At 46.6% G+C, this 142,182-nt stretch overlaps 9 protein-coding genes, 1 long non-coding RNA gene, 1 other non-coding gene and 1 pseudogene across 12 annotated transcripts in view; 10 read left to right on the forward strand and 2 right to left on the reverse strand.

Annotated features, from left to right (window-relative positions):
* Nucleotides 1-25,912: 25,912 nt before the first annotated feature.
* Nucleotides 25,913-27,620, forward strand: LOC136522881 (uncharacterized). Its single transcript, XM_066516677.1, has 2 exons — nt 25,913-27,327; nt 27,564-27,620. Exons 1-2 carry the CDS (start codon nt 26,169-26,171, stop codon nt 27,596-27,598), a joined length of 1,194 nt encoding a protein of 397 aa, XP_066372774.1. The 5' UTR covers nt 25,913-26,168; the 3' UTR covers nt 27,599-27,620.
* Nucleotides 27,621-42,429: 14,809 nt separating this feature from the next.
* On the forward strand, nt 42,430-44,707 carry LOC136522601 (glycosyltransferase family 92 protein Os08g0121900-like). Its single transcript, XM_066516402.1, has one exon. It carries the CDS (start codon nt 42,712-42,714, stop codon nt 44,533-44,535), a length of 1,824 nt encoding a protein of 607 aa, XP_066372499.1. The 5' UTR covers nt 42,430-42,711; the 3' UTR covers nt 44,536-44,707.
* A 5,984-nt stretch (nt 44,708-50,691) lies between these two features.
* Nucleotides 50,692-51,625, forward strand: LOC136524769 (probable staphylococcal-like nuclease CAN1). Its single transcript, XM_066518022.1, has 5 exons — nt 50,692-50,811; nt 50,890-51,007; nt 51,104-51,224; nt 51,322-51,507; nt 51,619-51,625. The coding sequence occupies exons 1-5, from the start codon at nt 50,692-50,694 to the stop codon at nt 51,623-51,625; spliced, it is 552 nt and encodes a 183-aa protein (XP_066374119.1).
* A 21,958-nt stretch (nt 51,626-73,583) lies between these two features.
* On the forward strand, nt 73,584-74,850 carry LOC136521603 (BURP domain-containing protein 6-like). The gene is made up of 2 exons (XM_066515351.1): nt 73,584-73,690; nt 73,856-74,850. The coding sequence occupies exons 1-2, from the start codon at nt 73,655-73,657 to the stop codon at nt 74,558-74,560; spliced, it is 741 nt and encodes a 246-aa protein (XP_066371448.1). The 5' UTR covers nt 73,584-73,654; the 3' UTR covers nt 74,561-74,850.
* Nucleotides 74,851-79,455: 4,605 nt separating this feature from the next.
* On the forward strand, nt 79,456-89,891 carry LOC136520219 (glycosyltransferase family 92 protein Os08g0121900-like; annotated as a pseudogene).
* A 5,288-nt stretch (nt 89,892-95,179) lies between these two features.
* LOC136522286 (uncharacterized) lies at nt 95,180-97,412 on the reverse strand. The gene is made up of 4 exons (XR_010775842.1): nt 97,198-97,412; nt 96,859-96,994; nt 96,641-96,763; nt 95,180-96,222 (listed from the first exon to the last, which is right to left on the reverse strand). It is a non-coding gene; the product is annotated as an uncharacterized lncRNA (long non-coding RNA).
* On the forward strand, nt 96,782-99,500 carry LOC136522285 (uncharacterized). Its single transcript, XM_066516116.1, has 5 exons — nt 96,782-96,949; nt 97,270-97,459; nt 98,072-98,278; nt 98,737-98,931; nt 99,065-99,500. The coding sequence occupies exons 1-5, from the start codon at nt 96,867-96,869 to the stop codon at nt 99,188-99,190; spliced, it is 801 nt and encodes a 266-aa protein (XP_066372213.1). The 5' UTR covers nt 96,782-96,866; the 3' UTR covers nt 99,191-99,500.
* Nucleotides 99,501-99,996: 496 nt separating this feature from the next.
* On the reverse strand, nt 99,997-101,474 carry LOC136522227 (probable tRNA-splicing endonuclease subunit Sen2). The gene is made up of 2 exons (XM_066516024.1): nt 101,146-101,474; nt 99,997-100,992 (listed from the first exon to the last, which is right to left on the reverse strand). The coding sequence occupies exon 2, from the start codon at nt 100,987-100,989 to the stop codon at nt 100,078-100,080; it is 912 nt and encodes a 303-aa protein (XP_066372121.1). The 5' UTR covers nt 100,990-100,992; nt 101,146-101,474; the 3' UTR covers nt 99,997-100,077.
* A 9,162-nt stretch (nt 101,475-110,636) lies between these two features.
* Nucleotides 110,637-112,565, forward strand: LOC136520405 (DNA-binding protein MNB1B). 2 transcript variants are annotated; one of them, XM_066513909.1, is made up of 7 exons: nt 110,637-110,819; nt 111,014-111,124; nt 111,220-111,277; nt 111,458-111,502; nt 111,617-111,697; nt 111,808-111,933; nt 112,218-112,565. In XM_066513909.1, exons 1-7 carry the CDS (start codon nt 110,776-110,778, stop codon nt 112,236-112,238), a joined length of 486 nt encoding a protein of 161 aa, XP_066370006.1. In that variant the 5' UTR covers nt 110,637-110,775; the 3' UTR covers nt 112,239-112,565. The 2 variants fall into 2 exon arrangements, with proteins under 2 accessions (XP_066370006.1, XP_066370007.1); XM_066513910.1 differs by having other exon boundaries at nt 110,638-110,819; nt 111,817-111,933.
* Nucleotides 112,566-114,492: 1,927 nt separating this feature from the next.
* TRNAT-CGU (transfer RNA threonine (anticodon CGU)) lies at nt 114,493-114,564 on the forward strand. The gene has a single exon. It is a non-coding gene; the product is annotated as a tRNA-Thr (tRNA).
* A 1,280-nt stretch (nt 114,565-115,844) lies between these two features.
* LOC136522382 (uncharacterized) lies at nt 115,845-117,851 on the forward strand. The gene is made up of 4 exons (XM_066516204.1): nt 115,845-116,560; nt 116,720-116,825; nt 116,939-117,384; nt 117,491-117,851. The coding sequence occupies exons 1-4, from the start codon at nt 116,060-116,062 to the stop codon at nt 117,683-117,685; spliced, it is 1,248 nt and encodes a 415-aa protein (XP_066372301.1). The 5' UTR covers nt 115,845-116,059; the 3' UTR covers nt 117,686-117,851.
* Nucleotides 117,852-135,001: 17,150 nt separating this feature from the next.
* The window catches only part of LOC136519715 (uncharacterized), an 8,525-nt gene continuing 1,344 nt past the window's right edge, over nt 135,002-142,182 (forward strand). Inside the window, exons 1-13 of the mRNA XM_066513086.1 lie at nt 135,002-135,335; nt 136,226-137,399; nt 138,070-138,288; nt 138,376-138,602; nt 139,194-139,268; nt 139,630-139,701; nt 140,122-140,220; nt 140,311-140,382; nt 140,468-140,582; nt 140,893-140,961; nt 141,072-141,381; nt 141,838-141,955; nt 142,052-142,182. The exon at nt 142,052-142,182 is cut by the window's right edge and continues 1,344 nt beyond it. Coding sequence (XP_066369183.1) covers nt 135,213-135,335; nt 136,226-137,399; nt 138,070-138,288; nt 138,376-138,602; nt 139,194-139,268; nt 139,630-139,701; nt 140,122-140,220; nt 140,311-140,382; nt 140,468-140,582; nt 140,893-140,961; nt 141,072-141,381; nt 141,838-141,955; nt 142,052-142,182 — 2,804 coding nt within the window. The 5' untranslated portion in view covers nt 135,002-135,212. The remainder of the gene's footprint in view (nt 135,336-136,225; nt 137,400-138,069; nt 138,289-138,375; nt 138,603-139,193; nt 139,269-139,629; nt 139,702-140,121; nt 140,221-140,310; nt 140,383-140,467; nt 140,583-140,892; nt 140,962-141,071; nt 141,382-141,837; nt 141,956-142,051) is intronic.

Here is a 142,182-nt window from a genome sequence, read left to right on the forward strand (position 1 = left end):
GCACCAAGCCAGATAGCAAAGATATAGGAGTTGGGTAGCTGGCTGTCTTGGCTGAGGTACTGAGGATGTTTTGACAAGAGATTGAGCACTTGGTTGCACATATTTAGCAAGTTGTTATGTCCCCCTTTATAGTACGGCTTTTCCTATACTCAAATTCGAAATATAAAAGAATTTAAGCCTCCTTTGAGCGTGATGCCGTTCTTATTTGTAATTGGGGGCTCCTCCATTTTATGTAACATCCTCGATCTGAATTCCCTTCTTGTCATCATGATAAATCTCATTAGTCCTCTAATTAGGTGGTCATTAACACCAAAACCCACATTAGGGCTTGATTGCACTTACAATCTCTCCATTTTTGGTGATTGATGACAACCCAATTAGAGCTTACAAAAGATATGAAATATAAACTGAGATTTTCAAGCCATGGGTGTAGAGCCTCCCCCTAAATATGTGAATGAGAATTTGAATTTCCAATTTGGCATTTAGAGGCCAAAATTCACATTTTTAGTTAAGGTGCTGGGGCACCCCCTACTTCCACGCCTCCTATGGGATGCTGCACACTGTGTCACAGATATAATCATGATGCAAATGACATTTTATGCATAGCAAAGTTTGCTACAGCAGCAAGGTGCGGCACTGCCGCACTTACTGCAACATCACAAGTCAACCAAGCACCACACAGCAGATTATGATAAAAAGATAAACAATCTAGCACAATTGTGATGACAGCTAAGTACACAAAAGATACACGTCCATATCCAATACAAATAGAGTCAAATAGGTAGCATTATTACACAAATAGAGATTTGAGCGACTCTCAAACTCTCCACCTAACAAAGACTACTCTCAACGGATATGACATGAAACTCCAGCGCGAATAGATGGCATTGAAAAGTTGTTGACCCCTCTAATTTTCTCCCCCTTTGGCATAAAGCACCAAAAAGAGAAGAAAATAAGAGAGATCAACACTCACTCGTCATCTCCTTGTAGGTTCTCCCAATCAATGTCCTCACCTCAAGCAGCCCTGCTACCTTGTGCAGCAGCCCCATCACCATCATCATCATCGTCATCGGAGTCGATACGGGCTCGACCCTATCGGTGAGTGGTGGAGATGAAGCGGGCAGAACGTCTTGGTCCCTGTCTCGTCCTGTACTCCCTAAGAGTCTCCTCCCAATCAGCGGCCCATCCCTGCTTCTCCTCCTCCTCCTCATCATCATCATCGGAATCATCTGAGTCTGTGTTAGAGAGACTCAGAAGGTCATAGTGTGGAGGAGGTGGTGGTGGAGGAAGTGGTGGAAGGTGATCTCCTCGCTGCTCTCGCTGCTCCAGCTGTGTCTCATAGGCTCGCTCAGCTGCATAGGTGCACTTGCCAAATATTGCCTTGAGCCATTTTCCAAATTTGTTCATCTTGTTGCTCTTGCGAGACCTAGAGTGGGAGGACTCAGGAATGTCCTCATGAGCACAGGAGCCTCCCCCTACGGCCTGACTAGCAGCTGATGGTTGGGTCTTCTCTATCTTGTAGACGGTGTGCATCCTGTCCTTCTGAAATTGAAGCCCTATGACCCTCTCAATCATAAACATGAGGTAGGGAGCATAGGGTAGCCCCCTCCTCCCATTCTCCATAGTAAGCCTCAGCTCGTGCCAAATAAACTGAGGGGCATTGAACTTGTCCCCACCTGGAGCAAAGGGAGCTAGCACGTTCCTCACATATCCATTAATGTCCGAGGCTGCTCCATCCTTGGGATTAATAGTGTTCCTAATGAGGTTGTTTAGGATGTAATAGTAACTATGCAGCCCATTCCTTTTGCCATCAGTAGCCCTACTGTCTCTCTACATGTATCTGATGTCACGGATCTCTGCTCTGGGCTCATCATGAATGTGAGTGTAAGTCCGATGCTCTTCCCCAAAACCCAGAATCTGACTGAAGGTAGTGAAGTCAACTCTGTAGTGTCAGCCATCCATCATCCAATGTATATCATATGTGGACTGATCATAGAAGTAGGTGGTGTGGAACTGTGCAAGTACCTCTTCATTCCAGTTATACTGGAAACCCATGATATCGGAGAGCTCAAAGCGGTCACAGACCTTGATCACCTTGTCAAACTCAGGCTCCTCCTTTTTCTGTATCTCATCCCAGTCAATATACTGCATCTTCCTCGCACCAAGGATGGCAGTGGCATAGAAGTTTGAATGATACTTATTCCAAAACTTGTAGTCAATGCCCAAATCCTTACGCACTGCATAGGGATTTATCTGTCTCGCCTCTTCAACGAACTTCCAACTCTTGGAATAGTTGATGATAGAATGCTAACGAGAATCATCTGGTACTCTCATAAGCATCTCACTATCAAACTCCATGATGTAGGATCCATCGAACTCTGTCAGGTGCAGAGGTGTGTCATGAATGGCATTAGTGGTGTGTCCAAGCATCTCCAGCCTTTCCTCATCTTTGATGTACTGATCATGCCTTCCCCTATCTCCTCGACCATGAGGTGCTACACCACTGCTGCCTGCTACTATTGATCTCCCTTGACCACGGCGAGGTTGATCCTTCTCAATCATCTTCCTCTTCCCCCTTCGGTCATCATCGCCAGGGTCCATCTATGCATAAGTATAGGTCCAAATAAGAAACTGTATGGATATGGTATAGAAAAACATATGTGAAGTAATCTGGATAACTAAGATGATTCAAATCTCGAGCTAGAAAAGCACCATGTACCATTGATGATCAGGGGGTGCGGTACTGCCACACCCTAGGGGCGGCATTGCTGCACCTAGTGCTTCACTCTCCCAAGACTTATTTCTTCTCAGATACTCAAATCACATCTCATATATTCTTCTAAGCCACTAGACAATTTCATAACAGAATAGACCTAACTAGACATGGAGTTGACTGCTAGAGAGATAAAGTAACTGCATACTTGAGAGAGATATAAATATGGTGCACAAATCCAACCAAAATGGGGAGTCAATGATGGAATATCATTCAAAGTAGCAAAATCATGCTGCTAAGTGCAGCACTACCACACCCAGCATGTGGCACTACCGCACACCTAGTTGATGCTCCATCCATGAATCCACCGTTTTGATTCAATTTGTCCATCAAACCAACATCTATCCTAACCATGCAGTCACTAGAAATAGTTCTCCAACAAAGAATCAATTCCATTGTGTAGATCGGGATGGATTAGGGTTATACCTTCTCAAACAAAAGATTGGAGAGGGAAGAAGAGCAACTGTTCAGGCCAAGAGCAACAGCAGTCATCGACGACGTTGGAGGATGGCCGGCAACCGCCACGGCACTGCCGGAGTCTAGTAGCCGCGACCAGGCAATGGCGACACACGGGCATGAGAGGAGGAGAGGGTGCGGGCGTCAGCGTCAGGGAGAGAATGAGGGAGAGAGGGAGTTACCGTGTGCCTGGGTAAAGATATGAGGTAAACAGGCCCTGCAGTAAAATGGTTGTGGGCTGAATCTTAATTGAGTTTCAAAGTGCGGCACTCCCCAAAATAGTGGGAGTTAGCTACTATCTAAGAGACTCACTCTACATAGGATATGGACACATATCACTTATATATCATGACTAGCAACAGATAAACAATACAGACCATGATCATGATACATAGGTTGCCTTTTCTAAACATTTTGAAGCACAATATAAAATTTCGCAACTCTTTTCCCTAGATACTAGTTGATCAATCAGAGGCATGCTCAATTTCAAACCACGTTACGAGAATCAAGTATATTTAGCTCACTATGCAAAGCACAAAACCTTGTCTCATCGAGGGGCTTAGTGAAGATATCGGTCAGTTGCTTTTCGATGCTCACATGGCGAATTTCGATATCTCCTTTGGTTTCGTGGTCTCTCAAGAAGTGATGTCGGATGTCTATGTACTTAGTTCTTAAGTAACTTATGGGATTGTTTGCTAGCTTTATGGCACTTTCTTTGTCACACAAGAGTGGGATTTTGGTAAAGCAACATCCGAAATCTTGAAGGGTTTGACTCATCCAAAGTAGTTGAGCACAACATGCACCGGCTACAACATACTTAGCCTCGGCTATGGAAAGGGCTACATAATTTTGCTTTTTAGAACTCCAAGACACTAGGGATCATCCAAGGAATTGACATGTCCCCGAAGTGCTTTTTCAATCTACTTTGCAACCGGCATAATCGGAATTCGAATACCCAAGTAGATCAAACTTAGAGCCCTTAGGATACCACAAACCAAGGTTAGGAGTGTGTACTAAATATCTCAAGATTCTCTTAACAGCCACTAAGTGACACTCTTTCGGGTTAGCTTGAAATCTAGCAGACATGCACACACTAAGCATAATATCGGGCCTAGATGCGCACAATAAAGTAGAGAGCCGATCATGGAGTGATATACCTTCGTATCCATGGTTTTCCCTTCAACATTGAGATCAAGATGTCCATTGGTTGACATAGGAGTTTTGATAGGCTTGGCATTCACCATGTTAAACTTCTTGAGCATATCATGGGTGTACTTTGTTTGGCTAATAAAAGTTGCATCCTTCACTTGCTTGATTTGAAATCCGAGGAAGAACTTCAATTCACCCATCATGGACATCTCAAATTTCTTCGTCATGATCCTACTAAATTCCTCACAAAAAGCATGATTAGTACTACCAAATATTATGTCATCGACATATATTTGGCACACAAATATATCTTTACCAACTTTGTGAGTGCAAAGGGTAGGGTCGGCTTTGCCTATTTCAAAGCCTTGTTTAAGCAAGAATTCCTTAAGGCATTCATACCATGCTCTTGGTGCTTGCTTAAGCCCATAGAGCGCCTTTTGGAGTTTGTAGACGTGGTTGGGGAACTTGGGATCTTCAAAACCCGGTGGTTGCTCAACATAGACAAGTTCTTGAATAGGGTCGTTGAGGAATGCACACTTCACGTCCATTTGATATAGCTTGAAATTATGATGAGCGGCATAGGCTAGAAGCATTTGGATTACTTCAAGCCTTGCCACCGGTGCATATGTTTCCTCAAAGTCCAAGCCCTCTACTTGAGTGAAACCTTGAGCAACCAATCTTGCCTTGTTTCTTATCACCACGCCATTCTCATCTTGCTTGTTGCGGAAGACCCACTTGGTGCCAATGATATTGGTGTTGGGTCTCTCCACCAAGGTCCACACTTGATTTCTTTCGAAATTGTTGAGCTCATCTTGCATGGCCATCACCTAGTTCAGATCACCAAGTGCTTGCTCTACCTTAAGAGGTTCCAAAGAGGAAACAAACGAGTAATGTTGGCAAAAGTTTGCTAAATGTGAACGAGTTGTTACCCCTTTTGAAGACTCCTATGGATATTGTCAATGGGATGATCACGTTGTATTGTTTGCCTTAGCTTTGGATGATCAATGGCCTCTTGTCCATCTTCTGGACCTTCATTATCTTCTTGCTCAAATATGGGTTGTAGGTTCTGTCCTTGAATCAGAGTTGGACTTGCTGCTGCTGTCAAAGGGGGTGCGGCACTGCCACTCTTATGTGCGGCACTGCTGCTCTGCAGATTTGCAGTAGGGGTCTGCTGCCCCTCAGCATTAGGTACGTCAATGAAAACTTGTTCATCAATGGCTAGAGGAACCTCCACTTCAGTGGCTTCATCTTCTTGTGGTCTTATATCACCAATATCCAATTGCTTGATTACTTCACATGGTGGATCCTCCTTTCCTACAACACTCGAATCAACATGCTCTACTTGAGTGCCATTTGATTCATCAAATGTCACATCTACCACTATTTCAACTCTCCCGGAGGTTTTGTTGAAAACACGATAGGCATGGTCATTTGATCCATAACCAAGAAGAACACCTTCATCAACTTTAGGTGCAAATTTAGAAGTTTTGGGCTTCTTGTTAAGTATGACACACTTACACCCAAATACTCTAAAGTAAGACACCTTTGGTTTGTCACCGGTTAGAAGCTCACATGAAGTCTTCTTCAACTTTTTGTGTAGGTAGAGACAATTGATAGCATGGCAAGCGGTGTTGATGGTGTCACTCCAAAAGATGTCCAGCATCTTGTACTCATCTAGCATTGTGTTGGTATATTTAACACACACAGATAAATCCGCAAGCACACGGATACCGCTGTAGCTTTCACCTGGAAGTATTCCAAGTATCGTGTCCACAGGGAAATGTGTGAGACTAACTATGGTCTAACTTAACGAGGGGTAGTCAATAGGTTAAGAGTTAATTTATCTAGGAGCAGCAACAAGGTTAGGATAAATAGGAGCGTAGGGAGGATAACTAAGGGTCTCTAGCTCTGACTTGGGTAAGCTTATGGCTTCTACTGTTCAACTGGGGACATTACTTAAGGGACGACACCAACAAAGGATGTTTTCCTTAGTAATCGGGTCCTACGTGCGCCTACAGACGGGAGGTAGACTACAAAGGATCAACGATGCTATATAGTACAGTGCTATATAGTACTGATGTCACACACGTGATCTACCACCGATCCGGAATGCAGGGGGCATCCATGATTATCCTAAGTCTAAGCACCATGCTTACACTACGAATAATACTTTAACCTAAGGCCAATAGATTAAAGCACTCAAGAGAGTCATGAACCTAAAGAACAATATAAACATGATGCTTACTTGAATCAGAAGTTGATTACTAGAGATATCTCGAAGGCAAGCTCAAGTAGAACTTGGATCCGCCAAGGTACAAGCCATAGAGAGAGCACCGATAGGCCGGCATCTCTTCCAAACTCTTCTCTCACTCTCTATCTCACTATTTCTATTTATAAGACTAAATCCTATGGAGGACTAATCTTCTCTTGATAGCTAGCTCTGATCCTCATGGGGAGAATATGAATTAGGGTTTTAGGATGGCCTCTAGGGAGGGGGTAGGGCTGGTATATATAGTATTGGGGGAGCAACACGAGCTCTTGGATCAAACCGACTTAAGCAACGGCTTAGATTCATCCTCAAAGACGGTGGGAGAGTCCACGTCGAAGGGGAGAGCGAGGCGGCTCTGGGCTGGGCCGGCCGGCCTCCATAGTGGGCCTTGGCCCATGCTTTGGTGAGGTGTCTTGTGAAACCTTATAGAGTCTTCCCAGGTCAGTGCCGCGGTGGAATTCCGTAATTTTCTTTGTCGATTAGGTCCTTCTTGGCGGTTTTCTGGATAAATCCTCCTGCAGTCATGAAATCACCAAAGCTCATGTAATTCATTAGTCTAAACCCCTAGACCTTCATTGGTGATTACATTTATGCCCTTATCCATGTTTAATTGATGGTTTAATATAGTTGTTAACTACCGTCAACAATACCCCTAAGCTTACCCTTTGCTAGTCCCATAGCAAAGCTAAACTCAGCAATGGATCAGGAGTTACTACAATGTTTTCTTGCCTCAAAAGTACACATGCGTTCAAACAAGAACTCTCCTCTGGATTAGAATAAACTGATTTAACTTTCAAACTTACCCGTATTTCCTTCAACTATGGGGCTTCTCAGCCTTCACTTGGGTCTTGAGCAATTGAAAGACAAAATGATCAAGTCAAGCACTATATCTCAAGTTCTTTGTTCCACAATTGTTCTAAAGTTTTTATAAGTTTTCAAAATAAAACTTAGAGATCCCACTGTATGACATTCTCAAGTCTCTCAATATATGTGATATTTGTGGATCTTCATTGCCGTGGTAAATTCCACATAAGCCACGGCAATGAAGATGTTATACCCTTCTCGTCCTACCACTAAGGCTTATGTGGAATTTATAGGTAGGGAGAAAACAAGGGCATACTTGCAATGCATATATTGTAAAGTCAAACCTCAGATCCAAAGAGAGTTGAGTCATACAATCAAATCAAGATGTGCATGTGTGTGGAATATATGGTGGATATAAATGGTGGCTAACCTAATTCTACTATGCTCCTTGAAAACATATCTCTTTTGAAACTTAGAAACACTTGCTAGAGAGCAGGGAATATCTTATTCATCTCTTCTCTCTTTTTTCAGATGGGCATCTAAGTACCCATTGTTTTAGATATTTTGGACACTTGTCCATTTTTTCTCAACTCTTCTTTTTTATGAATAACTTTTGCATAGCCCCATGTCTCTTTTCTGCAACAAAACTGAGAGATAGCAATAAGAACTTGGAGCATTTATTTGATGAATGGAGAACCTAACAAGCATATTTTTGTGTCTACCCCTAGTGTAGTAGTTGAACATTTTTGGGTGGATCTAGATGGAAGGCATGTTTTTGCGCCTACCCCAGTATAGGAGTAGTGCATATGTGGGTGGTGTGTACGTGATCTTGATTTTAAGAGCATGACAAACCTCTCATAAGGGTCAACAAAGCTTGACAAAATTCAATGCATGTGGCAGAACCGCCTAATCTAATGCCTCCCAGGAGTAGTCGTCTTCCATTAGACACTAAGTACTCAAGGGAGGACACCAAATTACTCGGCCCTGTCGGGCACACCCCAAGGGAGAACCCAAAAATCCACATTTTTCCATCAGGATCACAAATGAGAGAATAAAGCTTACAACATCTTAGCCATTTCTTACATCACTTTCCATGTACATCAGAGTATAATATTAATTATTTATAACAGCGGAATATGAACATGTTATCAGAGTTATGGATAATTTAATTTAACAGTGGAATATAAACATGTGATCAGAATTACAGCAGAAATAAATATCTATTCCTGATATGATGAAGCATTGATATATGAACTATGACATCAGATTATAAAACTTCCATTTATGAAAACATTTAGTGAGAGTTATAAATAAAAACTATGATCGCAGCGTAAAGGAAATCCTCTCTGAGCCCACCAGGAGGAATCCACACATAAGAGTCAGCTCTAGCTTCCACCTGTCATCTGCAATAGAGGGAAATAAACCCTGAGTACTCAATTATACTTAGCAAGACTTACCCGATAGGAGAAAAGAAAAGACTCCAAGGATATGCAAGGCTATCTGGCTTATGGGTTTATTGCATCTACAGGAAGCATTACTAAGCGTGCGTCCTTATATTCGATTTTTATTAATAGCTGCATTAGTTCATTAACTAACCATTCTATGTAAGCACCTATGCTACTTTTCAAGCAGGTGGTAAGCAATTAGATTTCCTTTTTCCATCCTTCATCTTTCAGTTTTTACTACGGTGCTAGAGTTTAGACAAGCCGTACTAGATTGCCCGGCGATTCATAAATCAATGCCCCCAACTGGGTACCCCAAAAACACACGCCCTGCTTGTACCCTAGGCACAAGTAGGACCAACCCAGTACCCTCCTATCATGGGGTCCAGGTCCTCTTCCAAACTGGGACTCCAAGCCCCAGCCCCTGAGTCCCAAACTCAGTGCAGTGCAACAACCTCCTAACCCAAAACCCACCCTGACAGTCGGTCCAGAAAGAGCCAAAACCCATGACAAGAGAGTAACAAGACTTCCAAGCGCCCATACCCAAGTATGTGCTCAGGATAATAAGTCTGTGACTTGCCTAGAGTCTTATGCAATGGCCGGTCCTTAACCGACACAGATAGGGAAAAAGTGTAATCAAGCCATGCCCCGTTGGCCGCAGGACACAACCTCTTACACCCACCAATACCCAAACCATATCCCTGCCCGGTCACCATTTTCCTTTCCACCATTTTATATATTCCAAGTGATAATAATACAGTAATGTATTTCCTATATCTCGCGAGTGACCGGCAATCACCCAACTTCTACTAGAGTCCTGTAGCATAGCAATCTACACGATCCTGTCATACTAGTAAGACTCATAGGATAAAAATATATATGCAAGTGGGTTTCATTCAACTCCTTAAAACTTAATGCACAAATATAATTTAAAGTGTAGAAAAGTAGGGGTTATGCACCGGGGCTTGCCTGGGTAAAATATAATCAGAAGTTAGCTTTTCATCATGGCGACACGATCTCCAAAAGCACCATTTCTCCAGCAACTCCCGATGACTCCGTGATCCATTGACGTCCCTATTATGATATGCAATGCGATGCAATGCAAAGACGCAATTAATCAACTGCAACCATGACTCGTAAAATACGATTTACGCCTCGCAAGCTAACGAACGACGACCGTACTAATCTACATATCAACATCGTTAAGAAAAGTATCATTTCCCAACAAGTGTTTTAGTTATACAGTTCCAAGGTGTTTCTTTATTCTATTCTATCAAATTAATCTTTATTCTAAATAAGGCATCATTATCTACCTAGCAAACTAATTATTATGGAGCTACAAAATTTACAGTGAGTGGCTAATAATATTAGTAATTTACTGTAAAATTTTTAGAGTCAACACTATCATCATTTTACCACAAAAATTCCTACAAGTTTACATTTTCATAATATTAAGCATTCTAAATCAATTGGAGCAACCCTGGAAACATCTTAAAACTAGGTGAACAAATTATACTAACAAATAGATACTGATTTTAGAAACCTAAAAAAATTAGTTTCACAATTTTTCGACACCTACACAATTTTATTTTAAATTTACAATTTACCTTGTAAGCTAAATTAGAAATCCGTCTACAAATCAAAAAGGGCCAGCGGCATGACTCGGCCTACAAACGCGCGCGCGGCCTGCTGGCCAGACGTGGCCCAGCGGCGCGAAAAAGGGCGCGGCGGCCCAAGTTGGCCCAGCGCACAGGCGCGAACAGCCCAGGCGCGGCGGCGGCAGGCCGGCCTAGCAAGGCACGCAGCAACGACGCGGGCGGTACAGCGCGAGGGCGCAAACGGCCCAGGCGTGGCGGCAGCAGGCCGGCCCAACGCACGGGAGCGAACGGCCTAGGCGCGGCCAGCCCAAACTGGCCTGGCGATTCATGCAACAAGGAACCTACGCTTTTCCTTATTTAACTCGAGGCAAAGGACACTATGCGATACTATTCATATGAGTCACGTATTTTGCAATAAGAACCCTGTATTAGTTTCCATTCACCCTTTTCACCTTTTCCTTCCTCCCCAAATCAGAGCACGAGCAGAGGAACCGGCTAGCGGCGGTGGCAACAGCGTTGTGGGAGCCGGGGAAGGCACGGCGGTGGCGGAAAACCCGTTGGCGAGCTGCACGGGAACCTGCGAGGCCTCGGGCTGGCCGCGACAAGACCCGAGCTGACCTCCGGCAGCCTGCCCGCGTGAGCCGATGTGGCGAGCACGCCAGCCGGGGCAGCGCCGGCCAGGCGGGGACAGCGGGACGGCACGTGGGGTAACGGCGACTCCGGCCGCACGTGTGGACGGCCGTGGTGCTGCGGAGAGTGGCGCAGAGACATCGGTGGTGCTGCGAGGTACCGCACGGAGGCAGAGCGACGTAGGGCGACGCGGGCCCAAGTGCGCTCATGCGCATAGCGGCAGGTGATGGAAATGGCCGTGGTGTGGAGCGCAGCGGGGCTGGAAGAGGAGAGTGGGAGGGCAGCACTGGCAGGACAACTCCGCGGCTCCGGGCGGGCCTAGCGCGCTCACGCGCGTGGTGGCGGCGATGGAAGCGACCATGGCAGGAGCGGAAGAGCAAGTCGAGGCAAAGCCACGCGCGGGCTTCAGTGAGAGAGAGGAGAGCGGCAGCGCTGCGGAAAGGAAGACAAGGGGCATCGATGCTGAGAGCTATGGTCCAGGGCGATTCGCGGAACGCACGATGGACGACAGGAGACAAGGCTAGCGATGGAGGCTCGGGCGACAGTGGTGATGACCGTGGAGCAGCATTGGCCAGGGCAGTCGGCGGTTCGGTGCGGGGCAAGCAGAGGGAGGGGCGGCGCTGAGAGCCTGCACGCTCGCTCGCGTGAGGTGGGGGGAGAAACTGCCTACGGGCGGGCGGTGGCACGGCGCTGCGTCGGTAGCCTGGCGTAGTAGGCAGATAGAGCGAGAGGGACCGAGAGAGTGAGCGGGGAGGGCGAGCAAAGCTGGACTCCTCGGCTGCAGAAAAAGAAAGGCAGAGGAAGCAGTACACGACAGCAGCAGCAGCTCGGCCTCGGCACAGAGGCAGACAACAGCGGCAACAGCAAGGACAAGTAGAGGCAGACAGCAGCTCGGCCTCGGCGTGCACAAGAAGGAGTGATGAAGAGGGAAAAAGGAAGCAGACACACGCAAAGGCAGACAAAGGCATTCATGGTTGTAGAGGTGATGCGACGAAGCGGGCAGCGACCACGAGCACGTGGCCCGGTTGGTGAACAGAAAAAGACTTGGCACGAGGCATTCAATCGTAGCAGCGTGTCCGAGCGAGGTCACCGGCATCGGCTAGCGGCAGAGCAGGGTAGGGAGACGTCCCGTCCTCGCTGGACAAGTCCGCTCGCTAGTCAATAATTGATCCACGACAGATAGCTGAACACATGGGCGTCACATGGCTCTACAGGCTGCGGCAGGATAGGTAAAACAAGCGGCTACGAATGCACAACAGCATTTGTTTTTCAAAACCCAAGTTGCGCTTTCATCAACTCGACTTGCGCTCCAGTTTTATTCAAATACTAAATACAAGTTATATTTTATTTTGTTTATAAAAATCGTTTTTCATGCTTAATCTAATAGAACAAACCGTTCGCTATCTATTTGTTATCAGATATTTTTAAGCACTAGTCCATACGTCATACTAACTCGTAGAAACAAAGCATCTAGGAACTAAATAACCCGTTGCTCAATATAATTGACACTGTTAAATATAAGTTAAATTTTAAAATCTGAGAAAATCATTTTTGGAAAAAAAAATTCTTAGGTCTAAATCTAGTTGCTAAGCAAGCTCGTAACAACAGAGGTGTTACAATGCAAAAGCAAGCAGCATATATGTCGAAGTTTTTCTAGCCTAAATAACATGTATGGCTCTGGTGGGAATTCAAGCTTTGTCATACAAGGAACTCATCATGTAGAAATTTTGTATTTTTCAAAAATTAAATCTCCAAAACTTTAGTGTCACTAGGAGCAAGATAAACAGCAGCTCAGACCTTCTTATATCATATCCGTCAATTATCTAGACTTAGATCTAGCATTCGCTACCCAAGAGTTTCAGGTTTAGAGTAAATCCTTATATCAAATCAATCTTATCCAAAACTTGGGAGAACTCAAGGCTAAAAACTAGGTACTTGAAAAGAATTACAATAGAGCAACTATTCATCATTTCTATTTTAAGAGATTATTCTGAGTCCTCTTTATTCAACTCTTAAATATAGAAACTATACACATACCTTTTATTTTGTTTTCATGATTCAAAATCACACCTTACTATTTATATATATATAAGATAAATTTTTATTTTATTTTAGTTTGTTATACATCTTTTTATTTCTTTTGCAAAATATGAAGCAAACTTAAAAATAGTAGAACCAAAAAGAGAAAGAAATACTTAGCTAGATACATGGAGGATGCTCTCCCCCAAGCTGGATGTTGTCGTGGTCTTTCTTATCCGTCCAGAAATTGTGTTCCTCACGTAGCGGGTACAGCAGCGGTTTGGAAGAATGTACTTCGGATGGATGGCGTTACTCTTGATCATCCTGTAAAACACTCCAACAAGAACACCCAAAACTCGTGGTACATTTTAGGATAAGGGGTTAGCTATTCAGAGATTTGTTGTCGTTGTAGGTTTAGAAAGATTTCCTAATTGACCAAGTTCTAACAGGATGTCTATTTAATATATTTTTTAGATTTTCTTATTTCTGATATGCAGAAAGAAAACATGCATGGATGGTATTTTTATTTTTATGCCACCACAGTGAATATTCCTAAGGGCTTTTACACACCATAGATTTATTCACATGGGGCTTTAGGTCTTATGATGCAATTATATAATGCAGTAATGAAACTTTTTATTTTTCTTTTCTAAATGCAATGCTAATGTAGAAAAGTAAATATGCCAAAGTGACAAATAATTTATGCAATGCTAAAAAGTAAATATGGATAACTACCGATGTTACCTCACGGCCAGGGTTTGGAATTTTAAGTCCTCCGAACAGGACTCGGCTAGAGAAGAGTCATTTACCTTTCTGGTGCATCATCTGGCCTCAGCGATAGAGACCCAGATGGCTTGTCACGGTGTCTCTGATGATGATGTTATCTTCTTCCATCAAACCCATCTTGGTATTGAGTTTCTGATTTTGGCTTAGACAGGTTCAGGAACCTTCACTTGTAGAAACTTGGTAATCAATTAACTCTCCCCCACACTCTGCTTGAAGTGTGTCCTGCTCATACAAACAAGGTAGAGATCAAGTGCATGGGCTCTATTGGTGGGAAAACACCAACAGAACCAAAACTGTATTTATGCCTCTCTATCCTTAGGCACATTGAACAAGATGAAGTTGAGGTTGTGTGTTTTGTTCATTTATATCATGGGTGGTAAGATTAGAAGATTGCGCATGAATGTAGCATTTAAGTTCATTTGACCAAAAGGGTTGAGTTTCTTAACCAAAGGAAGAATTGCTCTATCTCTACATAATGTATCAATCTTTACATAATTATGACTATCATCTTCAGAGATAAGATGTGCAATGTTTTATCTCATTTGGTTAAGACTATGAGATCAAGAAAGTGGTGCTAGGAACAAGCTTAAAGAATAAGACATGTTGACCTAATCAGGTTTGATTAGGTAAATTATAACTCAAACATATTTTGTTTTTTATTTATGTGCCTACCAGAATCAAGGAAAAACTCTTTTTAATAATGACCATTTACCTTAGGATGTTACCTTTGTCATTGGAGCGTGATGACACCATATGTTGAAGGGTAGATGACTCGTGATGGTCCTTCCCTTTTTTTTGAAGCTTTCCTTGTTTGGATAGTCTTGCAGCTTGAGCTGTTCATGAGCTTCTTGTTTCCTAGATCACACCTTTTCTTTCTCATCCCTTTGTTATGTCATCTTTTTGCTCTTCGATCTTTTGTCACCTTGTTAAACCTTCTGCCTCACTCATTGTTTTATGCCTGCAAAAGATTAGTGGACAACACATACCCAAAGGAATATACAATTTTGAAACATGGGTTGTTTGTCCAAAATTTTGTGATTTCCCTCTATGCTAATGAAAAGATAGTATTAGAATTATTTTAGCATAGTTTTTGTTTATCATGTTCTATACAGACATGCTCAAGGCAAAGGTAACTTGCAACAGAGGACAAAGTGAATGACCTTTGATACTTATAGTTCTTTCATTCATGATGAATGAGTTGTGTCTTCTTTGGGCAAAGTTATTAGAGTTCATCATGTGCCTTGCTTCATCTCTGATTTGAATTCATCTTGTGACTTACCTAATTGAATTAAGAGTTTCCTGCAGGGGTTAGTCTAACAAAATGACCAGTATCTACTATAGCATATTATTGGTTCAAAAATCAAACTAGACACCTTGTCTAATTTAATCTAGGAAAGCATTTTAACCTAAGCACCACGCTTAATTTAAAAAGCCTTCTGAAGTAGGATCAACACTCCTAAACTAAGCACCATGCTTAATTTAAAAGATGTATGAACATACCCCAAACCTTAAGCATACTATAGTAAACAAAGGTGGCATGAAAGCCTTATAGAGATTTATTCAAATAGAGATGAAAGAGCATTATTATTATCTAGCAAATTGAGCATGGCTGAAAGGTAGAGACAACCAAGATGAATTAGCATCATGGTATATGATTTTTCAGAGAAGCCCATCCCCCATGCTTGAATTTTGCTAATGCAAAATCAAGTTTGGATGGATGTGCTTAAATGTTGCATAATAATTGGTTGGACATACCTGGAGTCATCATCGTTCATCCTTTTTGCTTTAGACCTAGAATGGTTAGTGATAATAATATCCAAAGGAATTTTCACAATTATATTTCTACACTTATTTCACGAAGGCATCATAACAGAAAGGTGAAAGCTCATGTTATCTCCCAAAAAATGCTTATTTTAGGATATGAGTTTGTCCTTGAGAAACCTTTGAATTGTGTTTCAAGTTGGTGAAGTGGTTTCCCCTCCAATACTAACCTTTGGGTACCTATCTTAAGATTCACACAACAAGATCTATAATATTTATGATAAACATATGCATCTACAACCACTCATTCAAAGTTTTTATAAACAAGGAGTATAAGGGGGTTGAAGATCTTGTGTGTGGCAACATTGGAGAGATCAATTGATTCAGGAGATTTCTCATGTAAGCATGGATTTGATGAGGTGCTCATGAAATAACTTCCATGTTCGCTGATGTCATCTTCCTTTTGAATCTCCAAGGGTGTTTCTTTATGAATGTCTATAGGCGGAAATGATGTCTCTATCATTCTATGCCTATGACAGTCATTGGACATTTTATTGTCTAAGATTTCCCTTGCATTGGTAACTCTCGGGTTGATCTTGTTTAAAACCTCGTCCATCCATTCAATTGCAACAACACATAAGTTCTTAATATCCTCCAGCCATTGTTGTTGCTCTTCTTGGTCTTCCTTATGGTCTTCATGACTCCTATGCTTTGGGTATCTTGGTGGGTTTCTAGGGTCATCATGAGACTAAGGAGAAAGAGCATAAGAGGGATCATCAGGGTTAAGGATGGGTTGAAAGATGGGTTCAGATGAGGCATCTAATGTGGACATAGAAGGGGAGAGAATAGAATTGGCTTTTAATTGGCTTGGCTCTCCTTCTATGGCATCACTAGACATGCCATCCTCGAATTCCTCCTAATGTCCTACATGGGAATAAGGATGCTTCCTAAGAGGTTCCTTCTTGAGAGGATTTAAATTATATTCACTCGAAGGTCTCTTATGAAGATGAGAATTTAATGTCCTCCCAAAACCAGCACCAAGGAGATCATCCTTAATTTCTACAGGGATTTCTAAAGGTGGAATTTCTTCTTCCCTTGGGTGATTTTGGGGTATTGATGGTTTAGGATTGACAGCTAAATCTTGGGATTGGAGTGAATGTGTTTTGGCTATCAAAACTTCCTCTTCTTGTTTGGGAGATGATTCATTCTCTTCCTTGAGGAGTTCATTATCAATGCTAGTGTAGGGAATCTTTCCACTAATTCTATCAAGCATAGCCCTTGCTTCACTAGTAGACAAATGAAAGAAAGCTCCTCTAGAGGCTGCATCAAGGGTTTGCACAGAATCCTTGCTAAGACCTACATAAAATGTTGAAGAAGTACAGGGTCTTGAATGGCAAGGTCTGGGCCAGTGATGATGAGTTCATTAAAACGATCCCATGATGTGCCTAGAGATTCTTCTTCTAGTTGCCTAAAATTTAGAACCTCTTTCCAAAGGCTAACTACTTTAGAGATGGGAAAGAAACGTAAACAAATTTACAGCATAACATTTCCCAATCTCCTTGCATACTTCCTACGGTTTGACTATACCAATTTTAGCTCTTCTCGTCAAAGAGAACAGAAACAACTTCCATCTTAAGGTTTTGTTAGACATGCCAGCGATACGCAAGCATGCATAGATCTACTCAAACTCTCATAGGTGTAAGTATGGGTTTTCATCGCCTTCTCCTGAGAAGGATTGATCTTGAATCATTTTTATTAAACATGGGCGCAGCTCATAACCGGGTGTTATGATAGGCTCTGAGGATTTTGGTGGTCGAAAGCTCACGCTCGTGGGTTTAGCATATTGATAAATAGGAGTGAAACCCATGCTAAATGAAAAGCAAAAGATAAAAGGTTAAGCTAGGCTTGTATTTAATTCAGCAACCATTTCCCCGGCAATGGCGCTAGAAAGCTTATTGGTATATTTAACGCACACAGATAAATTCGCAAGCACACGGATACTGCTGTAGCTTTCACCCGAAAGTATTCCAAGTATCGTATTCACAGGGAAACATGTGAGACTAACTACGGTCTAACTTAACGAGGGGTAGTGAATAGGTTAAGAGTTAATTTATCTAGGAGCAACAACAAGGTTAGGATAAATAGGAGCATAGGGAGGATGACTAAGGGTCTCTAGCTCTGACTTGGGTAAGCTTATGTCTTCTACTATTCAACTAGGGACATTACTTAAGGGAAGACACCAACAAAGGATGCTTTTCTTAGTAACTGGGTTCTACGTGCGCCTACAGACTGGAGGTGGACTACAAAGGATCAATGATGTTATATAGTACAATGCTATATAGTACTGATGTCACACACACGATCTACCACCAATCCAAAATGCAGGGGGCATCCATGATTATCCTAAGTCTAAGCACCACGCTTACACTATGAATAATACTTTAACCTAAGGTCAATAGATTAAAGCACTCAAGAGAGTCATAAACCTGAAGAACAATATAAACAAGATGCTTACTTGAATCAGAAGTTGATTACCAGAGATATCTCAAAGGCAAGCTCAAGTAGAACTTGGATCCACCAAGGTACAAGCTGTAGAGAGAGCACCGACAGGCCGGCATCTCCTCCAAACTCTTCCCTCACTCTCTATCTCACTATTTCTATTTATAAGACTAAATCCTATGGAGGACTAATCTTCTCTTGATAGCTAGCTCTGATCCTCATGGGGAGAATATGAATTAGGGTTTTAGGATGGCCTCTAGGGAGGGGGGTAGGACTGGTATATATAGTCCTAGGGGAGCAACACAAGCCCTTGGATCAAACTGACTTAAGCACCATCTTAGATTCATCCTCAAGGTGGTGGGAGAGTCCACGTCGAAGGGGAGAGCGAGGCGGGTCTGGGTTGGGCCTTTTGGCCCATGCTTTGGCGAGGTGTTTTCTGAAACCTTCTAGAGTCTTCCCAAGTCGGTACCACAGTGGAATTCTGTAATTTTCTTTATCGATTAGGTACTTCTTGGCGATTTTCTGGATAAATCCTCCTGCAATCATGAAATCACCAAAGCTCATGGAATTCATTAGTTTAAACCCCTAGACCTTCATTGCTGATTATATTTATGCCCTTATCCATGTTTAATTGACGGTTTAATATGGTTGTTAACTATTGTCAACACATTGTCCTTGCCAAGTCAATGAGTGTTCGATTCTTCCTCTCTACTATACCATTTTGTTGAGGGGTGTATGGAGTTGAAAATTCATGCTTGATGCCCTCCTCATCAAGAAACTCCTGGACTTGAGTGTTCTTGAATTCGGTCCCACTGTCACTTCTTATTTTCTTGATTGGGAGACCAAACTCTTTTTGAGCTCTTCTAACAAATATCTTCACCTTGTATTGGACTTAGCACTTATCAAACAAGAAAAATACCGAAGTGGAATAGGAATAATCATCAATAATTACAAGACCATATTTGTTACCCCTGATGCTTAGGTAGGCGACCGGTCCAAAGAGATCCATGTGTATGAGCTCCAATGGTTGTGTGGTGGTCATGATGCTCTTTGGTAGGTGATGTATGCCCACTTGCTTTCTGACTTGACAAGCACTACAAATCCTATCTTTCTCAAAGTGAACATTTGTTAGTCCAAGGATGTGTTCATCTTTTAGAAGTTTAGCCAAGTTCCTCATGCCAACATGGGCAAGTCGGCGATGCCAAAGCCAACCCATGCTAGATTTTGCCACTAAACAAGTCTCAAGATTTGCTTTCCCTTTGTTGAAGTCAACTAGGTAAAGCTTATTCTTTAGACGACCCGTAAAGGCAATAGAAGAATCCTCCCTTCTATAGACTTCCACACCCTTATCCATAAAGAGACAATTGTAGCCCATCTCACACAATTGAGAAATGGACAACAAATTGTAACTCAACTAATCAACATGTAAACCATTTGTAATTGAATGCTCAAGGGTTATAGCAACTTTACCGAGACCAATCACATCCCCCTTAGAATTGTCTCCAAAGACAATATTTTCATTTGAGTCCACCCTTGGGGAATACGATGAGAACATACTCATTTCTCCGGTCATATGATTTGTACATCTACTATCAAGCACCCAACTTGATCCACCGGAGGAGTATGCCTGCAAAACAAGTTTAGTTGCTAGATTTAGCTCCCCAACTGGACTTGGGGCCTTGCATGTTAGTCACAAGAAACTTAGGAACCCAAATAGAAGTATTCATATATATGTTGGCTTCATTTCCAACATATTTGGTAATCACTTTTCCACTGTTGTTGTTCCTCAAAACAAAACATGAAGTCAAGCATTGTCGAGGTGGTTGAAACTTTGGTTGGTAGGCATACTTGTTCGTAGTGCCCCACACTGATTCCTTTGGCTTCTGCTGAACTTGTTTCTGCTGGGACACCTTCTTCTTAGGCTTAGTCTGATCAAGAACAGAATTGGTAGCCTTTCCATTTTTGCAGAGAGCAGCACCGTCGGCCTTCACTGTGGCAGTGTCGCACAGAATTGGTAGCATTCCCATTTTTACAGGGAGCGGCACTGTTGGCCTTCACTGTGGCACTACCGCTCTGGTGTCCGACACTGCCGCTATCTATGCAGGCTGATCCATACCAATTCTGTCCTTCCTTTTAAACTGCACACACTCATAGCCATTCACAATCTTTCTTCCATTTGTCTTGGCTCCTTTTGTGTGGCCGAGCCCATGCTTGATTGAGGGGTGTCTCCCTTGCTTAAATTGAGGTCCTTTTGGTTCATTCACCATCTTGTCACTTACTTGAGCCTTACCACTCAAGCAACCCTTTTCAATTATCTCATTGAGTCTTGCAATCTCCTTTCTCATTGCCTCCATGTTTGTAAGGTTAGTGGAATAAGCATTCAAATCAATATTATAACATTTTCCACAACCTTGACTAGTGGAGGGAGTAGAGGCATCCTTTGCCTTAGAGGGATGTAAGTTGCTATCCCAAAGAATGTTATATTGCAGCTCAAGTTCTTTGTGCTTTTCATCTAAGTCACAATACTTTTTCTTGAGAGCAATATTTTCTTTCTTTGCGATAGCATGGTCCCCTTGCTCTTTGGCCAAGGCCTTGCACAAGGATTCCACCTCACTTCTCTCTAATGTAAGAGCTTCCTTGCTAGCAATGTAGAGATCCTCTTGTTGGATAAGAGTTTCCTCTCTAGATTCTAGCTCGGCTTGGACACTCTCTAAGTCCTCTATTAGTTTAGTGATGAATAGTTTGGTCTTTCCATCCAAGTTTTTAGTTAATTTATCAATTTCTTCATCACTAGAGCTCTCACTAATATCACTACTAGAGATATCACTAGGAGGTGGAGGTGGAAGAGCTTTGGCCTTGGATTTGGATTTTACCTTCTCACCTTTGCCATAAGACAAATGTGAGGGGAGTAGTAGTCATCATCGGACATGTTGGTGAAGAGCCTTGGTGGAGAAGATGGCTTGTGGATAGCAACGGTTGCAGCTTTCTCAGCTTCTTCACTTGAGCTTTCAAGAGTTGAATCCCATTCATGCCAATGTGAGCTTCTCCCATGTTTTTCTTGGTCTTTCTACGGTCGGCCTTGTCCTCCTTCTTCTCTTTCTTGTACTTGTTGTCCTTGATCTCATATGGGCACTTGGCAATGAAGTGGTTGGTGCTTCCACAATTGTAGCATGTCCTCTTCTTCTTGTTTGGAAATTTCCTCTTCACTACCTTGTACCCTTGCTTCTTCAACCCTTTGTGAAACCTCTTCATAAAGAGAGCAACATCATCCACTTTCTCATATTGGTCATCATCATGTTCACTCTCACTAGAGGATGATGTGGTCTCTACTCTTTCTTGAACTTGCTTGATTGCTTTGGGCTTGCTAGTTGAAGCTTGCTTTTTGGTCTTGGACTTGCTAGTAGAGCCTTGCTTGTTTGATTTGTTGGCCTTGAGAGCTACATCCTTGTTGATCTTGATGCCTTCTAGCTTTGCTTGCAACTCTCCAAGCTTCTTCCTCTCATTTGCTTCTTCTCTTTGCATGTCAAAGGTCAAGTTCTTCCTAAGTACATCATTTGGTGTGAAGTACTCAAACTTCTTCTTGTCTCTAATTAGAGTTACTATGGTCTCATTCCTTGGTGAATAAGCTTCCAACATAATCTTGACAACTTTGTGATCATCTAGCTCATCACAACCATAGCCTCTAATCTTGCCCACCATGGTCATCAACCTATCAAACATCTCTTGTGGCCCTTCTCCATCCAAGATAACAAACCGGTTGAGCTTGGACATCAACAAATCAATTCTTGCTTTCCTCACCTTGTCAACCCCTTCATATGCAAGATGCAAAGTGTCCCAAATTTGCTTGGCAATATCCACACCAATCACTCTATTGTACTCATCACCATCCAAGGCACTAAGTAGCACACTAGTGGCTTGACCGTTGAGGTGGATGATTCTCATTTCTTCCATGGTTGGATTCTTGGGGTCAACCAGAGGCTCAAATCCATTGCACATAACCTCCCAAATACCGGGATGAAGACCTTAAGATAGGCTCTCATCAAGTGCTTCCACTTAGCAAAGTTAGTTCTATCGAAATGAGGTAACTTGCCCGCGGGCATATTGATGAAAGACTTGCGATCATGGTTAGTCATAGACATATCGGAATAGTTAAAGGATACGGCGGCATATTTGTTGTTGTCGTTGTCCTTGCCCTTTCCTTTCTTGTCCTTCTTGCTATGCTTGATTACTTGATAGGACTCATCGTCATCACCATCTTCGGAGCTGCTAGATAGCTCGCTAGATGATTCATTTGTTGCTCTAGCTTCAGCTTCTTTCTTCTTTCTTGCTTCTCTTCTCTTTCATCTTGCTTCTCTCGTTAGCTTTCTTTCTTCTTTTCTTTGCTTCTTCTCTTCTAACCAGTGTTGCTCCTTCTTCTTTTCTCTTGCTTCTATTTTCTCTTTTCTAGCTGCCTTTCTTCTTCTTTCTTCTTCATTTTGAGCTCTTTCAGCATCGGTTGCTTCTAGCTGCGGGAGCGTGGAGTTGCTCGCTGTAGATGCACTGAGCTCACTATTGTCGGTGTCATGCAGCTCAACTCGCTTTGGATCGACATACACCGGCTTCACACCCTAGTTCCTCCTCTGGGCTCCATACCTCACGCGGTGAAGCGTACACGAGGTAAATGGCTCCGATACCGCTTGTAGGATCACTGGAGCGCCTAGAGGGGGTGAATAGGCCTATAAAAATTCAACTCAAGCAGACGTCAAATTCACCTACGGCACTGCCACTCTAGGGCAACGGCACTGTCGCACCTACATGAAAGACTTGGTCATAGTTCAAAATCTAGCCAACGAAATTAGATCGAATAATTTTCTTAGCTTCCTGCAGAGGTGTAGTTCACAGATCGACAACTGAAATCAGCAGCACAAGTGAATACAAGTAGATCAGCCTCAAACCCTAGAAATCACCTCAACAACAATATGAAGAACAAGTAAAGTAAATCAAGCACACAATGACACGATGATTTATCCCGTGGTTCAACTCGTCACTAAGGCTTGCCTAAGTCCACGTTGTTGAGGTATGCCACTAAGGCTAAGGGCTTTGCGACCCTTCCTCGTTCTCAAGTCAAGAGACTCAACTCTTGAGATGAGGGGTGATTTTACTTGCTGTAAGAGATGATTACAAACCTCCCGAGGTTGTCACAAGCTTGGCAAGCTCACCAGGCGACGCTCTAGTCGGCTAGGAGCCAAGCTCAAGAGTAACAAACACAACCGCTGGCCAAAACATGAACCAAATGCTCTTTAGGCTTTGGAAAACAGTGGATCTGCTCTCTAATCACGTTTGGCACACTTTTTTCTCAAGGATTGATGGGAAATCTCAAAGGGAAGCTTAAGAGCTTGAAGAGCACCAATGAAGGAGAGAGGAGATGAGCGCACAGGTCAGTTCTGTCTAAATGAGCAGAGGTGGAAGAAGAGAGATGTTGGGAAGGACAGGGAAAAGTATAAATACCCCCTATCTTCCAACGGTCACTTAAGTGCGGCAGTGCCGCCCTAAGTGCGGTAGTGCCTCTCTTCAGGTGCGGCACTGCCGCACCAGGCCAGACAGCAAAGATATAGGACTTGGGTAGCTGGCTGTCTTGGCTGAGGTACTGAGGATGTTTTGACAAGAAATTGAGCACTTGGTTGCACATATTTAGTAAGTTGTTGTGTCCCCCTTTATAGCACGGCTTTTCCTATACTCAAATTCGAAATATAAAAGAATTTAAACCTCCTTTGAGCATGATGCCGTTCTTATTTATAATTAGGGGCTCCTCCGTTTTATGTAACATCCTCGATCATGAATTCCCTGCTTGTCATCTTGATAAATCTCATTAATCCTTTAATTAGGTGGTCATTGACACCAAAATCCACATTAGGGCTTGATTGCACTTACAAGCTCGCTGGGGATGAGGATCCTAGTTCATAATTCTTCCCTGGTGGGCCTTGTCATGGCGCAAGGGGCAGGCGGTGGTGCAGGTGACGCGTGTGTGGGTGTAGAGGGCAGGATGATGGGACGCGTCAAGCAGGTTAGGGCGAAGAGGGGCATCACGGGTTCGATCAGGCCATTCATGGCATTGCCATGCTTGGTGTAGAGGGAAAGCAGGGGAGAAAAAGAGGAAGGCTAGGGGTTTAGGCGGTCCTGACGGGTCGAGCACGTGTGCTGCGAGCTCGAGCTAGCGATAGTGCTCAGGGTGATGGGATGGTTCAGGATAGGCCATCCATTGCGCTATCACGCATAGCAGAGAGGGAGAATGGGAGGGGGAAGGGCAATAAAGGCGGCACTCAATGAGGTGACAGTTCGAGTGGTGGGTGATGATGGCCGAGCAGCGCTAACCTGATAGTAAACGACGCGCACATGCGTTCGAGCGGAAAGCGACACGGGGAAGAAGACAGATGGGGCGAGCGGCGCGAGCAAGAAGAGAGAGCTGATAGGTGGGGCCAACTTATCAGCATTGGAGAGAGAGAAATGAGCACCAGGCCGTTGGCTGGGCTGGCACGGGAGGAGAGAAAAGAGGGAGGGGTGCTGGGCTGGCCGGCTAGAATGGGCCTGGGCGTGGAGGAGAGAAGAGACAGGAAGGAGGGGAGCTGGGCCACTGGTTGGGCTGGGGTCGAGTGAGGGAGGACTAGGCTTTAGATAGGGTTTAGGCCCGGGTTAGGTTTAGGTTTCTATTTTTATAGTCTTTTGTTTGAATAGAGTTTTGAGTAGATTTGAAAAGGCTTTGAATTGATTTCAAGGAATTTTTGTGTACCACCAAATGACCCGTCAAACAAACACTCAAGCATACAAGTTGTCGTTGGAGGTTTTCAAAATATTTTCAAAGGCATTTGAATCCCATTAGGGATAATTCAATCTATTTTGCTATAATTCAAAAGGTTCAAATTTGTAGTGGTTTTTGGCACTTAGCAAAACAAGGGGTGTTACAGTATCCAGAGCTTTTGGGTGTTTGTGTTGGTGGCATCGTGTGACACGGGGTCTGCAAAAGCCCGGGGATTGCAAATTAGGTCTTGCTGGTAAGCCGAGATTGTAACCATATCTAGAACACAACTCTAGCAGTGGTAATCTACTACTAGCGAGTTGTATGCATGCATCTCTAAATCCGCTCACTCTCTTGTGGTGCGGTATCCACAAAATGAATCCAAACAATAACACAGTACATATAACAATGGAAATAGAGGTTCCATTGTACTGCATAGTTCCAACCGATCATGATTAGAAAGTAACACAATAGGTCGACATCACTAATCAATTTTCACTTTCATTTTCTCAATCTCAGCATAATTTTAACATCAAATGCCTCAATTTTTTACATCAACTTTGCATGCTAAAACCGTCTCAGTATAAAGCTCCTTGGACTGAATTCTTCTCATCATTCAGGGAAGAATGCTTAGCATAAAGTTTGTCATAGGATGCTCGTAGCTATGATATTAAAAGACTGAGCTCCTCCAACTCAACTCTTAGCTTATATCAGCTTAAGCATCCTTGTCACGTCCTACTTCCCCAGCTTCTTACTTTTGAACTCCTCTAATTCCTTCATCAATTTTGCCTTCTCAGCATCATATGCCTTTGCAGCTGCCTCATTTGCCTCTGCCAACACATCCACCTTCTTGCTTGTGTCCTCCAATTGCCTTTGGAGTCCACCCTTTTTCGCCTTACACGCCTCCAATTTCAATTTGAGTTTAACCTTTTCCTCCCTACACTCCTCTGTAAACGACCGATTCTTCAGCATTCAGTTAGGGATTCAGTTAGCTAGCGTAGACTCAGCTGTCATCTCTGTAATCTCTCTCATGTACTGCTGCATGCCTGATCCGCACATATAGGAGCTTGTTAGCATTGTTCGGCCAGCATTCACTGGCATCTTGTATATGTACTCAGTCACTACTGAATGAATGAATTGAGCGTTTCATTCTCTTACATGGTATCAGCTTCCTCTCGATCCCCTCCCTCTGCTTCCGCTTCTGCCCCCAATGCCGGGCTCCACGGCATCCTCGGGCACAAATCCATTTGCTGATCCCGCTCCACCCCCTGCCTCCTCCCTCATGATGCTCAACATCCGCAGCCATGTCCCCATCGTCCTCTCGGCTGACGAGGGAAACTTCCGGCAGTGGCGCTCGTTCATCGAACTCGCCATCAAGAAGTTCGGCCTCTTCGACCACATCGACGGCACGGTGGATGCCGCCGCCATGATCGACGACCCCGAGTGGCTCCAGGTCGACGCCTGCGTCGTCTCATGGCTCTACAACACCATCTCCAAGGAGATCTGGAACGACGTCAACCGCCCCAACGCCTCCGCCCACTCCGTCTGGCTCGCGATCACCGGCCAATTCCTCGACAACAGCCTCCAGCGCGCGGTGTACGCCCAACAGGAGTTCCACAGCCTGTTCCAGGGCGACATGGGCATCGCCGAGTACTGCGGCAAACTCAAGCGCCTCGCCGACACGCTCTACGACTGCGGCGCCGCCGTCTCCGACCCCGCTCTCGTCATCAACACCCTGCGCGGTTTGAACAACAAGTTCAGCCAGGCCATCGCCGTCCTCTCCACCATGAAGCCGCCCCCAACCTTCCTCTACACCAAGTCGTACCTCCTGCAGGAAGAGCACCGCATCAAGCACTCCCATCAGATGGAGGCACAGACTGCTCTCCTTGCGGCGGCGCCGACCAACCAGGCGCCACGGCCCGTCGCCTCTCCTCCACGCACGTCCCCGGCGTTCACCAACAACACCAACGATCGGCGTAAGAAGCGGAAGGCCACTGACGGGCGCAACAGGCAGAACAACACCGGCGCCCACGGCGCCCCCACCGCCGGCTCCTCGGTGCCCCCGGGCGGTCCGCTTCCACCGTGGGCTCTGGCACAGAACCCGTGGCACGGCGTCGTCCAGGCGTGGCCCATGGCCACATGGAGGCCCAGCGTCCTCGGATCTCGGCCTGGCGTTCATCCGGTGTCCTCTGCACCGCCACTCCCCGCGCCGTCGTCCACGCCGGATGCCAGCCTCTACGCTGGCGCCTCGGGATCGCTGCCGGCCGGCCTCTACACCGCCCTCAACAACATGAACATCAACAACACCACCGGCGGCGGCGACTGGTTCCTTGATACGGGAGCCACCTCACACATGGCTTCCAGTGCTGGTATTCTAAATTCCCCCCCAGTCCCTACCGTTCATCGTCATATTGTTGTCGGCAACGGACAGTCCATTCCGGCTGAATGCACTGGCAACGCCATCATCCCCACCTCTTCCTCTCCCTTACATTTGCGTCAAGTTCTCATTGCTCCTCATCTTGTTAAGAATTTAATTTCTGTTCGTGCTCTAACCCGTGATAATTCCATCTCTGTTGAATTTGATCCATGGGGTTTCTCCATCAAGGACCTTCGCACCAAGACGGTTCTGCTCCGATGTGATTCTTCAGGCGAGCTCTATCCACTTTCGCCCATCCACCACCACATCGGCGCGCCCATCTGCTGCACTCCTTGCCTCCAACGACAGCGACCTCTGGCATGCGCGTCTGGGTCACCCTGGCCGTGATGCGCTCCAGCGGCTCTCTCGCTCCATTGGTTTTTCCTGTTCTAAGTCTAGCCAGCATACATGCGATGCCTGCCGCCGCGGCAAACATGTACGACTGCCCTTTAGCGAGTCCAATAATTTTTCGCAATTCCCTTTTCAATTGTTGCATTGTGATGTTTGGACCTCACCCATAATGAGCAACTCTGGTTTCAAATTCTACCTTGTGATTTTGGATGATTATTCACACTATGCATGGACATTCCCCCTACGTCACAAATCGGATGTCCTGCCCACCCTTATTTCCTTTCATGCGTTTGTTCGTACTCAATTTCAGATGTCCATCATGTGTTTCCAAACTGATAATGGACGCGAATTTGACAACTCGGCGTCGCGTGCGTTCTTCGCCACGCACGGCATTGCGCTCCGCCTCACTTGCCCGTACACCTCGCAACAAAATGGGCGTGCGGAACGTATCTTGCGCACCCTCAACGACGGCGTCCGCACCTTGCTGTTCCAGGCCGCCATTCCACCTCGATTCTGGCCAGATGCGCTTGCAGCCTCCACATACCTCCTCAATCGGCGCCCGTGCAGACCGCGCCAGAACTCAACCCCTTTTGAGCTCCTCTTCGGCACGGCGCCTGATTACAGTCATCTTCGCGTATTTGGCTGCTTATGCTATCCTAATCTCACATCCACTGCACCCCATAAACTCGCACCACGATCTGTGCGTTGCGTGTTCCTTGGGTATCCCCTAGATCAAAAAGGCTACAAATGCTATAACCTGGACAGCAAACGTGTTATTGTCTCACGTCATGTCTCCTTCGACGAGACATCATTTCCTTTTGTGCAGGTGCAGGCTACTTCCCCACCAGCTCCTCCTGACGCGCCATGCCAGTCAGATGAGGTGCTGCTGCCGATCGGGACATGCCCGGCTCGCCGTCGTGCACCACAGACTGCCCCGACCGTCACGGGCACTCCATCTCCATCTCATCGTGCCCGGACGCCTGGCACGCCTCCTCCGGGCCCTCTTCCCTCGACGCCACGTGCCGCGGCATCTACACCGCCCGCACCCGCGCCCACAAACGCGACGTCGTCCTCGCCCACCGCGACGTCGTCCTCGCCCACCGCGACGTCGTCCACGCCACCGATCCCGCCAGCGCCTCCAACGGCAACTGACGATGCGCCGCGGCCCCGACACTCGATGGTGACGCGTGCGCAGGCTGGGATTCGCATGCCTAACCCCAGATATGCGCACGTGGCGACCACCACCGCGGCGCCCTCCCCACCGCCACCGTCGGTCCGAGCAGCGCTCCGCGATCCGGAGTGGCTGGCCGCCATGCAGGACGAATTCGACGCGCTCAAGAACAACGGCACGTGGACACTGGTGTCCCCGACCAGCCAATGCCAACATCATTACAGGGAAGTGGTTGTTCAAGAACAAACTCAACCCCGACGGCAGCCTCGAACGTCGCAAGGCTCGATGGGTGGTGCGGGGCTTTTTCACAACGCCCCGGCATCGACTTCCATCAAACCTTCTCGCCGGTGATCAAGCCGGCGACGATCAGGACTGTCCTCCACCTGGCGGCAAATCGACGCTGGCCGGTGCACCAGCTCGACAGTAAAGAACGCGTTCCTCCACGGTGATCTGGCTGAACGCGTCTACTGCTACCAGCCTGCAGGCTTCGTCGACACCGAGCATCCTGATCATGTGTGCCTGCTCGTCAAGTCCCTGTACGGACTCAAACAGGCGCCGCGGGCCTGGTTTCTTCGATTGGGCGGCCATCTTCTACGCATGGGCTTCATCGCCTCCGGCTCCGACAGTTCGCTGTTCATCTACAAGAACGGTGACCAGGCGGCGTACCTCCTCGTGTACGTCGATGACATCATCCTCACCGCGTCGTCCGCCACACTACTGCGCCACGTCGTCGACCACCTTCGTCAAGCGTTTGCGATCAAGGATCTCGGCGAACTGCGTTTCTTCCTCGGCATACAAGTACGGCGCGACAGCAACGGCTTCCACCTCAACCAGGCGCAGTACACTGAAGACATCCTTGAACGCGCGGGGATGACCAATTGCAAGCCAGCCAGCACACCAGTCGAAGCCAAGCCCAAGCTCTCTGCCAAGGATGGTGACACTGCAACTGATGGCACATTCTATCGCAGCATCACCGGCGCTCTCCAATACCTCACGCTCACGCGTCCTGACATTGCCTATGGCGTGAACCAGGCGTGTCTGCACATGCACGCCCCCCGCGATGTGCATTGGACCCTCGTCAAGCGCATTCTTCGGTACCTGCGCGGCACCATTGACGCCGGCATCACCATCTCGGCTACTCCCTCGACTACGTTGACGGTCTACTCAGACGCAGACTGGGCGGGGTGCCCGGATACCCGGCGATCGACATCCGGTTACTGCATCTTCCTCGGTGACTCGCTTGTATCGTGGTCGTCCAAACGACAAACCACGGTTTCAAGGTCGAGTGCCGAAGCAGAATACAGAGCCGTGGCTAATGCTGCTGCTGAGTGCTGCTGGCTACGCAATCTTCTTCGAGAACTCCAGGTCGTCGTCGACAAGGCCACGGTAATCTACTGTGACAATGTGTCCGCAGTCTATCTCTCGGAGAATCCGGTTCATCATCGACGGACAAAGCATATCGAGCTTGACATACATTTTGTGCGTGAGAAAGTTGCTCTGGGCGAGTTCAAGGTGCTGCATGTTCCAACAAGGTACCAATTTGCAGACATCATGACAAAAGGGCTACCGACGCCATTGTTCACTGAATTCAGGGACAGTTTGTGCATCCGATCAACTGACGCTCCAACTGCGGGGGGGTGTAAACGACCGATTCTTCAGCATTCAGTTAGGGATTCAGTTAGCTAGCGTAGACTCAGCTGTCATCTCTGTAATCTCTCTCATGTACTGCTGCATGCCTGATCCGCACATATAGGAGCTTGTTAGCATTGTTCGGCCAGCATTCACTGGCATCTTGTATATGTACTCAGTCACTACTGAATGAATGAATTGAGCGTTTCATTCTCTTACATCCTCCAATTCCCTTTGGAGTTTATCCTTTGTCACAGTACACTCCTCCAATTCCAGCCTAATCTTTATTTCGATTTCCAATTGGAGTTTAATCTTTAATTCGAGTTCCAAAATGAGTTTAACCTTTAATTCGAGTTCGACTTTGAGTTTAGGCTTTGCCTTCCAACACTCATTCAATTGACTTTGGAGTTCACTAATTTTCACCCTACACTCAGCCAGTTGCCTTTGGAGATCAGCCTTCACCTCGAGGTCGCGGCGGATCAATATACCTGACGTTCATTAATTTTAGTGGGGGATTAGAGGGGAGAGATGCGAATACGACCACACTGCCCAGGAATTGGACATTGAAAAAATGGTGTCTTTTTCCTCACGATGTTCTTTTTCCTTACGTTCTTCTTCAATCTTCTCTTTTTCCTTACGTTCTCCTTCTTCAATCAACCTGGTCACAAGCTTGTCTGCAAGAACCACAAGCTTGTCTGCAACAACCACGCCTACAACTACGCCTACAACTGCGGCTCCAACTGCTAGACCCACTGGAGACGCAACCGTAGCCACTGCAACTTCAGCCACTCCAACTGCAACTTCAACGGCAGCTGCCACCCATGTCCATAATGCTGGAACTGGAATCGCCGCCATGTTCTGGAGACTTGTAGAGGTCGGCGGCTTGCGGCCGTCGTCGCTCTCCTGGCGCTGCTGTTGTCACGCACTCGCCGGAGTTGGAAGACGCTTCCGCTGTCTTCGCCGTACCCCAGGCAAAGGATGAGGTCCGTGGTCGTGCCCCTGCCAACAAAGCTATACTTGGGGGTCAATATAGGGGGGGGGGGGGAGAGAGAGAGAGAGGAAAGGAATGTGTACGAGGAAGCGGGAAGAAGCAGAGGAGAGAAGGGATGGAGTGTCGGTGCTGAAGAGGGTAGAAGCAGAGGGGAGGAAAAGGATGCAGTGTGAGCGAGGAAGAAGGACGACGTATCAGAGTTGAGAGAGAGAGAGAGGCTTGCGGCCCAGGCAGGAATCCCAGGTGACAATCTGAGTACCTTAACCACATAGGCCCTGTTTGTTTCAGCTTTTCTGAGTCTCGCTTATAAGCTGAGCAGGCTTATCTGATAAGCCACGATATAGAGAATCTGCTGTCTGAATAAGCTGGGCGTTTGGCTGTCCTAATTATTTCGAGTAGATTATCTGTCCTGTATACCCTATACAGTAATAGTCCAAAATAATATCAATTTGGGTACACCGGTACGCCTTCATTTACTCTCTCTTGACTAGTCCAAGGAAGCAAGGAAATAGACATGGAGGCACAGAGGGAACGCGGACGTGAGGTGCAGGTGCTCGTGTTCGTCAGCTCGGCCGCCATGGTCAGCTCGGCGAGCTTCGCGAGACAGCGATTTCGGCCACCATTTCCAAATCCAAGAGCATGGGGAGGGAGAGGAGAGGTAGGGGATTCACGTAGGCTAGCTACCTCGGCCGATTGCAGCGTGGGGAAGGAGATCGACGGGCGCTCAGAAGAAGATGAGTGAGGAGTGGGTGGCTGCGGAGCTGAGCGGCTCGGCCGCCGTGAGATCATCCATGACGGGGATTGACCTTGTCGGCGCTCGCGTGGACCTCGTCGGAGCTCGCGTGCTCCCTGCGCTCAGCTCCCTGGCCGCATGTACTTGACCGTGGTGGCCGCGCACCACCACCACCGCACGCATACGCATGCCACCACCGCATGTGGGCCGAGTGGTGGCCGACGGGAGCTCGTCCGGATGTGGCCGCCGGAGTTCTGGAAGGAGCTCGCGTGGTGGCTGACAGGGGCTCGGTCGGATGTGGCCGCCGGGGATCTGGCGGAGCTCGCGTGGTGGCCTCCGCTCGCTGGGGATCTGGCGGAGCTCGCGTCGTCGTCCTCCGCAGCGTCTCCATCGTCGTGAGCGTGGATGAGCGGCAGCGTTAGCGTGGAGGAGCCGGGAGGGAGGAGGAGCGGCAGCGACCGGGAGGTGACGAGATGCGAGATGGGGAGGCTGCGGCTGGGCTGGAGAGAGGCGGCGGCGGGGAAGAAGGGAGGCGGCGGCGGTGGAGAAGAGCGAGCGTCGAGATCGAGAGAGAGAGAGAGAGAGAGAGCGCTCGGGAGGATTGGCATCGGGAGAGAAACGCGGTCGCGATTTTGGAAAAGCGAGGTCGAGCTCGCGATTTCAGTAGCGTTGCGGGCGACCGGTAGATCGCGGAAGCGCGTTCGCGATCAGGCCCAGATCGCAGGGCGTTTGTGCGGGATTATTTGCTTATTGGGCTCAGAAGCTGAGCAAACGCTGCCCCAAACAGGGCCATAGCAAGCTCCTGCAGTCCTGCGGTCCTGTCTGGCTGCGTGCAGCGGTGCCGTAGCGCTGAGAGGGGCAAACATGCATCTGCCGATGCCGAACGTGAGCAGCAGAAATTACAGCCCGGGTACATCAGTGCAAAAAAATGATGCGCACACGTACGTCAGCCATTCTGATGCAAATGAGTCCCAAACGTTTATGCAGATCAGCGCACTCCACTAGAATTATACCCCATAATTTTCAATCCGTTCGGTACCATTCTGTTAAAATTTGACAGCATTTGGCCCACGGGAAGGGACTCAAATAAATTGTGCAACCTGCTGTCAATGACACTATACTGACAGACAAGCATACACGACATGAGCAGCAATATTCTGAATCTCCGAATTTGTCTGCAGGGAAGAGGACTTAAAATTACAAGTGCTGTAAAAGTTCCTGCAATTCCCTCAGCCGGCAGCATGAGCCATTCAGCCAAACATGCAAATATGTTCTGTCAAGTTCCTGATGTGCAGGGTATGCATCCACCACGCCCATGCCAGTTAGTGAGATTATTTCAGGCCATGTAGCTCGCCTGCAACTGGCAGTCATAAGGGATAAATCACTGAATCAATGCCTTGGCTCTTGGTAACTTGTACGGTTCATTTTCCAGACCACAAGTTAATTCACATGAATATTTCGTAAGGCCCTGTACACTCATGCCATGGGCCTCTCAAAGTGGCGCAAATGCATTCTGTGTACTGTAGTATCTCAAATCATTTCATAAGCAAGCCGGCAATGGCATTAATTCGATGCAAAGGTGTCTGATCAAGACATTGAGGCATGGGTTGTGCAAACCACACATCAGTGATAAGCGCGCAGACCTAGGGATGAAAACGGGCCGCTGAGGCGTGGTTTCTAGAGCTAGAGACAGATGGGTACAAGCGGCTGGCCTAGCTGTGCCCCTACAGACCATTACGAACCGCCCCTAAAAAAAGGTCCGTGTAGTGACAGTTTTTTTACCGTTATTGTTGCGATTAGGATGACTCTTGAACCGAAAGAAAAGGTGCTTTGTTGACTCTGCTACTTGTTGTTCAGAATAGTGGAGATGCCGGATTTCATGTGTAGAATTAGAACGCAGTTGGCAAGTCTGCAGTTGTGTATTGTACTGCACTGCATTCATGCCAATAGCTGCTGCTGCCGCTACATGAGTAAGCACATTGCCAATTGCCAGTTTTCAGTCAGATGAACAATTCCAAGCTACTGTATTTCGTAAGAAACCGATCGTTTTACTTGCCAATGCCATTGCCAATTTTCAGTCGGATGAACAAGCAGATGTCTGATCCATCAGATCCTCCGAGTGAGTGCAGTGACTGGATCGTATAGCAGGCCAGGTGAGAATGAAACGGAATGTGATCCTGGCGGAAGTCATCTGCAGCGGCGCTTGGATTCCTCATCGGCATTTCCTTTTCTGTAAGATGGCACCAGAGGTAACGCTAGTAGTAACAATTAGGCATATCCGCATTTCATTGCTAATTAAAATCCCATCTTTAACTCTTTCTGAACATTTGCATGGCCCTGCAGGTCAAGGCAGTGCAGTTGCAGTGTGGAACATTCCCTCGCAGCAATGGCGACGCCGACGCCAACTCCACCTCCAGGGGCAGCAACATGGTAGGCAGATTCTGGGGGCCGCTCAGAACTGCAGAGGTGAGAGTTCTTCTTCCCTGCAGATGAATGCCACTCCAGAACCAGAGGTACGTACAGTTCTGAACTTCTGAATGATCCGGTTGCACCTGCACACTGGAACTGGAATGTTTTATTCAGTTCACAGTTACATTGTAATCGTCCCCAGGATTTTCAATTTCGATTTAAAAAAAAAAATCGGCCACCCCTGAAATTACCGAATTCGCGAAATTTGGCAACTGGTTTCTTGTGGGTTATACAACATTTTCACCTCCTTTTAATGAAATACGTGGCATGACACAATCATGAAAAGTAACTCCTTAAGAGAATGACAATGCTGGATGCTTGGTTTGAAGAGAAAAAAAAACAGTAAGCAAGCACCATTGGTGCTGGTACAATCCTGCAAGGCATAAGGTACATTACATACAGCTATGAGCTATCGGCTGCTCCACATTTATAGTGCTTTAACATTTATTCAGACATGAATAGCACAGGGTGATACAAATTACCAAATGAAGTTTTATAGTGCTTCAAATTTTTGTCTACTTCATGAAGTCAAATCATTTGAAGAAACAAAGTTTAATCTAATCAGAATGCCAACACAAATGGAAACCTATGGTCACTTTATTTGTCCTCCGTGTTGCAGTCTATTCATCATCCTTCGAACAGCTCTTGCAGCATCTCTTCCAGCTCCTGGGGAGTGAATTTTGGGTTGGTAACTTTGCTATCCTCTATGTATCTTGTATAGTCTGGAATTATTTTTTCGATGACAGCTTTGCGCAGCCTTTTCCTAAGCTCAGGATCTGGGACCTTCCACAGCTTTTGGGTAGTGTAGGTCTTCTGAAATTCAGACTCGAACTTGGACAGTGGGGAGTGGTTTCGCCCCAGGCACAGTGGTGTAGGATTGGACAAGCATGACAACATCGGTGCCCAAGATACCTCTATATAAGTCTCTGTACTGCTCAACTTTGCGAGTGACGGCTGCCACATTGACTACGATATAAGAGTATTTGAGCTTATCCCATATGAAGTTTGAGTTGTTGAGTAGGAATAAGAACCTGAGGCCTTTATCTAGGAATAAGTGTGACTTGGTGGTGAGCTTTTCTTCAAGACAAGACACCAACTCCGAGACGAGGCTGTGGAAAGGTGGTGCCTCTCCATGTCCGGCACATACTTACCAAGGCTAGCTGCTTGGGATACTAATGGATCAAGTGTCCAGCAATCGTACAGAAGAAACTTGATGTGATTCATTACTGAGCAAGTGGCCTCGTGAATGTCCGATGATCCTTGTGGAGTTTGAGTAGCTAATAACGAGTCCTCCATTGACTTGAGGACACGAGTCCTAATCTCCTCCAATGCGCTCCATATGCCCTCAAACGCCTTGCCCTGCTTTGCTGACAAGAGGCTTACCATTTCCTTCTCTATCCTTTCAACCTCTGCAGGGGTCGACGAATGGAACTGCAATCTGATCCCCGATAACGCCTTGGGGAGAGCACTATGTATATGGAGACAGGAAACGACAGAGTCTAAGATGTACGGTGGACCACGTATAGAAAGAGATTTACTAAACATGACATCATCAACAAAACACAAGCATTTTTTTTATAGAAAAGGCCAAAAAAAAAAACAGTGCGAACTGTACCGGATCCAGACTAGTAGTAGCTTGTTTGCCGCTCTCAGGAGGAAGTGGAAGCTCTACCTCTTCCTCGCTAATACCAGGCATGCCCACAGAGCCACCATGACCATGGTCGGGAAAGAAAGACTCGGTGAGACGAATGGTTTCCATGATTTGTGTGAGAGCTCGGATCCAGCTACATGTCTCACCTACCGTAGGGTGCCCGAGTACCAACGTAGATGCAGCAACATCGAGTTGGAGAACATACATGCTGCGATTCACTGACCCTGCACGGAAGAATTCTTGGACCAGGCTTTCGATGTGCTTCATCCTCTTCTCCTTCAACGTTTCCCCGGTTTCTTTGCGGGGCTTCTTGGTTGGTTGAACAAACTCGGCATCGTTTTTGTCGGCTTCAATAATCCAGGACGTGCCCACCCTGAGCTCCGACTCCATAGAGATACTAGAGGAGTGGCGAGAGGCGCTCCCGCTAGATGGTACCTGATCTGGAGCTGCTGCTAATGGTTCCAGTCTCCTCGTGGCGCCGGCGGGTAGCTCCAAGAAGGCCCCCGGCCGCCATCCCTGCCCGTCGCCAGAAGAAGAAGCTTACAACTGAGACTGAGAGGGAGCGTTTGCGTTTGGAACTTTTGTTTTGGATTGAAGACAGAACATGCGCGGTGTGGATGATAGTGTCGCCTTTTCAAAGCTTAATTTGGGCCAGGATTCCATTCCATCCACGAAACGACAGTGTCGGGCGGGCCAGAACGCGTTTTTTCCACGTCGTGTGTTTACAGACAGACAGTCTTTGACCAGGGCCCCAAACAAAGCTGCTGCACTGGCCCACAATGTCACGCGGCAGCAGCTCTCTCTTGTTGTGGCTGCAGAATGTTGTTGCGCGTAAAGGAAAATCCCCAAAGGCATAAGTAGTTATCAATTCCATTCCGGTAATGCACGTGATGATTGACTGTCTAGCGTTAATCCTGCTCTTATTCTGAATGAGCAAGCTAGCGTTAATCCTGTCGTGTCTGAATTAAGACGCCTCCTGAAACTGAAAGCAAATTGTTGTTGCTGGTGCAGGACGCGGCCACGGGCAAGTACCTGTTGGCGCTGACAGTAGGCTACACTGAGAAAGCCAATGTCAACGCCACCGTCCACAAGTTCGACGTGGTGCTGTTCCACTACGACGGCAAGACGACGGAGTGGGACGACGACTTCGCGTGGTCCAGGCAGAACGCCATCCATGTCAGCGCCAGGGAGCAGGCGAAATGGTGGAACGCGAAGCGGTTCCTGCACCCCCGGCTTCGTGGCGCCCCACGACTACGTCGTCTTCCTGTGGGACGAGGACGTGGACGCCACCTTCTTCGACGCCGACGAGTACGTGCGCATCGTCCGGAAGCAGGGGCTGGACATCGCCACAGCCACGGGGGTCCTGCGTGCACACGCATACGACGTCACCGTCCGGCCGGAGGACCGGCGGAAACGGAAGAACGCCAGTGGAGGGCGGCGGGAGCGGCGGGGGGGGGTAGGGGACACGGTTGGGAAGCGCCAGTGGACCGAGTTCCACGCATTCACCTGGAGACTGCAGAACGCCGAAGACAAGGCCCATCAGGCCGCTCTGGTTTCTCTCCAAATCAGAGAGAAGGCCGAGGCCCTAGTCCTACCACCCTCTCTCGCTCTTCTCTCCCATAAATTTATTATAAAAGAAAAAAAACAACGACGCTGTCAGGAGTAATAGCTTTCATGCGATTGAGATTGTAATGAGCCCCTAAGCTAGACTTAAGTCTGCACTTTGCTTATGGCGGGAGCACCAAAACTCTGTCTCATTGTCTGAACTTGATGGTTTGCTTTTTCAAATATAAAGCGTGGGTGACCTTTTGTGTCAAAAAAAAACAAACAGACAGAGGGAAGCGTTTGTTTTTCATTAAAGACGAAGGTACTGTTGATGTTGTTATACTCGACATGCATTTTATTTTTTGCGCATAATGTGTGAACCCTTGTGTATACATATTCTATTTAGTAGTACATATTACTAGCATCACAATGCTAAATACTTGAATCGGATTGTATTTTGGATCAAAAGTGAGTATTTCACTGAGAAAAATCTGCCGGTCACGTTAAATCTATATGCTCTTCCTATCAAGAAACCAAGCATACCCAATTATGTGTTTCTGGCTCTCTTGTTGACTGTTCATGAATCGCGCTCCATGGACGACACCAACAAGGGAATACCCGAGCTTGAAATCCTGACTATGAATCGTCATTTCGTAACAAGCAAGGGCAAAGCCAGTAATTATACATAGAGGGGCACTGGTCCCCCAATATCCGCCATTTGTAACAAGTAGTATACTGAAAAATATTACATATTTGCTAGCATTGTGTGTTGCATTGGGTTTCAAAAGTCACACAATTATATGTATTTTTCATTTAACGCATATAAAAGAAATGTCTTGCGTTCATCATAGTTTGAATTGAATACACACATGGGTAATAGAAACACCTTGTATGGTCAAACGTAAGCACGTCCTTAGGAGCCAATGATTGAAAATCTACCATAAAAACCTAAGTTGTTTAGATTGTGGTGGAGATATCATCTTTTGAAGTGCAAAACTTTCAGACCCACCTTCAATTTCAAAATCTTAGCAAAACATACTAACTTTTTTTTAAAACCAAAAAGCATACTAACTTTCATACATGTAGTCGAAAAGGATACCTGCATCTCAGCAAAAACATATGGAAAATTAACTTTCAATCTGATCATACAACTTTTCAGGTGCTGCACATTTAGCATGGTATCGAAGTGACAACATAATATATAAGTTGTACGTCAAATTGTAATGTGCGGACATTTTTGCTGTAAAAAAAAGCAAGCAAAGGGAAAGCACATGTTTTTTGATTAAAATGACCGTTGATGCATGGTGTCGCCATTATTTTTTATTTTTGCAAATGTGTAAACCTTTGTACTCCGTATATTTCAAGATAGCATATTCTATTTATTAGTAGGAATTACTAGCCTCACGTTACTTATGGACCATGTTGAATACTTGAATTGGCTTGTATTTTGGACCAAAAGTGAGTATTTCACTGAGAAAATTCCGCCGGTCATCTTAAATTTGTATGCTTTTTGTATCAAAGAACCATGCATACCGTAATCTACATGGACCCCTATATACACCGTCCAAATCAGACACGATGGTCTTCAGCAGGTCCTTCGTTCAAACACGATGGCTCTGGTCTCCCATACCATCATCCCACTGGCTCCCCCTCACCCTCCCGCGTCATTATAATAAATTAAATTACATAGACAGCACCTTTAGCTTTGACTAAGATAACACAGGAATAAAGGTAATTACTACGATGAATGACATTCATCGCAGTAATTACCTTCGAGTCTAAAGGCCTCTAGGATTCTTAAAACGCAGGGATAAAGAAAACGTACGTAGAATTGAAGTTGCACGAAAATAAAAAAGAAAGCTTTCGTGAGATCCAATCCAACCTCATGCTAGCTAGTAATCTGAAGAAAATTCACAGGTGTGTTTACAGCCTGTTTGGGAGGCCGTATCGTATCGTAGATTATTTACTGCTGGCTGGTTTGGTGTGAGAGAAAAACACTGTTCCTGGCTGGAAATTTACGATCGTTTACGAGCAAGCGAACAGGCTGTTTAATGTTTTGATATGGATAAGCTAGGGTGGTAGCCACATGTAGCTTTAGCTTCTCTAAGAAGCAACTTGACCTTTGAGCCACATCCATCCAATGAGTTTATGGTTGGTATATATCTACACAAGGCAAAATTATGACCAATATTGTCTTTGAAGATATGAAATTTCAAAGAAAAAGGAATTAAATATTTTTGAAAGTATTTTTCATAGGTGAACATAATTAACATGTATATATTTTACACCGTGAATCTATATATAATATATATGGCTTGTTATGCACTGATGTATGTGCCAACCAGGCCAATCTCAATGTCGAGTTTAATTTATGACACAATTACCAACACTGCCACATCATCTTTTGTGTTCGCAACTGTAACAATGGGTTTTATTTAGATAAAACTCTACTAAAGTTTCTATATCTCTCTTCGTAATTAATTTATCAACTCAGCAAATTTGCCAATATGTCACAACATTAAATAAGAATAAAACACCTTTGAAATACCCATTGAGACTGATTTAATGGTTAAAGTTAACGAAGCTTGACCGGCAAAAAAACTAAAGACCGTGTCTTGAATCTGGACCAAATTATGGTGGTATTATCGTGCGTGTCATCATCATGGCACCGTAGAGCCATATACATGACTTGTATTATTGAGTGAAGACCAACTCTTGCTTGGAATCGTGAAAACGTTCTCTCTCTGTCCTTTGAGGCTTTGACTGAGATAACATTTGTAGCTGCATCTAATATACATCGCCATGTTCGTTTGGGTTTGTTTAACTTATAAGATGTACTATTTCAGCCAACGAACAGTACTTTTCTCTCACACTAAATCAGTCAACTGTACTTTCAGCCATGGTTTATCAACCAAATAAACCCAAACGAACAGGGCGTATATCGTCATCCCCTCTGCCACCATCTATCAAATCAACATCATGCATGAATTGAAGCAAGGCCTTGTTTAGATTGCAAGTTTTTTCACTCTCTCTTCATCACATCAAATCTTTGGACACATGCATGGAGTATTAAATGTAGATAAAAAAAATAACTAATTACACAGTTTGATTGTAAATTACGAGACGAATCTTTTGAGCCTAGTTAGGCCATGATTGGACAATAATTGTCAAATACAAACGAAAGTGCTACAGTACCAAATATTGATTCCTAACCCCAATCTAAACAAGGCCAAATAGGATGACAACTTGCTAGTTGTTTTCGAGTAGCGTGTTGGGATCGGAGGAAGGTGGAGATGAAAACAAAGGAAGTTGTTGAAAGATTAAGGCCTTGTTTGGATACAATGTATTCTTGTATTTTTAGAAAAATACCATGGTTTTGTGAAATGTTTTGGTTTTAGAGTGACATGAAGTGTTTGGGTGCAATAAACTTTATAGTTTTGAATACCATGGTATTATTGAAACTGTAGTCTTTTCGGAGTTTTAAAAACTTCACTCTAGACCTCTTTTTTCTAAACCACGGTTTTGCACATCAATGGTTCTAAAACTACAGTTTTTGATACTGTAGTTTCTTAATACTACACCGTCCAAACAAGGCCTAAATTGGATGAACAGGGATGGAGGGAGATTAGATTACATACATACTCCTTGTGTCCTTGAAAGAATGTTGTTTTTGTTTTATGAGAAGTCAAACACTTTTAATTTTGACCAAATATGGTAGCGTTATTCTACACCTTAAGGGTAGAATAACTATTCTACACCAAGACACAAAATACTGAATAATACTGGCCATGAATACTGAGTAATACTGACAAGCGTTCAGTATCAGTCAGTAGTACGCGTCAGTATCACGAAATATTGAACACGAAATACTGAATAATACTGACACGTGAGGCAAGTACTGAATTTTGTTTAGTATAACACCCAGTAGCTAAAAACTGACCACAAAAATAATGATTGATGCTAAACAGTGCTCGGTAGTACGTGTCAGTATCACGAAATACTGAGTAATACTGGCTTGCGAGTACTGAATAGTACTGAATTTTGTTCAGATAACAGTTTGGTGTAGAATAGTTCTTCTACACTTAGGGTGTAGAATAGCATTTGTATGACCAAATATTAACAAGAAAATGTGTATAATTAATTTTTTATTAGATAAATCATTAAATAATACTCTTTTAAGGACAGAAAGAGTAGTTGTTAATGAAACAAGGAAGGATGACTGGACTTGGCTTGTTTTAATTTATTTATTTTTTGAATGTCACCGGTGGGATTATTCCCCCACCTGAATATATATATTAATGAAGCCCCAAAGCGGCTCGTTTGATGATTACAAATGTGGATGAGGATTTACAACATACAAGATTACAGTGGGGTTTGCATTGCTGATTCAAAAACAGCACACCATTTGTCAGCTATTGGTTTAATTTGGTCTCAAAGGGCCGGCATATGCATGATGCATCGTATAGTTGATACTCGATAGCTAGTCGGTCCCAGTCAGCGGGTCAGATCAGACCGAGACCTACAGAAACAAGAAGAGCACGTTCTCTTGTTTCTTTCTAAAGTACCTCCAGCGACCCTAGTTCGTAGGAAGTTTCCATAACCGAACTCAACGAACTCGCGTCCAATTCCATTCAAAACACGCGACCATCGAGTCCTATCTAGTGGGTCGGTCCTACCTACCGTGGACCAACCGCGTGCCGCATATATATGCCACGCAAATACATAGAGCTGATGATGACAAGAGAAGAAGCCAGCAGGCGGCGCTGACTCAGCCCACCCCGCGTTTTCTTCATCATCATGGGCCAATCGCCAGCCATGCAGCCGCCGCCGCCCTCGCCGCACCGCCACGCCACCACCAGGGCCCTACTACGCCTGCTCTTCCTCGTCGCCCTCTCCCTCGCCGCGCTGCTCGCCTTCGTCACCTCCACCCCGTCCTCCGCTTCCTCCTCGCCCGCGCGCCGCGCCCTGCAGCTCGTGCCGCCGCGCCGCCACCGCCAGCCGCTAACCACCCTCCGCGCCGCCCGGCCGAGGGACGAGGACGAGGCCAGGCCCACCTCTCCCGTGGCCCCACGAGCGGTGGGGCAGGACCACCACAACTCGGACTCGTCGGACCTCGACGCCGTGCTGCTCCCGGACTGGGAGGTCCTCGTCCTGCTCCGCCCCGGCGACGACGACGCGCCCTCCGGCAACGCCACGTGCGCGTTCCCTGGCGGGGCCAGGTCCCCGGCGCGACCGCTCGGGAGGATGCCCGCGTCCGGCCGCCGAGCCTACACCTGCGCCATGCCGAGGCCGGAGCGCCGCCACAGCAGGCCCTTCCGCGCGCCACGCCTCGTTGTCGCCACGCTGTCGTCTTCGGCGGCGGCAGCGCGGTCGTTGACGCCGGAGATGATGCGGTGGAGCGGCCGCCTCGTGTACGACTCCGCCGTGCTCGACAGCGCCGGCAACGTCCTCGTGTTCGCCAAGGGAGTCAACCCGCGCCAGGGTGTCAACCGCGACGCCTTGGACGTCCAGTGCATCTACTACCTCCGCAGCAGTGCCGCCATTGGAAACGGAGACAGAGAGGTCGTCGCCTCGCTCCCGGCCGCCACATCGGCGCAGCAGGTCTTCCGGTGCCCGCCCCCGCCGAGCACCGCCGCGTCTCCAGCCGAGGCGCAGCAGCTCCGCGTCACGCTCGCCGTGGCTGGAGAGGACCCCATCCCCTCGGTGGCGACCTATAACACGGAGCCAGCCAAGACGACTGCGATGACGACTACGAAGAAGAAGCTCATCTGCGCCTGCACCGTGGTCCGCGACGTGGCCAAGTTCCTCCGGGAGTGGGTGGTCTACCACGCAGCCGTGGGCGTCGACCGCTTCTACCTCTACGACAACGGGAGCGGGGATGACCTGGACGGCCAGGTGCGCCAGCTCAGCGCGGAGGGCTTCAATGTATCCACACACGCCTGGCCCTGGCCCAAGACGCAGGAGGCCGGGTTCTCCTACGCGGCCGCGGCGCACCTAGATTCGTGCGAGTGGATGGCGTTCGTCGACGTCGACGAGTTCATCTTCTCCCCGGACTGGGACGGGTCAGGCAAGCCGACCAAATCCATGCTCCGGTCCGTCGTCACCGCCGTCGAGCCTGATGTCGGCCAGGTCACGCTAGGGTGCAAGGATTTCGGGCCTTCAGGGCAAACCAAGCACCCAAAAGAGGGAGTCACCCAAGGGTACACATGTCGGAGGCGAGCTGAGGAGCGGCACAAGTCGCTCGTCAGGCTCGACTCTGTGGCTCCGTCATTGATGAACTCCGTCCACCATTTCGAGCTTCGGTCCGAGTTCAAGTGGGAGCGATCGAGGGATGCGAGGGTGAACCACTACAAGTACCAAGCTTGGGACGAGTTCAAGGTGAAGTTCCGCCGCCGCGTGTCCACCTACGTGGCGGACTGGACCGACCGGGTCAACTATGGGTCCAAGGACCGCACACCCGGCCTAGGGTTCGAGGCAGTCGAACCGGCCAGGTGGCCACACAAGTTCTGCGAGGTGGAGGACACCCTGCTCCGGGACGTGACGCGGAGGTGGTTTGGTGCTGGATTCACCAACAAGCTTGCTCACCGGCCAGTTGGAGGGATAACTCACAGCAGCTCATAGTATTAGTTTTGGTATATACTCTTATTCATTGGACACAGAAACATACAGGTATATACAGAATAGATTAGGGGGAGAATTCATTTTGATTCTTTCAACACGGAAACATAAGGGTTCGTTAATCATTTTTTTATGTGATTTAACAAAGGTGTACAAAGATGGTTAGGAGGAGGTGTAACGTTATCTATATGCCTTTCTTGTTGCAGCGGATTGGCACTGGCAAGAAATGTGTACAAAAAGCAAACTGAGTCGTCGTTGCTTACCTTCAATTCTTTATTTGTATTCTAATATAATATATAATCATTCATGCATCATACAGTATGCTTCCATGTGATTGGCAGGTGGAATGAGAGCATCATGTGAATGTGATGTTGGCATCAGCAAATATGCTAACGTGTATGTGTGATGATAACTTGTCCTTGTCTTAAGAAAAAAAAAACTTGATAGTTTTAATCAAGCAAAGTTACATTCTGCAACTCCAAAGGCCCCCAGATGTACCTTTCTATTCCAACTTCACAGGGCCCGCTGCAAGAGAACACACATTCTTCTGTTAAAGGATTAGAGTCCTTCAGTTAAAGGATCATAGTCTTTTTCTGTGTGTCATTATAAAAGTTTAAAATTCTATATGTACTATTAAAAAATTTAAGCTGTCACAAGTGTCAACTTTTCTTTTTTTTCGCTCTCAACATCCTCCCAACCCTATCCTCTCCACGTCCTCCACCGCTTGCTCCCACTGTCTAGCGTCACCTCGCTGCCTCCCGCTGCTTCGGGACCGAGCTCGCCTGCGCCGCCCGCAGTGGCCAGGTCTTCGCTTGAACGTATCAGCCATGCTTATTAGATATGATACAATATTTTTATCTCACAATAAAACAACATGAACTAGCTTATAAGCCACAGAAACGATCAAGCGAACAGGCTGAGCGTGAGCGACGTTTGCGGCGGCCGAGGCGTGTCCGGCCCGGAGCTCGCCCACGCGTCATCGGCGCTAGCGTCGAAGCAGCAGCCAAGATGGTCCGCGGTGGGCATCGGGGTTCTCCTGAGGCTGCCGCGCGCATGGACGCCGGAGGAGGACGCGCGCCTGGCCAAGGAGAACGGCTTCGGGAACTGACGACGGGGAGCTGCGACGCCTGGTGGCGTGCCTCATGGAGCAGCGATGGAAAGAGATCCGCAAGAGGCCAGCGCCCAAGAAAAGCAGCGCACCACCCGCGCTGGATCAAGAAGCTACAGCAGGATCTGGTCCTCCACGGGTGCGTCGTCGCCTGATCTAGCGTCATCGGATCCACGACCGTCGTCGTCACCACCATCCTCAAGCTTGCCGGCGGCCTCTCGTCTAAAGTTCTCCGTGCCCCGCGATTAGCACTTCCAAATATTTTAGTCGGTTCTTTTTTGCCGGAAAAGGAAGAATGAGCCAGCAGAGCCATCTGTAGTGAGGTTTCAACGTGTCATAATTCTCCTACAGATGATCTTTATGTCATGTTCAGAACTTGAGACGGATCCCTCGGCCAATCCGTTTCATACACATTAAATAGCATGCCACCTAGAATTTTTTTTATAATGGCCCCGTTCGCTGGTCTGAAACTTGGCTGAAAAAACACTGTTCTGGCTGAATTGTTGCGAGAAAAATACTATTCCGATTAAAAAATAAGCCGAACAAGCCGAATATAGAGTAAGCCGAACAGGGCCAACGTGGCAAAGGAATGAAGAAGAGACAAGAGAGAAGGAACCAGTTTCATCTGGATGAAACCTTATGTGCACGGTTTCCAACTCTTGACGAGTCTTACAGCCCGTTCGCTGGTTAGTTTCTGGGCTGATAAGCCTAACTGATATTGGTTTGTTGTGAGAGAAAAACATTGTTGGCTGACTGATAAGCCCTGGCTGAACAGAGTCTATCTCTATCTCTATCTCTACAACTAAAAACATGAAAAGCAATCGTTCAACCGACAGACCCATCTCACCCCATAAAATGTTTACCCAGCGGCAGACCATCCCACCTCGAAAAAAATCTCCCACCCGTGGCATCCCTCGTCCCCTCCCCGAAAAAACTCGTGGCATCCCTCCTGGAAAAAAAGAAGGATTAATTGAATATGTGCCATTATAATTCTTCCGTTTTTTAAGCACACCATTACAACTCATGAAACTATACCAGTGCCATTATAATTGTTTCCTACTTTGAAATACACCATTATGTACACCCGAAGAAGTATTGGGCCAACTTTCAGGCGTCTTAAGGCTAACGTATTTTCATATGGACGCTTTTGCCCCTGCTAGTCTCTCTCTATCCACTCTATGACGTATCGGGCCCACTTGTCATCCCTCTCGCCCCACCCGTCAGATCCATCATCCTCCTCGCTCTTCTTCGCTCTCGTGCACAAGCAAGCTGTAGATGCTCGGAGTTTAGGAAGAACGAGGCGCTACTCCACGTGCGGCCGCGCTCGCCCCTCCCGTGGTGTCCCTCCGCGCGCGGCGCTCCCTGGCGCTCCTCCGCCCGTGGTCGCGCCACCAACCGTGCTCGTCCCTCTCGCCAGCAGCCCAGACACCGACGATGACGGCGGGCTCCAACAGCGCGCGTAGGTCGTCCTCGCTCGGCGGCGACCTCGCCCACGCGGGCAGACACCTCGGCCTCTGTCCACAGCACGGAGTCGATGTCGACCTCGGTGCTCACCATGATATGGAATCTTGATATTGTACTTCTTCTCTAGCTCATTCTTCATAGCCTTTGGACCCATCTCAGGATTATCCTTCAGCGGTGGTATAACTGTTGGCATTTCTAACATCAATCTTTGCTAGGTTGTCATCCCCAGCATGATGCCAGAAATGTTTGTTGATAATTATAAGACACTTATGAGAATGATGCAACTATGCATATAGGGATGTGCAAGCGCACAAATAATTTACCATTATAGCATTTCACCCGGGAGTATTTCTAGGTATCGTTATTTATATTTTTACCATAGGAAAGGCCTGGCGTTAGGAATATGACAACAACTTATACTATGATGGAGAGATAAACCATGATTAATCAATCTACTCATAACAGGGATAAGTCACGAGATAAAGAAATGATAAATGATAAGTGACAAGTCATAAATAATATGAATCACTCAGAGTACTCCTTTCTATAGCATTAGCATGACTAGGTAGAACTTAGAAGAATATTCCTATGTCATTCTTAATTACAAGTCAAAGCATACGATGATTAGTGCAATTATACTTAGTAATCATGGCTAAGATCAACTTCATATCTACACATGAGGGATATTACTAAGGAAGATTAAGAACAGAGCTTATCTTCCTTCGCAACCAGATCCTACTTATCCTATATTCGGGGAGTGGACTACAAAGAACTCAACAGGACTGTCACATCCATGATCTACCACATGACCCGGAATATAGGGTGCATCCATAGATAAACAACGTATAAGCACCATGCTTACACAATGTCGACCACTCACCCCAGGTACCTTAGAGCAAGTGCTATACGAACTTATGCTTGAATATAATGATAATCTAGCTATACTAGGCATATAATCAAAGTAGACGATGAACATGATAACAAAGAACATAAATAATATTAAGAGCAATGTCAAATCAATTGTAGCAAACATAATGTAAGATGCAAGAGAGGATACAGAAGGTTTTACCAAGCCGCGCTCTTGACACGATCAGGAATCCAAGCGAAGCTTGCCTCCTTATATTCCTATCTTAGCTAGCTATGCCCTAGAATATGGTGGAGCTCTGAGGATGATCAGGGTTTCTAACTTCTCAAATGACTTGATGCCTCAGGGAGGCAAGGGCTTGCTTATATAGGTCGGAGCATCAATTCTGTACCCTCGGGTCAAACCGACCTTAATCAATGATGGAGATGAAAATCCTAAGGTGGTAGAGAACCGACGTAACGAAGCGGAGGTTGACGGGTGGGGTCCCAAGCCGGTCGGCCTACAGGTGGGGCCGGTCGGCCCCACTTGTTGACCTCTCCCTCTCTGCTTTGGTGTGGTGCCCTCTGGTGTCTTCTAGATCCTTCCTATGTTGGTGCCAATGCGGAATATACAATTAATCCTGACGAGTGGGTCCTCTCTTGACGGTTTTCTGAATAAACCTTGCAGAAACACAGATTCACCAAAACCTGTGAAAATTATTAGTTTAAACCCCTAAGTCTATGTTGGTTATTGCTTTTATGCACTTATTCAAGTTTCATTGAGGGTTTATAATAGTTGTTAACTACCGTCAACAATAGCCCTCTCAACAATCCATGCCTGGGATGCCATCTTTCCAAGAACTCTACTTCTTGAAGCACACTTGTGGGTAGCCTTATTGATCTGGATCTGCACACACACAGAATAGGACATGAACAAATGTCAAAAATAGTTAAGATAAGGACATCTACAACATGCAAATAACAAGAAAAAAGGTTACATCAATTGGACAAAAAAAGTGTTAGTATTGGTACCCTGACACAGCCATCCTTATGTGTCCTAGCTCTAATTTTCCATGGGCAGCCCTTGGAACTGCAGTGGCCTCTAAACCTCTCTTTGTCAGACTTCTCTATCCCCAATTCAAACTCATTCACAATGGCATGCTGCCTAACTGCCATCCTAAAATCATTTATGCAAGAATACAGTGTCCCAACACTCATGTTAGGGTTGTCTCTATCCCAAGTGAACACTGGCTCATCTTGCAAGTCATCAGTAATAGGGATTGCAGCCTCATTCATTTCAGCCTCCACCTCAGCAGGTATGTTAGGAACATGCACCTCATCTGCAGCAGCCTCGTCTACTGCCTTGAAACCAAAAGCCTCATAGATTTGGTCCTCAATTACCACAGCATTAGCTTCACCATCACAGTCCTCATGTGGTAGTATAGTCAATGTGCTCCAATCAACAACATTTCCTTTAGCTTTACCTTCTTCAGGAGTACTGCAAGTGTCACCTAAGCCTTCAGTATTTTCTGCATGTCCTGCATTTGTCACACCAGATGTGGCAGCAGTAGTAGAAGACCCACCTTTGTTTGCTCTGCTAACCACATCATTGAGCCCAGCTGCATATTTCTCAACAACATCACGGCTAACATGCATTACCTTCTCATCCATCCTACACATAATCATCTCCTCAAACTGATCACTACTAGTAACCTTCCACTTTGTTGCACTATCAATGTCAACACCCCAAACAAGCAGTTGCTGACTGGAGCCCCAGATGATCTTGGTGCCATATCTTCTATAAAGCCATTCAGTGTGTACACATTGCTTGTGTCAAACCACAGGTCATGTTCTTGAGCCTCTATGTCAAGCACTCCATAGTCATTAACCAAAGTGTACTTATCAACCCTAACATGGATTCTAAAAGCATTGCCAAGATCAATCCTGACAATAACATACAAATAAAAGAAGTCGGGAGTTAGGACAGAACCAACTCCGCAGATTACATCACATACAAGGCAATAACAAAGAAACATACCACAGGGGTCAGGGAGACAACAACATGGTGTCTAATGGTTTGCCCTACATCCGAATCCTACATCAACACACGCAAATCAGGAACCCTACCCAAGCATTACATGGCATCCACGAAACCCTAACATCAGTTATCGCATCCCAACCACAGATGCCGCCCGTAGGGAGAAGAAGGGAGTAGATCTAACCTTGTAGGCCGTCGTGCCGTCCTGCGACTTGACGCCAGCGTCTCCAAGCACCGACTAGCCGTGGCCTACTCCACCAGCCGCCTCGATCTCCTGCCGCCCCGGGGAAACTGAGGGATTGAAACCTAGAGAGTGGACTGAGCAGACAGGAAGGGGGGAGACGACTCGCGTTAAGTGGGATACGGCGGGGGCAGATTGGACATTTTGCGTCGGTCTTCGAGGGCTCCTTGCCACGCTGGCTGTCTGATCTGGCTTGCCACATCAGTAAAAATGGCAAAACCATAGGCGAGTTACTGTTTTCTGGGGCATTTTTATAGTTGGCACGATAAATCTGGCAATCGGAGAGTTGGCCACCATATCTGTGGCAAATAATTAGAAATCCCCAGAACTGCTGCCGCAGGGGTTTTCAAATCCCAGAGCGGATTTCCAAGCCCGTACCCCAAACCCACGCCGAGATCTCGTCTTTGGATTCTTCGTCGCCCGGTGAGCGAGCCAGCTGGGCGGGAGTAGCAGGAGGCGGCGGCCATGGGGAAAAGCATATACCGGTTCCTGTGCGGCCTCTGCGCGCCCTCGTCGTCGGACCACGGGCTCCACGACGTGCACCCCGCCGTCGCCGCGCTCGGCCGCGACATCCTCAACTTCCTTGTAAAACGCTAACTAACATCTCGCTCAGATTTGTAAAACGCTAGCTGCCACGCTAAAATTTCTTTGTGCTCACGTAAGGTACAAGAAGCTGCTGGTGGTGGCATGGAAGAAAACCCGGCCGCCGCCGAAGACGCCGGAGGAAGCTGCACGCTTCGTTGTGCAGACGCTCAAGAACCATCAGAAAGCAGATGTCGAGGTACCCAACCGAATGCATAGCCCCAAACTACAACAGTGATGTACGGGCAATAACCAACATTAATTGGTTTGATGGTTTCTGCTTGTGTTCGCCCAGGGCTTCTTGGCTTTCTACGGCCTGACTGCCACATCCAAACATGGCAGCAGGAGCTCCCGCACCCACTGCTCCCCCGCCACCCAAACCTCAGGGCGCCAAGTTCGAGCTGCACACGCTCCCTGTAAGACTCCAGCCGGCTCCCTTTCCCATCAGCCATTTACTGAAATTTTTCCATGCTCGCGCGTACGGGCTAACGAGTGTTCTTGCTGGTTTATCAGATTGACCCCAAGAGACTGGCTGATGGCTGATGGCACACCATCAACGTGTATGTGGGTGGACACGGCGGATCCCTGGGAGTCCGGCAGCGTGCCCCGTGAGGTGCAGAAGGCCGCGGCGGAGCGGGCCGCCAAGAACTACCAGAAGGCCGACGCGCTGCAGAAGATCATAGTGGACGCTGGATACAGGTTTCTTGAAGTTCGTTCGCATCGATCCTTATTTAATCAAAGTATCATCAGATGGCTTCGTTCATCTCATTCTTTTTTTTGTGTCGAGAACACATCTTACATTTGGTTCAGGTTCTGACAGTGACAGCTAAGTCTAAATATGTGACGCCATGAAGGTGCCACTGTCATTTGCCATGAGGTGTGAGTGCTCGTTTAGTTCTCAAAAAGTTTTCCAAAAAGTGCTACAGTAGTCATCACATCGAATTTTGCGATACGTGTATGGAGCATTAAATGTAGACGAAAAAAAACTAATTGCACAGTTTGATTGGAAATTGCGAGACGAACGTTTTGAGCCTAATTAGTCCATGATTGAACACTAATTGTCAAATAAAAACGAAATTGCTACAGTAGCCAAATTCCCAAAAATCGTGAACTAAACACGCACTGAGTAGGCAATGGGGTAATAGGCCTAGGATTGGAGGCCACGGTCAGGGTCTGAAAGCATCTAGGCCCCTAGTTGGATTTCGGTGATTAATGTCAATACAAAGATTACTATGACTAACGTGTGTTTTGCAGAGACAAGTAAGTTAGGTCATGGTAATGGAGATCGATTGGGCAATCGAGGTTGTCATGCCCCTACGATGGAAATCATTTCGGTTTTCAAAGGATGGACGACAAGGTTAAGGATAACTAGTTCTAAGTGTCGATTGAAGTTGGAGAGACACTTAGAGTAGTTTAGGACTTTGTTTTTTTTCCTTTGGCCGTACTATGAAGGGGGGTATGAACGGGTAGCTTGACCTAGTTGAGTCTAGTGAGTTAGGTGTGGTGCACACTTGTTAAAACTAGCTCTAGGTAGCTCCTATGAATGCCTAAGATCCTTTGGAGCAAACTTCATTCACATATGTTCAGAAGTTGGAAGTGAATGGAGGGTCAAATACTGACCGGACGCTGGCTCCGGTGCGATCGGACGCTGGCCGCAGGGTCCGGTCAGTTCATTTGACCGAGAAGATCAAGTCTGGTGTGACCGGACGCTGGGAGGTCATGTGACCGGACGCTGAGGGCCAGCGTCCGGTCAACTCCAGTAAGGGTCCAGACTTGGAAAAGTGTGACCGGACGCGTCCGGTCAGTGTGACCGGACCCTGAGTATCCAGCGTCCGGTCGTTTACAGTAAGCATCCAATAGCGACCGGATGCGTCCGGTCGGTACTAACCGGACCCTGACAGCGTCCGGTCATCACTTGAATGCTAGTTCGCGGGTTGAACTGACCGGAGCGTCCGGTCATCACGACTGGAGCGTCCGGTCATCCCGCAGAAGCTCATAACGGTTCGTTTTTCAGGCTGGCTTATAAATAGAAGCTCCACTCGTGAGTGGAGTATCCTTTGCTCATTCCAACAGCTGAGAAACACGTTTGTGAGTGCCAAGAAGAGCAAAATCCTAGTGAGGTGTTTGTGATTTGAGAATCCAAGAGAGTAGCCTCACTAGCAAATCAAGAGTAGCAAAGTGTGCATCCATCTTCTCATTAGGCTTCGCGTGGTCAAGTGAGAGTTCGTGCTTGTTACTCTTGGTGATCGCCATCACCTAGACGGCTTGGTGGTGATTGGGAGTTTGGTGTTCACCCGGCGGAGCTTGTGGGTGACCCAACTCAAGTTGTGAGCGGCTTTGGGTGATTCGCCGCGACGGAGTGTCGAAGAATCAACCCGTAGAGAGCACTTGATCCTTGCGCGGATCAAGGGGGAGCTACACCCTTGCGCGGGTGCTCCAACGAGGACTAGTGGGGAGTTGCGACTCTCCGATACCTCGGCAAAACATCGCCGCGTTTCTTTCTCTCTCTACTTACTTTGAGCTCTTACTTTGAGTATTTACTTTGAGCAATTCAATACTTGTTTTACATCCATAGAATTGCTTGCTAGAGTAAGTTTGGAACATAGGTTGAGAGGTTGTTGTGCATTAGTTTGATACAAACACTTTTCTAGGCACAAGGGGTTAATTGGGCTATCCGTAGGATTTGATTATTGCAAGAGAATTTAGAATTAGCCCAATTCACCCCCCCCTCTTGGGCATCTTGATCCTTTCAATTGGTATCAGAGCCTCGTGCTCACTTTTTAAGCTTAATCGCTTAGAGCAAGATGTCTCACGGGGATGGACCTCCTCCTATCTTTGAGGGAGATGATTTTCCATATTGGAAAATCCGCATGGAGGCATACTTAGAAGCTCTAGATGTTGGAATTCTTAGAGCCGCCTCTCAAGGGTTCCCCGCACCTAGGAATGCCGCACAACTTCAAGGCGATGAAGTGAATTATGAGAAATGGAATGCAAAGGCTCGCAACACCATTTTTAGAGGCCTTTGCAAAGAGGTGTTCAATCGTGTAAGGAACCACAAAGACGCCCATGCTCTATGGTCGGACGTTTGTGCGCTCCATGAGGGAACCAAGAGTGAGCGTGAGGAGCGCTATCATCTTGTGATTAAAAAGCTAAATTCTTTTGAGATGTTTTCCAAAGAAAGTGCTAATGAGATGTATTCTCGATTAAATGTTCTTGTAGAGGAAGTCAATGGGCTTGGACTTACTCAAATGTCACCATCCGATGTTGTGAGAAAAATCTTGAGTGTCCTCCCCATTGATAAATATGGACACATTGTGACCGTGCTACATCAAGGTGATCTTTCCACCGCTACACCGACACAAATCTTGGGAAAGATCAATGCTCATGAGATGTACATGCACATCACACCACAAGATAGCTCATCCTCTACAAAGAAGAAAGAGAAGGACTTAGCATTCAAAGCTAGCCAAGACAAGAGTAAAGCAAGACTTGAGTATGAGAGCTCAAGTGATGAAGATGATGAAGAAAGCCTTGCCCTCATGGTGAAGAAGACCACCAAGATGCTAAAAAGGCTAAACAAGAGTGGCATCAAGTTCGACGGCAAGAAGAAGAAGTTCTTCACAAGCTCAAGAAGAAAGCCAATCTCCGAGATGGATTGCTACAATTGTGGCGAACTTGGCCACTTAGCTCATCAATGCACAAAGCCCAAGAAAGACAAGTTCAAGAACAAGGGCAAGAAAGATGATTCAAGTGATGAAGATGAAAAGAAAAAGAACAAGCCATACAAGAAGAGAGATGGCAAAAAGAGGGACTTCTACAAGAAGAAGAAGAGTGGCAAGGCCTACATTGTCGGTGATTGGCTCACGGACATTGATTCATCAAGTGGATCATCCGATGATGATAGTGACGATGAAAAGGTGGCCGCCATTGCTATTGATCTTGCATCTTCACCGCCACCATCGCCATCATCCTCTACACACCTATGCCTTATGGCCAAAGGTGAACGCAAGGTAACTAAGAGTGATGATAGTAGTGATGATGAACATGCTAGTGATGATGATAGTGATAGCGATGATGATGACTCACCCACTTATGATGATCTTGTCAAAATACTAAGAAAATATACTAAGATCATTAGAAAGAGTAGAGCTACAAATGAAAAACTTGATGCTAAAAATGATTCACTTTTAGCTAAGTGTGATACATTAGAAAAGGCTAATGATGAGCTCAAAGAAACAAATGATTCTATATCATCCAAACTCAAGAAGCTCAAATCTTCTAAGAAAGAGCTTAAAGATAAAAATGATAAACTTGAGTGGGTGCACAATGAGCTTGTCACTAGTCACCATAAGCTAAAAGATGAATATACAACTCTAAAGATCAATTATGATACCCTTATTATTGCACAAGAATTCTTACCAAATGAGCCACATGATGCTACTAACCATGTTGTTAAGATTGATATAGCTACCTCATGTGATGATTTAATTGATGAAAGCATTGAGCATGGATCTAGTAGCAAGGGCAAACAAGTGGTTGAGTGCAATGACTATGATGAGTATGTCAAGCTCAAGAGTGACAATGAGAAGCTCATGAAAGATCTTAAAGAGATGAAAAGTCACAACACCATTGTGCTAGAAACTCTTGATCATGACAAAGAGGTGATCCTTGAGAATGAGAAGCTAAAAGAAGAAATCAAGAAACTCAAGGAGGAGAAGAACAATGATATTCTCAAGGAAGAGAACAAGAAGCTCAAGATGGAGAAAGAGCATCCCAAAGTGGGATTGAGCAAGTTTGCTAGAGGCAAGCATCTCCAAAGTGAGCTACTCATGAATACCGTCATGAAGATGGATAGAAGTGGCATTGGATATATGGCAAGTGTAGAGAAGAAGAAGGCTCAAGCTCAACACCAACAATCAAAGCCAAAGCCAAAGCCAAAGAGATGTTTTGAGTGTGGACAAGAAGGTCACTTTGCTCATGAGTGTCAAACTCCACCACCACAACCCTTGCCCAAGCATGCTAGACCCTTTGCTTTCAATGCTCACTACATGCTTAGAAAAGATTCGAGTGGAAAGATGAAAGTCATGTTCTTAGGTCCCCCCAACAAGAGTAGGCCTAAGAAAGTTTGGGTGGCTAAGTCACTTGTTGAGAAGGTGAAGGGCCCTCAACAAGCTTGGATCCCTAAAGCTTGAATCTCTTGTGTGTAGGTGAACTACAAGACCGGTGGAAGTCATTGGGTTATTGATAGTGGTTGCACTCAACATATGACCGGTGATCCTCGTATGTTCACCTCACTAGATGAAGAGGTAGAAGGACAAGAGAAAATAACATTTGGAGATAATTCAAAGGGCAAGGTTAAAGGATTGGGCAAAGTGGCAATATCAAATGATCATTCCATCTCCAATGTGCTCTATGTTGCTTCATTGAGCTTCAACTTGCTATCCGTTGGGCAATTGTGTGATCTTGGCTTTCAATGCTTATTCACCGAGAAGGAGGTGGTTGTATCCAAGGTAGATGACAATCAAGTGATATTCAATGGATTTAGATACAACAACTTATATCTAGTTGACTTCACCTCCGAAGATGCAAACTTGAAGACTTGCCTATTCACCAAAACAACACTTGGGTGGCTATGGCATAGAAGACTTGCTCATGTTGGGATGAGCTCACTCAAGAAGCTTATGAAGAATGATTTGGTGAGAGGGTTGAAGGATGTGAAGTTTGAGAAGGACAAGCTTTGTAGTGCATGTCAAGCCGGCAAGCAAGTTGCAAACACTCATCCAACCAAAGCTTTCATGTCAACCACAAGAGTGCTAGAACTCCTACACATGGATTTATTTGGACCAACAACATACAAGAGTTTGGGAGGAAATCTCTATTGTCTTGTGATTGTGGATGACTATTCAAGATATACATGGGTGTTCTTCCTTCATGACAAATCCGAAGTTGCATCTTGTTTCAAGAAGTTTGCCAAGAGAGCTCAAAATGAATTTGAAATGAAGCTCAAGAAGATAAGAAGTGACAATGGCAAAGAGTTTGACAACACAAATATAGAAGCTTATTGTGATGAAGTTGGAATCAAACATGAAGTCTCCGCAACCTATACTCCTCAACAAAATGGTGTAGTTGAGAGGAAGAACCGGACTTTGATCACTCTTGCAAGGACAATGCTAGATGAGTACAACACCCCCGAAGCTCTATGGGCGGAAGCAATCAACACCGCATGTTATGCATCCAACCGCCTATTTCTTCAAAAGTTCCTTGTCAAGACTCCATATGAGTTGCTCAATGGGAAGAAGCCGGACGTCTCCTTCTTTAGGGTGTTTGGTTGCAAGTGCTACATCTACAAGAAGCGGCAACACCTAGGGAAGTTTCAAAGGCGTTGTGATATAGGTTTTCTTATTGGTTACTCATTGAAGTCCAAAGCATATAGAGTATTTAATCATGCCACCGGCTTGGTTGAAGAAACATATGATGTGGAATTTGATGAATCTAATGGCTCCCAAGGAGCACATGAGAATCTTGATGATGTAGGTGATGAACCATTGAGGGAGGCTATGAAGAATATTCCGGTGGGAGACATCAAGCCAAAAGATGATGAAGATGATGTACAAGTCATTAATCAACCCTCTTCATCAAATGTACCATAAGATGGTGAAAAAGTTGGGAGAGTAGAAAATGAAGATACTCATATCTCCCATGAGCAAATGGTGGTACAAGCACAAGATGTTGATGCTCCACAACCTCCTCCTCAAGTGGTCAATAGAAGAAATACACCTCTCCTACAAGATCATCCACAAGATCTCATCATAGGGAGTCCAACAAAGGGGGTGATGACCCGATCTCAAAAGCTTACTTCATTTATTGCTCATCACTCTTTTGTCTCTTGCTATGAGCCTACCAAGGTAGAAGATGCTCTTAAAGATCCGGATTGGATCAATGCCATGCATGAAGAGTTGAACAACTTCACTCGCAATGAAGTTTGGAATCTTGAAGAGCGACCAAAAGATGCAAGAGTCATTGGAACAAAGTGGGTGTTCCGCAACAAGCAAGATGATCAAGGTGTTGTTGTGAGGAACAAGGCAAGACTAGTGGCAAAGGGGTTCTCTCAAGTTGAAGGTCTAGATTTTGGAGAAACCTTTGCACCGGTTGCAAGATTAGAAACCATCCGTATCCTTCTTGCATATGCATCACATCATGAAATGAAACTATATCAAATGGATGTGAAAAGTGCATTCTTAAATGGCTTTATTAATGAACTAGTCTATGTTGATCAACCTCCCGGGTTTGAAGACCCTAGATATCCTAATCATGTTTATAGTTTGTACAAGGCACTATATGGGCTTAAGCAAGCCCCAAGAGCTTGGTATGAGCGCCTTCGGGACTTTCTTATTGAAAAGGGCTTCACCATTGGGAAGGTCGACACCACACTATTCACCAAGAAGCTTGATGGGCATATCTTCATTTGTCAAGTATATGTTGATGATATCATCTTTGGATCATCAAATGAAGACTCATGCAAAGAATTTGGTGAATTGATGTCTAAGGAGTTCGAGATGTCAATGATTGGTGAGCTTACATTCTTTCTTGGTTTTCAAGTCAAGCAAATGAAAGAAGGCATATTCATCTCTCAAGAGAAATACACAAAAGATCTTCTCAAGAGATTCAAGATGGATGAATGTAAGCCAATCAAGACCCCAATGCCTACCAATGGACATCTCGGCCTAGATGAGGGAGGTAACTCGGTTGATCAAACTCTCTACCGTTCTATGATTGGTAGCTTGTTATATTTAACCGCATCTAGGCCCGACATCATGTTTAGTGTATGTATGTGTGCTAGATTTCAAGCTAGTCCTAAGGAAACACATTTAATTGCCGTAAAAAGAATCCTTAGGTATCTTAAGCACACACCAAGCATAGGCATTTGGTATCCCAAAGGAGCGTTATTTGAATTAATTGGCTATTCCGATTCGGACTACGCCGGATGCAAAGTTGATAGAAAGAGCACATCCGGAGGGTGCCATTTGCTTGGTAGATCACTTGTGTCTTGGTCCTCTAAGAAACAAAATAGTGTGGCTTTGTCCACCGCCGAAGCGGAATACATTGCCGCGGGTGCTTGTTGTGCACAAATATTATACATGAAACAAACTTTACTAGACTATGGAGTAGTTCTAGAGAAAGTACCTCTTTTGTGCGACAATGAAAGTGCGGTAAAACTTGCAAATAATCCGGTTCAACATTCTCGCACCAAGCATATAGATATCCGCCATCACTTTCTAAGAGATCATGTAGCCAAAAATGATATATCACTAGAGGGTGTAAGATCCGAAGATCAATTAGCGGATATCTTTACTAAACCGTTAGATGAAGCTACATTTTGTAGATTGCGGAATGAGTTCAATGTACTTGATTTTAGTAACTTCACTAAAAATTGAGCTTGTGTTGTCCCTTGCATTCATTGTAATATACAACATGTTTAATTTGTAGCAATGCATATAGGGCTTGTCTAACATGGTTAAGATAACCGCCGAAAAGCGTGTGAAGAAGCTTAACCTTGGATCAAACTTGACAAGCAACTAGATTTACTTACAAGCATTACATATGCATGAATGTTGGTTTGTCGTTTTGTTCCATTTGCCCTCTTGTTGCCTATTTTCTTAAAAAGAATTATAGCCTAAGGCAAAATATTTTGAAAAATATGAGGGTTTGAGAGAGGTCACTCACATCAGTCCCAATTGGTGTTTATTTGGATCTTATTCAAGTTGGGACTTGATTGGGAACAGGCAGCGCAAAGGAAGGTTGAAGGATTGCTGAAAAAGGTGCACCGGACGCTGCACCGGACGCTGCATGTCCAGTGTCCGGTCAGTTCACAGGAGGTGAACTGCTGTTGAAGGAGTGACCGGACGCTGCGTCTGTGCGTCCGGTCAGAAAGGGCTCAGCGTCCGGTCGATCGGAGGATGACAAAGTTAAACTGACCGGACCCTGCCTGCGTCCGGTCATGGACCACCGGACGCGTCCGGTCGCGATTCCAGAGGATTTGGACCTCTCTGGAATCGACCGGACGCTGGGTGGTAGCGTCCGGTCGCTACCACCGGAGCGTCCGGTCAGTAGATCTCGCGCGTCTTAAGGACTCTTTTCCCGTTTCCTTTTCTATCACGTGTAGGGGGATTACTTAACTGACCGCAACCCCTGTCTCTCGTTGAACCCTAGCCCGAGCCGCCGCCGCATCGCCACCGTGACCCGCGCCCAAGTCGCCGCCGCACTGTTGCGCCGCCGCCTCCTCGCGCCTCACCTCGCGCCCGCGCCTCCGTACCCCTGCCCAGCCGCGCCGCCGCAGCCTCCCGTGCCCGCAGCCGAGCCTCGCGCCCCTGGCCTAGCGCGCCAGCAAGCCTCGCGGCTCGTCCCACGCGCCACCGCCTGCTCAGCTCCTCGCCGGCCTTCTCGCGCCCAAGCTCGTCGATCCACCGTTGCCAGGCTGCTCGTCTTGCCCTATCCTCCCATTGGTTGGTAAGGCGAGTTCTGCGTTTCAATCTTGATCTCCAATTGTGATCTAGATCAATTCTAAATGCACTGATTTCCAATTGCATTCAGGGCGTTTGACCTAACCCTAGCCCAGTTCCGAGGATCCTCCGCGTGACATCTTATCTCTTCTCGGTTCGCTGTTTGTCAGGTAGAAAGCCACTCGATTCAATTTCGCATCTACATTGCTTTCTCTATTAGGGTTTCGTATCTATTAGCAATATGGTATTTATTTGTATATCCATCTATTCTATCGTGCAGCGAGTCGGTTCCGTTGTGGTTCAATTGGCAGTTGGCAGTTAACTCGGAGCCAAGCTCGTGAGTAAGGATCGAGGCCAAGCCTCGAAAGCGACAGTTTGACAGTTGATCTTCATCAGCGTCAGTTCACCATCTTGTCAGTTCAGATGGCTCGCACCAAGAATGTTGGTGGTGGCCCAGGTGAAGATGATCGGAGGCCCCCGCCTCGTCAGCCAGCCGGATCCAAGGGCAAATCAACCAAGCAAGTAACATCCAAGAAGCGGAAGTACCCCGACGCAGAGACAGCCAGAGCAGCAGCTGTTGCAGAGGCCGCAGAGCGTGCCGAGAGAGGTGGCACCCGCAGCGGAGTTGTCATTGCAGATCAGCCAGTTTCACCCGCAGTCAGAGCTGCGATTGAGGAGGTTGAGCGTCATCATGGTAGTCCAGCAGGGACTGCCACGTTTGCAGGACGACGGGTTGCCATTGAGGAGGGTCCGTCAGCACAGCTGCAGCCTCCACCAGCAGAGCCTCAGCTAGCCTAGGAGACTCAGGAGAGTCAGGAGACCGAGCCGGCACCTAAGCTACGCCGCTCGAGTCGTACCAGTGCTGCAGTTCCACCGAGGCCAGCTACACGGCGCAGGGGTTCACGCCCTCTGCCCAGACCACAGGGTCCGCCTCCAGTGGTTCACCTTGACTTGAGGGCCGCTACAGCCAGGCAGGTTCAGCAGCTGCGGTTTGTTGAGTTTGAGGTTTGGTTCCCTCCGAGGAGGGATGAGAGAGCAGCTGAGGGGTTCTACACGCCACTGCAGGAGGATTTCTACAATGCATATCTAAACAGTGGGGCAGTGTTCAGATCACAGAGGGTCTGTCCGATAGAGTCCATTGTGGCAGCAGCCGGAGAGGGCATTCGGCAATACTTGTCATATTTGCCAGGACTGTCAGATCTGATTGGACGGACAGGGATATATGTACCTTCTTGGGTTCGTCAGTTTTATGCCTCGCTCTACATCGATCCTCATCACAGATTCATTCACTTTGCCTTCAACGGCAAAGACTATAGAGTGACGAGTAGCAGGGCCAGAGAGATACTGAGACTACAGGAGCAGCCTGTAAGGATGCATGAGGTTTGCTATGGACATCAGGAGCCTCCCAGGCGTCCTCATGGAGGGTTGGTGCCCCCTACAGACTTAGTGCGCCATTGCTTCAAGGAGCCGTTTGGTGAGGGGTCGAGCAGGAACCCCAGTGACTTGACTCCTACAGCGAGGATACTAGAGGCCATCATCAGGAGGACACTGCTTCCCAGGTTGGGATACAGGGAGGGCCTGACTCGCTTACAGCTCTGGCTTCTCAATGCCATCATGCAGATGACAGTGTTTGACATCTGGAACCTCCTTCTTTCAGAGATGGAGGATACTATAGTTGAGGGATTCAAGGGTCGCAGGCAGCTTCCCTATGCTCACTGGATCACGTTCCTCATCCGCAGAGTTGTGATTGATAAGCCCCCTGGCATGATGGATGAGTATACAGGTACCACTACAGAGTTCCCAGCTTACAACCTGTCACAGAGGATCAGACACGCCACTCCTCAAGCACCCAGTCAGCCTAGCCGTCGTCCCCGATGTGCCAGAGTCTGCAGCTCAGCAGGACGAGATCATCAGAGGGATTGCAGCCACTGAGGAGGAGGAGCTAGAGGCACAGCAGGGAGTGAGTGAGTACAGTGACAGCTCTGACGACGACTACCAGCCTATACCTCAGATGCCTCCACGCAGACACGATGCAGAGGCCGGTAGCTCCAGTTCTGCTCCACCTGCTCCACAGACAGACCCCGCTCTCATTGCTATTCTTGAGCGGATGCAGCAGGATCAGACACGACAGGCACAGGAGACAGCTACAAACTTCGCACAGTTTCAGGCTCGTCAGGACGAGTTTCAGCGGCAGCAGCAGCTCCTTCAGCACCAGCAGTTACTCATGCAGCAGCAGCTCATGGGATTCATGCAGCATGTAGTGACAGCCATTGGGATTCCACTGCCACAGACTTCGCCCCAGCTTGCACAGCCTCCTACCACTTCGACGACTCCAGCAGTATAGCCCATCGGGCTTCAGAGTCAGGGACAGCCTCCAGCTCAGTTTACTTCACCTCCTGTACAGGTGTCCCAGTGGTTAGCTTCACCTGGTATAGCCCCGCAGTTCACTCCTTATCACACGGGTTTCTCATCAGAGCAGACTTCCTCGCTATTCGTGCCTGAGTCATCAGTCTCCAGGAGTCTTGGAGCATCATTCAGCGAGTTGACCGGCATGCCTACTCCGCCTCACATGCATACTACCGGTCCGTCTACAACAGCTCCAGCTATCATGACCACTCAGAGGCTCCCCTCGTCTGTCGCCTCGTTAGATCCTACGACAGACATACTTGCAGCTTCACAGGCAGCACCAGCTCAGACCCAGACCGCTTCAGCGACTCTTCCTGCTTCAGAGGGTCAGTCAGTTCAGAGCTCAGGGTCAGATGATGATGGCGCCCAGTTCCATCTTGCTCCACGTACTTCAGCGCCCGACTCGTCCGCTGCAGCCCCGCCGACCGACCCCTAGGTTTTGGTGTTTGACGCCAAAGGGGGAGAGGGTTTGAGTATGTAGACTTAGGGGGAGCTAGTTATCTAGTATTAGCTTATTATATATATTTGGAGTTTTATTTGTGGGATACACTATTAGCTTATGCATTCGTGTGTTTACTTTCATGCATACTATTATATATATGTGATAATGCTATCTATGTGATTGTGATATTTGACATGTGTGATTCCTACTTTGCTTTATCTATATGTCATATCACTTTATGGAATGCTCATTTGCTTTTGCTTCCGCGTTTATACTTCGAAGCAAATGAGCCTTTGTTATTAGTACTCATGCTTAATTCATATTCTTTGAGTACATTGTGTTGGCTTGGGTCATATAAGCATGACTAACTCTCTTGTTCTTATTGACAAAAGCTTATATGAACCAAGCCCGTCAAAAACCTCACTCCATAACATACTCGAGGTGGTATTGTCATCAATCACCAAAAAGGGGGAGATTGAAAGCATCTAGGCCCCTAGTTGGATTTCGGTGATTAATGTCAATACAAAGATTACGTATGACTAACGTGTGTTTTGCAGAGACAAGTAAGTTAGGTCATGGTAATGGAGATCGATTGGGCAATCGAGGTTGTCATGCCCCTACGATGGAAATCGTTTCGGTTTTCAAAGGATGGACGACAAGGTTAAGGATAACTAGTTCTAAGTGTCGATTGAAGTTGGAGAGACACTTAGAGTAGTTTAGGACTTTGTTTTTTTTCCTTTGGCCGTACTATGAAGGGGGGTATGAACGGGTAGCTTGACCTAGTTGAGTCTAGTGAGTTAGGTGTGGTGCACACTTGTTAAAACTAGCTCTAGGTAGCTCCTATGAATGCCTAAGATCCTTTGGAGCAAACTTCATTCACATATGTTCAGAAGTTGGAAGTGAATGGAGGGTCAAATACTGACCGGACGCTGGCTCCGGTGCGATCGGACGCTGGCCGCAGGGTCCGGTCAGTTCATTTGACCGAGAAGATCAAGTCTGGTGTGACCGGACGCTGGGAGGTCATGTGACCGGACGCTGAGGGCCAGCGTCCGGTCAACTCCAGTAAGGGTCCAGACTTGGAAAAGTGTGACCGGACGCGTCCGGTCAGTGTGACCGGACCCTGAGTATCCAGCGTCCGGTCGTTTACAGTAAGCATCCAATAGCGACCGGACGCGTCCGGTCGGTACTAACCGGACCCTGACAGCGTCCGGTCATCACTTGAATGCTAGTTCGCGGGTTGAACTGACCGGAGCGTCCGGTCATCACGACCGGAGCGTCCGGTCATCCCGCAGAAGCTCATAACGGTTCGTTTTTCAGGCTGGCTTATAAATAGAAGCTCCACTCGTGAGTGGAGTATCCTTTGCTCATTCCAACAGCTGAGAAACACGTTTGTGAGTGCCAAGAAGAGCAAGATCCTAGTGAGGTGTTTGTGATTTGAGAATCCAAGAGAGTAGCCTCACTAGCAAATCAAGAGTAGCAAAGTGTGCATCCATCTTCTCATTAGGCTTCGCGTGGTCAAGTGAGAGTTCATGCTTGTTACTCTTGGTGATCGCCATCACCTAGACGGCTTGGTGGTGATTGGGAGTTTGGTGTTCACCCGACGGAGCTTGTGGGTGACCCAACTCAAGTTGTGAGCGGCTTTGGGTGATTTCGCCGCGACGGAGTGTCGAAGAATCAACCCGTAGAGAGCACTTGATCCTTGCGCGGATCAAGGGGGAGCTACACCCTTGCGCGGGTGCTCCAACGAGGACTAGTGGGGAGTGGCGACTCTCCGATACCTCGGCAAAACATCGCCGCGTTTCCTTTCTCTCTCTACTTACTTTGAGCTCTTACTTTGAGTATTTACTTTGAGTAATTCAATACTTGTTTTACATCCATAGAATTGCTTGCTAGAGTAAGTTTGGAACATAGGTTGAGAGGTTGTTGTGCATTAGTTTGATACAAACACTTTTCTAGGCACAAGGGGTTAATTGGGCTATCCGTAGGATTTGATTATTGCAAGAGAATTTAGAATTAGCCCAATTCACCCCCCCCTCTTGGGCATCTTGATCCTTTCAGGGTCGAAGCCCACAATGATGGCTTCGTACCCTGTGCTTAATAACCCTGTCAGTGTCATGTGAACCTTGACCTCGGCGCCAGAGGCAAAGGCTCAGTGGCTCCGGGAGGGCGAGAGGAGAGGATGGCAATGGGGAGTGCGGTGCCAGGACATTTTCAGACTCCTGCTCTAGTTGCTCCCTTCATGGCGTCATTTGGCTGGTGTGCGCCGGCGATCGGCCGACGGCCGCCATGGGGGATTTGGATTTTGTGGAGCTTGCCCAAAGGGGAGTGACTAGTGGAGAGTGCAAAGACGGAAAGTGCGAGGGCATTTTAGGTAAAGACAAAAGCAGGATGTATTGAGAAGGGCCAAGACAACTTATAATTTTGCAATAGTGAGGGGGCTAGAACAACTTATAATTTGGTATAGTATAGAGAGCGTACGTAATTGAATTTTGTACAAGTGCTACACGACCAAGACTTCAGTTCCTACTGACTGGCATGCAAACTTTTCATTACAGCATAATAATAGCAAAAGAAAAATTGTTGTCACTTTTGAATTCATATTTTGTTTATTTTGTCATATGGAAGATTCTCAAGCAAGAAAAATGAACCTTAGAAGTGTGGACCAAGTAGATAAAGGGTCTATGAATGGTCGCTGCTCACCATGCACTTCCAACCAACACTAGAAAGATCGGAGCACTGGAAAAGGTGGATATAAAAAGAACGGTGTAAATTCTGAGGATGTCACTTTCATGTTATCAGTTTCAGAGAAAACTACTGATTCATAGATGGTTTTGTTTTCTCATGTAAAGAATTGTCTTTTATTCGGTTCTTCAATGCAAATGTTTTTTTTTTTTTGTATTTTTCATCAGTTTCATACTGGACTTGTTGAGTGTTTTTCTCAACTTGTATTTTATGTCCTATTTGTTTTTTAAGTAGGTACCATTGTTGATGGCATGCATGGGAACTGGAACTGGCACCTGTTTCTAGCGGACGCGTGTGCTACCATTATTCACACATAATTAGTTCTTATAATGTTAAATTAGTCTCCTTCCTCTGCTAGATTAGTCAATTAGTTGAATATCTATACTTAGGTATCTTATTATGCCGTGATTGTGTATTTATTATTCCTGTATTATTGTCATATCGTGATTGTGACTTGCCTATTGTGGATGCCTGTATTTACAGGAGCAGACCCTCTGAAATTTTCATAAATTCCGTGTTTGTGGAAACTTAGGGTGTTACAGATAGGATATTATTGCACAGTGAAGTTTTTGCCCTCCGTTGGTTGGTTTTACCGATGGTTGATTATCAGTCTCCGGCCAGATAACTGTACTCATTGTTGTTTGTCACAAGCCACCTTGTTATTATTAAACATCCGATTCATTACTATAGAAACATTCATTCATTATATTAACCTATGAATCGGCGGATAAAAATTGAGTGGACTCTGGGTCCATTCCGACTACTATGGGCCCCCTCCCCCGATGCATGACGCGTTCACTCGGCTCCTGGGGTGAGTGCGGCTCGTCCGTAGTTTCTCGACTCGAGTACACCAAAGCCAACACTCAGAGGCGAAGTAGGAGGTCGCGGCCGCGTCGCACAGCAGCAGGTGGTCCAAATCGGCTAGGAGCAGACGCGCCCACGCTCACCTAGATGGCCGCCGCGAAGACCGCACGCGGCGGCGGCGGCGATAGCAGCGGGTCGGCGGCCGTGCAGGACATGCAGCAGCAGGTTGTTGAACGCAGTCATGAGCAGGCGCGCCCACCTGGGCACCGCCGCTGCCTCATCCTCCTCCTGAGTTCTAACGAAGCTGAAGCATTTGCTTGGCTTGTTGCAGTTGCAGGGTACAGGGTGCCGGCTGCAAGGAACATCGAAGAACAGGCACCATCCTGCATTGTACTTTGCATTGTGCGATTGGGAATGCGAACCTCCCTACCAAAGCTAGCAGCGAGGCAACGACAAGATAGGATGGTGGACAAGATAATTTTTTTTCTGCTATTGGCATATCTGAAGACGTCTAGGTCCAAAAGATAGGACTAGTGTCTTAGGATGGTTGCCAAAGATGTAAACATAGATGGGAGATGAGAAAAATGTAGAGCTTTTGTCAATTATGTAATGCTGAACGGGTTCTTATTCAGAGCAAAGGAAATAGTCTGAACATGTTTCATTTCATAAGGTCCCATGACAGTTCTTATTCATAGCAAAGGAAATAGTCTGAACATGTTTCATTTCATAAGGTTCTTATTCAGAGCTTTTATGATACTAGTGGCAATGTACCTGCGACACGCACGTGTCTATGGAAAAATTCATAAACCTTTCAAATATTTTCAAGAAGATCAGCGCAATCCAGAGTTTAACTTAATATATTGCTATACTAATGGTGAATGACCAACTGAGTCATGTTATCCTGCACAATCTAATTTCATCTGTCAGCTAATCTGAAAGGATAGCCACAGAACTGACTCATTAAAATTCTACCGTTAACAACTTAACATAGTGAGGGCATTATATACATGCAGAAACCAAAAGTGGCCAACTTGTGAAGCCATGTCCTGTTTCCTCTTAAAGACAAGCCCGACGACTACGTTGATACTCACTTTTTTTTTTTTTTTTTTTTTTTGCCCAAACTTCCTCCTTCTCATCGCTAGGCAATGCAGCATACCTATCTCGTTGATTCTCACTTTTTTTTGCCCGAGCTTCCAACTCGTTGTTAGGCATACCTACCCATACACAAACTTTGTTGGTACTATTATTTCATAGATTTGGCACCCCCAAATGCTTCGGCGCTACATTTTTACTGCGTTACGTTCCTATTATGTCTACACACATAAGGAAACTAAAGCACATAAATCATTATAATGAATGAAGAAATTTTGGTTAGAGTAACATATGCAAACATATTTTTCACAGGTAGAGGTTAAAGTTATATGAATGTAACAAAATTAATTTCACATTATTTAGATCTATAATTATTTTCCTCCGATTTTCACAAGTATCTGCATGGATTAGTAGAAATGCGCAAGTTCTATTAGCTTGTATTGGCCATAACAGCAAACACAGAGAGAACCAAGGAGGAAACCTGGCGGCGAGCACGCACCGGTGTGCTGCGAACGTCCGGCTACCAACATCGAAGACCACGTCGTCGCCGTTCTCGCTCAGGAGGAGCTCAGCGGGCAGCGGCCCCTGGCCACCTAGCGGCCGAGCGGCCAGCCTGCCAACGCTGGGGCGCTGGGTCTGGGCAGTGTCCGGCGACCGGCCGAGGGGCCAGTGCGCGCGTGCGGACTCGAGTAGCGCAGAGGGAAGGGCCGTGGGCGCCCCAAGGGTGGCCGGCTGGCAGTGGTGGTTGCCGCTGGGGCCGCGTCGCCGGGAGAGAGCGACACGACGGGCTGCCGTCAGCGCCTCCCCGTCACGTGAAGGCGCTGGCGTTCCCCAAGGGTGGCCGGCTGGCGGCGCCCCGTCACGTCAAGCCACTGGCGTTCCGCACGTGACCGGCTGGGGAGAGAGCGATGACGGGCCGCCGTCGAAGGACTGCGAGGGGCAGTGGCCAGCGACCAGCCGAGGGCCAGGGCGGAATCTCGTAGCGAGCGGAAGGGTTGACGGGCGGAGGACTCCAAACTTCCGAAGCAGTACGGCGCGGGGCCAAGCGTCGCGACTGGCGAGACGACGAAGGTGGTACACGAAACACGCATGTTTCAGATGTTCCTGCCGTACTTCTCTCATGGGTCCATTTGTCAGTGTAAGATGGGTAGGAAGTGAGTCCACCTGTCGATCTAAGGTGGGTAGGGAGTTCTACGGTGACAAAGGATTTCCAATTCCTTCGATCATTTATAGTCGAAGATGGCCTAGGATTGAAATCATGTTTCACAGCATAAGTAAGTGTTCACAAATAATGCTTCTAAGTGAATAAATTGTGAAATTAATTTTGTATTGGATCAGCAGGTTCATCTCTAGTTTCTACATCATTGTTCAGAAACTGGGGTCTTTCGGCGTGACTTAAAATCAGCATCCAACTCATTTCCCCGGAGACTAACTGCAACCTTCTCACACTCTACAAGGAGTTCTGAAAGACCGAGTTGTTAGGAATTTAGGCATTTTCAATAGCAATTTAATTCAGAAAATAGAAATAAACAAAAGGTTGTAGCATCATGTATGTGCTTGTGTGATCTAATTGTGACAAGTATGTAGATGATACTAATGAACAAGACTGTAACCAGAAACCTTACGGAAACGTTGGATTAACAGTAACATACCCAACGCAGAGCCGGATGCACTAGAAGACATAGTGCCTGTTGGTGTAGTCGTCCCGTTCGATGCAGTGCAGACAAGTAGCACTACCGGACACCCTCTTTTTGTTGAGTGCCTGTGGCACTCGGCAAAGGCTTTGCCGAGTGCCGCACTCGGCAAAGGGCACTCGACAAAAAATTAATCGGCACAGAAGCCTTTGCCGAGTGCTTTTTGTCGAGCACTCGGCAAAGCCTTTGCCGAGTGCCGAAAAAGCACTCGGCAAATATTTACACTCGGCAAAATGAAAATGCGAAAAAACGTAAAAATAATAGCAAATTTTTTTTCGGGGGAGGCCGCCACCGGCCAGAGCCCGTCCGTCTCCATCGAAGTCGCTGTGTATTCACGGCTAACACGGCCGGCGGGATTCGAACTCACGACCTCTCCCTCACGTGTCTACTGCTTTAGCACTGCACTACAATTTCACTTGTGTTTAGATTCCGTTATCTATCCTCATATATTATAATAAACCGAGAGTAAATTACTTGTTTGAGGCTCTAAACAAATTCAAATCAAAAAGTGGTCAACTACAAAGTTTTATAACTTTTCGAGATCTACAATTTTCATTTAGGAAGTTTTTCCATCCGAGGTCATTTGAAAATTTCAAATTTGAGAGATTCAAACGTAGTTTTGCATGATAAGATGATTTTAAATCAAAACGTTGTCAACTACCACTTGTATTTCTGAACAGAAATGTAAGTGCGTCGTGAAGCGTAGCGTCCTTGATCATCAGAGGCGTAGGGGTCGAAAAACAAACACATTCACCGCAAGGTGAAGTGTGCCCACTTAGTCCCCGAGCCTGGTAGTAGGTGACGTAGGCACGTGGTGCCAGGGTCTAAAAAGAATTCCCAGTTAAGTTGAGAACCCAATTGTCGTGCAAGCCAGTTTCTCGAGCTTGAAATTCTTGGGCCATATGACTTGGCGAAGGTGTGGAGTAAACTGCTTCAAACCCGGCGGGCCGTGGGCAGTGTCATATTCCATACGGCGATAACTTTCATGGGATGCTCGATCGTCGGCTCTCTGGTTGATGCGAGCGCACAGATCGCGTCCACCGAGGTAATGGCGGAGATCGTTATTGCCATCGCGGCGATCTCGATTGCCATCTGGATTAGCCCTGCGACCGTGGTTATCGCGGCGATTGTCGCGAATGTCTCGGCGGTTATCGTCCCGGACGTCGTGGCGGTTGTCATCCTGGCCACCATCATAGCCACCGTTTCCGCCTTGACGGTTGTCTGATGGGTCGTTGTTGCGCGAGCCATGTTGGTTGAGTGGCTGTGAGCGACTTGGGTGCTGGCGGCTGTGGCTTGACTCGACTGAGACGGATGGAGCCCGGGCTTCTGCGATCTGGGCCATAGCAGCCGTTAGATAGGCTTGTATTTCATCGCAAACTGCTTGGGTTTCTGGGGTGTTGGGTAGCCATTGCATTGTCGCCATGGCGACGGCTACGTTGGCGCTTGGAGTCCTGAAGACCTGTTTGTCCCCCACCCTGTCATGGTCGGAGTCGTATCCACCATGGTCGGAGCCATTTCTGCCGTGGTCGGAGCCGTAGCTGATGCAGGTGAAGCAGTGGTCGGCGCGGACTGAATCCACGCCTTCTCCAGGGTCATGGCGACGAAGCCGTCGGAGCCGGTGGTCCAGGTGATCTGGCCAACGGTGAACGTGAGGCCGTTCGGCGTAGCCATGGAGCTGGAGATGATGACCATCTTGTTTGCTTGGAGAGCAGTACGCACACCCCCTACCTGGCGCGCCACTGTCGACGAAATACGGTCGGCAATCTACCTAGGGGTATGCCCAAAGTAGTAGATTGTCGGCAGACAGATGCGCAAGCCACAAATAAGATGGTGACGCAAGACAGACACGAGGTTTTATCCAGGTTCGACCGCCAAGAAGGCGTAATACCTACATCCTGCGTCTGATTTGTATTGCTGTATGTCAATGAGAGATATTTTTTAGAGGGGTCCCCTGCCCGCCTTATATAGTCCGGGGGGCAGGGTTATAGATCTGGAAACTAATCCTAGCCAGTTACAATTGTCATATGTGGCCGAATAAGGATTCCTATTCTAACCGACCAGGATATTGCCTGGTCGCCAAATCTGCCTTGACTCCTTGCGCGGGACTCCGAACAGGTTGGCCGTGCCGCGCGTCGTCTTTTGGTGGACCGGACTCACCGATCCGGGCCGGCCCAAGCTTAGCCGTAAGGGTATAGGGGTTAATACCCCCACACAGACCATAGAGTTTATTAGATTTATTAAACATTATATGGGCCAAGCCCATAATATATCCAACACGAGTTTGGTATGAAATATTTTTTGAAGACATTATTCATACCTTCGCTCCTTTGAGTCGAGTCCATGTTAAAGATGGCAATGGGGACCCGCGACCCGATACCCGACGGGTATTTACTCCATTAGGGTCTAAATATGGACTAAACACACTACCCATGGGTACGTAAATGGACCAAACCGTTCACCCATCAGGTACGCAGGTATGGGTATGTTCCAGCAATCCCCGTAACCGTTTACCCATGGGTGAAAAATACCCGGCCATCTGAAAGAGATCAATGCTCCGTGGTTAGACTATAGATTCTGAAAAGTAATGCAGGTAGAGAGAAATAAATATGCTTGTCAGTAACCTTGGTCATATTTGGTGCAAAAACCATAGCAATGTTCTTGTTGTAGCTTTCATTTTCCACCACATATGCCATGAGATTGATGGCCCATTCAAGCAATGCTGCTTCAACAGGAAGTAGGGTACTTGCAAGATGGCTACACTCTTCTTCAGTGTTGCAGTGCATCACTTGTTCTGGAGTCAACGAGTCCAATACTTCATTTGGAAATTCCCGAAGCCATGTCTATAATCAGTAACTTCTACATTAATCATGACTAATGTAGAGGAGAACTAAATGGAAAGGAATCTTAATTTGCAGAAGATATTATTATATGCTATTATTTGTCTAATTTTATGTGCTCTAGTTAGTGGTGGTTGTTGTTGAATTATTGATTTTCATGTGCGTGAATAAATTGTTGGCGGGTACGAGTGACCCGACGGGTATGGGTCTGGGAAAAATTCTCCACCCATGACGGGTATGGGTATTATTCTGACGGTACCAAATTTTTATGGCGGGGATGGGTCTGGGGTGGCCATACCCGAGGGGGATTTATCCATTGCCACCCTTAGTCCATGTCTGGTATTGTTGATCTTCATCATCTCCACGAGTTCCGCCGACGCCATCAATTGCTATTGCGCATGAAGCCTCCATTAGAGAAGATGTTGCCATTAAGTCAACAGTTGTGATGTCTTCTTGGCCTCCAATGCCCGGCCATAGAGGCTGCTTGATTCATCCAAGCGCGGCTGCAGCGGTGTGCAACTACCTGCACGCGGTGGCGGCGGCGTCGACGCGTCGTGCAACTGCCTGCACGGCTCAGGCGGCGGCGGCGTGCAACTGCCTACACGGCGATGATGGCACGATCTATTTGCGTAATTTTGATCGTATTCCCGTGATCTTATTCCTGTAAGACTCCAATACGGCAATACCTGCCTTGGAGGAGCCGAGCCGAGCCGATAGGAGCTAGCCGGCCTCGAATGCTAATACGCGAGCTGCCGAGAGGGGTTATGTATAGCTGCCGCCTGATATGATTAAGAGCCACGCCACGCCACGCGTCATGCATCTGGGGAGGGGGCTCATAGTATAGACAGAATGGACCCAGAGTCCACTCAATTTTTTTCCTACCTTACGGCGCTACAAGTTCCAAAGGAGCCGGCAGGAATTTGTGATGAAACAAACAATCTTAATAGCTAACCTTGAAGCCGGCCTTGACACATTACTAGGGTATAGAAATACCCAAACATGGAACGCCATAATTAAGCACGAGACCTGCGAGCGGTGGATTATTAGGCCAAAATGCATGCATCCCACTACTAACGGTAGTGGGTATTCCAGCTCGCCTATCAATGTTCAGGTTGCGATGTGAGGTCAGGTCACACTCACACACAATTATCTGATCTCCACCATGCCAAGATGCGAAATATATTTTGTGAACAGCTAGTTCCTTTTTTCCCAATAAATACTGGATATAGTTTTCGTCCCACTCGATCGATTCCTCCCCTATAAATACCGGCCATCGACTGCTAGCTTTCTACCGCAGAGCAAGGCTCCAGTCCATCTTCTGAGCTTCTAATGGCGAGGTCACTCGCAGCTTTCCTGCTGCTCCTGGTGAGCCGTATGCGCATGCAGCCAATGATTCATTCATTATTCAAGAAATTAAGTTGTGCTACAACATGGAAAAAGAACACCTTCGTGATTTAGCTTGTTCTTTATATGTCCAAGATTTCGTGTACACGCACGCACACACTTAACGCGGATATATTGCTTGTGCAGGTCGGCGCCGTGATAGCTTCAGCTGTGTATGATGAGGAGGACTCGGTGGGCAGAGCTTACTTCCTCGTCCATGACCTGTACCCGGGTTCCAAGATGATGCTCCACTTCACCGGCGCCGCCACCGGAGCACCCGCGCTCCCACGCACCCGCGCGGAATCCATCCCGTTCACCTCCACCAAAATCCCGGAAATCCTGTCCCGCCTCAACGTCCCGGCCGGCTCCCCCGCCGCCGCCGCCATACGCTCCACCCTGAAAGAGTGCGAGGCCCCGCCACTGGACGGCGTGGTGGCCCAGCTCTGCGTCAGCTCCTTCAAGGCGATGGCCGACTTCGCCGCCTCTTGCCTCCGCACCCGAGACGTCCGCGCGGCGACGATGACCAAGCTCAGCAAGGACGGGGCGACCCCGAGGCAAGTGTACGTGGTGGAGTCTGTCAGGCCCATGCCGGTGTCCGGCGGGGACATGGTGGCCTGCCACCGCATGCCCTACCCCTACGCCGTTTTCTTGTGCCACACGACCACCGCCACCTTGTACACGGTGACCCTTGCCGGCGCCGACGGGACCAAGGCCGATGCTGGGACGGCGTGCCACAAGGACGCGTCGCCCGGCATCTCCTGGCCGACGTTCAAGAAGCTCGGGGTGGCGCCGGGGAGCGTGCCAGTGTGCCACTTCCTGCCCCAGGACAGCATGCTCTGGATGCGCAATTAAAAAGGCTTCGAATCACAAGCACTGCAGAGAAAAAAAAATAAGTGGCGGTCACGTATATACGTACTTTTGTTCACCTATTCTCTGTAGGCTATTACTCGATCGCTCATATGTATACGGTATATATCTTGTGCTTTTGTGTACGTACGTAATGTGTTGTATGTATGCATGTCGGTCGTGTTATATGAACCTGTACTCGCGAGCCAGATACGGCTGCCTCCCCTGGGAATATGCGCATATGGTACATGCTTTTGCAAAATATAAAGGAAGCTAGGAAGCTATTAGTCTTCTAAGGCCGTTCTTTCCGGTGATGAATCTGTTGCAGGTGGAGAGCGAGTGTGCAAATGATTCTCTGTGTATTCCCTTGAACAGCGTGTGTATATATATATATATATATATATATATATATATATATATATATATATGAGCCCAAATAGACAGTTACAAGTCAGAGAGAGAGAGAGTGAAAAGACACCCTTGGGGATTAATCCCTGTTTGATCATTAATAATAATTCTCAACACCTCCTTGATCAATTAGCTCCTTGTATGCTTCACTGTTCACCCATTGTGCATCATTATAAATTTTTGGAAAACCTTGTGGGAAAAACTAAAGTAATACCGGTATACCAGGAAAAACTCCTTAAAACCCAGTGAGAAAAATAAGGAGAAACACCATGATAAACAATCATCAATGTTATTAGACTCTTTGAGATAAACACAAAGCCTTAGTCTAGAAACACATTGATCATATGGTCAATATGCGCCAAATATCATCTTTCAAAAACCCTGTTGGGGAAAAATATATGATAAGCATATAACTTTATGCTGACATTGCCTCATCAAAAACTTTATATGAGGAATCATAAATGGAAAGCTCACTCAAAGAAAAGAGCACAATGCATTTTATGTCACAATATCACCCTCAAAAACCCCTGTGGGAAAAAATGGATGATATGACATAACTTTGTGTTGATATTGCCTCATTAAAAACTTTATATGAGAAACCCCAAGGGAAAACTCATACAAAGGAAAGAATATAATATGATGTTTACAACAAGTTATCAATCAGAGAGACTCTCCTCCTGATACTTGCAAATCTCAAAGTCAATTCATATCAATGCCATCAACACATACGAAATGTGGAGTATGGTAGACTTTGTGAATATCTCTGCAAGATTATCACAATACTTAGTTTGCAAATGTTCATATGCCCATATTACCTATGGAACAGAACCATCTTAGTGCACAAATTATTAACAAATATTGCACTAAGTATAACTTGTTTCCATCTACACAACACAAACTGCATTATCTTTATAGATAATGACCATCAATTCAATAAAATCAATATCACATAATTTCAGTATGTGATATATCATTCTGTCAAGCTATACACATTCATGTGAAGCCTTGTACAATACATATAAGAATGATTGGTGGAAGTGACCACTAATGTCTATTTAAAAGATTGACACAAAATGGTCTTTCCACATGTACATTAAGCCTTTCAACGATCTCAAATTTGGGGATCTAATAGATAACCAGAATCATTATATTCAACTGGATCATGAGTTCTTCCAAACGAACACACCAAGATCACTTGTGCTACTAAGATACCAAAAGATATCTTTAACTCAAATCCACTAACATTTGGTAGGAACAACGCTGCTTGTAGATAGCAAATTATTACAAAAATAATATCCGACCAGGTACTTTTGCAAGATACATTAGCGCATCAATAGCACGAAGATAATGGACCACATGCCCCATTATCTCATCTCAATCACTATGGCATAAAACAATCTTCCTCTTTCTAGGGGTAGAACAACCATAGGATACCTTCATATTGAATCATTCAATATGATCTAGATGTAGATAGCTTTTGTACAAAATCCTAAGAGAAGATGCTTGGATCATAAATACAAAATAAATTTTTTGTTTAGTCTGTATCTTCCATCTCAAACTTCATCTTTAGATTACTACGTGCTACTAACATGTGTTCATCACCAATGATGTCAAGATTATTGACCATCATATGATACTATGAAATCCAATCAAGGACTTCAAAATGAACACCCACATGTAATCAATCTTGTATCCCTTTAGTTTAAGAAATACACACAAAGTCGATTGTACCAAATTCGACTTAACTGCTTTAAGCCATATATTGACTTAAGCGATACACAATACATGTTGCGATTTCATGTATAAGTGTTGGGTATGTGAACTCCTTCCCGGAAACTTCACAAACACACCAAATCAAGGAATCATATAAATATATGCAATCATTACATCTATCAATTATCAACTACAAAGATAGATACTTTTGTACTGCCAATCAAAAGATAGTATAAAAAATTTATAACACAAACTATGGAGAATAATTTGCATTGAAAAACAATGCCGGGGCTTTGCGTAAACCCCTTGTGCTACTAGTCTTGCTTTGACCTCACCACCACATTGTTCTCAATCCATTCTAGGATGGAAACACTTTTGTATCCCACAGTAAAGATACCTCAAGGTGTGGCATCGCAGCCCCAAGACATCTCTTTTCTGGTGAGCAAGACTATCTCTGCATGTATTACATCACTCAACAAGTTCCAGTAAGAGTGAGAAAGCACTCTGCCATGGTTTATTCACTGGATGACTTAGAATGTTGTATACAGTTTATTCAGAGAAGTATGTGTCGACACATGTAGCCTTTCTATCATATAATTCTCTGGTCTATCAAAACTCAAAGTACCCTAAATGACTCATCGTGATTTCCTGAAACGAGAATCAGGGCTTTACGATATCCGAGCATCAGTATTTCAGTGCACCTCTGAGCTAGGTTTGTGGACGACATCCATCCACTAGGTAATAACCAATATTTACCCACAAGGTGTCGTCAACCATAGGTTGACCTGCATTTACTATCTTAGAAGGCAAAACCTTTTATTGCTAGCATGAATAATCCTGCTTTATGGCCATACTTCTCCCCCTCTTATTTACAATTGGGATTTGAGTGGTTTTACTTGGTACCACCACTCTTTCTGGCAAATACTTACAAAGGATTAACAAGTTTAAAAGACACCTTAGGAATCAGTAAATGTATTTGACAGTTTATTTATAATATTATACAAATCAAATCAATAATTCTCAAAATTTAGTTCATTTAGTACGTAATCCTGAGCTTGAAATGTATTATGCATTCTAAATAATTTGCTAGCATTATATATGGTACTTCAAATCTTCCCCTAATGCCTGAAAATGCTCATTGTGCACTTCTTTATTATTTTCCACAGCGCGTGCGTTGCGTGTGTTCCTTGGATCCAGTATTTTCTATATTTGATGAGCTAGCTGCAGGATACTATATGTATAAATAAATTATACGAGCTGGCCACTAACCTACCATGGCATGCCACTCAAGCTCCCTAACTCTCTTAATGCATTTTTTAGGCTCAAAAATTTGTCTTAGGGTGTCATCTAGGACCTCAAAATTGTCATAGAATGTCACATAGTTCTAACTTCCATTTAGGGAGCACCAACTTGGACCTTACTGCTTCCAGTATATTAAAGACATTGGGACATTGGAGGTGAAGGAGACGAAGAAAGGCAGATAGAGTAGGGCAGTGACGACGATGACGACGACAAAGAAGAGGAGCCGGGAGCTGGGGGAGCACTGACATGGGACGGCAAAGACGTGTGCCATACCCTCAACTTGGTACCCACAAGTAAGACCTGAGATACATGGATCCACCATGGTATGCCGTGACGGGGTGCGGAGAGCATGCGATGGGACCTTGTGACAATTTGAGCGACCTGAAAAAAAAAATATTTTCAAAAGACTTGTATGACAAGCCATCACGAGCAGAGGCGGGCCTTAGACTTAGAGAACGTGTATTGAAAATTTGAAAAGATAAAAAAAATAACTTGATTACTTTAACCCTATTTTTTGACATGTATATATATATAATTGATAATTGATTATATCCTTGAATACCATTAATTAGAAAATATAATGGGTACTCAATGAATATATCCTCAAATACCCCTCATTGACAAGTTTGAAGAACTGAGCATCTCCAAGAGACTTTTTATATCTTTCCTAATTTATTTATAGGAATAGAAATTTTGGTGAAAAAATAGTCAATTGGATATCCAAATATAAATATACTTTATTTTGGATTTCTCGCTAGCCAAAGATGGAGAGCGAGGATGGCTCTCTAGACTATGCACAAGATATAGAAAAGGTGTTGAAGAATACAAAGATATAGAAAACGATTTTTACTCAAATAACTCTTCAAATGATGACTTATGCCCCGTTCGTTGGTCTGAAACTTGGCTGAAACTGGTTGAAAACACTGTTCCGGCTGAATTGTTGTAAGAGAAAAATACTATTCCGGCTGAAAAAAGAAGTCGAACAAGCCGAATATGGGGTAAGCCGAATAGTAGATTTTAGAAATACTCCTGAAGATGCTCTAATACGATTTTGAGAGTTTTGTCATGGACCTAGCTAGATGAAATCCTGAAACAATTTCGGAGGCAAGCTGCGATGTATTTTACTCAGGATACATAGGCCAATATAAAGAGGATATATAGGAACAGTACTTGAAGCCCCGTATATACGAATTCGAAAACGGAAAGCGACCCTAGCTCGTAGGAAGTTTCCATAACCGACTTCAACGAACTCGCGTCCAATTCCATTCAAAACACGCAAGCATCCTCCAGTCAGATCCCTACTCCTAGTCGTCGTACCCGCCTACCGTAGGCCAACCGTGTGCCACGTGTCACAACATATGAGTCTGAACTGTATTTTGGTTTGTTTTTTCAGTGAAGCTAACAGGCCATACAGCTGATGAGAAGAGAAGCCAGCAGAGCAGGCGGCGCTGACTCAGTCCGTGCGCGTTTTCTTCATCATGGGCCAATCGCCAGCCATGCAGCCGCTGCCGTCGCCCTCGCCAGGGCCCTAATGCGCCTGCTCTTCCTCGTCGCCCTCTCCCTCGCCGCGCTCCTCGCCCTGCGGCTCGTGCTGCCACGCTGCCGCTAGCCGCTAACCACCCTCCTCCCCGCCGTCCGGAGGGACGAGGACGTGGCCAGGACCACCTCGCCCGTCGCCCCACGAGCGGTGGGGCAGGGCCACGGCAGCTCGGACTCGTCAGACCTTGACGCCGTGCTGCTGCCGAACTGGGAGGTCCTCGTCCTGCTCCGCCGCGATGACGACGACCCGCCCTCCGGCAACGCCACGTGCGTGTTCCCAGGCGGGGCCACGTCCCTGGCGTGACCGCTCAGGAGGATGCCCGCGTCCGGCCGCCGAGCCTAAACCTGTACCATGCCCAGGCCGGAGCGCCGCCACAGCAGGCCTCTCGGAGGCGGATGGCGAGGACGCCGCGCCAGCGGCGGCGGCAGCGCGGTCGTTAACGCTGGAGATGATGCGGTGGAGTAGCCGCCTTGTGTACGACTCCGCCGCGCTCGCCAGCGGCGGCGACGTCCTCGTCTTCGCCAAGGGAGTCAACCCGCGCTAGGGAGTCAACTGCGACGCCGCGGATATCTGGTGCATCTATTACCGCCGCAGCACTGCCCCTCGAAACGGAGACAGAGACGTCGTCACCTAGCTCCCGGCCACCACCTCGGCGCAGCAAGTCTTCCGGTGCCCGGCGCCCCCGCCGAGCACCGCCACGGCTGCCGAGGCGTAGCTCCGCGTCACGCTCGCCGTCACTGGTGAGGACCCCATCCCCTTGATGGCGACCTACAACCCCCCTCCTCCTCCACGAGACGCCGAACTAGCCAAGACGCCGTCGACGAAGAAGAAGCTCATCTGCGCCTGCACCATGGTCCGCGACGTGGCCAAGTTCCTCCGGGAGTGGGTGGTCTACCACGCGGCAGTGGGCGTCGACCGCTTCTACCTCTACGACAACAGGAGCGGGGATGACCTGGAGGGCCAGGTGCACCAGCTCAGTGCGGAGGGCTTCCACGTATCCACACACGCGTGGCCCTGGCCCAAGACGCAGGAGGCCGGCTTCTCCTACGCGCCAGCGGCGCACCAAGATTCGTGCGAGTGGATGGTGTTCGTCGACATCGACGAGTTCAGCTTCTCCCTGGACTAGGTCGGGTCGGGTGTGTCGATCAAATCCATGCTCCGGTCCGTCGTCACCGCCATCGAGCCAGACATCAGGCAGGTCACGCTAGGGTGCAAGGATTTTAGGCCCTCGGGGCGAACCCAGCACCCCAAGGAGGGAGTCACCCAAGGGTACACGTGCCAGAGGCGAGCTGAGGAGCGGCACAAGTCACTCGTCGGGCTCGACTCCATGGCACCATCGTTGATGAACTCGGTCCACCATTTCGAACTTTGGCCCAAGTTCAAGTGGGAGCGATCGAGGGATGCGAGGGTGAACTGTTAGACTATAGGATCACGCAAAGATCTAGCCGGGTACTTGCTGTTGAATGGGTAGCATGTCCTAGTGCATGTTCTAGACAGAGATTAGATGGAGGAGTGGAGGAACGTGTCGAACCTGACACCGCAGAGGAGGATCTGCTCGTGTCCGCCATGGAGTCAGTGTCTGCGCTAGGGCAGCGATGGTTGGGGAATAGGACGGTGATGAGCAGTGGCGACCGGCGGTGAAGACCGATGGCGGCGTAGTGCAATCCGACATCATGGGAGCCCTTCGGTGTAGATGCAGAGGCGGCGCGGCTGGTGGCTTCCCAGCACTGGCTGCGCCCCTCTAGATCAGATTAGGGTTTAGGGATTTTGGTGGGCAGCTCGGCTCAGACGAACCTCATGACCTGAGCCGCCGGCCCCCACCTCTATTTATTATGCAGTGTGACGGGGGCCCTCCAGCCCGTAGTGGGCTGGACGTCCTCGATCAGGGCATGAATCAAAGGCCTAACTGGGCTGTTGGACCTAGTTTGGGATTAGAGATCAACCTAACAATCTCCCCTTTGATCTCCTACCATCTTTCAATTTTATATTATTTACTTTTGTTCATTCCATTACAGATTAACACATAGAGCATGTTTTATCGTCACGGTCAATTGCTGATAGATTTAACAGCTACAACACACCACTATGTTCTGAAATAGATACTTATCTTTGGGCCTTCTTTTGTCTAGGAATTATAGGCTTTCCCTTAAACCTATGTCGTCTACATGTTCTCTGAACATGTTGGGTGGTAAGCCTTTTGTAATCGGATCCGTAAGCATCTTTTCGGTACTTATATGCTCAAGACTTATGACATGATCTCAAACTTTATCTTTCACAATATAATACTTTATGTCAATGTGTTTGGCAGCACCACTTGACTTATTGTTGTGAATATACTGTACTGCTGGATTATTATCGCAGTATTGCTTAAGTAGTCTATAGATGTCGTCAACCACCTTCACACTAGATATGGACTTCTTTAGCCAGTTCACCTGCCCCGTTGCCTCATAACACGCTACAAACTCGGCATACATTGTGGACGATGTAGTGACGGTTTGCTTTGAGCTTTTCTATGAAATAGCTTCCCTTGTGAGAGTGAATACATATCCAGACATGGATTTTCTATCATCTCCCGCATAATCAGAATCTAAATATCCCACTATATGGAGTGAATCAGATCTTCTATATGTCATCATAAGGTCTTTCGTTCTTTGCAAATAACGCAAGACTTTCTTTACTAATTTCCAGTGTTCTGTTCCAAGATTGCTCTAGAATCTGCCAAGTAACCCGGTAACAAATGCCAAATCAGAGCGTATACATACTTGAGCATATTGCAAGCTTCCGATAGCTAAAGCATATGAAACCACTTTCATTTGATCGATCTCATATTGGTTCCTAGGGCATTGAAAATCTCCATATCTATCGCCCTTGACTATAGGAGCAGGTGAGAGACTACATTTGTGCATACTGAATTTCTTTAAGATTCTTTCTATGTATGCCTTTTGTGACAGTCCTAATACCCCTTTACTTCTATCTCGGTGAATCTCGATCCCTAGAACGAACGAGTGAAAGGTCCTAATGGCTAGAGGGGGGGTGAATAGCCTAATAAAAATTTCTACAACAACACTTAACCAAATGGTTAGACAATTATGAGGCGAAGCGAGTGTTGCGCTAGCCTACTCAAAATGCAAGCCACCTACCACAATTCTAGTTTAGATAGTGTCAATTCACACAAGATCAATGACACTATCCTATGTTAGTGTGCTCTCAAAGGCTAACTAAAGAGCCACACCAACCAAGCATGCAAGCTCTCACAACTAGCTACACTAAAGAGCTTGTCAACTAGTTTGCGGTAAAGTAAAGAGAGTGATCAAGAGGGTTATACCGCCGTGTAGATGAATGAACCAATCAATCATGAAGATGAATAGCAATGATGACCAATCACCTCAGAATTAATGATGAAGACAATGATTTTTACCGAGGTTCACTTGCTTGCCGACAAGCTAGTCCTCGTTGTGGCGATTCACTCACTTGGAGGTTCACGCGCTAATTGGCTTCACACGCCAAACCCTCAATAGGGTGTTGCACAACCAACACAAGATGAGGATCACACAAGCCACGAGCAATCCACTAGAGTACCTTTTGGCGCTCCACCGGGGAAAGGTCAAGAACCCCTCACAATCACCACGATCGGAGCCGGAGACAATCACCACCTCCGCTCGACGATCCTCGCTGCTCCAAGCCGTCTAGGTGGTGGCAACCACCAAGAGTAACAAGCGAAATCCGCAGCGAAACACGATCACTAAGTGCCTCTAGATGCAATCACTCAAGCAATGCACTTGGATCACTCCCAATCTCACTATGATGATGAATCAATGATGTAGATGAGTGGGAGGGCTTTGTCTTAGCTCACAAGGTTGCTATGTCAATGAAAATGGCCAAAGATACTACCCTTGAGCCGGCCATGGGGCTATAAATAGAGCCCCCATCAAATAGAGCCGTTATACCCCTTCACTCGGCAAAACGCGCTCTGACCGGACGCTCCGGTCATACTGACCGGACGCTGGCCCTCAGCGTCCGGTCGCCCGATGGACGCCACGTGTCATCACCTTCAAACGCTGTTCGTCAGATTCCAACGGCTACGAAGCTGACCGGACGCTCCGGTCAAAACTGACCGGACGCTGAAGCCCCAGCGTCCGGTCGTTTCCAGTAAGCTCCCCGAGGCATGTTTTTTCGACCGGACGCGTCCGGTCCACCTTGACCGGACGCAGACCAGCGTCCGGTGCTCAACCCTACCTACTGTGCCGTCTGACAGCTCGACCGGACGCAGCCTTTCAGCGTCCGGTCGCTGAGTGACCCAGCGTCCGGTCAGTAGACCGACGCCAGCATCATTTCGATCAACTCCATTTCAACTCTAACTTCTTCACCCTTGCTCAAATGTGCCAATCACCAAGAATTTTGCATCCGGCGCAATAGAAAATAGACATTTCATTTTCCCGAAAGCGCCGAATCCCGCCGCCCAAACCCATCTCAACCCTGCAAACACCTTGTGCACATGTGTTAGCATATTTTCACAAATATTTTCAAGGGTGTTAGCACTCCACTAGATCCTAAATGCATATGCAATGAGTTAGTGCATCTAGTGGCACTTTGATAACCGCATTCCGATATGAGTTTCACCCCTCTTAATAGTACGGCTATCAAACCTAAATGTGATCATACTCTCTAAGTGTCCTGATCACCAAAACAAAATAGCTCCTATGGTTTATACATTTGCCTTGAGCTTTTTGTTTTTCTCTTTCTTCATTTCAAGTTTAAGCCCTTGATCATCGCCATGCCATCACCATTGTCATGCTATGATCTTCATTAGCTTCTTCTACTTGAAGTGTGCTACCTATGTCATGATCACTTGATAAACTAGGTTAGCACTTAGGGTTTCATCAATTCACCAAAACCAAACTAGAGCTTTCAACGAGGCTTCACCAAGATCTTTCATATCAAATTTTGAGGACAAAAACTTCTTTATCTCCAGTAGTAGACTGACATCACTACTAGCAAGTAAGATGTCGTCCACATATAGGATAAGAAAGATAAACTTCCCATTCTTAAACTTTGCATAGACACAATTGTCCTCAACATTCTCTTTAAACTCAAAATTCCTTATTGTCTGATCAAACTTCAAGTACCACTGTCTTGAAGCTTGTTTTAATCCATAAATAGATTTGTTTAGGCGGCATCCCATTCGTTCTTTTTCTTCTATAACAAAACCTTTCGGTTGTGCCATGTAAACATTTTCCTCCAAGTCCCCGTTGAGAAATGTCGTCTTTACATCCATCTGATGTAATTCTAAATCGTAATGTGCCACTAATGCCATTATGATTCTGAAGGAATCTTTACATGAGACTGGAGAAAAGGTCTCATTGTAATCAATCCTTTCTCTTTGCGTAAAGCCTTTTACCACAAGTCGTGCTTTATATCTCTCTATATTCCCTTGAGAGTCAAGTTTTGCTTTGTAGACCCATTTACAGTCTACTGTTTTGGCTCCTTTAGGAATTATTTTCAAGTCTCAAACTTTATTGGCATTCATAGATTTTATTTCATCTTCCATGGCCTCAAGCCACTTTGATGAATGATTATTTCTCATGGCTTCTTCAAATGAGGTGGGATCATCCTCCATTTGAAATTCCTTAGTATTGTATACTTTATAGTCAGCAGGAATAGCTGATTTTCTAACTCTTTGAGACCTTATAGGGGCCTCCACATTTGGCACATCTTCTGTTTGAGGTTGTTGTTGCTCCCCCTCATGTGTGGCAATAGGTTCTACAGGATCCGGAAGAACAGGTTCCTCGTCATCATTCATTGTTGCCATAGGCGAAATAACAAGTGCTGGCACCATAGTGTCTTACACTATCGATGCAGCGACAGCAGGTAGTGAGAAAAATGGTCCATGAATCATCGGAGTGGGCGCATACACCCGCTTCTCTTCAAGGTCAATTTCTTGAGCTACCATGCCCCCCTCATCATTTCATCCTCTAGGAGGACAGCATGTCTCGTTTCCACAAACTTTGTATGTCTGTCTAGACAGTAGAAACAAAAACCTTTTGACTTTTCTGGGTAACCAATGAAATGGCAACTCACTATTTTGGGATCTAGCTTTCCAATGTTTGGATTAAATACTTTAGCCTCAGCAGGACTCCCCTACACACGTAAGTGGTTTAGTGAGGGTACTCTTCCTGTCCACAACTCATACGGTGTTTTATGCACCGACTTACTTGGTACTCTATTGAGAACATGAATAGCGATTTTTAACGCCTCTATCCACAGGCTCAATAGTAAGGTGGAGTAACTTATCATACTGCGCACCATATCCATCAGGGTGCGATTGCGTTTTTCAGTTACTCCATTCTGCTGAGGTTCGCCCGGTGTAGAATACTGGGCTACTATGTCATTCTCCTGTAAGAACCTTGCAGAAGGTCCAGGAACTTGGCCATATGGGGTATGTTGACCGTAGTACTCTCCCTATGGTCGAACCCTACTATCTTAATCTTTAAATTATGTTGGTTTTCAACTTCTGCCTTAAATATCTTAATTTTATCCAATTCTTCTGTTCTTTTTTTATTAGATAAATATAGCCATAACGGAAGTAATCATCTGTGAATGTTATGAACAAATCATAACCATCCATACTTTTTGCAGGAAACGAACCACAGATGTCTGTGTGAATAATCTGTAGAATTATTGCATAAATAATCTATAGAATTCCTACACTTCGTTTGGCATCTTTCTTAATTTTCTTTACATACTTTCCTTTTATGCATTCTGTGCATTGTTCTAAATCTGAGAGCTCTAATGGAGGAAGAATATTATTCTTAACTAGTCTTTCTATTCTCCCCCTCAAAATATGGCCTAAACGATAGTGCCATAATTTCGACAACGTATTGTGAGCTCTCTTTCGTTTTCTATTTACATCCGCAAACGATGATACATTCTCATTGTCGCACGCAACGCTCCCATCATCGCATACAACATTCACTTCATCATGTAGTGATAACAAATAAAGCTCATTTTGTAAGATAGCAATACCAACACATGCATTATTAAATATTATCTTACATTTGCCATTTCCAAAATAGCAATCATATCCATCATTGTCCAAGCATGAAACACTAATCAAGTTTCTCTGTAAGGAGGGAACATAAAGTACATCTCTGAGTAAAAGTGTGAAGCCATCAGTAAGCTCTAGAGAAAGATCGCCAACGGCTTCAACATCTGCTCGGACTCCATTTGCAACTTTAACGTGTCTTTCTCTTCTTTGTGTAGTCCTCGTCGAACAGAATCCCTGTAAGGAATTAGCAACATGAATAGTTGCACCTGAATCAATCCACCAAATAGATTTTGAATACTGTACATACAGAGATTCATTTATGAACGTAATAATGTTCTCACCTATCTTTGCCATGATCATCTTTAAGTAGTCGGGACAATCTTTCTTACAATGTCTCGTCTTCTTGCAATAGAGACACTGGTCCTTTTCTTCTGTGAACTTGTTCTGCTGAGGCTGATGCAGCATGGGACCCTTTGACTTTGAGGAGGAGTTAGTATTAGTATTCTTTTTCTTGTTGTCTTTAAGATAATTGATAGTGCCACTATTGGCAGCTTTCATTCTCTCCTCCTCTTGCACACACATAGCCATGAGCCTCTCCATGTCCCACTTCACGGGCTGTATGTTGTAGTTGACAACAAAAGTGTCAAACTCTTTTGGCAAGGAAGCAAAAATCAGATGGATAAGAAACTCTTTCTTGAGAGCCAGATCCATTAGTTTTAGCTTGGATGCCAAATTGCTTATCCTTAATATGTGCTCTCTTATGCCACCAGTTCCAGAGTACCTCTCTGTCACCAGCTGCTTTATCAACTAGATAGCATATGTCTTTGAAGAGTCAGTGAACTGACTCTTTATTCTTTCGAGGTACTCGGTGACAGTGTCATACTCTAGGATTGAGCCCATAATTGCAGGCTCAATCGTCTTCTTTATCATAGCCATACATTTCTTGTTGGCAGTGACCCACTTCCTATGCTCAAGGTCCTAGGACATCCTTTAGGATGCAAAATCCCTCTCTTGTTGCCCAAGCAGCATCAGCCTCGTTTGTCTCCCTCACCGGTGCCACGGGCTCAGTGGGACACGGTGAGGTGACTACCCAGTCCACCTTAGCCAAAATAAAGGCCAGGTCAATCTTTTTCTTCCACTCCGTGTAGTTATCACCTTTGAGAGTGGGGATCTCTTTGATACAACCCATCAAATTATATCCGCCTGAAAACACAATTCATATAGAGTAAGAACATAAACATAATAATAACAATTGCATGTCTTAGTTCCAATGTTGGTCAAAATTAAAACATACAATTGTCCTCTACACTAATTCTACATCACCGTTGGGCAGAAATAGAACTAATGCATGACAAAACTCATCATAAATAACATCATAATATTTTCATTAATCAACGTTGGTTAGAATAATAACAATATTATAATCAATTAAAAACATATCCATTTTTAAAATTAAATTCTCCCGTTGGTTCGAATTTAATAATGAAAATAACATCTTTAAATACGCAGCGGAAAAATAATTCAATTTAATGAATTTTGCCCACGGGACAAATCTCTTTTCTATTTTCTTTAAGCCATTAATCAATTTCCAGGAAATAAAACTTTTACTAGAAAAAGAAAAACGAAAAAATGACTCAAATACACATTGTTCCTTCGGCCCGGGCCACTTCTCTACGTGCGCACTGGCCGCACCCAGGCCACAACCTGGGCCTAGGCTGACAAAGCCGCGCGGCGCGCTCGCCCGCATGGGCCATGAGTTGGCCCGATCAATCTGAGCCGTCCGCGCCAATCCGACGGCTGCACGATGAGATAGGCCGATCAAAACTGAGACGCGACGGCCAGCACCCAAAAACCCTAGCCATTCTTCACTCTTCACCGTCGCCTCCTCTCTCTTCGCTCTCTCACGCCGAGCCGGCGTCAGCGGCAGCGGCCACGGTGGCTGTCGGCGCCGGTGAGGAAGACGGCCACCGGACGAAGTCCGGCCCTCCTTCCTCCTCTCTTTCTCTTCGCCATGCTCCTTTCTCCTCCCCTCAGCGCAGCCTTAGCGAGCGACCGAGAGACGATGGAGCATGGCGCCGTCGCCGGCCCCCTCATCGGCATGCGCGCTCCCCAACGAGTGAGCGCGTCGCTATCGAGCGGCCTAGCGGCGGTGCCCTACCACGCTCGTGGAGGCCGTGCCTGAGCGGCAGCGGCGCTTTCTTTTTGTGCACCGGTGAAGCGGTGCTTCCCGCACGACGACGGTGACAACAGCGGCAAGGTAAGCCTTTTTCCCTTCCCCTTCTTCCCCTTCCGGATCTATTCTTGTGTTTCACCGATTGGGATTAGGGTTAGGGTTTGATTAAGTTTAGGGTTAGGGTTTCACTGTTCATTTTCCCCGTGACTGATTCACGGGTTTGGTTTCGACTTTGAGATCCGAGACCCTTTCTTTTCTCAGATCTGAACGGATCTTTTCTGTTTCTTATCGTTCACCCGTTCTAGATCTAAGAACCGTAGAAAAACCTTGGCTCTGATACCATTGTTAGACTATAGGATCACGCATAGATCTAGCCGGGTACTTGTTGTTGAATAGGTAGCATGTCCTAGTGTTCTAGACAGAGATTAGAGGGAGGAGTGGAGGAACGTGTCGAACCTGACACCGCAGAGGAGGATCTGCTCGCGTCCGCTATGGAGTCGGTGTCTGCGCTAGGACAGTACGGTTGGGGAAGACGACGGTGATGAGCAGTGGCGACTGGCGGTGAAGACCGGTGGCGGCGCAGTGCAGTCCGATGTCGTGGGAGCCCTTCGGTGTAGATGCAGAGGCGACGCGGCTGGTGGCTTCCCGTCACTGGCTGCGTCCCTCTAGATCGGATTAGGGTTTATGGATTTTGGTGGCGAGCTCGGCTCAGACGAATCTCGTGACTTGAGCCATTGGCCCCCACCTCTATTTATTGCGTAGTGTGACAGGGGCCCTCCAGCCATAGTGGGCTGGGCGCCCTCGATCAGGGCACGGATCAAAGGCCCAACTGGGCCGTTAGGTTCAGTTTGGGATTAGAGATCAACCTAACATGAACCACTACAAGTACCAAGCTTGGGACGAGTTCAAGGTGAAGTTCCGCCGCCGTGTGTCCACCTACGTGGCGAACTGGACTGACCGGGTCAACCATGGGTCCAAGGACCGCACGCTCGGCCTAGGGTTCGAGGCGGTCGAACCGGTCACGTGGCCGCACAAGTTCTGTGAGGTGGAAGACACCCTGCTCCGAAACATGACACGGAGGTGGTTTGGTGTTGGATTCACCAACAAACTTGCTCACCGGACAGTTGTTGGAGGGACAACGCACAGCAGCTCATAGTCTTTTTTATTTATTTATTCCTGGTATATATTACCCATCGGACACGGAGATGTACAGGTATACTTAAAAACAGATTAGGGAGAATTCATTTTGATTCTTTCAACAGACATACGGTTCGTTAATCATTTTTTACGTGATTTAACAAAGGTGTACATAGATGGTTAGGAGGAGGTGTAACTTCCATGTGATTGTTTATGCCTTTCTTGTTGCAGCGGACTGGCACCGGCAAGAAATTGTACAAAAAGCTAGCTGAGTCGTTGCTTCCATGTGATTGGCAGGTGGAATGAGAGCATCATGTGAATGTGATGTTGGCATCAGCATACATGCTAACGTGTATGTGATGATACCTTGTCCTCGTCTTATATATAAGAAAAAAAACTAGAGAGTTCTAGTCAAGCAAAGTTACATTCTGCAACTCCAAAGGCCCCCAGATGTACCTTTCTATCCAACTTCACAGGGCCTGCTACTTAAGGAAAGAGGCTGATAGATGAAAGCCTGACCGACCCAGCTTAAGAATAAAGCCCATGTAAACACGGCCCATTTTTCTTGCCAAAGTCATGGGCCGAATAGGATTGTTGCAAAGAGGCCTATTATAGCACGCACATATAAATATATTAGCGCGCGGACGTCCGGCCGCACAACTCGTCCGGACCCTGCTCCCGCATCCCATCCCACGCTAGCGTTTGCGTCTAAACGCAACACCCTCGACGACCCCCACCCTCACCATAACGCCAACGCCGAGGCGAGATGGAGGGAAGGGAAGGGAGGGGAGGAAAAGGGCGAGGTGCGTCGCACGAGGTAGGAGCCAAAGCCCTGTGGCCGGCCGCTATCCGTCAGCCACTGGCGTCATTGCAACATGTGCAACACCCGATCTACTTTTAAAATATCCAGATAAAACATTTGCAGCATACATCTGTAGACAGATTAAACACTTGAAACATGCGTCTGAAACACTTACAAAAACACCTGAAAGCACATGAAAAACCATTGCAAAACATATGCAACATCTAGATAAAACACTTGCAACATATGTGTACAGCATATGCAACATCCAAATAAACACACTTGCAACGTACATCTGAAAAAAACAGATGAAATATTTAGAATATACACTTGCAACATACGTGTATAGCTATTGCAACATGTGCAACATTTCGATCTACTTTTGCATCATCCAGATGAAACACTAGAAACATACTCTTTGCAACATGTGTTTTCAGCGTAGTGTCACTTTACAGCTTCGAGGAATGGAGGATCGTCGTTGCGGAGCTCGATGCCGGCACGGAAGTCGCCGGCGATGCATGGAGCTTGCTGGAGCAACAGCGACGTGGGCAACTCACCAGTGAGACGGCGTCGCACGCAGCTCCTCCATCGGCCAGGGGAACGGTGGCGCTGGAAGCAACTCGACGTGGCGGGGGACGGAATACGGCGCACAGCGGTGGGGGATGGGGCACGGTGTGCAAGGGCAGGGACGGGGCATGGTGTGGCGCGACGCGGGATGGGGCGCCGCACTACGGCGAAGCGGCTTGGGGCGGGCGGATGGTGCAGTGAGCCACGACGAGCGAAGCGAGTCGAGAGTTGAGAATTTCTCAGTTGTCGTAGTGTAGAGATAGAGGAGAGAGAGCATAGATGGAGCAAGCTCGTTGGCTGTTGGGCCTGGTCGCTACGCAGGCCCGGGAATTGGGCGTTCGGATGGACACGCCCATATGGACGTCCTCACCAGAGTTTTAGCATACACATGCATATACAATTAGAATACAGATATGATAATGATCTCAAAAAGGGGAAAGTATTTATTGAGTTGGCTCACCACAAGGGAAGAAGAAAACTCTGGTACATATACATATGTGAGAGTTAGAGAGTAGTATATGCTCCCTTTGTCCCAAATTAAATCAACTTCTAGACCCAAATTAAATCTAACTTGTATAGTTATCCTAAGTACTATATACTCCATAGTGACTCGGCATGTACTATCACAGTGCAGAGACAAGGCCCAAATGTCCCTTTCCAGACCCCACGATTTCAAGTACATGGATAACACTATACTGCTGTTGAGCGCTTCCGGATGCAAGGCCTGGTGCAATTTTTTTTTTTTAACCCAATGAATAGTACCACTTTCGTCTTATTTGGCAAATATTGTCCAATCGTGGACCAACTAGGCTCAAAAGATTCATCTCGTGATTTCCAACTAAACTGTATAATTAGTTATTTTTTTTATCTACATTTAATACTCCATGCAAGCAGCTAAAAATTAATATAATGGAGAGAGAGTGAAAAAACTTGGAATTTGGATGGTCTAAACAAGGCCCAAGTCACCCACCTTTTTTTTTTGTGTGGCTTCTAAAGCAGCAGAGGCAGGGATTGGTTTGCGGCACTTTCCTTCCATTTCATTCGTCGAAATCCGCAGCAATCACTCCAAGGTACATGGCTGGTTGGCGAGGCAAAGTCGTGGCGTGCATCCCTGGGCATGGTGTAATTGGGTGCCGACATGGTAGGTTGTAGTGACCCCCAACCTATGAGCACTTGTGTATTATTGTCCTTCTAATTTTGCTGACCCACAATAAATGTTTAGCTACTTCCATCCTTTCCTCTCTTTTTTTCTTTTTTTTTACAATGACAAGCTTCATTCTCAAAACTACAAAACTTGTTTAGCTACTTCCATCCTTATTCTTTTTACAACGACAAGCTTCATTCTCAAAACTAGAAAACCACCAAACTAAGTTGCTGCTAGTTTCTGACACATTTCCCCCCCCCCCCCCCCCCCCCCCCCCCCAGAAAAGTTAGTTGTAACAAGTAACTTATTAGAATTGTAATAATTGATGAAAAATCTCTAGAAGATGGTCCAGCTACTTCTTACATACTGAAAAAGAAAAATGATGGACAACCATTGTATGAGAGTTTACACTAAATATCTAACCACCAAGTGCCAGATGACTATTCTCCATCTAAACCAAATAAGTGAGATGGGAGTCAACAACTTACCCAATACCAAATGCAGGACCAGTGCCCCCCTTGAAAATATCCTGACTTTCTGCAAAGGTTCACATGATATATCTATATACTTTGCTGTTGGCCATCAAGTTTATTTTTAAATCATAATGGTAACAAATAATCTTTAAGAGCTTTAGTTGGTATAGCATCCAATCCATGGAAACTCTAAGAGGCACGAATGCATTGCAACCTTTTTAAACAGTGTATGACCTGATATGTGTGTGTCGGTACCATGACGGCACCAACAAGTTATTTAATTCTATTCTATATAAACAGTATATATTATCAACAGAAAAACTTGCGGCTAAGAGAAGAATCCTCACACGACACTGATATTTATAAATTGGTAGCACATCCATCACAAGACAGGATAAACATGAGCGGAAAAGATCATATATGTATTGCAACAAGAAAGGACATCGTACTTGGAAACAGATAAAGATGACGAGTGCCTGAAAACCGCCGTCCAGGACCCGATTTTTTTCAGCCTTTTTTTTTGAAATATTTTCATAAATACACCCTGGCAGTACCCTTTAAAAAAAATAGACCTTGACCTCGGCGCCGTGACAATTGGCGCCGAGCTTACACGTCTCGGCGCCCATTGCTTTGGCACCGAGGTCCATGGTCATTTTCTACGTGTCGTTGACGTGGCTGCTTGCGTGGCGCGGACGTGGCATGAGTTCGGATAAATTTTAATTTTTACCATGAGCCGAGCTCTATACTGTGTCGCCCCGCCGTGCAGGAGCCGAGTTCTGTACAGTGTCGCTCGGATGTGCTGTAGTTGTATCTTCGAGCTCCGAGCTCACGTGCTTTGCCCAAAGCCATTGTTGCCCATGGGGCGTGTTCGGCTGGTACACTTTCAGCTGATTTCATTTAATTTTGGCTGATTCAATAGTATTCTGTGGGAGAGAATAAGCTGAAGCAATGCTATATGCAACTATTACAAGCAAAAAGGAAGGGAAAAAGAACACGAACACTACCAAAGTAAATACGTTAGCAAATTAATTCCTCGTTTGCATGCCAAGGCATTTCTGGGCCTGGCCATTACTTTTCTTCTTTCGACACGAAATGAAATTAATGAGAAACGAAAAAGGCTTGAGATATGATGTTGTGTTGTGTTTGCATTGTTCCTCTCTGAAAATTTTCCAAGGCGTGCAAAAAACCAAAGGCTACGCTGATGTTGTTGCAGGAAGCAACGTGAAACCGGGTTCTGGAAACAGGTACGCGCGGCGGTAAGATCGCAAGAGGTATCTCTGTTTCTCACACAGAAACCAGAGCCAAAAAGCTTTGTTTCTGTTGCCAGGTACATTGCTCATACACATGTTCTTTTTTTTTTCTCCTCATCCCAACGATTCCTTTCCTACTGAATTTCCTAATACAAAATAAAGTATATATATGAACACATGCATGGAAACTTCCGTATAGCAGGTGCGTACGACAGACTTTTTCTACGATCCGAACAAAGCCTGGTCTTATCGGCTTGTACAGTTGTACGTGCTCCTAGTTTACTCCAAAGTAGCGAAGTACATACATACGACAGTATTGTTAATCAGTTTGCAGGTACTTTTGTCCATGCCGCAGCATCCGTGTGTATATATATATATATATATATATATATATATATATATATATATATATATATATATATATATATATATATATATTAGAACTACTACTCTGTAGCTGGCTACAAAATAACTTATTCTGTAGCCATCTTGAGTTACGATAATTACTATGTTAATTTATGAGATTATAGTAACTTCTTACTAAGTGGTTTACTATAACGTTATGGTAAATATCCCCGTGTGTTATAGTAATCCAACTATAGTAAATATATATTGACATTATTGTAAATTAGTATATAAAATTATGGTAAATGGAGGTGGCTACAGAATAACTTATTCTGTAGCTGGCTACTGAATAGCCTCTCCCTATATATATATATATATATATATATATATATATATATATATATATATAGGGAGAGGCTATTCAGCAGCCGGCTACAAAATAAGTTATTCTGTAGCCACCTCTATTTATCATAATTTTATATACTAATTTACCATAATGTCAATACATATTTACAATAGTTGGGTTACTATAACACATGATAATATTTACCATAACGTTATAGTAAACCACTTAGTAAGGAGTTACTGTAAATTAACATAGTAATTATCGTAACTCAAAGTGGCTACAGAATAAGTTATTCTATGGCCAGCTACAGAATAGTAGTTCTATATATATATATATATATATATATATATAGAGAGAGAGAGAGAGAGTATTCAGCAGCTCGCTACAAAATAAGTTATTATGTAGCCACCTCCATTTACGATAATTTTATATACTAATTTATGATAATGTCAATACATATTTACGATAGTTGGGTTACTATAACACATAAGGATATTTATCATAATGTTATAGTAAACCACTTAGTAAGGAGTTACTATAATCTCATAAATTAATATAGTAATTATCATAACTCAAAGTGGCTATAGATTAAGTTATTTTGTAGCCAGCTACAGAGTAGTAGTTCTATATTATGTATTTCTCTGACAATGTCTTCGGAAAACAAATAGAATTGGCTGATCTGATAGATGATGCCTTTCTTCACCTAACTAGTATACGGTAGTTTATACTTTATATATGTAGTTGCATGCCATGTGTGGTATATATACGATGATGCCCGTATCCCGGTGTGGTAATTTCGCAGCGTATTAAAAGCAGGTGCTTTTTTTTTTTTTTTGCTTGGTGTTGTTTCGGCGCCGATTGCTTTGGTGCTGTTTTGAGCTCTTTTTTTTTTTTTTTTTGCTTGGTGCTGTTTCGAGCTGTCATGGTAAAAATTAAAATTTATCAATTTTCATTGAGCTCGGCGCTGAGTTCATGCCATGTCCGCGCCACACAAGCAGCCACGTCAATGACATGCAGAAAATGACTCTGAACTTCGGCGCAAAAGCAATTGACGCCGAGACGTATAAGCTCGGCACCAATTGTCACGGCGCCGATGTCAAGATCTATTTTTTTAAAAGATACTACCAGGGGCGTATTTGTAAAAATCTTTCAAAAAAAAGGCTGGAAAACAAAAAAAAATCGGGTCCAGGCCAGGGCATGCTGTTCTTTTAGCTCAACACGTGTGAACCACAACAGCCAAGAGCCAACTACCCACGAGAAACATATTGGTGGATTCAGTACTGGCCCCTTCTGAATTCTGGTCATACACACAGAAACAGGGGTCATATATTGCTTCGAAAGATCAGGTCGTTGCTTACCGCTTTTGTTTATCCCAATCCAGCACGCCTTGGTTTTGTTCAGATATGGCTGAGTTTCCCGGGGCCTGCAAAACCAACACCACTCCAGTCAGAACAGAGTGCTGCCTCCTGTTTTCCCTGCTGGTAGAAGTTTTTTGCATTCCTGAGCACTAAGCACGCACTAATCCACATAATCAGTGTCAACAGTACGAGAGCCGTTCCAAATGACGGACCAAACTAAAGCTACCCTGAGATGGAGTACTAAATATTTTGCCAGATATAGACTATAAAGGGCGGGCCTAGTGCAAGCGGTAGAGTCTTACCGCCTGTGACCGGAAGGCCCCTCCTCGCATTGCACAGACGAGGACAAGGCTTGCCACTGACACCCTTCCCCAGACCCCACACAGAGCGAGAGCTCTACGCCCCTTTTATATAGACTATACAGGACGTCGGTGGTAAGGGAAGGGGACCCTAATCAGGAACTCACATGCGAAGTAATATAACCTGGTAACTGAACATGATGGAACTCTGGCAGAAGAATGACAGACTGCAGAGCACCTGGTTGCAGCCAATAATGCAAAGACTCTGTGGGCTCCTTGTGCTTTTGCTCTCCTTCCAACCTTCTCCCTATAAATACAAAGGCGTGCGCAAGTCAAAACCATCAGCTAAGATAGTAGCAAAACAAGCGAGTTACTTACAACCAACCAAGGAGTAGAAACCACCTGAAGCCATGTGCATTGCTGCATGGATTTGGCAGGCTCACCCTGTGCACCAACTCCTCCTGATTCTCAACAGAGATGAGTTCCACTGCAGGTGCGTGATCTTGCTTGGTTTTATTGATCTTTGTAGGACCCCAATCTGCAAGTAATAGCTCTGCCATATGAGGTACTATTTTGAAAACTGGGTACTTTTTCCCTCCTAAGCTATACGTTCACTGACAGAATTTTCATGAACCCCACTGACATATGCGATGCTACTGTTCATATACTAACATGCATGCTCATATCTTTTCTCAGAAGCAAAATGCTGCTAGAGAAATCTATAGGCTATAGAAAGGTTACCCACTGCAAAACAACAATGCTAGCTGTTCAGTGTTCATCACTTCGTATCTTTTTCTTGATGAACTGATGCAGGCCTACAAAAGCAGTAGGATGGTGGGGAGAAGGCTCAAAGAAGATTCTTGGCGGCAGGGATGTGCTTGGTGGAGGAACATGGATGGGTTGCACCAGGGATGGCAGGCTTGCCTTCCTGACGAATGTGCTTGAACCAGATGCCATGCCCGGTGCACGGACTAGGGGAGATCTGCCTCTCAGGTTCCTGCAGGTATATATAGCAAAACAAATCAAAATCTTCCACTAGATCATTCAAGTTCGTTGAGTCTTTACCCGAAAGCTGAGGTAATACCGAGAAAGATAGATTCATTTCTTGTACAACCCAAGTTGGTGTTTTCCATCATACTTTTGTTGTCGCTATCATTCCTTAGCAGCTGATTCGGTCACTTTGACAATCAATGTTTTCAAGTCGTCCGATTAATCACGATTAATCGTCCTAATCGGTCCCTGCTGACTGATTAGGGGTACCATCGACTTGTACAAGTCGTCCGATTAATCGCGATTAATCGTCCTAGTCGGTCCCATGGCGACTAGGTTCGACTGGACGACTTGAAAACATTGCTGACAATTCCTTCGTTTTGACAGTGATTGGTGTAGACACTAGACGGCGCACAAAGGAACATATATTCTCAACGCATTCCCATTATAAACCAAAAAAAAATTACCATTGAAAACAATTTAGTGGTTCATCCTATTACAACTAATAACTATAGCAAGCATTGTAAGAACCTACAATTAATCAACCACTCCTAATCAACATGAAATTATCTTCGATGTAACATTGTTCCTGAATAGAAAGCATAATCCAGTCTGTACTGTGCAGAGCAACAAGAGCCCACTCGAAGTTGCAACTGAAGTGGCAGAAGAAGCTCATGAATACAATGGGTTCAACCTCATACTAGCTGATCTAACAACAAATATCATGGTCTATGTGTCAAACCGGCCTAAGGGGCAGCCTGCAACAATTCAACTCGTCTCACCAGGACTCCATGTGCTGTCCAATGCAAGGCTAGATAGCCCTTGGCAGAAGGTAAGCAGAGCGCTTTCATGTTCAACAAGATTTGTAGATAGCTAAAAATCTCAAAATGCCTTGCAAATAAAAATGAACAGGACGATTTTATTTGGTATAGTGGGTAACCATATATTGGTAGGTACAAAACTAGAAATGCCGAACGCCAATGAGGTGTCATGTTAATTATTTCATTTTTAGCTGCACTAAATTATGGATCACAGAGAAAACATTGAACTGGGAAAAGCATGAGAAAGCTACAGGTGAACCATCTAAAGTACTTCCCTAGTAATGAGCAACATTGCATTTAACTCAATTTATAGCACAGCATGTGCAAGAAGTAAGATAAGATGACAATGCATTATTGCAACCTACTCTGTCCCTCAGGGACCATTCATCCCTACCAAGACCGTTATTCATGAAGACAGTGTGAAGGTACCCAAAGGGATTTTTTTTAATTGTTGTTTATGCACTTGTAGGCAATTCGCCTTGGTAAAAACTTCAGGGAGCTTCTTAGGGAGCATGGTGACGATGAGATTGAAGTGAAGGATATAGTTGAGAGGCTAATGACTGACACCACAAAGGCTGACAAAGATAGACTGCCAAACACTGGTTGTGATCCCAACTGGGAGCATGGTCTGAGCTCCATCTTCATCGAGGTGCAAACTGACCAAGTGAGAAAAAAATCTCTTGATTCAGGGTTCAGCTAGTTGAAAAACTATATCATCTGGCCACTTATAAATATCTGTGTACATAAGCATAGGCTAATACTACAGAAATGAACTTATGAATTCGGTTTTGGTGAAGGGGCTCTACGGGACACGGAGCACAGCCGTTTTATCAGTGAACTATGATGGTGAAGCTAGCTTGTACGAGAAGTACCTGGAGAGTGGTATATGGAAGGACCACACAGTGAATTACCAGATAGAGTAGTAGGCATTGCACAGGAAAAGCTGGCAACCTCAAATAAATAGAGATATGAAGCAGACACAATTGTGAATTTTATTCTTTCCCTAATCCCTAGTCACCTTCACGACTATCTAAGATCCCATCATTATGCCAATTACATTATTTACTGTGAGCAGATTTGTCACTTGACGATAAAATGTCAAGCAGAAGTGTTTAAGTTTAAATATTGGGGGGGGGGGGGGTAGACCCAGTGCCGGAGGCTCCCACATGAGAGTGGGGTTTGGAGAAGGGAAAAATCGAGGCAAGCCTTCCCCCCGCAAAATCTGGGGAGAGGCTGCTTCGAACCCGTGACCTGGTGACTCAGTGAGACAGCTCTCACCACTGCACCAAATATATAAATTTACAGACTTCGTGTAAGATCAGTTTTTCTTGCCTTCTTGGACATGTTTACTCCAGAAATCTTAGCAAGCTATTGTATGTTGAGTTCTGTTGTATTAAAGGTTAATTCACTAACATAAATTTACCATAAGATTATGATACGTTTAAGCTACTGAAATTATAGAATGCATCAACACATCACAAAAAACAATGCGCATATGCGTAAAGAAATGCATCTGGTGTACCTCATTTGGTCAATATGCTCCATACCTCCAGTGGTGTCGGTCATGCAGATAGTAAGTTCTCTAGTCCTCCAGACTACATAATTGCCGGTCCAAAGCAGTCTTGAAAAGTGATAGCCTAAAAAGGATTAACAAGAAACAACGATACAAATGTTCTTGTGCAGTCTGCAGTCAAGTGGGGTCTGTGATGATGTTATGTAGAAACCTCAATGAGAAACAACAAATTACCATCATAGAATTGCATTGTTCACGTTCATCAACATGAGTATACATAAATATGAAGCTCTTCAGTCAAAATTTCAGCTTGTAGACAAGTAAGCTAGAAAGAACTGTAAAGCTTAGCACTACACCCCAATAGCTAAACACTACACCCCCACATGTATGCTCTTGTTCTTCGTTGCTGGATACTTCTCTGCAGGATTTTTGTCTTTGCTCATTCCTGTTGGTTTCTTCTCTGCGTGGTTTGCCTTGTTGCTCACGGCACTGCCGTGGTATCCATCTCGTGATCGTCCTCTCATGAACAATCATCTGTTCCAAACAATCCATGGATCCCAGCTCAGAGCTCTCGGTGCTGATGGTCAGAACAAGTAACGTCTTGGCCACACTTCCAGAGGCCCGGAGCACACAGAGTAATTTAGACCAGACCTGCATGCGGTCACACCTAGTGCCGAATGCTTTCCCTTCTGGAACCACAATCACCGCAAACTCCGAGTGCACAAGTGCCGGATGATGACGGTAAGCTACAAAGTGCGCCCCGTACTGCAACCCCGACTTCACAACCCAGTTCTTCAGCCTAAGGTGTTCATACGCCCTGTACATCTCCGGGAATTGCTCCGAGGTGGAGGCCAAGAGATCCCACAGCTCCGGCGCACCCACCCGCGCGCGGTTCTCCGACTCAACCGCGACGCACTTCAGGGCATGGCAAAGGAAGAACACCTCCTCGGGGCCCAGCTGGAACCACTGCTTTTCTGTGCCTGCGCTTTCCAAGGTGCCAAAGGAGGCGCAGTTCAGAAGCTTGGCTTGGTCTTTGCCGACCTCGAGAATCGCGTCCCTGGTGCGCGCGGCTAGAGTCGCCACGGCTTCTGAGTCCCTCAGTTTAGCCTGGAGCTCGGCGACTATGGTCGACATGGGATTGGCTGCTGCGAGTGCTGCAAAGTCCTTGCCGCCCTTGCCCTTCTTCCATCTGGGACCTGGCAAATCCATGAGCTGATGGCACACGACATGAGATTTGATGGAAATCCGTAATCCACAAATCTACGGGCATGGCATCTACGACATGGACGAAAGGGGAAACAGGAGAGAGAGAGAGAGAGAGAGAGAGAGAGAGAGAGAGAGAGAGTAGAGCAGAGACCGGCTCACCTTGTGCACAAGCAGGCGGCCGGACGTGTAGCTGCTTGCTGCACCTGCTGCCGCTGCCGCAGGGGTTGCCCTGGAGGAACGGCGCCGTTGGGCAGGGTCGCAGGGGCCGCCAGTCTGGAGCGGGGCAAGGCCGTGAGGCGCGGAGCCTGCGCGGTCTGCTGCAGCGGACGGCCGCGGCGGCTAGGCGCGGGAGGGGCTGTTGGGCAGGGGCGGCTCACCGGGACATGGACGCTCCAAGGTGCGCGCCGCCGCTCCAAGGTGAGCGAGGAAGTAGTCGGAACGGTGGAGGACGTGGGCTACTGGGCCTCAGCTCTTTTGTCTTGGGTGGGTTCTTCTAGGCCGCTGGGGTGTAGCGCGCGCTTGTAATGGGCTTTGGCCTTCGGTTCCAATCCGAGGCCCTGTTTTTGGAACGCGGGGATTTTTTTTTTTTTCCTGTTGCTGTGTTTTTCATGTGAAAATAAACTGATTTCTGTAAAATTCCTACGCAATTCCTATGAAATTTCCGCGTTCCAAACAGACCCAAAATGGATGTTCCAGGGTGTTCTAACCTCAAAACCGAGCCCAAAATGGATGTTTTCCGGTGAAATCTTGGGCCAAATCAATCCCTCCCTGCAAATGGGTTCCAGTTCTGCAAGGACCTGGGGGAGCAGTGTGAGATTTTCTAAGACGTGGATAAAAGATTATAATCCAACTATGTGTTTATTCGCTGTAAAGAAGATGGTTTGCTACTTCATTATGATTGTACAGGCAATTATATATTATTCATCATTGGTCTATAATTTGCTACTTGTACCATTGTACATGCCTTAGGGCTTTTCTAATCCGTTCCAACACACTGACAATAATTGAGTTGAGGCTCTTTGAAGTGAAGCAGTTGGCAACCCTCCTTTTAGACTGTCTCCAACCATGAGAGCGCAAATATGAGACCCATTCCGCATTTGAGTCCCGTACAGAAAAATACGTCACGGACCCAAATCCCTCGTTCTCCAACGACGAACCCAAAACAAGAATCATCGCTCCTCGTCGGCGGCGCTGCTCCGGCCCCAGCCCGGTCCCCGCGCGCCTGGTCCTCCCTTTGTCGCCAAGCAGCACCACGGCCACGCCCTTCCTCCAGCGAGCCCTCCGCGCTGCCTCCAACCGAGTCCGGCCGGATCCGGGGAAGAGAAGGCAGGGGCGCCAAGGCAGGAGCCGGCCGGATCCGGGGAAGAGAAGGCAGGGGCGCCGGGGAAGGAGCCGGCCGACCGGATCCGGGGAAGAGAAGGCAGGAGCTCCTCCGGCCGTGCCCCTCCTCCCCAGGCACAGCGCCTCCAGCCCCGCCTCCAGCGCCGCCTCCGGATCTGCGCGCAGGTGCAGACGACGCCGGAGGAGCCGCTCCCGCAGGGGCACGCCTCGCCGCGACGTCGCCGGGGATGTGAGCCGCTCGCTGGGGATCCACACAGGCTCGCCGAGGGAGCAGAGCCGCTCGCCGCGACCTCGCCGGGATCCGCTTTTGCAGGGCACCAGGTCGCCTACCCCTGCTCCCTCCGATGGCGGCCGGGCGGATCCGGGCTCCACGACGGCAGCTGCGCCTCCACCGACCTCCATCGGCCCCGTCCCTGTGCAGCGTCGGTCGCTCCTCCCTCTCTCTCTGCAGCGTTTTGCGTCGCCGAGAACGACGACGCTTTTTTGCCTTCCCACTCGGTTCCTACGCAAAATGGGTGCCGTCTTTGCGTCCTCCGTTGGAGTGTAATTTCAGGACGCAAAACACTGTGCGCGAGGTATTTTAGGTATAGGTCGCCATTTGCCTTCCCGGTTGGAGACAGTCTTAGCAATTATATAAAACCACTCTTGGCCTTGTGGGGCACATTTGTCTTCCTGTTGCTCGAATCAAAAAGGACCTCCAGTTTATGTAACCCACAACACTAGCAATACAATAACAATGGATTCAAATAGACACGGTTTAGTTTGTACAGTTTTTTTTTTTTTTTTTTTTTTTGCAAAAAGTGTGCAGTAAGGTTATTGCATATTGCTATAGCTATTTGCATGGACACAACATAACATTTTACAGAATTTAGGTATGTTTGGAACACATGAAATTTACCCTAATTCCACATTTTCCCTTTAAAACCGAATTAATCCCTGGAGATCCTATACAGTTTTTGTGTTCCAAAAGGGCCTTAGTTTTCAAGAGCAGGGTAGAGTCACCAATAACTTGGTTTTCCTTTGTAAAAAATTTACATATCCAAGCCCTGAGCACATGTTGGAGATCGTTCCTTTTTCACAATGATTGGACTATCTTCTTTTTCTTTGGCATGTCTTACTAATGTTATTGCCCCTTTTGCATGTAAGGACGACTGTAGTCACTATACCATGACCATGGAAAAATGGGACATCTTCGACCCATGGACGGGCTCTTTGGATTTGTGTTGACTTTTGAAAGATGCTTGTTTTTTTCCTAAGAACACCACTCTTTAGCAAACCTTTTGTTCACACAAGAAATGAGAGTATCTTCTATGCTAAAAACATTGCCCTTTCTGTACATAAAGGACTAACTATACCATGACCATCGAAACAACTTTGTTCCAAATTGGCCATTGCTCTTCTCATGCAAAACTAGAGCGGTTCTCTCTTCTTCTCCTTTTTTCTGCATGTGGCTTAAAACACCTTTGTAGGTAAAGAGTGATCTATACCATAGCACTCTCCAATTAAGCTAATCACACAATGCAATTGCCCACGCCTACAGAATGCAAATTGTTTGCGCTTCTTGTGAGGACCGAGGAAGAATACATCTGTCTTTGATAACGTCTGTAAGTTTTTAATCTCCGCATTACATACACTGTCATCTGACCTCCTCAGAATGCATGATTTGCCCCCCTGTTTCTTGCGCTTTTTTTCCCTGTGAAAATCCAAAGGCACCCTGTGTTATACTAGTTGCTTTTATCAGCGGTTGTAGAATGCAGATTGTAAGTTTAGGAATGATTAATTGTATTCCTCGTATGATCACAGGGATTACATATAGGGGCAGCTAGGGCGGCTCGCAGGCCTGCCGCATGGGCCCAATTACATTCTCTAATACAGGCCTAATTACATCATGCTAACACTCCCCCTCAGTCTAATCGGGAGCATCGCTAACGGTCAGGCTGGACCGAAACTCCTGGAACAAGGAAGTGGGAAGCCCTTTGGTGAAGATGTCGGCGTACTGTGATGTCGTCGGGACATGGAGAACTCGAACGTGACCAAGGGCAACCTTCTCTCGAACAAAATGAAGGTCGATCTCAACATGCTTTGTCCGCTGATGCTGCATAGGATTGCTGGAGAGATAGACAGCACTGACGTTGTCGCAATAGACCAAGGTAGCATGGCAAGGGGGGCGCTGGAGCTCAATGAGTAGCTGTCGTAACCAAGTAGCTTCAGCGACGCCGTTCGCCACAGCACGATACTCGGCCTCGGCGCTGGACCGAGAGACGGTATGCTGTCGCTTGGAGGACCAAGACACCAAGTTGTCTCCAAGGAAGACTGCATAACCGGAGGTCGACCGTCGAGTGTCGGGACATCCAGCCCAATCTGCATCTGTGTAGACAACAAGCTCAGTAGAAGGGGAGCGGCGCAAAGTCAGTCCAAGTGTCGTAGTGCCCTGTAAGTAGCGCAAGATGCGCTTCAGAGCAGCAAGGTGAGGCTCTCTAGGATCATGCATATAAAGGCAAATCTGCTGGACGGCGAAAGCAATATCTGGCCGTGTGAAGGTCAGGTACTGAAGAGCCCCTGCTAAGCTGCGGTACTGGGTGGCATCACTAACAGGAGTTCCATCTTCGGATAATTTGGAGTCAAGATCCACAGGTGTGCTGCATGGCTTGCACGCACTCATCCCGGCGCGCTCCAAAATCTCCAAAGTGTACTGCCGTTGGGAGAGAAACAGACCCTTAGCAGAACGAGTCACAGATATGCCCAAAAAATGATGAAGCTGGCCCATGTCTGTCATAGTGAACTCACGCTGAAGGGCCTCAATCACCTGGCGAAGGAACTGGGCCAAGGAGGCAGTGAGAACAATGTCATCCACGTACAACAGCAAGTAAGCGGTGTCAGATCCCCGGCGATAGATGAACAATGAGCTGTCGGACTTGGTTTCAACAAAACCAATGGAAGCCAAGTATGAAGCGAACCTGTGATGCCATGCACGGGGCGCCTGCTTCAGTCCATAGAGGGATTTGTTGAGACGACATACCAAACCAGGACGAGAGGAATCCACAAAACCAGTAGGCTGCACACAGTGCACTGTCTCCTCGAGGGTGCCATGTAAGAAGGCATTCTTGACATCCAACTGATGAATGGGCCAATCCTGAGAGAGAGCCAAGGAGAGAATAACCCGAACTATCGCTGGCTTGACAACGGGGCTGAAGGTCTCATCATAGTCCAGACCAGGTCGCTGTGTGAATCCCCGAAGAACCCAACGAGCCTTGTAGCGATCAAGGGACCCGTCGGTGTGCAATTTGTGCCGAAAAATCCACTTGCCAGTGACCACATTGACGCCAGGAGGGCGAGAAACCAAGCTCCAGGTGTCATTACCAATGAGGGCATCAAATTCAGCCTGCATAGCTGAGCGCCAATTGGGATCTGACAGGGCGTCACGAACGGAACGTGGTAGTGGCGACACAGGCGCGACGTGGAGGTTGAGACGATCCACGGGCTGTGCAATGCCGGCTTTACCACGGGTGCGCATGGAATGCACGTTCTCGACTGGAGCGACGGAGATTGGCCTCGTGGCCAGGGTGCGTCCCGTGGCCGCGGCGGTACTGGCAGCAACCTGTGCGTGGCGCACAGGGGCAGCAGCGCCGGCCGGAGACGAGGGGGGAGCCATCGGCCCAGCAGCGGACGAGTCGTCCGGGCCGTGCGCCAGTGGCGCAGCACCAGGCGACTGCGGCCCAGCACCTGTGGGCGAGCCGTGCGCCTGCGGCCCCGCACGAGCGGGCGAGCCGGGCGCCTGCAGCCCAGCGCCGGCGTGCCGAGCTGGAGACGAAGGACCAGCAGCCGGCGACGCAGCTGCAGGGGCAGCCGAAGGAGAACCTGCATGCACAAACTTGGCTCCAAAAATCGGAGCGGTTAGCTCATCATCCTCAAGAAGAAAATCCAGGGCAGAGGATGCCATGGGGGTGGTAGACATGGCGGCGAAAGGGAAAAAGGATTCATCAAAAACGACATGTCTGGAGGTGAGGATGCGATTCGACTCTAACTCGAGACACTGATAGCCTTTGTGCTCCGAGGAGTAGCCGAGGAAAACACAGAGGGATGAACGAGGGGCAAGTTTGTGGGGTGCGGTGGAGGACATGTTAGGATAACAGGCACAACCAAACACTCGGAGATGTTCGTATGTGGGTGGAGTAGAGTAGAGATGAAAATACGGGGTGGAGGAGGCGAGTGTTTTGGTGGGGAGCCGGTTGACCAGATATGTGGCAGTGTGGAGTGCCTCAACCCAGTAGACCGGAGGAAGGCTCGCCTGAAATAACAAAGAACGCACAATATTATTAATGGTGCGAAGCGAGCGTTCGGCCTTGCCATTTTGCTGGGACGTGTAGGGGCACGACATGCGAAGTGCAACACCGTGAGAGAGGAAGAACGTGCGAGCCACGGAATTATAAAATTCACGGCCGTTGTCGCACTGGACGCTCTTGATGGTGGTGCCAAACTGCGTGCGCACGTAGGCAAAGAAATTGACAAGGGTGGAAAAAGTTTCAGATTTAAGGCGAAGCGGAAAAGTCCAAATGTAGTGTGAGCAATCATCTAAAATGACCAAATAATATTTATATCCCGACACACTAACAATAGGAGACGTCCAAAGATCACAGTGTATTAAATCAAAATTATTTGTAGCCCGAGAGGTGGAGGTACGAAAGGGAAGTCTAGTATGACGACCGAGCTGACAAGCATGACAGAGATGATGGGAATCATCTTTATTACATGAAATGACACTGGAGTTAATGAGTTTGGACAAAGCTTCGCGCCCAAGATGACCGAGACGGCGGTGCCATAGGGAGGTGGGTGCAGCGATGAGTGCGGTGGCGCTGGTGGCTGGTGGGTAGAACGGGTAGAGGTCGCCAGAGCTATTGCACCTGGCGATCACGTTCCTGGTTTGTAAATCCTTCACAGAAAGACCAAACGGATCAAATTCAATTGAACAATTATTGTCGGTGGTAAAACGACGAATGGAAATCAAGTTCTTAATAATATGTGGAGAGACCAAAACATTTTTAAGAACAAGATTACGATGAGGAAAAAAGAAAGTACGAGATCCGAGGGCTGTGACAGGGAGTAAAGCACCATTGCCCACAATGATAGATGAAGGTGTAGATGAAGTGGGCAAAGAGGTAGCGGAGAGTGTACCAGCGTCCGCAGACATGTGTGAGCCGGCACCAGAGTCGGCGTACCACTCCGACTGCGCCGGGGGGGGTGAGGGTCATGGTGTTGAAGTTCTGCACCAAGGAGTCCTGATTCCACGCGCCTCCGTGGGTGGGGTTCCAAGGGGGCGATTGGTACGACGTCCCCTGGAATGTTGGTGTCGAGGGTGCGCCTCCCCCGTAGCCGTAGTGGTAGCCGGGACTGTAGAAGCTGCCGGGAACACCACCATGGAGACCGAAGCTGCCGCCGGGAGCCCCACCAAAAGAGGCACCGTACTGAGGAACGGTGGTGAGGGCCGGTGGTGGTGGTGGTAGGCGGCCGTATGGCCACATTTGGAGCTGGCCGGTCCAGGGGTGTGCAAAGGAGGGATGCACGCCGCCGTGGCCGGTCGAAGCGCCGTAGCCGCCTAGAGGAGGGCCGTGACCGCCTTGGGGAGCGGACTGGTGGCCTTGGCCTTAGATGCCGTGGCCCTGGCCGCGGCCACCCTTGCCGCGCCGACGTCCGTTGCGCTGGCCTCCTGGCTGACCGCCGGGCTGGCCACCGGGATGGCCAGTGCGTGCTGGAGCAGTGGGCGCCGCCGGCCCTTGGTGAGGAGCAGCAGGGGCCTGTGGTGCGTTGGCGACGAGAGCCGCAGGCGGGGACGGTGGGCGAGCGTCGATGTCGATTTCCTCGAGCAGCAGATGGGTGCGGGCCTCGGCGAATGTCGGGAACGGGCGATGCATCTTCAGAATAGACACCATGTGGCGGAACTTGGTGCTGAGCCCGCGAAGAAGAGTGAGCACCATCTGTCGGTCACCGACGGGATCGTCGAACTCGGCGAGGGACGCAGCCATGGTCTCCAACTTGCGGCAGTAGTCGGTGATCGTCATGGAGCCCTGGGTGAGGTTGCGGAACTGCGTCTCGAGGAGAAGTGCACGTGACTCCTTCTGTCCGAGAAATTCATCCTCGAGGTAGCACCATGCCTCGCGGGCGCGACGTTGCCGGATCATGAGCGACTGCTGCAGGTCGCTAGAGACGGTGGCGAAGATCCACGATAGCACGACGCAGTCCACCTGGACCCAGACGGGGCGGTCGGGGAGCGCCTCGTCGTCGAGGACGTGCGGTGCAAGGGCATATTTGCCGAGCACCGTAAGAAACATGCCGCGCCACTTGGTGTACGTGCCGGTGGCCTTGTCGAGGACGATGGGGATCATGGCCTTGACATTGACGACGGCGGTGGCCTGCGCCCAGACTGCTTCATGGGCAGCCTCGAACTGGTCGAGTGCTGCAGCGCGGAGACGCGCCGCCTCGGCACGACGTGCAGCTTCGGCGCGTTCCTCGGCGATGCGGCGGTCCTCGGCCTCCTTGGCCGCGGCGGCGGCAGCAGCAGCATCGTCGTCAGCCGCCATGGGGACGCGTCGTGATGGATGGCGAGACGGAGACCAGGTGCCGTGGTCTGGTTACGTACGATGATGGAGACCGATCTCAGGTACGAGGACGGAGACCGATCTCACGTACGAGATTGCACGTACATGGACGGAGTCCGAGCGTTGGAGGGCGCGGCGATCAGGACCTGCGGCGTTCCGACGCGAGAGGCTTCTGCGGCCTGGAACGGCGATCGGATCGGCGGCGCGCGGTAGGAGTTAGGGTTGCGGAAGTGTAGCGGATCGGAACCGCGGTGATACCATGTAAGTTTAGGAATGATTAATTGTATTCCTCGTATGATCACAGGGATTACATATAGGGGCAGCTAGGGCGGCTCGCAGGCCTGCCGCATGGGCCCAATTACATTCTCTAATACAGGCCTAATTACATCATGCTAACACAGATATTATCAGCCAATGCAACAGGTAAACACTCTTGCTTAATTTTTCAGTATAGGTGGCCACAAATCAGAGATAAAAGTTGAGATTCACAATGTAATAAGCAGGGAGGCTAGAATAGGGCCTTCCTTTCGTTCTGTTGCACGACGAAGACGATAACGTGTGATCGAATTACTGAAGATGATGCCTCGTCAGAACAGCGTCCGTGGCGAAATTACAAGGGTCCTCTCCATCCATGTACCCGAATCATACTCAGTTTCACCCTCACAACGATGATGTTTTCCTCTACATCAGTTGGCGTCGTTCCATCTGGGACCTGGCAAATGGATAAGCTGATGATCGCACAGCACGGGGCGGGTGAGGTGGGAAATTCAATTCGCCCTAGCACAAATCTATCTCGCCGTGGAAACAATCAGTCGATCTGAGATCATCCACAGGAGCAAGAGCATAGGGCCGCTGGCTAACCTTTGTGCAGGAGCAGGATGCCTACCGCGTAGCTCCTCGCCGCACCTGCTCCGGCGGACCGGCCGGAGCGACAAGCCGATCGCCGTGTGCCGCAGCGGAGCGGTGGCAGCTGCAGAGCAGCCCTGCATCCACAGCCGCCGCCGCCCAGCGGCTCACCGGGGACGCGCGCCGCCCGCTCCCCACCGGCGGCGGATGCTCTTCTCGCGAAACCGAAAATTTTCAAACGGTCGGCTGCGGAAACCGGAAACCCAAGGGATGGTTTGCGCTCACAGAAAGCACAGCGAAGAAGCACACACACAAACACGCCCTGGCGCCCCCCCGCACGCCAGCCAACCAGGCACGTTCTCGCGGATCGGTGACGTGGTGCCCCCTCCTCCCCAGGTGAGCCCGCGCCGGGAAAATATCTACCGCCGTGCCACTGCCGTGCGGGACCCGCGCGTCAGCCATGTGATCCGCGCGGCACATGCACACCCGTTCCCCCTCCTGCGATTCGGCCGTCCGCCAGCCCAAATTTTCCAAAATCCCGCCCAAGCCCCTGCCGCCGCCGCTTTTGCGCGGAGTACCCCGGGGGGTGTCCCGAAACTACGAGAACACCTCTCTGCCACTCGTACGGGCGGCCGCAGCCCTAGCCGTCGTAGCGGAGCATCGGATGGCAGCCGGGCCCCGGGACCTCTTAGCCCCCCTTGTCAGTGAGGGCCACGTATGCCGTTGGCGTGAGGAAAGGTCCCGGCGCGTACGGGAATTCAAATTGGGAGGCGGGTGCGGGCCCTCGCTGCGCGGGCGGAATCGCATCTATGCCCTTGGGCCACGCCTTCCTTCTTATCCCCCTGCGCCTGCCCTCCCCCTTCCTGCAGCGTCCGTCGCCTCCCTTTCCCCTCCCGTCCCTCCCCATCCCCGCGGACCGCCAGAGGCAACTTCGCCCGGCCGCGAGCGGGATTCGCTCCGCCCCGCGCGGATCTGACCGCTGCGCTCCGTGTCGCCGCTCGAATCCGCCATGAAGGGGGCCAGATCCAAGGGCGCCGCCAAGGCCGATGCCAAGTAAGAATAACGAAACGAATCTCGCGGTTTTCTTCTTCGTTGTTCGTCGCGTAGATCTGTTCCGTGGTGTCCCAAGCATTCGATTTATGTTGTTGTTATTATTATGCGCCGCCGTAACATGCTTTTGACTTTCTTTTTTGGGTTGTCCTCGCTGTCTCTGTCGTCGTCGGCGGCGGCTCGATTGGTTTCTGCAGGCTGGCGGTGAAGAGTAAGGGAGCGGAGAAGCCCGCCAAGGGCAGGAAGGGGAAGGCCGGCAAGGACCCCAACAAGCCCAAGAGGGCTCCCAGCGCTTTCTTCGTATTCATGTGAGATGCGACTTTTTTTATTCCCCCACTTTATTTTTTTCGTTGTTGTTTCTGGAACTGTGGTTCGATCTGTTTTTGGATGGATGTGTATACAGGGAGGAATTCCGCAAGGAGTTTAAGGAGAAGAACCCTAAGAACAAGTCTGTTGCTGCGGTAAGTTCCCCCAACAAATCAACCAACCTACTACTTTATGACCGACCGATAGTACTATTATCTACTATGACTTCGCTGCGATTAACCACTTTATTTAATTTATTTAATCGTCTCGATTCGTTGTTTACTTAACCTTTTTTTTCGTTTTTTTTTCACCTCCTTCCTGGTGGAACTTTTCAGGTGGGAAAAGCTGCCGGCGACAGGTGGAAATCCCTCAGCGAATCGGTAAGTGAAGCTTGCTCCACACATTACACCTCCTTACTTAAAAGTAGCTGTAGTGGTTAGATTCGACTAAAAGCTTGTGCTGATTGGTAACGTACATGTGTTTGTGGATTGTAGGACAAGGCTCCCTATGTAGCCAAGGCTAATAAGCTCAAGCTCGAGTATAACAAGGCCATTGCTGCCTACAACAAGGGCGAGGTAGAGAAACTTGCATGCTTCAATTGCTTTGTTACTTGTGTATATAATATCGTTCCTGCTGGTCATTTATTCTAATAAGTAAAGATAATCATTACTGAAACATGTGTTAGCTTGTTCAGAGCACCACTGCTGCTAAGAAGGCTCCTGCCAAGGAGGAAGAGGAGGAAGACGAAGAGGAGTCTGACAAGTCCAAGTCGGAGGTCAATGATGAGGATGACGACGAGGGTAGCGAGGAGGTATGCTGATTTCTTTCATGCTGTCGACAACGCTTCTAATCTGCTTACATGTGTTGTCACCTGAAAAATGCATATAGCGTGCTCATGTGTTGCCCAAGTTGCTACATAAGCTTATGTAGAATGTAAGTAGTATTGGATTGGATTCAACCCATACAACAGATAGGAAGGTTCATATATCTATAGCATTTGTGTAGATTGCATTACAGTTATGAAATGTAAGGCATTGTTTGGAACCAAATCCATTGCCCTAGGGAGGCTTAAAAATTCTGTCCCTCTGCTTGCAGGATGAAGATGATGACGAGTGATGAACCTCGCATGAGACAATGGACCATGCTTTGTCCAACAATGGAGCTGCGACAGAAGGCCCCGTGGCGAAAAACTATAAGGAGCCTATATCCATGTACTAGAATTATTCAGTTTCACTTCACATCGTGATGTTTTTACTTTTGTTGTGCTATAACGGATAGCGCTCCTTGTTGGCGCCACCGGTGGGTGGGTCTGCCGCTGCTCCACACTGGCAGATCGCCCGCTTGTACCTAGATTACTGTTTCTGTTTCCATTGTCGGCATCGGCTAACATTGTGATAATATCAGTTTGGGTAATGTTAGATTAAGTAATCATTGTGTTCGATATCTTTTTTGTGTTATATTGTTGCTCTGCGCTTGCTGTTGGGAGTTGCTGTTGCTTTGCATTGCGTGCGCCTGATGTGTAATTGCAGATAGCCGTTTGGGTGAATACATGTACTCCAGTTGTTCGGAGGCACACGAGCACAGTGTAGTTTGAATGTTTGTGAAGGAATGAAATGGAGTGGACTGGACTGGAGCTGGTAAAATGATTGGCGTGCTGTTGGCATCCTGTGGTGGTTGGGTAGCATCCTTGCCCTCTTTGGAAAATTCAACTGGTGGTTGCGTTGCTTTGGTAGTTTGGTTGACCTTTTTCCTGGTTGTCTTTGGTTGGGTTTAGTCTTGCTGTGGTGGTCGAATATGCTTAAATTTGATGTGAGCTGATGGTTTGCATGCTAAGATTAGAAGATGCATGTGCAGGTTTTGTTATGGTTTGAATAGATGATTGCGCCTGAAACGTTGGTAGCCTAGGTGAAAGGAGCATTTGGTTCCAATGATGTTCGTCATGGTAAATGGTAGGAGGGGCTGAGAAGTGATTAAGCAACTCAAGCCTCAAATCTCAAAACACTCAAAAACAAAAATGCTCATTATTCATGGTGGGAGGACCGGAGGACTCGTACTGCTTGAGATAGGTAATGGGACTATGGGAGTGGAAAAATCTTGAGCTGTGGGGACTGGGGAGGGCAGAAGACGGGAGGCAGCAGGGACCATTTGCAGTCGTACGTACTGCTGCATAGTATGTGTCCGTTGAGATTGATGGTTTATAGGGCAATGTGCTCCGCTGCAGGCTTGCTCTCCAGAGAGGTCCGGGCCAGGCAGGAGGCAGTGTGCCAGTGTCCTGCTGTCCTCTCGCCCACCCTCACCCTATGTCAAAAATTTTATTTACAGCAGCTGCAGGAGGAGCAGCTGAGCATGAGAGCAGGCAGCTGATGGACGAGTGAAAACGGTTGTACACATTCTATAGATTGATAGATGGTGAAAACGATTGAAAACGCTGAGTGGTTTTGTTCAACGAGCGCCCAAGTTTGGGTTTAAAGCTGGCCCTTGCTGACACTAAAAGCAAAGCAATGGGGTGCAAGCTTTGCATGATAGGCAGTACATATACTAGCAGGAGCAATGGAAGGCGTACGCGAGTACTCCCTCCTCCAAAAAAAAAAAATGCAGTTCTAAATTTGAATAAATTCATTTTTTCGTTCAGTCTAACTAAATTTATACAAGATAGTACTACTACTCAGTATCAACATCCATATTTAAGGGGCCGTTTGTTCGTCCCTGTTACTTCCTGTGCAATCCTGTAGTGACCAAGAAAAAGGCTCCGGCTCCTGCGCAGCCTAGAGGAGAGCCAGAAGAGCTGCCGAAGGGATGCTTCTCCTGGCTCTGCTACAGTAGCAGAGCTAGAGCCCCAGGAGCCGCACCAAACACAGCCCATGGCATAACGGAATGATGAACAACTCTCCTGCGTATTTTAAGAAAAAAAACTTAAAATTGAAGAATAGTTTTTTTTTTATGGGGAGAGAGGGCTAGTTTGAGCACGTGTGGTACGGAATTCTGGAATTGGAATGGTTCTCTGCACCTCCTCTGCAACGAATGTGATGGCGACGTGTGATGCCCCCTGCTCCTGCTGGCGACTCTCATCATCATGAGCATCTTGTTCGGGTTGTGCCTGCCTCCTCGGAGTCAAAAAGTCACGTCGCCATGGTGCTAGAGACTCCCTTGCTCACCAGAACAGCAGACCGCAAACACGTAGTAGTAGTACATTCCAGTTCAGTTCCTCGACGTTGCGACCGTCAAGTTAGCTTGGAAGGAGCAGCGAAACACACACCCCGTCACCGGTGAGGTGAGAGATGATCATGGCTTTTTGGGCTTTGTGGAGCTCTGATCGGATCTGATAATGCTAGCAAACAAATATGCTGAATAAAAAGGAACAGCATGCTAGGCCTCCGTAGCATAGTGGTAGTGCGTTCGCTTCGTAAGCGAAAGGTCGCGAGTTCGATCCTCGCCGGGGGCTATTTTCAGTGTTTTGTTCCTGTTTTGTATTTTCTTCCGGTCCTGTCTGTCGTTGGTCGTGACCGCGTGTCTGTCCGTTGAGGAGCGTTCGTGCGCGCGACTGCTTGTGCACTTGTACCATAGATTTCTTGTCTTTTTTCCCCCAGGGCCAGGCCATGACGACATCAACCTCCTCCGCACAACACCATCCTGCAACTTTCCTATCTGCCTCTCGATCTTGTTCACCCTTTCAGCAATCCTCTGCTGTTCGTATTGCATTGCGTGCACATGATGAGCCGCCGCCGCCGTCCAAAGGGAGCAGCACCAACCGTCTCCTTCACACCGGCGCCGCCACGGAAGAGTCGATGATGATCCACAGCCACAGGGACGACGACATGCGGCGGCCCGTCGTCCACCTCCAGCCGAACGTCATCGCTCGTCTCATGGGCATCGACGACGCCCCCGTCCAGACACCGCCGCCGGCACCAAGAAAGCCTGTCGCGGGCGGCGGCGTCCAGTTCCAAGCGCAACGACAGCCGTACTACGCCTACCGCGGCGGGAACGACGATGCAGAGTACTCCGGTTCCAGTTCCAGGATTTGCCTCCACAAGATGATGATAGTGCCCCGATCCCGGAGCAGGCCGTCGCGCCTGCGCCGGCGGCGGCGTCATCCCCAGGAGGACCTACTCCAGAAGATGAGGCAGGATCTCCAGGCGTGGCAAGCGTCCAAGGAGCCGGCGCTGCAGCTGCAGACGAGTGGTGCTAGGCCGTCGGACTCGGACGGCGGCGGCAGGTCCCTTGTTCTTCAGGCCATCGCGCAGGAGGACCTGCGCAAGCAGAAGATGGCCAGGTATGGTCTTGGTCTTGGTTTGGCTCACAGCAACGTGACGCAGCAGGAAGATCATTCACTAATCAAGAACAAGAAGAAGAATGGCGGCGTGGCGCAAGGTGAAGGTGACCCGTCGTCAGAGCATGCAGCAGCAGCTGAAACACCTGCAATGCCTGACGACAGAGATCTGGACGCGCGCAGGGATGGACATGGACATGGACATGGCCACTGCCACGGCGAGCCTGCTGCTCAAGCTCAAGAGCTGCCGTCACACAGACACACGTCGATAGTGCTCCTCAAGCCTGCCACTTGTTCTGAATCTGATACTACAGGTGGTGTCGCCATTGGTGGTGGTCAGAAAACCTCCGTCTCGCTTGGTCTGCCGAAGCTCCACAGGGATGCCAACATGAGCGTGCTTCTTCAGGAGGTCAAGGACAGGGTTCAGAGAGAGCTGACAGTACTCACCGCCGCTACAGGTGGTGAGGCCATCAAGGCACCAACTTGGGCGATTCCACCATTGCAGCGGGTCACCAAGGAGGACCGTGAAAACAAGAGGAGGCTGTTCCGGTCAGAGTCCTTTCGCGCTTTCAGAAGCGACCGCAAGCGCAACGCCGCCACAGCACATGCATCTCCAGAGGCTTACATTCTGACGAAGAGCCAAACCGTGCCGCCGGCCCATGAAGAATCGATGACGACGTCGGATGCATCTCTTTCAGTACTCCGGCCCGGCGTCGGCGGCGTTACTGACGGCCAGAGCTTCAGAAGCGAGTACCTGACCCTGACGAAGCACAAGGAGGAGGACGCTGTGCCGTCACCGCCACGGCTGCTGTTCCGGTCGTTCTCTGCACCAGAGTCAGGGTTCTCCTCCTCCTCCCTTGGCAGCAGGCTGTTTGGAGACGCCATTGCCAGCAGTGCGAGGAGTACCAAGCATGGAGCTTCTGAACCTCCTTCTGCTGCTGCTGCAGTGACACTGACAACCAAGAACGTCGTCAGTGCTAGTTTGAGCAGCTTCATCCGGGGGACTGTGTCGAGCCTGAGGCACAGCTTCAGCTCGAGAAGGAATCTCCCGTTCAGGAGGATGACGCATTGGTCCAACAAGGCGTCTCTTTCAGAGATCCATCCTGCTAAGATGGAGATGCTCGTCACATCTCCGTCTCAAGAAACTTTCAGCCTCTTCAAGGTTGCACAGGCAAGTATATGTTAAATATCAGCATCAAATTACTTACTTTATTTATTTGCTGGCTTGCTGCTACTGTAATATGAATGCTGTATGTTTCATCAAGGGAAGGGAAGATGGACTGACTGAAATTAAATTCTGTTGCTTTTGGGTTTGCTGCTATTATGTTAGGCAAATCTCAGCGAGGTGCCTCCGAGCCCAGTGTCCCCATTGGAGGTTGCAGCAGGCCACAGTTCCCGCCATTTCTTCACCGATTTGCACTTCATCTTGCCGCCAGGTACTGTATATATGACTACAAGGTAGCAAAACCACAAACAATTATATATGCTACTACATCTTGCTCGCTAATTAGTTTATGTTTTTGAACCTGATATAATCTCCTGCGTGCAGAGCTGAGTCCAAAATGCCTGTCAGAATTCGAGGCACCTGCCACTGCCAGTGAATCATCATTCAGGACAGACATCACCGCCGTCGAAGCAGCGTGCAGCCGAGACAAGGCCTACATAACAGAGGTTCTCATCGCCACCGGCTTATACGACGACGACGACGACGGACCGTCGTCGGCCAATGCCAGGGTGGACTCGATGGCGAGGCCGATGCCCATCTGCGACGACGTCTTCGAGGACGTCGAGGACATGTACTACTACCGCGGCGACTGCATCGGCGGCGGCGGCATGTACGATGATCACAGGATGCTGTTCGACCTCGCTAACGAGGCGTTGCAGAGCTTGGTGGTAGAGAGCTCGAAGGCCGGCTCGTCGTCGCTGCGTCAATGGGTCGTTGACAGCACGGGAGTGGCTCCAGGGAAGAAGCTGGTAGATGATGTGTGGCAGAAGGTCAGTGATCTCCATTGGAACCTACATGCAGGAACTACTTGTTCTAACTTTACCCACAAAAAAAAAAAGACTGCAGCTTTGTTTGTTACAAATGATCGAATTTCAGGTGCAAGCTCTGAGGAATCATCCCCAGGCGCAGGAGATGCAGACGATAGATGGCATGGTGGCGTACGAGGTCCGGAGATCCGTGTGGACGGAGGTGCTGCATGAGGACGTTTATGTTGTTGGGAGGAAGATCGAGCGTGCTATCTTCGATGAACTGATCGAAGACTTTTTGCATGCGCTGGAGGCTTTCATATGACGAAGCCGAGATAGCTACCAGATGGCCAGATGTGTGTGTGATGCTGCTGATGAGATTAGCAGCTTTCTTAAAGTGCCAGGGAGTGACCGTCCTGTGTCACTGTCATGAAAAGCTTCGTTATTTCCTCTGTCCCTTCTCTATTCGATCTGTCATTCCTCTGTCTCTGTGAGAGAAGCTCGATCTGTCCGTGAGGAGCAGGAGCAAGAGCTGAAACTGTATCGGTCTGCATCGGTCACTCTCGTGCATGACAGTGTCAGTCGAACGCGTCGATCATCTACCGTGGTTTGCAGTTCCAATGGTGAGTGAGTTCCTGTGAAACGCTCATTCCTCCTATTCAGCATCTCCAGGAGACAACAGGAGTGTGCATGCCATCTTGGATGAACTGATCGAAGACCTTTTTTTGCATGTGCTGGACGAACGCAGCCCAAGAACACACTCACACTGTCACACATCTTCGAACTCGAAGGCGAGTAAATAAAAAAAAAAAACAAAAAAAACTCGAAGGCGAGGCCCACCCTCCGTCCCAGAAATAACCGCGCCGCATCCTACTGTGCAGCTGGCCGGAGCAATCGCCGGCGGGGCCGTAATTTCAAACCGAGGTCAGAATGTCTCCAACAGATGACTGGTAAGGGCACCCAAATCCAAAATAGGTCTTCGATGGTATTGTATCGACTGGGTGAGAAATGGGTCCACCAAAAATTGTTTTTAATCTCACACTTCAAGCGCATTTCCCCTTAGACTGTTAATTAGTTTTGGAGTAAAGTCCATTATACCTCTTTGATTGAACTATAGTGGTCTAATTTTTTCATCTCAAACTCTAGAAACAGGCACCTTATCCCTTGGACTCTTAAACAGCCTGTTCGTGAGGCCGTAAACGATCGTGGATTATTTACTGCTGGCTGGTTTGGTGTGAGAGAAAAACACTGTTCCTGGCTGAAAATTTACGATCGTTTACGAGCAAGTGAACAGGCTGAAAATTGTTCATGTTTAAAGTGGTTCCGAAGGCGGTCTTGTACCTTTTCTAGTTAAAAAATTTGATAAATATTTGTGGTAAGACTTTAAATCACATAAATGTCTCTAAGTTTTTAAAGTCTTTTTCCTACAGATAAATTGGGATACGACAAATCCAAATAAATATTTAAAGCTTCTGAGAGTATCTTTAGAAGCTTTACAAAAATTAGATTTGGCTCTAGGAAAATGAGAAAATTATCCAAAAAAGCTAGAAAATTACAAAACGTTTTAATTGATGTATAAACATGTTTAAAAAATTACATGGGGAAAAATATATGAGATGCAACTAGCATGAATGCTACTTTAATGTTGAATGCATTCATGCTATCATTTTTGCTAGTTGTGTTGCTTTATTGAAAAAGGTTTTGAAAACATTTTTAGACACCAATTAGAATGTTTTGGATATTTTGTTTCAATTCTATGTAATTAATTCTCTTTTTTTTAAGTGTTTAAAGATATTTTTCATAAGGTCTAAAAATTTTATTTGGATTTTTTTGTATCCCAATATATGTACTAGTTTTTTCCTCGAAAAAAATAGAAGTTTATGGACATTTTCTATGGTTTAAAATCCTTATCAGGTTTTTTTTTTGTTAAAAAAAGTTAACTAATAAAAGGGCAAAATTGCCTTCAAAATGGCTTCAAAACAGGACAGAGATGCAACTTGGACAGTTTTAAGAGTTCATATGAGTAAGATGTCTGGTTTTCAAGTTGGAGGAGAAAAATCGGACTACAAAGATGTTTCATGAAAGTATAATAGACTTTTTTTAATTAATTCTTAATCTGATATTTGGTTTCTCGATTACACCTAGTGCAAGCAAATGATCGATAATTAACACCATTATTGCATGCTTTTTTTCGTAAACTTTGTTTCGTCTATTTTATCATACACTCATGCTATGATGGGGGGCTAGGATCTCTGCGAGTACTAATTCTTTCGACTGATACAGGGAGTAAAGCTCCCCATGAGCTTTCATAGGGATAGGAATGCGAATTTTTTGTCCCCACGGGGTTGTGGACGGAGAGCCATTCCTCCAATGACAAATTTCTCTGCTCACCGTTGTATAGGGAAGAAATAATTGTTCGATTGCACAACACATAGTGGCAAGCACATTCACTAGCTTACATGAAATGTTGAGAAAAAATAAGCATGACCTCATTATAAGCTATAAGGGATACATAGTGCTATGCCTCTCAAAAAAACAACCCTGGTTCGAGGCTCTATAACAATCTAGAGCTTCAAGATCATGTGATTCAGATATATATAGATGGTAGCTCTATCAAGAGTTCCTTACAAACATAGCGGCGTTCTCTCTAAGAAGTGATTCGAGCGTAAGTAGCCATACGACGAAGAAATATATTCACGAGTATAAATAGTCATAGTACCACCCCAACTGTCATAATTAAAAGATCAATGAGTGGCACAGATAAAACGTCATTGTGTGTGTTAAATTGCCAGAAACCAAGTGACAAAAAGTGGATCTTTTCCTTATATATATTCTCCTTTGATGTTTGGGATAACATTTTTATCAAGCTTTGATGATTACCACACAACAACATTTGGTTTGAGAACCTGAAAATCATATGTGTAGATTTTTTATTGCAAATACACAGTGATCCCATAGGTTGTTTTGTAAATATATTTTGAGAAATTAGTGATTAGTGATAGTCGTGTTAAAAATTGCGGAGGCGTCATAGGATATGTCGGTTACATAGGATCTATAGGAGAGTGGTGGCTGTGACCTGTGAAGCCTGATCTGTTTCCTTCCACTGTGCCCTATCTGTCCGTCCCTGGGTTTTTGGGATCCCCTCCTCGCCTCTTCTTCCTCCTCTTGTTCTCACCACATAAATCCACGCCAATTCCGCACCGATCTCTGCCCAGCACGCGCCTCCAAGGTAGGGTTTCTCTCCCCCCTCACTCCTGCTCCGCCTCCGCGCGGAATTCAGACGCAGATTTCCATGTCCCCGATGCTAAAGGAGCCATTTTTATCCGCGTGCCCGTGCTAGGACCTCGCCTCTCTTGCCCGCCCGCCGGTTCGGGGATGGACGCACGGATTTAGCTGATCCCGTTTCTGCTCGCGCTCGATCTCGCCGCGCCCCGCCCCGGCCCCCCGGCTCCGCGAGATGATCTGAGCCCCGCGATCTGGAGCAGAAATGGAGCCGCCGCTGTCGGATCTGAACACCCACCTGCCGCCGCGGAAGAGGCTGCTCGCCGGGCTCAGGACGGCGGTGGCCACCGCCGGCGCCGCCGCCGCCGAGCCGCTCTCGTCCCCGCCCGCCTCCGCGGGCGATCTCGCCGCCCGCCTCCGCGAGATGGCGCTCGCCGCCAACGCGTCGGCGTCCTCGCCCGAGGAGATGATCGAGGCGGCCAGGGCGGCCGCGCAGGCCGCCGCAGACGCCGCAGTGGCCGCGCGCGCCGTGGCCGCGGAGAAGGCCACCGTCGCTGCCAAGGCTAGGGCCGCCGCACGGGCTGCCATGGAGTTCCTCGATTCCTTCTCTTCCAGGGGAGCCGGCGCGTCCAGGAACGGGAACGGCCTCCAGTTCAAGGTCAAGTCCAGGAAGAAGCATGTCCAGGTCAAGATGCTGTACAGGCCCAATGGAACCCTAGGGCCAGGGGAGCCTCCCAAGCCTAGGAGGCGCAAGCAGTCGGATGAAGAGGTCGCGCGCAATTTGCACCGTGTCATGAATAGCTCGCCGAGGATCTCTCACACTGGACCACCCAAGAGGCCTCGCACCATCACTGCTGGTGATGCCAAAGATGGACTTGTTGCCCCTGGTGGAGGTAACGGCGAGGGTGGCGCTGATGCTTGTAATGGTTCTTCAATTCATGTGCCAATCGAGGCTGGCAGTGGGTTGCCTAATGGATGCTCTGAGGGGAAATCTAGTGAGAGAACTGTTCCATTGCTCAATCATGAGGGTCCAGACTCATCCAGACACGCCGCAAAGAGTAGCGGCGACATTGCTGACAATGGAGTTTGGGTTGGAAACTTAAGTGCCGGTCAGAAAGTGAAGATCAAGAGAAAGGAGCTGCTCCTGAATCAAAATAGTGGTAGTAAAGAAACAGAAGAACCCAAAGAATCAGAACAGCCCAGAGAAACAGAACCCTTTGTACATTCTTTTGCGCTTGATGAATCAAACTCAGATGGAAAAGGAAGATCAAAGCCACATGGGAATGGAACAGAAAAGCTTGCAGGCCCTGCAGATACAAACGCCCCAGGCAACGGCATGACGCCGATGAAGATAACATCCGTATGGAAGTTCAAGAAGCTAAAGACATCTCACTGTTCTTCCGACAGCAAGGTGTTGCACAAGGTTTGCCCGCCGCCTCCTGCGGCGGCTGAAACCTCTGCTTCGGTGAAAGCTGATTAGCGAGGCACCATAGCGTATAGTTCGGCAGATGCTTGTCTTAGCTATGCTTGTTGTGAGATTTTTGTATGTTGAAGTGACTATTCAGACAAGGAGGGGAGGGAGAGGAGGTAAATCTCTCTTGTTAGATCTCACCTTTGCTTTGATTTTTTATACAAATGTGCTTGTTTTATGGTATATAGATTATTGAGTATTTCTACTGTATGTTTCCGTCCGTGCTTCCATTTTATGTCACTAGTGATAGGGAGTGTGGCATAATCATGTAGATGTACCTGTTATGCATACATCGTATTAATAAATGGTACCATGTAACCAATGCTCTGAGATACTAATTTTTTACCTGTGTTTCTTGCCTTGGAGTAAATGATGTCCTTTACGCTATCATGGTGCAAATCTGTGTTAAATAGTGAGGGGATTATGACAACAGGTAAGAAGCCCTATTTGCTTGTAACTACTATTGGAGGTAATTGCTCTTTTATGTCTGAGCTAGAGGAAATTGTTATATAAGGAATGTAATTAATAAGACCGAACATGACTGATGTGTGAGCCTCTGTTTTCGCTGCTTCTGAGTAGATCCTAATTCCAGCATACGATGTTAGCATGCTTCCGATTTGGTTAAACTCTTGCCCTCTTTTGTCTAATGATAATCCCATGTAAAGGCAGTTGTACTATTGACCACTTTTCTAGTTTTGGTCATTAGTTCACCAAATTTACGCCCTGTGATGGGCAAACATCCAGATACTTTGTATGGTGTTTCTTTCCAGATCCTTTTTAATATGAGAACTCACCATGCATGGGTGGTTGAACATGTAAGGCCATTGGCATTGCAAGATGTCAAAATTCTATTCCTTTTCACCTGTCAGAAGGTTTATGATGGTGATGTCTTGAGGGTGCCTCCATGTTTGTATGACCCCTCAAGATGACATTTATGGAATTATGGGCAGCATGAGAAGTGGTCAAGTGTTTTGATCTCGGTGGACACCAAGCATAACCTTCCATTGCTGTCTATGTTGCTGAAAGCACAAGGTTATTGCTGAAGAAGACATCTTGCTTTGCGTTGTAGCAGCGTTAGAGAATGGTGCAGTAGCTAGTACAGGTATACTCTGATGAGTGTGCTGTAGTACGTATACATACATAATACATGTGGATGCCCCTGGGCAACATTGGCTTGTGATATCCTGGGTGGTGGTGATAGGAAAGTATGGAGCATCATGGGTACTGTTGCTGGTGCAGCTAGATTCTTCTCAGCTGGTTGTGCAATAGTGCATCAAGTGGACAGGCATAGCAGCAGAGGTTGCACAGATGATGCGTCCTCCTAAAAAAATGGCATTCTAGTTTTTTCCAAAAAAAAAAATGTCAAATTATCTTATGTTTGGCCAAGTATTAGGCTGTTGGATTGATTGGATTGCTGGCTGTGGCTGGGTTCGCTTGCAGCCAGAGCATGAACTTCCAGTGGATGGGTTCTGTTCTGAGTGAGTGAGTGAGTGACTGACCGGCTTATCAAATCCAAGCCGCCAGCTTTCTGTTTCAGCCATGGCAGCAGTGACTGCCACCGCTGTCTGGCGTGGCCGGTTGAGTTGGGTTGAGCCGCTTATAGGTTGTTGGGTTTGAAAGGAAGGCAGGGGAGGTCTTAGCTCGTGCTGCTCTGATCATCCTGCAGCAAAGCAAAGCAAAGCAGCAAGTGGCATTATGATTGAGGTGAGTTGAGTAGTCAGCTGATTCATTCAGAATTCCAGATCCCATCTGGTTCTGGTGGCTTAGTCAGTCACTCTAACCATTTTTCTTGCACTGCCTTTGTAATTTGTTGGTGGTGGTATCCGATGGGCGAGACTGTGAGAGGTGATGAAATTTCATGCCAGGCTGGCAGCTTATATTACTATTATTAGGTAGGTAGCTTAGCTTATCTTTTTCTGTCCACACAGCAAGAGGTCCATTCAGGTGGGTGATGTAATGCTGCACCAAACACACACGGCCTCCCTCCCTTCTAATTGGTTGCCTTGCCTCCTCTACAGCAAAAGAAAGAAAGAAAGAGAGAAATAAATAAATAAATAAAATAAAAGAAAGAAAGAAAATAAAAGAAAAGAAATGCAGAAAGAGCTGTATGTCTGTCGGTGCTCCGATCCAAATCCAAATCTCCTTTCATGATCACATATTTTAAACTAGTTTTGTTAAATCAACCATGAAATAAGTCTTTGTAGCGAATTTGTTTGGTATTGTATGTGTTAATATTGTTACTAAAAGCCCAATAAATCTGATCGAACATATATAATTCTAACTTGGATGAGAGTAAGGCTCTGTTCGGCTGGCTGGAAAAACGGCTGATGATGCTGATTTGTTGTGAAATAAAAACATTGTTATTTCACTGAAATGGTACGGCTGATAAGTTCAAGTGAACATGGCCTCAATAAAACAACATATATCTTAGAACAAACTTTTGAATTTTTTTAAACAAGCTAGCTGCATTAGTGTGAGTATTACCCATGAGCAAGCCAGTGAAGTGGAGTCGAGCATCGATAAGACGTGGGATACTGGAGCAATAATTCAAAAGTTAGCGATGAAGCGTCTCGGCGTCCAGGTCGGCACGGAGCTCCCGGTGAAGCATCGTTTGATGAGTTCCAGACCGCCTTCACCACGCTGCTGTCCTAAGTCTCGGCCCTGGTCGCTCTAGTCTGTTCACCATGTTAGGACATAATATCTTCATCTGGAACGTGCGTGGCCTTAACTCGCGAGTTCTTGCTGCAGGAACGCGCCTCCGTCGCTTGTCTTGTCGAGACTAAGATTGATGTACCGCTGGTCGCTTGTCTTCTGTCGCGGACGGCTTCTGGTGTCCAGGAGCTGTACCTGAAGGTGATCCGAGAGGCCGATGTTTGGGTGCACGCTGGGTTCATGACGCTCTCCGTTGTCTGTCCGCTTTGCTCGCAAAACTTTGTCGTCATGTAATCACCTTGTGTGTATCCAGTAGTCAGGGAGTGCTTCCTTGGTCAGCCTTGATGGCGAAGTTGTTGTTTGAAACTTTCCCTCTTAATGAAATACGGGTGAATGGCCTGATCGCGAAAAAAAGACCTCACCACATTTTTGTGGCAAGAAAATTCACCACCTAAAGTTATAAGCATAACTCAGCTGGTTGGATTTTTTTTTGATGTAACCTAGTCACTGAGTTTAAATCTTTGACTTAACATAGGTCCTCACAATTTTTTTGAATTTATTTCACAATTTAATGGCGTTATTCTTTAGTGCTGGACGGCATGTCAGTCGATCGACGGCACTGAGAGCCTACGACGAATTCACCGACCTCGAGATCTACGGGCTCAATCTTTTTGTATAAGTGTCTGTCTCGATCATGATTCAGGAAAGTTGAACAAAAATGTTGAGTCTACTATAGATGGGTCAAATGACTCGGAAGTTGGGTTGACTAAGTCGTGGCAACAACTAACTTAGTTGTGGCAACCTTAGGATAGATCCAAACCATGTTCTAAAACTTTGCAACCATTTATATCTTATTCTTTTCAAGCTGGATTACTATGCATGCGCGCGCGCACACACACATGGATGCCCCAGCTAACATGGCTTCTAGGTAATGATGCGACGCAATTGTAAAACACGACACAATTGTAAAAAGACATAGTTTTGAAAAAGCCCATTTTTTATCGTTACCTTGATGCCTCCACTTATTTAACTTATGAAAAGATGCGACGCATGGTAAGGTGGCACTTGTGAGCTCTCAGGGCTTTGAAAAAATTATTAAGATGAAAAGGAGTATATAAATTGAACCAGAAATCGTCATAAATATATGCTATTCAAAGAATGCCACCAAAGTGTGTCTCGAAAACCACATCGACGGTGTTTGTCACCTCATCCCATGCTATCTTTTGTCGCCAGGAAATACATGGTGCTTTGTGGAATTCGAATTACTCTACATGCAATGGTAGCTTAATAACCGTTGTAAATTTGTGTGTGATTTGGTGAAGCTCTTCCTCCTGCCATTTTTTTAATTTTAACACTTTTATGAACTAATTTTTAATCTGACACTATTTTTTTTAACTAACACTTTTGGCCGCGCCTATTGCCATGGCGCGGCCAAAAGCCTGTGCCGCGCCATGCATGGTGGCGCTGCGGGGGGCTGACATGGTGATGACCGGAAAGGCTGACCGTTGACGTGGCAGGGCATGCCGCGCCCTGATCCGTGGCGCAACAAAGCCGAATAAAAGCCCCGCGGCCAGTCCCGCCTGCCCGCGCCCTCCCGCGCCTAGCCACCGCACCCGTGTCCACCCGCGCCAGCCCGTCGCCGAGCACGCCGCCCTTGCCCGCCGCCAAACACGCCGGCCGCCGCGCCACGAACGCTAGCACGGCACGGCCGTCGGCCGCCCGATGCGGCCGCCGTGCCCACACGTCGGTGCGCCACCCCCTCCGGCCACGCACGGCGGCTGCCCGCCGCGCCCGTCGAGGCCAGCGCCCGCACCTCCCAGCCTGGTCTAGCGCGCCACCGCCGCGAGGACGAGCGCCGCTGTCGCGAGGTACTCCCCTAGTGTATTTGTTGATTGAATCGACATTGTTAGTATAGTAAGTTAGTAAAATAAATAAAGTTAGTATAATTAGTAAAGTATAGTTAGTAAAGTTAGTTAGTTTAGTTAGTATAGGTAATATAGTAAGTTAGTATAGATAGTAAAGTTAAGTAGTTTAGTTAGTACAGTTAGTGAGTCTAGTTATACATTGGATTTAGTCTAATTAGTTGTTGTAGTTAGCCTTGTATAGATGTTAATATTAGATTAGTTAGTATAGTTATAGTTAGAATATGTATTAATATTACTATGGGCATTACGTACGATGATTTCGATGACTTGATGAAGTTTCTTGAAATGCTTTTACAGATGGATTGTTGTGTTATTTTATACAGAGGAAGTGTTAGGAGAGAAGATGATATGTTTGAGGATATGGAAGAAGAATTGGAATGGTTTGATGAATCTCGTAGCTTCAACGACCTTTGTGTCCGTTTGAATGCAAAGTTTGGCGGTGATTTCACACTGAAGGGGAGGTTTGATACTAGGAAGACTAGGGCATACTGTGTCCTCATGCCCTTGCGCGATCCTGCTCACTGGTCTCGCTGTACTAGGGTGCTCCAAGGTTCCAATGAGCCCATGGCTGAGGTGGTGGTGGAGAATGGGTACAGGATGCAGGGTGTTCAGGATGGCCCGTCCATTAATGGTGTTGGAGGCAATAAACAAGAATTAGGAGTCGAAGGGGAAGCAACTCAGGATAACATGGATTTGGACAGTCAGTTGATGCAGGAGTAGTTTCATTCAACTGTAGTAGGCTGTATAAGCAATGACTTCGATGTGAATGAGTTCGAATGGGAAGAGGAGCAGGAGGAGGAGGACATGATCGGTGATGTAGTTAGCAGTGATTCAGACGATTTTGATGATGATTAAGGAGGTACAGATGTTATGCCAACATCGGTTGATGCCATGCTAGTACCGGTTCATACTATGCTATTACCAGTATCAACTGAGGTTTTGCATGGTATCTAGGCTCAGGATAGACTAGTCACAGATTTGGCAGCATATGATACCTCCTATGATTCATGGGCCAGAATTAGCGAAGCACAGCAGTATGTTCCACCACCACCTTACACAATGACTGAGCTTGAGCAACTAAGGTCGATGAATGTGCCTTTTAGGGGCGTTCCAAATTATAGGGATGTCAGCATGATGGATATGGTAGTTTGTGACACCGATCTTCAGATGTGTAGGAAATCATTGTATGACCATGAGAAAGAAACCTTAGGAAGGGGATGATATTCAATACAATGTCAGAGATGAAGCTCTTCCTTTAGGACTATGTTGTGTACCACCATAGGCCGTATACCATCACTCATTCGGACCAGGAGTTGAGGTACCACGTGATATGCAAAAATGGTTGTATGTGGAGGTTAAATGCACGAAAGAGACATAGTGATGGTAAGTAGAGGATAAGTAAAGTTGTCGAACCCCACACTTGCCTAACAAATAGGGGGAAGAAAAATCATCAGGAGCTCACTGCACGTTACCTTGCCCGTCGTATATTGGGGCTCGTTGATGACAATAATGATATTTCGGTGTCTTCTTTACAACAGTCCATATCTAGATTCATTAAGTACGATGTGAAGTACAGAAAGGCTTGGCGTGCTAAGCAAATTGCCCTGGCGATTCGATGGGGTAGTTGGGAGGAAGCGTACAATAGGGTGCTCCGCATCTTATATGCAATGCATTACTACAACCCTGGCTTGGAATGGTTTGTGGACACCGGAGGGATGTTTTTTGGGACCCGGTGAGGCATGTCCTCTATCGTGTGTTCTGGTCCTTCACTCAAACGGAACATGCATTCCAGTTTTGTCGTCCAGTCGTACTTGTTGATGGCACTTTCCTGACAGAAAAGTACATGGGCACCTTGATGATGGCTACTGCTATTGATCCTGAGGACCAGATAGTACCCATGACTTTTGCTTTGGCAGAGGGAGAGAACAATGAATCGTGGTCATGGTTCATGCGGCTTCTACGTGTACAAGTGCCTGGTCCATCTCGCACTATATGTTTGATCTTAGACCGTCACCCAGGGCTTCTTAATGCTGTAGCTGAGCATATAGATGGGTTCCCGCCTCTAGTGCATAGATGTGCATGAGACACTTTGCTGCTAATTTCTAGTGGCGTCAGCGGAAGCAGGAGGTATGTGACAAGGTAAAGGCTCTATGTTATGTACGTACAGAGCACCAGTTTAAGGAGATAAAGAGAGAACTAGATAAGATGGTAAATGAAGCGGGAAAGGCCTGGTTAGAGGCGTAGATGGAACAAAAGGCTCAGTGGGCGTTAGCATATGATGAGAGGGGTTTCAGGTATGGCATTATGACCACTAACTCCTTGGAGTCCTTCAACCGTGTATTCACCGGAGTTTGATCGTTGCCTGTGTCTGGAATTGTTGAGTTCTCCTTTCATAAGTGCAATGGATATTTTATGAAGAGGTGGGAACTTGCATAGAGGAATATAGCTGAACAGGGACGTTTTAGAAAGGCTGGAGCTGAATATTTGAAGAAGGCCGAGGAATTAGCCAAGCAGCACACCGCTGAGTCGTATAAACCCCACCGCCATATCTTTAGTGTACGGGGTAAGGGTGGCACAAGCTTAGGCGGCAAACGTTATGGTGGACAAAACTACCAAGTTGATCTTGAAAAGGTAGAGTGCAGTTGCAATGACCCTCAGATCATGCATGCCCCTTGCTCTCATATAATCACGGCCTACAGGGTTCATGGGTACAACTATGAGGATATGCCACATATGTCACCCTTGTATCTCCGTTCGAACACCGTTAGTATTTAGGAGATGAGTTTCGAGCCATACCTTAACCCGACATAGTGGCCACCTTATAATGGTTATGACTATGTGTCGCATCCAGATCTAATGAAGGTATGGAAGGATAGGAGGAAGAAGAAGCGACTCAAGGGGAACATGGATGCTATGAGAGGGTACGACGAAGACATGTACGGTGGGGGAGACTTCAACAAGACCCGTGGTAGGAATCTTTGCTCTGTTTGCAAAGAATTTGGTCACAAGGCTAGCAGGCATAGAAGACGAGGGCAGCAGGTGCTTTCATATTGTGTTCGTATTGCATAACAAGTAGTTCAAATTTTGCAATGCTACATAGTGTTAATTTGAATATTGTTAATTTGAATACTCTAACCCTTTGTTTATCAATTTGTAATAGGATGGCCCCTCCCATGCCATACCAGATGTACCCCCTTCTTGAGGTGGAGTACGATGACCCCCTTCTTCTACTGGACGACGAGGTTTCCAAGAGACATTTGAAGGATCCTTACATTCTTGGGACTTAGTTCGTTATGTCGAACTTATGTCGAACAAATATTGTCATCTGAAACTTGCAGACTCATAAACCAATGAAAATGTTATATGACAATTTGTTGTCCATTTATTTGCTTCATATTCGTTTCAACTTGTGCGCGGTCACGACAACACTTGTAGTTGTTTACAGCACCGACAACAGCTCAATTAAGGCTGGTCGGTTTCTGTCCGCGTCACTACCGTGCCGTGGGCTATGGCGTGTCACTGTCGCACTGTGGACTATGGCGCGACAGAACTAGTGGGCTATGGCACTGTATTCGAGATAATTTCACTTGATTATGTTCGTTTTATAAATTCTCAACACATGATACAAACAGATGGGATCACTTAAGATCTACCATGGGTAATCTGAGTACATGATACATGGGTATAATACATCAATAGTTCAAATAGAATATAAGACAATATAATGGAATTTCTAGTACATAGCTACATTGATCATTAATAAAGTATGGAACTAACAGACGGCGCAATCAAAAACCCTTAGCCAGAAACATACTGAGTAAGCAACTCATCGTCCGAGTACCAACCCTCAACCACAACCCTATTGTCGTGGCTAGGCTCACCTCATTGCCCTGATCTGCCTTTCGCTTGCAGTAAGCGGCCTCTACGATCTGAGTGAAGAACACGTGAAAGCTCTAGTTTGGTTTTGGTGAATTGATAAAACCCTAAGTGCTAACCTAGTTTATCAAGTGATCATGAGATAGGTAGCACATTCCAAGTGATGAAGCAAATGAAGATCATGACATGATGATGGCGATGCATTGTGATGATCGAGTGCTTGGACTTGAAAAGAAGAAAGAGAAAAACAAAAGGCTCAAGGCAAATGTATAAATGATAGAAGCCATTTTATTTTGGTGATCAAGACATTTAGAGAGTGTGATCACATTTAGGTTTGATAACCATACTATTAAAAGGGGTGAAACTCGTATCGAAATGCAGTTATCAAAGTGCCATTAGATGCTCTAACTCATTGCATATGCATTTAGGATCTAGTGGAGTGCTAACACCCTTGAAAATGTTTATGAAAATATGCTAACACATATGTGCACAAGGTGATATACTTGGTGGTTGGCACATTTGAGCAAGGTTAGAAACTTCACCGGTGAAGTGTCCGCCCGTAGAGTGCAGACAGTCTAATGGTGCCACCAGTGCTATATATAGAAAAGACGGAGGTCACTGTAAGTGACCGGACATTGGCCTTGGTTGGACCGGCGTATCCGGTCAGTGGTAGCAGAGGACGCGTAGTTTCGGTCTCATGACCGGACGCTGGCGCGAAAACTGACCGAACGCTCAGGGCCTGAGTCTGGTCAGTCTGACGTATGATGACCTTGAGTGATCGGACGCTGGGTGTGTCCGGTCGAGCATGACCGGACACATGTTCGGTCATGATTTTTTGCTTCTAGATGCTTACTGGAAATGATCGGACGCTGAGGTCCAGCGTCCGGTCACTTCGAAGCAACGTGTCCGGTCACCACTTAAGTGTACTAATGACCGTTGAGATTGAGCGATCAACATTTGAAGCCATTAACACATGGCAAGCATCGGGCGACCGAACGCTGGAGCCCTACGTCCAGTCGATATGACCAAAGTGTCCGATCACCCCGTGTTGTGCCCAGTGATGGGGTATAACGACTCTATTTTATGAGGGCTTCTATTTAAGCCCCATGGCTGGCTCTAGCTCACCATCTTGGCTATTTGCATTGACATAGCAACCTTATGAGTTTAGCCAAAACCCTCCCACTCATCTCCATCATAGATTCAATATCTTTGTGAGATTGAGAGTGAATCCAAGTGCATTGCTTGAGTGTTTGCATGTAGAGACACTTGGTGTTCGTGTTTCACTGTAGGATTCGCTTGTTACTCTTGGTGGTTGCCGTCACCTAGATGATTTGGAGCAGCGAGGATCGTCGAGCGGAGATTGGTGATTGTCTTCGGCTCCAATCGTGGTGATTGCGAGAGGTTTTTGACCTTTCCCTGGTAAAGAGCTAAAATGTACTTTAGTGAATTGCTCGTGGCTTGTGTGATCCTCATCTTATGTTGGTTGTGCGGCATCCTATTGAGGGTTTGACGTGTGATGCCAATTAGCGCGTGAACCTCTAAGTGAGTGAATCGTCACAACGAGGAATAGCTTACCGGCAAGCAAGTGAACCTCGGTAAAAAATCATTATGTCATCATTTGATTGTGAGGTAATTGGTCTTCATTAGTATTTATTCTTATGATTGATTGGTTCATTCCTCGACTCGGCGGTATAACCATCTTTCTCACTCTCGCTATATTACCATAAACTAATTGTCAAGCTCTTTAGTGTAGCTAGTTATGAAAGCTTGTTAGTTTGGTTAGTGTGGCTCTTTAGTTAGCCTTTGAGAGCACATTGATTTAGTATAGTGACATAGTTATTGTGTGGATAGAAACTACATAAACTAGAATTATGGTAGGCGGCTTGGATTTTTAGTAGGCTAGCGCAACACTTATTTTGCCTCATAATTGTCTAACTGGTTTGTTAAGTGTTGTTGTAGAAATTTTTAATAGGCTATTCACCCCCCTCTAGCCATTAGGACCTTTCAACGCGTCGTCATTCTCCTCCGCCTATAAACCCGCCTCTGCTAGAGCGATGAGCTCATTCAGTCTGCCAGTGTTGTCCTCAGCCTCCTCCGCTTGTAAGCCCGCCTCTGCTAGAGCGATGAGCTCGCTTAGTCTACCAGTGTCGTATTCAGCCTACTTCGCCTATAAGCCTGCCTCTGCTAGAGCGATGAGCTTGCTGAGTCTAGCAGTGTCGTTCTCATCCTCGTTCCCCTCATCAGATAACACTATCGGTGATTTAACAGTACGGCCAGCTCGCTTTCTGTGCTCATCTAACTTCTTTATCTCGTACCTTGCATGGGCCACCTCTGTAGCATATTCCTCGCTGTATCCAATCCCTTCATGTATAAAATGCAATCGGTTAGCAACACGATTATATTACATTTAAAATCAGGCAATGAAAAAAAGGCTTTTAAGCACTCACTGACACATAATGCAATAACATGCTCGTTCAAGACCTACATCTGTACTCTTGTCTCCTCCCTTATCTCCTTCCTTGCCCTCTCCCCCTCTAACGTCATTCGTCTCTCCAATCCCTATTTATCAAGCCTAACATCGATCGGGTTATAAATACCGCGCTGTCTAGCAAACTCACGCATCTTGTCTTATGATATTTAACGTAAAGGTTGACATAGTCAGATCCATATCCCCTCTTCCGTGCAATTACTTGCTTTCCCTTTAGTTCATCCAAGAACTTAGCTTGACCATCATAACATTTCCACCTGCATTTCTTAGTGCTCTGTTCAAACGAAAAATTATATCATGTCTTAGCAAAAGAAACAAAATATGATTTTATGGTTACCACAAAAATAACCAACCTCATCATAGTCAATCATATAGCCGCAATAATGGTCTATTTCAAGCTCTAATGGGACTAGACCCTAGTTGGATTTAACACCACATTCGCACTTGACTGGAGGTGCTTTGTAAATTAACCTTTCTTTATTCTTTTGCTTTACCTTTATAGGTTCTTTTAGCCATTGATTCTTAGGACCATACAACAACTCTTTGAAATGACACTTCGCCATTAAATACACCTAAATAATGTGGCATTAGTATATGAACACATATAGCTCAACATTTTAACACAAACACTTTACACTTACTTCATATTTGTTTAGACACATAAACTCTAACGTATTTTCAGGGTTTATCATAGCTCGATCTCTGTAATCGCACAGAGAAGATTCCTCGAGTCGTCTAACTGTAGCTAAGTGCTTCTTTTTAGCCGTCATTAGAGGGGGTTAGGGGGAGGTGGAACCCACCGCTTGAAGTGCTCTCGTGGATGTCGCCCTCTCCACTAGTCATCGAAAAGGAGGCACCTGAGGTCCAACTTGTCTGCACCGTCGATCCACTAAAAGAAAAAACACCTCTTATGGACCTACACAATAAAATTCTAATAAAATATTAGTAACCTAGTAATACAAATGAAGAAAAAAAAACACACGGAAATAATTACTTACATTAAAACGATTTTATGTGTAGAAGCAACGAGCCATTGTGTTCGGATGTCTCGATTGAAACACGTCGCCCGGACGACCACAATTACAGTTAGGGACAGAGAGTTCAGGAGGGACGGGGGCATCTTTGCTAGACTCGTCGGGGTACAATTCTTTAGGACAACCCTGTTTTCGACACAACTGCTCTCGAAACATGTCTTGCATATAATAAAACGGTTCAAATTAAACATCAATCAAAACAACGCAAATTAATGTAAAATATAATCATTTACATTACAACTAAAATAATATAACCAACATTTATAGCAACAAAAATATACATGGTAAACATACTTCTAACTAAATAATTAATCTTAACTTTGACAAAATCAAACTAACATCTTTCTTCAAACCGTAGCCCATAGTTCCCAAACATAATTTTTTCTCCTAACCTTAACTCCTATTCATAATATTCCCATCCACCATTCAAACGAAAATAAAAAGTGCCTCATTATCTTGAACGAGGACGAGGAGGGAGGGAGACGACCGGGGAATGGAATGGAAGGGAGGGAGGCGACAACGGAGGGTCGGGTGGGTGGCGGGCGCGGCGGCCAGACGCGAGCAGGCGGGATTAGCCGCGGGGTTTTTATTCGGCTCTGCCGCGTCAAGATCGGTGGCGCGGCAGGCCCTGCCACGTCAACGGTCAGCTTTTTCGGTCATCGCCACGTCATCCCCTCGCCGCGCCACCATGTACATGGCAATAGGCGCGGCAAAAAATGTTAGTTTTGAAAAAAAAATGTTAGATTAAAATTAATTTGCAAAAAATGTTAAAATTAAAAAAAATTCCCTCCTGCCCACTACTACTACAGTTCTGTCAACTGGGGTACATTGTCCCACAACCACCCCGAAGATTAACCTTTTTACACTTAACTCTGCCGTTAAATCCTTCTCGGCATATCATCGTCATCATCACTGCTAACTAGTACGGGCAGTTTTATAGAAAGGCCCCTGAGCGAGAGGGGTTTCCAGCGAAGGCCAACACATTTCCGGACGGGACGGGCACAAGCACAAGGCAACAATCGGAGTCGGAGGCACCGCACGCCGCCCCACCCGCGCGCAGCACCAGCACCAGCACCAGCACACACTCCACCGCCGATCTCGCCGGCCGGTGGCCCTCGCCGCCGGCGATACCCACCACCCTCCCTAACCCCAGCCGCCCGCCCACGCCCTCCGCCCGGGGGGCGATGGAGGCGGCCTTCGACGCCTACTTCCGCGCCGCGGATCTGGACCGCGACGGCCGCATCAGCGGCCAGGAGGCCGTCGCCTTCTTCAAGGGCTCCGGCCTGCCCCAGCCTGTCCTCGCACAGGTGACCCTCAGATCTCCCCTCCCCTCCCCTCACCAGCGCCGCTCCTGCCCCGGCGATCTGCGCAGTCCAGCCACCCCGTGTGGTTCGAATCGCGGGGTGCCTGGTCGGTGCAGGCTAGTTGCTCGGCCGGAATTCCGAGCTCCCGTGGGCTACGGGAGCCGATATTTGGAGCCTGCGTTGCTCATTGTGGTTTATGGGGGTGGATGTCGCTGTGTTCTAGCCCTTCCTTTCACACCGCCCGAGTGGAATCAACTTTAGTTGCTTTTCAGTGCTTCGTGTTCTCATGCTTAGACGTCTGCTGCTACTCCTGCCTTGATCTAGCTGTGTAATTACGCACTCTAGCTCGCAATTTGCTTGTTCTGTTCCTGTATGTATACCATGGTTGACTAACCGACTCATTTAAGCTTGGAACATCGATTGGGGTTTCTACGATTGTGCTTGCTTGCTCATTAGCAAGTGTTGAGAACCGAGGTTTAGGCCCCAGATTGGGGCTTTCCATTTGTGTGGCATGAGCCTGAGATGGTCTTGGGATCCAATCTGAGCGGAAGTACAAGATTACTTTAGTGAATTGCTGTTCCAAAACTGTGGACCTTTTTTTTTTCTCATTTATATTAAATATTTAGCACATTTCGTGTGTTAGTTGGAGGAATGGCCACCAGCCCGTTCTTTGGACCTCAGCAGAACTGCACATTTCACTTCTGCTATCCAAATCAACTCTGCAATCAGTCACGATTTTTTTCTTTCTTTTTCTTTTTTTTTTTTTTTTTTGCAAAATGCAACCTATTGGAATGCTGTTATTACTATTAGTAATTCAAACACTATTGAACCGCACACTTCATTTCTATTTACTTCCACTCATGGCTTTGTATTTTTTCTCTTCTCTGGTTCAGATTTGGATGTATGCTGATAGAAATCGGTCTGGTTTTCTTGGGCGCGAAGACTTCTTCAATTCACTCAAACTCGTCACAGTAGCTCAGAGCGGCCGAGAATTGACACCTGATATTGTTAAATCAGCATTATTTGGACCAGCTGCTGCGAAAATCCCTGCTCCTCGGATAAATGTTTCTACACCTGCTCCTCAGACAAATAGCGTAGCTAGCCTCCCGAATGCCACTCAAGCACCACGCCCTGTTCAACAGAGTCCTGCACCAGGTCCTGTTCAACAGAATCCTGCCATAAGAGGTACACAAGGGCTTCCTGGTGCATCGCCAAATCCACAAGTCAGGCCGCCACAACCTCCAAATGCAAACACTGTGCCTCCTGCTCATGGTCAGGGAGTTGCATCAAGGCCACCCATGGGAAGTGGTCCTACTGGGATAAACCATACTAGTTCAACCACATCAAGTCTAGCTACCGATTGGTTCAGTGGTAAGAGAAGTGCAAGTCCGTTGGGTGCAACTTCACAAGCTCCAACCAGAGGTATTTCTCCGCAGGCCAACCTTAGCAGTGCGGGGATCTCAGCGCAGCATTCAACTCCTGTACCGGGCTACAATTCTCATACGCCAGGTGCTACAACACCTGTCAATGCAAATTTGACAAATTTGAACGTGATGTCTTCCCAACCATCAGTTAATGACTCCAAGACATTGGTGCCCTTGGGTAATGGATTGTCATCGAACTCAACTTTTGGTGCTGACCCTTTCTCTGCAACTTCACAACCGAAACAGGGTTCACCTTTGCCCCCCAATGTTCCAAATAATCTGCCGAGCTCTACACCTCCTGCCTCTGCTGGACATCATCACCCTCCTAAGCCAATACAGGCTGGTCCTGTGCAGGGTATATCCTCCCTTTCTTCTAATACTAGCCAGTTGCCACACAGTCAGCCAGCTCCGAGGCAACAACAATTTAATGCTACACCAAGTGCTCCAGGACCAGTGAGTTCAAATATTCCCAGTGGACAAATTCCTTCAAACCCAAGCCAATCTCAGGCCCCATGGCCGAAAATCACTCAAGTAGATGTCAGAAAATATATGATTGTATTTATCAAGGTAGATAGGGATCGTGATGGGAAAATCACTGGTGAAGAGGCAAGGAATCTATTTTTAAGTTGGAGGCTGCCAAGAGGTACATCACGTCTCTTTATATTTACTCTTCCTGTTTTAGATACCATAATTCATAGCCCTTGCGCGCTATATTTTTTGTCCTGTTGACTGTTGATGATTCTACAAATTACGTATCAGTAATGGAAGTATTGTTTAACCTGCAGACACATCAATACACTTGTGAAATAAGAATTGCTCGTTTTAGATGGCCGTTTATTGTTTGTAGTTTCCCCCATACCATTGTTCTTTTGCTGCGAAACATGTATTTTAGATGATTTATTAGATGTATCCTTAGTTTTTGTGGATGCCAAATTCATTCCGAACTGGTTGCATGTTACTACTTGTGTCAATACATGTATACATTGTTGCTCAGTTATTTTTCTCTTTCCTAGCATCACATTGAGTTCACATATTGTTCCTCATATTGTTGGGTCCATGTTTTATATTTGCTGGGAATTATATTTTTGGGAATCAAGTGTCTCGGAGCATTACCACAATGCTATGATATTCCTTATTTCAATTTACAACTTCTTGTCTTATCAATGGCAAAGTTGCCCTGAAGTGTTATGTATTACTATCTTGTTCCTCTACGTGAATTATTTCTGTTTCAAATTTCCTCTGAAATCGAGTTCCTATTCTTCTCATCTCTTGCTTCAAAAGTTCCTAAAAAAAATCTGCCTCTCCACCTACAGATATCTTAAGGAAGGTGTGGGATTTGTCCGACCAGGATAAGGACGGGATGCTATCTTTCAAGGAATTTTGTATTGCTGTGTACTTAATGGAGAGACACCGAGAGCATCGTCCTCTTCCTGACACAGTAACGGATGCTATTTGGGCTGAGGGCACCGCACTACCCTCTACTGGCCAGTTTGCCGAAAATCCTAGTGCCCCTGCTCCTCAAGCAAGTGCAGGTATTCATCCAAAAGAAATTTTTTTATTACTGACTTCTAAGGAAGTAACTTGTCAATGATGTTGTTTTTACTGAACACTTGTTGAAGGATACACAAGTAGAACAATGCAAGGACCACATCATGGGATGCTTCCCTCATCAATGAAGCCACCATCTCGAAGGCCTCTTCCTTTAGATGCTGATGATACTGTTAAGGCAGAGCAACAAAAGCCAAAGGTTCCTGTCTTGGAGGAACATCTAGTTGGCCAGCTGAGCAAGGAGGAACAAGATACACTGGATGCAAAGTTTAAGGAAGCTTCAGACGCTGATAAGAAAGTATATTCCTCTCTTGTATTGTTTCAACTTTCAAGAGCCTTAATGTCTTAAGATTCGTAGAGCAGACGGAAATAGTACATATATTGGGCATTTGATTACTGTCTTCACTTTGACCTTACTCCATTTTGCCCCAAACATGCAGCTTGAGATCAAAGTTTGGGCATATAGTTGTAAATGGTCCAAATATATTTGAAGCAATTTTGCTCAACTGGTCTAGTGTTGTTTCTATTCATAGTTGACAAAAAATATATGGCTAAACTAATACATAAGAAGCTATCATTTCTGTTGTACCAGTATGGTAGCAAATCTTTCAAAATGCTCATGTGTCACACGATTGTATTTCTTGAATTTCCCATTTGCATAAAATGTTTAAAAATGTGAAAACTAGAACACGATAGAATTCTTTAGTACACAAACTAATGTTCAGAACATTGTTTACATATTCGAATCCATATTTCAAATGTCAAATTGAAATGGTAGCGGTGTTTGATCTCTATAGATTGTGTTGATGAGCGGAACTCAAGGTTGTGAGCGACTTCATACAATTTTACTCATGTTATTATAACATGATATTCTGAATCTTCTATGAAGGTCCAAGAGTTGGAGAAGGAGATCCTTGATTCTAGAGAGAAGACCGAGTTTTATCGCACGAAGATGCAGGAGCTTGTAAGTATTCTCTGGCAATATGTACTATAAATGCAAACATGTATTTGATTCAGTCTTTACTGTGCTAGTTTCAGTTTCCTTTATAGCATTTCCATTCAACCTCTGCTGTCATGTTTCATTTGTTAACCAGCCCTAGCTGCCTAACCATTTTGTACTAACTTGACAAAAAAAAAAAAAAAACATTTGTGCCGATTTAGTTGGAGTCTACAGATGAAACCCAACGAGAGGCATATACAAAGATGATTTAACATATATATAAAGTGCTGGGCTATAGTGCATAGTTTAACATGAGCTAATGAGCGATATTTGTGTCCTAATTTAATGTATTCATGCCTGACTTATTTTCGTTATATTGTCCTAGATTCTCTACAAAAGTAGGTGCGAGAACAGGTTTAATGAAGTCTCAGAAAGTATGTCTGCTGATAAACGTGAGGTAATTTTCCTTCTGTAACCTTTGATTAGTTGAGCTCTCTGATTCTATTTCCTACCTTTTTTGGGTAATTATCGTTTGTAGAAGATCCTGGTGGTTTCTGAAGTGCTGGCAGAAGCAGAAAAGTTTGATGAAAATAATCTCTAGTATCTCATACCGTTTTTACTTCATTTGTATAAACTTCCTGTTGTTACATGCTCCTGGAATAAGTACAAGTCTTTAGATCTCATGAGACCATCTTTAGTGGAATCATATCATATATTACTTTAGTAGAAGCTAGAAGAAGACTTTTGGGCATTATAATTTGTGTTACAATTTGACGAATGTCCTATGAAGTCCCTTGTATGATGGCATGTAAGAGTGGCTACTCTTTGTTCTAATGCTGTTTTATATGAATCTCACAGCTATCAATTCTATATTCAGGTCCAATCCCTTTCTGCAAAATATGATGAGAGATGCAAGAAGGTTGGAGATGTGGCATCAAAGCTAACAATGGATGAGGCTACTTTCCGTGAGATCCAGGTATATTTGTGATTCTATTAGAATGCTGGCAACTTCATCCTCGAGATCTGGCTGTGAGCATATTATTATTATTATTTTGTATGTTTGCAGGAGAAGAAGTTGGAAATTTATAACGCCATAGTTAAGCTGCAAAAAGGGGATGAAAGTGATGAGAAGCTTCAGGTTTGTATTTTTTTGTTCATCCAATATCTTTCATTGCATCATGCTTTACATCTGTTGTCTGATCTCCTTTGCCCTCTGTTTATAGGAGCGGGCTAATAAGATACAGTCAGATCTTGAGGAGCTTGTGAAATCTTTGAATGAGCAATGCAAGAGATATGGGTTGAGAGCTAAGCCAACTACTTTAGTGGAGCTTCCTTTTGGTACTTGTTACTATCCTCTTTGTTTCTTCACTTTTATCCAACATTTGCTTGTTTAAATGGATACTGTACACTGATTCCCTGTCCGTCAGCTATGAGCTAATGAAATACTAAAATCAATCTTAAATTATGTTTACTTGCATCATGATATCTATGTTCATGAAAACAATCTTAACTAGCTCTTGCTAATTTTCTTTGTATCAGATAGTCCATGCACTGTTCATTGCAACATCTAATTTGTTTCAGGGCTTCATCTATCCCAATTCCCAGTTGCTTAATGAGATCCTGCTCTTTGCCTTTTTTTCGTTTTTAGGTTGGCAACCTGGAATTCAAGAGACAGCTTATGCATGGGATGAAGAATGGGATAGATTTGGAGATGAGGGTATGCTAACTTCAATCTTGATTGTACCACCATGTTCATTATTCAATGCGTGTTTATGTTGACCATTTGCATATTAAACTATATATGCTGCTCCGCTTGCATTTTTCCAGGATTCTCTATAATAAAAGAACTAACAGTTGAAGTGGAGCCTCCCATTGCACCAAAGAGTCAGCCTACTGAAGATGTTAAAGCATCTATAAATGGGGCATCAACAGAAAAAGAAGACAACAAGGGTGACAAATCTGCTGCTGCTGCGGAGCAGGCAGTGGAACCTGAAACAACACCATCGAATATCAAACCAGAGTCAGCAAAAAGCCCTCCAGTTAGTCCTGTCAAGAACAAAGAGGATGGTTCTGATGAACGTGATAAAAAGCAATCTGGAACAAATGACATCTCACCACGTGCCACTGAGAGTATCAGGTATAGATTCTGCTTTTCTTTTTATATGATAGATAGATACACGTGTCTTGCTAGAGAAAAAGAAACATTGTTTGTGAATAACATTTAGTTTCAATATAACCGTAACCTCTTGCAGCTAATCTTCTTTATCAATTCTTTTGGTGACAAAATATTACACGTCGAGGCATGACCTCGCATGTAGCTTAAACTCTATAGGCCATTGGCTTCTCCTATAAGCCAGGCTTCTGACAGCGCAATATATTGTTAGTCTCTATTGTATAGGAAAGTTGGTTCCTGAACGTTTTATGTGAAACATGCTTCTTGCATGCTGGAAATATAGCATAACTTTTTTTGTTGGAAGGGAAGCTTGAAGGACACCAATTGTGTCGAATTATTGACCCCTCTCAGTTTGACAGTATTTATTAGTATTTTGTTTTTATTAAGCTATCTTCCTAATTGCACTGGTGAATTTTGTAGCAACCGTGGAGCAATGGATTCCCCTACTCATGGAGATAAAACCCATGATGGACACTCATGGGGCCCATCTTTTGATCATGGCATGGATAATGACTCTCTATGGAACTTTGGTCATAAGGTTGGACTCTGTTCATTCTTTCTTGCGTCGTGTCATACTGTTATGTTGTATTCATACTCTACTATCTAGCACTTACCTCTGTGATTTGTTTCTCAGGATGGTGAGAATGGTGATTCAGATCTTTTCTTTGGGCCACAAGGTCTTCCCCCGATAAGAACCGGAGGTTCCTCATCTGGTAGTTCATTTGTCAAGGAACAGAAGCCGTTCTTTGATTCTGTTCCTGGTAC

This window comes from Miscanthus floridulus, chromosome 18, assembly GCF_019320115.1.
Source record: "Miscanthus floridulus cultivar M001 chromosome 18, ASM1932011v1, whole genome shotgun sequence".
In the NCBI taxonomy this organism is placed as follows: Eukaryota; Viridiplantae; Streptophyta; class Magnoliopsida; order Poales; family Poaceae; genus Miscanthus; species Miscanthus floridulus.

What these genes read in the sequence shown, in the direction of transcription:
- LOC136522881 (XM_066516677.1), top strand. Translation starts at nt 26,169, where the DNA reads ATGCCGGGCTCCACGGCATCCTCGGGCACAAATCCATTTGCTGATCCC. An exon ending in ACACATGGCTTCCAGTGCTG is followed by an intron (nt 27,328 to 27,563) that starts GTATTCTAAATT and finishes TTCTCCATCAAG; the next exon opens with GACCTTCGCACCAAGACGGT.
- LOC136522601 (XM_066516402.1), top strand. Translation starts at nt 42,712, where the DNA reads ATGGGCCAATCGCCAGCCATGCAGCCGCCGCCGCCCTCGCCGCACCGC.
- LOC136524769 (XM_066518022.1), top strand. Translation starts at nt 50,692, where the DNA reads ATGGGGAAAAGCATATACCGGTTCCTGTGCGGCCTCTGCGCGCCCTCG. An exon ending in GCGACATCCTCAACTTCCTT is followed by an intron (nt 50,812 to 50,889) that starts GTAAAACGCTAA and finishes TGCTCACGTAAG; the next exon opens with GTACAAGAAGCTGCTGGTGG. An exon ending in TCGAGCTGCACACGCTCCCT is followed by an intron (nt 51,225 to 51,321) that starts GTAAGACTCCAG and finishes CTGGTTTATCAG; the next exon opens with ATTGACCCCAAGAGACTGGC.
- LOC136521603 (XM_066515351.1), top strand. Translation starts at nt 73,655, where the DNA reads ATGGCGAGGTCACTCGCAGCTTTCCTGCTGCTCCTG. An exon ending in CAGCTTTCCTGCTGCTCCTG is followed by an intron (nt 73,691 to 73,855) that starts GTGAGCCGTATG and finishes TTGCTTGTGCAG; the next exon opens with GTCGGCGCCGTGATAGCTTC.
- LOC136522285 (XM_066516116.1), top strand. Translation starts at nt 96,867, where the DNA reads ATGTGCATTGCTGCATGGATTTGGCAGGCTCACCCTGTGCACCAACTC. An exon ending in AGAGATGAGTTCCACTGCAG is followed by an intron (nt 96,950 to 97,269) that starts GTGCGTGATCTT and finishes GAACTGATGCAG; the next exon opens with GCCTACAAAAGCAGTAGGAT. An exon ending in TCGAGGTGCAAACTGACCAA is followed by an intron (nt 98,932 to 99,064) that starts GTGAGAAAAAAA and finishes GTTTTGGTGAAG; the next exon opens with GGGCTCTACGGGACACGGAG.
- LOC136522227 (XM_066516024.1), bottom strand. Translation starts at nt 100,989, where the DNA reads ATGGATTTGCCAGGTCCCAGATGGAAGAAGGGCAAGGGCGGCAAGGAC.
- LOC136520405 (XM_066513909.1), top strand. Translation starts at nt 110,776, where the DNA reads ATGAAGGGGGCCAGATCCAAGGGCGCCGCCAAGGCCGATGCCAA. An exon ending in AGAACAAGTCTGTTGCTGCG is followed by an intron (nt 111,278 to 111,457) that starts GTAAGTTCCCCC and finishes GGAACTTTTCAG; the next exon opens with GTGGGAAAAGCTGCCGGCGA. An exon ending in ACGACGAGGGTAGCGAGGAG is followed by an intron (nt 111,934 to 112,217) that starts GTATGCTGATTT and finishes CTCTGCTTGCAG; the next exon opens with GATGAAGATGATGACGAGTG.
- LOC136522382 (XM_066516204.1), top strand. Translation starts at nt 116,060, where the DNA reads ATGACGACGTCGGATGCATCTCTTTCAGTACTCCGGCCCGGCGTCGGC. An exon ending in GCACTTCATCTTGCCGCCAG is followed by an intron (nt 116,826 to 116,938) that starts GTACTGTATATA and finishes TCCTGCGTGCAG; the next exon opens with AGCTGAGTCCAAAATGCCTG. An exon ending in TAGATGATGTGTGGCAGAAG is followed by an intron (nt 117,385 to 117,490) that starts GTCAGTGATCTC and finishes ATCGAATTTCAG; the next exon opens with GTGCAAGCTCTGAGGAATCA.